Source organism: Perca flavescens, chromosome 22, assembly GCF_004354835.1.
Source record: "Perca flavescens isolate YP-PL-M2 chromosome 22, PFLA_1.0, whole genome shotgun sequence".
NCBI classification, from domain to species: domain Eukaryota; kingdom Metazoa; phylum Chordata; class Actinopteri; order Perciformes; family Percidae; genus Perca; species Perca flavescens.
The window spans coordinates 9,724,611-9,864,921 of record NC_041352.1 but is presented as its reverse complement, the minus strand read 5'-3'; the positions used below and the strand labels follow the sequence as shown (position 1 = coordinate 9,864,921).

At 40.2% G+C, this 140,311-nt stretch overlaps 15 protein-coding genes across 28 annotated transcripts in view; 10 read left to right on the top strand and 5 right to left on the bottom strand.

Annotated features, from left to right (window-relative positions):
- LOC114549158 (vascular cell adhesion protein 1-like) overlaps positions 1-8,358 on the top strand; it is a 12,151-nt gene extending 3,793 nt beyond the window's left edge. For all 3 annotated transcript variants that reach the window (XM_028569366.1, XM_028569367.1, XM_028569368.1), the window contains 6 exons: positions 4,187-4,492; positions 4,580-4,843; positions 5,443-5,715; positions 5,795-5,873; positions 6,624-6,660; positions 7,904-8,358. In XM_028569366.1, the coding sequence (XP_028425167.1) occupies positions 4,187-4,492; positions 4,580-4,843; positions 5,443-5,715; positions 5,795-5,873; positions 6,624-6,660; positions 7,904-7,957 (1,013 nt within the window). In that variant the 3' untranslated portion in view covers positions 7,958-8,358. The remainder of the gene's footprint in view (positions 1-4,186; positions 4,493-4,579; positions 4,844-5,442; positions 5,716-5,794; positions 5,874-6,623; positions 6,661-7,903) is intronic.
- The window catches only part of LOC114549590 (vascular cell adhesion protein 1-like), a 34,499-nt gene extending 13,781 nt beyond the window's left edge, over positions 1-20,718 (top strand). The window contains exons 2-7 of the mRNA XM_028569968.1: positions 18,303-18,369; positions 18,559-18,933; positions 19,024-19,329; positions 19,417-19,680; positions 19,794-19,873; positions 20,458-20,718. Coding sequence (XP_028425769.1) covers positions 18,306-18,369; positions 18,559-18,933; positions 19,024-19,329; positions 19,417-19,680; positions 19,794-19,873; positions 20,458-20,718 — 1,350 coding nt within the window. The 5' untranslated portion in view covers positions 18,303-18,305. The remainder of the gene's footprint in view (positions 1-18,302; positions 18,370-18,558; positions 18,934-19,023; positions 19,330-19,416; positions 19,681-19,793; positions 19,874-20,457) is intronic.
- On the top strand, positions 8,697-17,403 carry LOC114549156 (vascular cell adhesion protein 1-like). 2 transcript variants are annotated; one of them, XM_028569364.1, is made up of 8 exons: positions 8,698-8,888; positions 9,123-9,187; positions 12,138-12,521; positions 14,002-14,307; positions 14,395-14,658; positions 15,154-15,247; positions 15,581-15,620; positions 16,005-17,403. In XM_028569364.1, exons 2-8 carry the CDS (start codon positions 9,145-9,147, stop codon positions 16,242-16,244), a joined length of 1,371 nt encoding a protein of 456 aa, XP_028425165.1. In that variant the 5' UTR covers positions 8,698-8,888; positions 9,123-9,144; the 3' UTR covers positions 16,245-17,403. The 2 variants fall into 2 exon arrangements, with proteins under 2 accessions (XP_028425164.1, XP_028425165.1); XM_028569363.1 differs by having other exon boundaries at positions 8,697-9,187.
- Positions 20,719-23,055: 2,337 nt separating the features above from the next.
- Positions 23,056-29,506, top strand: LOC114549159 (vascular cell adhesion protein 1). Its single transcript, XM_028569369.1, has 8 exons — positions 23,056-23,108; positions 23,284-23,359; positions 23,503-23,880; positions 27,944-28,249; positions 28,335-28,589; positions 28,712-28,793; positions 28,909-28,948; positions 29,062-29,506. The coding sequence occupies exons 1-8, from the start codon at positions 23,094-23,096 to the stop codon at positions 29,305-29,307; spliced, it is 1,398 nt and encodes a 465-aa protein (XP_028425170.1). The 5' UTR covers positions 23,056-23,093; the 3' UTR covers positions 29,308-29,506.
- A 5,462-nt stretch (positions 29,507-34,968) lies between these two features.
- Positions 34,969-38,379, top strand: LOC114549164 (sialic acid-binding Ig-like lectin 7). Its single transcript, XM_028569375.1, has 7 exons — positions 34,969-35,064; positions 35,280-35,355; positions 35,963-36,343; positions 36,686-36,991; positions 37,600-37,687; positions 37,805-37,841; positions 37,905-38,379. Exons 2-7 carry the CDS (start codon positions 35,280-35,282, stop codon positions 37,956-37,958), a joined length of 942 nt encoding a protein of 313 aa, XP_028425176.1. The 5' UTR covers positions 34,969-35,064; the 3' UTR covers positions 37,959-38,379.
- A 7,836-nt stretch (positions 38,380-46,215) lies between these two features.
- Positions 46,216-49,668, top strand: LOC114549589 (sialic acid-binding Ig-like lectin 10). Its single transcript, XM_028569966.1, has 6 exons — positions 46,216-46,311; positions 46,527-46,602; positions 47,209-47,589; positions 47,932-48,237; positions 48,573-48,649; positions 49,441-49,668. Exons 2-6 carry the CDS (start codon positions 46,527-46,529, stop codon positions 49,666-49,668), a joined length of 1,068 nt encoding a protein of 355 aa, XP_028425767.1. The 5' UTR covers positions 46,216-46,311.
- A 360-nt stretch (positions 49,669-50,028) lies between these two features.
- On the bottom strand, positions 50,029-61,931 carry pck2 (phosphoenolpyruvate carboxykinase 2 (mitochondrial)). Its single transcript, XM_028568843.1, has 11 exons — positions 61,317-61,931; positions 55,525-55,737; positions 55,206-55,390; positions 54,709-54,779; positions 54,324-54,459; positions 54,019-54,206; positions 53,464-53,626; positions 53,136-53,351; positions 51,600-51,737; positions 51,404-51,499; positions 50,029-51,276 (listed from the first exon to the last, which is right to left on the bottom strand). Exons 1-11 carry the CDS (start codon positions 61,346-61,348, stop codon positions 50,807-50,809), a joined length of 1,908 nt encoding a protein of 635 aa, XP_028424644.1. The 5' UTR covers positions 61,349-61,931; the 3' UTR covers positions 50,029-50,806.
- A 4,209-nt stretch (positions 61,932-66,140) lies between these two features.
- On the top strand, positions 66,141-72,257 carry psme1 (proteasome activator subunit 1). The gene is made up of 12 exons (XM_028568845.1): positions 66,141-66,245; positions 66,372-66,417; positions 66,775-66,807; positions 66,907-66,969; positions 67,221-67,322; positions 68,707-68,773; positions 69,306-69,403; positions 69,737-69,805; positions 69,925-69,992; positions 70,786-70,840; positions 71,301-71,387; positions 72,023-72,257. The coding sequence occupies exons 2-12, from the start codon at positions 66,379-66,381 to the stop codon at positions 72,101-72,103; spliced, it is 762 nt and encodes a 253-aa protein (XP_028424646.1). The 5' UTR covers positions 66,141-66,245; positions 66,372-66,378; the 3' UTR covers positions 72,104-72,257.
- On the bottom strand, positions 71,048-75,362 carry fitm1 (fat storage inducing transmembrane protein 1). The gene is made up of 2 exons (XM_028568844.1): positions 74,899-75,362; positions 71,048-73,124 (listed from the first exon to the last, which is right to left on the bottom strand). Exons 1-2 carry the CDS (start codon positions 75,183-75,185, stop codon positions 72,452-72,454), a joined length of 960 nt encoding a protein of 319 aa, XP_028424645.1. The 5' UTR covers positions 75,186-75,362; the 3' UTR covers positions 71,048-72,451.
- A 1,284-nt stretch (positions 75,363-76,646) lies between these two features.
- On the bottom strand, positions 76,647-88,865 carry dcaf11 (ddb1 and cul4 associated factor 11). 2 transcript variants are annotated; one of them, XM_028569881.1, is made up of 15 exons: positions 88,673-88,865; positions 86,548-86,773; positions 85,284-85,411; positions 83,849-83,967; positions 83,529-83,593; positions 83,220-83,320; positions 82,653-82,799; positions 81,906-81,960; positions 81,429-81,497; positions 81,100-81,157; positions 80,277-80,462; positions 79,868-80,021; positions 79,254-79,406; positions 78,530-78,636; positions 76,647-77,839 (listed from the first exon to the last, which is right to left on the bottom strand). In XM_028569881.1, exons 2-15 carry the CDS (start codon positions 86,757-86,759, stop codon positions 77,705-77,707), a joined length of 1,689 nt encoding a protein of 562 aa, XP_028425682.1. In that variant the 5' UTR covers positions 86,760-86,773; positions 88,673-88,865; the 3' UTR covers positions 76,647-77,704. The 2 variants fall into 2 exon arrangements, with proteins under 2 accessions (XP_028425682.1, XP_028425681.1); XM_028569880.1 differs by lacking the exon at positions 88,673-88,865 and adding an exon at positions 87,114-87,351.
- Positions 87,381-108,049, top strand: zfhx2 (zinc finger homeobox 2). The gene is made up of 8 exons (XM_028569878.1): positions 87,381-87,417; positions 88,567-88,651; positions 89,795-89,954; positions 90,070-90,239; positions 96,844-97,002; positions 98,370-98,430; positions 99,115-103,286; positions 104,973-108,049. The coding sequence occupies exons 2-8, from the start codon at positions 88,571-88,573 to the stop codon at positions 105,393-105,395; spliced, it is 5,226 nt and encodes a 1,741-aa protein (XP_028425679.1). The 5' UTR covers positions 87,381-87,417; positions 88,567-88,570; the 3' UTR covers positions 105,396-108,049.
- thtpa (thiamine triphosphatase) lies at positions 91,275-95,673 on the bottom strand. Of its 8 annotated transcripts, none has more exons than XM_028569889.1 (4): positions 95,397-95,673; positions 92,647-92,716; positions 91,864-92,358; positions 91,275-91,739 (listed from the first exon to the last, which is right to left on the bottom strand). In XM_028569889.1, exons 2-4 carry the CDS (start codon positions 92,714-92,716, stop codon positions 91,639-91,641), a joined length of 666 nt encoding a protein of 221 aa, XP_028425690.1. In that variant the 5' UTR covers positions 95,397-95,673; the 3' UTR covers positions 91,275-91,638. The 8 variants fall into 8 exon arrangements, with proteins under 8 accessions (XP_028425690.1, XP_028425687.1, XP_028425688.1 ...); XM_028569886.1 differs by having other exon boundaries at positions 91,864-92,361; positions 95,397-95,525; XM_028569887.1 differs by having other exon boundaries at positions 91,864-92,361; positions 95,359-95,405.
- Positions 108,050-108,411: 362 nt separating the features above from the next.
- pabpn1 (poly(A) binding protein, nuclear 1) lies at positions 108,412-126,546 on the top strand. Of its 3 annotated transcripts, none has more exons than XM_028569482.1 (7): positions 108,412-108,915; positions 112,451-112,559; positions 114,689-114,756; positions 117,662-117,768; positions 119,844-119,931; positions 120,590-120,741; positions 126,287-126,546. In XM_028569482.1, the coding sequence occupies exons 1-7, from the start codon at positions 108,781-108,783 to the stop codon at positions 126,480-126,482; spliced, it is 855 nt and encodes a 284-aa protein (XP_028425283.1). In that variant the 5' UTR covers positions 108,412-108,780; the 3' UTR covers positions 126,483-126,546. The 3 variants fall into 3 exon arrangements, with proteins under 3 accessions (XP_028425283.1, XP_028425284.1, XP_028425285.1); XM_028569483.1 differs by lacking the exon at positions 126,287-126,546 and adding an exon at positions 125,140-125,239 and having other exon boundaries at positions 108,414-108,915; XM_028569484.1 differs by lacking the exon at positions 108,412-108,915 and adding an exon at positions 109,219-109,338.
- A 2,066-nt stretch (positions 126,547-128,612) lies between these two features.
- ngdn (neuroguidin, EIF4E binding protein) lies at positions 128,613-133,205 on the bottom strand. The gene is made up of 11 exons (XM_028569434.1): positions 133,100-133,205; positions 132,733-132,792; positions 132,351-132,422; positions 132,042-132,179; positions 131,856-131,940; positions 131,705-131,757; positions 130,352-130,463; positions 129,881-130,055; positions 129,635-129,788; positions 128,934-128,997; positions 128,613-128,806 (listed from the first exon to the last, which is right to left on the bottom strand). The coding sequence occupies exons 1-11, from the start codon at positions 133,118-133,120 to the stop codon at positions 128,787-128,789; spliced, it is 954 nt and encodes a 317-aa protein (XP_028425235.1). The 5' UTR covers positions 133,121-133,205; the 3' UTR covers positions 128,613-128,786.
- A 393-nt stretch (positions 133,206-133,598) lies between these two features.
- Positions 133,599-136,856, top strand: cebp1 (CCAAT/enhancer binding protein (C/EBP) 1). The gene is made up of 3 exons (XM_028569777.1): positions 133,599-133,707; positions 134,567-134,848; positions 134,995-136,856. The coding sequence occupies exons 1-3, from the start codon at positions 133,705-133,707 to the stop codon at positions 135,298-135,300; spliced, it is 591 nt and encodes a 196-aa protein (XP_028425578.1). The 5' UTR covers positions 133,599-133,704; the 3' UTR covers positions 135,301-136,856.
- Positions 136,857-140,311: the final 3,455 nt, after the last annotated feature.

The following is a 140,311-nucleotide window of genomic DNA, read 5'->3' as shown; positions in this document are numbered from 1 at the left end:
GATGTTCCAAATATTCTAATAACTGAAACCTGCTGCAAAGAAATGTTCCTTATCACATATTACAATCTACATATTGTACTACATATGTCATATGTTTAGCGTTGCTATTGAAAAGAATGCATCTTCATTTCAACAGACTTCAAAAAGGAAAGTTTCTTGGTATAGAATAGAATGCCTTTATTGTCATTGCAGCTTGTACAACAACATTTGCTATGCAGCTCCTGAAATGGTACATTAACATTTTCACACATGTATGCGCACATTTCCTCATTTGTATGGAAAATACTGCTCCAGTTGAGAAACCCTGTGGAGTGGAGTGTTGTGATGATGTTGGGGTAGTAAAATCTACATGAGCTTCCCATGATGAGGTTTTTCCATAAGGAAACATCCAACTTTACAACAGACACAGGTGGGAAAATATTTAAATGTACAGTACTTCAGAGAGTGTAATGAATATGTTTCTAACTAGTTATACTATCAGTATTCATAAGATCTATACTGGACTGAGCAGGTTCCTCATTAGTGAGTAAATGTGGAGACCCACAGGAAATGTGATACAAAAAAAAGATCCTGTTAAAAAACCCACAATGGTAATCCACAAACAACAAGATGTCCCCATTGCTGTGTCCAATAAGAGCTGATTGTTAGGATGATTATCACTTTGTTATAGCAGTGGGAGCTGAGTGAGAGAGAAACGGAGGTGAACTAAAGGAAGTAGATGAAGGTCCCTCACAACATTTCTCATTTGGTTCTTTTGTCACAGAGCCTAACAGCTGAGGGGCCGGCTGTTCAAGAGCCAGCCAGAGCAACAGAAACAGAAGACATCCATTATGGAGAGATCGACTTCTCCAAGCAGAGACCTGAAGCGTCCTCGTCCTCGGAGCAGGACAGAGGACAGCAGCAGGACACGCTGTATGCACAGGTCAAAGTTTCCAGGACAGCAAAGAACGTAAGACAGACTGCTGGCGGCCCAGAGGATCTCTACGCTCTAGTGAAGAAATAAATGAGTTTATGGACATACACGGACATGTTGGGTTTTTTAAAGATTTTTTTTGGGGGGCAATTTTATTTGACAGGACAGCTTAAGAAGAGAAAGGGGGAACAACATGCAGCACAGGTCCCAGGTTGGGATCGAACCCACGTTTGCTGCGGTAAGGAGTGAGCCTTTGTACATGGGCAAACACTCAACCAGGTGAGGTGCCCGCCACCATGTTGCTGCAGTAGCCCAAAAAAGACAAACCAAACACTGGCTATCACATTAGTTCTTAGATTTTTTTCACACCAACAACCCCAAAACTGACACAAATTAGACCATGGACTCTCATTTAATAAGATTTGTCCCATAATCCCCCACTTAATAGGATTCATGCTTTTAGATGTTTCATTACAGCATGTGTATGAAAACAATGAATAGTTATACATTCTGTTATTATGTTTCTTAATGATGGAATTATAGTGAAAACAACTGATTCCCCTTTTTGCTGGGGACCCACTGGAACCCCTTTTAGGGGCCTCTTGGGGTCCATGGACCTCACTTTGACAACCACTTCTCTAGAGAGAGCCTTTTGTGTTTTTATATTACCTGAAGGCCACCGTAGGTTCTCTACATACACGGGGTGAGGGAAGAGGAATTCAGTCGGTTGTGATCTGCAGCCTCACCACTAGATGCCCCTAAATCTGACACACTGCTCCTTTAAGTCCTGTGCTCATAATAAATGGCACAGAAGCCCATACAGGGCTCAGCTTCTTGCTGAAAGACTGTGACCGGACTCATTGGTGATGGTGGACATTCCATGGGTTGATGTTGCATGTTTTACAGCAGGGGTCTTCAATGTTTTTTAAGCCAAGGACCCCTTAACTATAAGAGAGATGGAGCAAGGACCCCCCTTATTGCGTATATTTTATAAAATGAAGTTTAAATTAGGCCTACATTAACATGTAGGGCAGCCTAAAGCAAACAACATAAATTATTTTGCATAAAATACTAAGCTATTCAAATAGCCTAATAATTGTTGCCACAGTTTTATAAATCATCTTTTAATGTTAAACATACGTACATGTGGCATGGCCTTAGTGACTACCTCGACTATACGCCAGTGAGCCTATCATCAGTGGGGATTTATATTTGCTAATAATATGTTGGATTCACATTAAGACTTTTAAAAACTTTCAAAAATGAACAATATTTGGAGGCCCCACTGCACTGACTCTAAGGACCCCATAGGGGTCCCCAGACCGGCCTGTTGAAGATCTCTGTTTTACAGTGAGACCAACCTGTTACCTATCTCGCCTGATATGGCAGGACGAGGTCACGGCACATTCAGAGCGATCCAATGGTGCTTTGATGGTGGATCAGATTAGTTGACCAGTTATTTATTTAACCTTATGTGTGCTGCCCCTCTGTCTGAGTCTTTATCTAGTTATTCTCGTTTAATATTTTAATCCCATCAGTATATTGTTTTTTTAGAGCAACTTCTTATTATATTCAGTAATGTTTGTATTTCTCTTAAATGCTGGACTTTTTGTTTGCTGTATTCCTTTTGAACCTGAGATTAAAGAATCAGCAAAGAAGAAGCAGAAGCCTGAAATTTAGGAAAAGCAAATCTAGTGAACCAGAGGCTCCAGGTGATGTGGGAGGAAGCTGCAGCAATGGGAGTTTGTGTGAAATAATTAATTGAGATGAACAATGAGGCAACAAATTAAGTTTGGTATTTTTTTCTGATGTAAAAAATAAATCTTAAAGTATATTATTGAGTGTTGAGGAGTAAGTTTACTGTTAATAAATAAAAGCAATGAAGTGTTTTTTGTAAAATGTTTCCTTTAGATTGACTCATTTGATGCATTCATTTGACAACTGTGAATTATATTTTAATTGAAATGTTTCTTAATAAAAATGCGTATTTCTGCATGGAGAGCAAATTAACTGATGTTTTATTCCACACACAGCAGACAGGCACACGCTGGATATGAGCAGTAAAGGTGAAAACTTCCTGAACGGCTCTTATATTTACTATAAGTCATTTAAATCAGATGATATTTAGCAGGTGTAACCAGTTACTCTGTAGTCATGAAACACAGGAAGTTAACCTGATGTTAAGTTACAACCACTAAACAGGGAAGTTTATTTGCACTAGAGCTCATTCACTTTGAAAACATCCACCAAAGAACCTCATTGCTGCTCTTTTTTTAAATTGGACTTGTTCGGTGAGACAATCTTGTCGTTTGACTAATTTTGCTTAGTTTTTTAGTCTAGACTAATATTATGTTGTCATTCTACTGAGCCATAAGAAGTGAAAGTTTGCATTTTGTGGTATTATTTAGATTTGACTTCTGAAGATGTTGATTGATCACTAATTAGAACACAGTGAGTTCTGGTTGTATGGTGTAAGTTTCTGGTGTCAATGTTCTCTGTAACAGCTCTAAAAGCATGTTTAACAAGTAACTACATTATTGTGTTTGCAAATGTAGGTGATGGCAGCCCTGTCTGTGAATATTGCAACAGACAATATGTTACTTCTTATCCTCTTTCTTTCAGGTGAGCTCTGTGTTCTGTGCAGATAGATAATCTAATAAGATAATTCTGCAACAGTTTACTTCCTAAAAATTTCTACTGATATTGCAAAGGCAAAACTACATGCAAGATCCTGCTGCTGATGTATATTTTGTCTTTCTGTTCCTAGAGATTTGTTCCACCTTATATTAATCATGAGTCTTGTCTTTATAGGTGCTTTGTCTACTTGTCCTCAAGAGTCAAACCTCTTCATTACTGTACCACAGATGGAAGCTCTGAGTGGGTCTTGTTTACGAATCCCATGTAACTTCAGAGCTGAACCAGAACTACCGGTTAACAGCAATTATGTCGGACTCTGGACTATAAAAGTTTCTAATCCTTTTCCAAACACTGTGGTTTTCAGCAGTAAAAACACAGTTAACATCTATCTAATGAATATTACTGGAAAACTGAGTGAGAAAGACTGCACCACTTTATTTTCCAGTTTAAACATAAATTACACAAACACATACTACTTCAGAATTGAGACCAACGGTACATTCAGGGCAACAGCTGTTTGTGATCCTCTTCAAATAACAGTTAAAGGTAAGAGAGGGTTTGTATGATTGTATAATGTTTTATTTTAGATATAACAAGAAAATGATGCACAGTTTCTGATTCTGTTTAAAACCCCAGATTCCCCCCCGAGCCCCAGAATTGAGATCCCATATGATCTGAAGGAGAAGAAGTCTGTCACTATAAGCTGCTCAGCTTCCACTCCCTGTCCACACTCCCCTCCTAAACTCACCTGGAATCTCCAACAAGACCCTCCCAACAACATAGAGGAGAACACAGATCGGACCTTCACAACTAAAATCCAGAAGACCATCACTCTGTCAGACACACATGATGGATTCACCATCAGCTGTTCTGCCACATATCCCGTGAATGAAGGAAGAGAAGTCAAGACAGCAGAGGAGAGAAAGACTCTCAATGTTTCATGTAAGACAACCAGTGTTTGTTATTGGATCCTTTCACCACATCATGTGCTGATTTTAACGAATAAAGTTAATCTCACATTTTCCTCAGATGCTCCCAAGAACACCTCAGTGTCCATCAGTCCATCAGGTTTGGTGTCAGCAGGTAGCTGGGTGAACCTGACCTGCTCCAGCAGAGCCAAGCCTCCCGCCAGCTTCAGCTGGTTCAAGAACAGCAAAGATGGAGCCATCAGAGTAGCTGAAGGAGACTTTTACAGCTTCAATGTCACTGATGTCACTGATGGAGATTATTACTGTGTGGCCACAAATGATCTCGGTAATCAGACATCATCAGAGATCCATGTGACCAATGAAGGTAAACACAGCGCTGCATCTGGTTTGGAAATAGCAGCAGTTCATGTTGGATAAAGTATTTTATACATCAATGTTAATATGCAGAATTTGGAATTATGTCCTTAAATTGAAAAAGGAGAGATAGATGGTAAGTTAAAAACTATATTTTGTAGAGAAAAGTGTTGTATATGTTGATTGATAAAATGTGAATAGGAAGAGAGAGGAAAGAATTTGACCAGCAGAATAAAGACGTGAGAATGATCTTCTATTGTAAATCTTGATCCCATTCTCTGCTGCCACTGAATTTTCACTTTTTCTTAAATTATTGCACAGTGTAGAATTCATTTCACTGCACATCTGCAAGCATAATTGACGCACAATATTTTTGCATCTGGAACAATACATTTGAAAATACTTCATGAAGTCAAGCTGAGCTTTCTATGAAAGCTGGATCCCAGCCATGATTCTTGTTTACCTGACTTCAGTCACTTCTAACGTTTCTGTTTCTGTAGGAGCAACAAAGCTCGATCCCTCTTCACCCTTTATTTTGTTTCATGAAGACAACAGCAGGTGGCGAGACAACTGATCTTTTCTTATCATTCCATGTGTCAAATCTTCCAGACCCTCCCAAAGATGTTATGGTGGTCATCAGTCCCACTGATCCAGTGTCAGTTGGCAGCGTGGTGAACCTGACTTGCTCCTGCAGAGGAAACCCTCCTGTCGTCAACTTTGTCTGGTTCATGATCAGTGACGGCAGACTGGAACTGATCAAAGCTGATACACAGGTTTATGGCTTTAAAGTGACCAACAGTGATCGAGGCAGAGTGTATTATTGTGGATGCAGAAATGATCTGGACATCCAACTATCAACAGGATGTCAGCTGATATTTGAAGGTAACTGCAGGAATTATGGTTTGAGACGTTTTATAAAATGTCCCATTAAGTAGAAGGTGACCAGGGTGCTGTGTTGCAGGAGAACAGGTTGGTGTTGAAGTTATATTGAAGATCCTGGCAGTCATAATGCTTGTCAGCACATTGGTCATCTTTGAGTGGTGAGACACACTTTTCTGTGATATGATCATTTGAATGTACACACTAATTGGTCTAATTTAAATGTGGTTTGGCTGTATGAGACAGAACTACTTGGAACTACTTTTGATCCCTTTTCCCGTAAAAGCATATCAGTTTTGGCCTGCTTTAAAATAAATATTTTTGAGGGCTCTGATTGACAGTGAGCTTCTCAGTATTTATGAATGTGGTGCCCTTTCTGAAATGAACGTAAACCTTACCGGTTCAAGACAACATATCACCCCTGTCCTTCAACAGCTTCACTGGCTCCCTGTGCAACAGCGCATCCATTACAAAGTTCTACTCATCACCTACAAAGCTCTCAATAATCTGGCCCCTCCATACCTCACAGACCTCTTACAGCACCATCGCCCCTCCAGATGCCTTCGCTCAGCTGACTTAAACCTCCTCAAACCCATCACCAAATCAACCCACTGAACTCTGGGGGACCGAGCCTTGCAATAGCTGCCCCCACCCTCTGGAACTCACTCCCCATCCACATCAGAAACTCGGACTCACTGAGCACCTATAAAAAACTGCTCAAAACTCATTTGTTTCAATTGGCCTATCCATAATTTACAATAATCACTCATCTTGTTTGTTTGTTTGTTTGTTTCTTTTGTTTGTAAAGCGTCTTTGAGTTCCATGTAAAGCGCTATATAAAACTTATGTATTATTATTATTATATTTATTATTACAGCATAAACAAAAACATTCTTCTTTTTTTCTCCCAGTTGGTTTAGATCAAGATGCTCCACAGAACCAGTGAAGGTAAGCCACCTGTCATATGAGGCAGTAGTTTGCAGGTTTGGACCCAAAATGCAGGAGGAAAATAGAAGATAACGGAGAGTTGAATAATTTAATAACCAAAAATAAATTTACAATCTAAGTAAGCAGGCGATTATCAAAAAATCTGAAAGCAGGAAAAAAAAAAAAACAGAAACAGGAGAATAAAGTACTCTAGGCACAGACTGAACATCCTTCTTGACATACAAGCTGACACCAGACAGAGTGAGCACACAGAACATATGCCCCAAATACATAAGGCAACACGAGAGACAGGTGATGAACAGGTGAAACACATTAGGGACACATGTAACAGAACAGAAAAATAACACAGGAAGTTAAGCGTGCAAACATGAACATGGATGCATCTAGGAGAACAAAACAGGGAACACAGACGAGGACAAAACATAACCATGAACAAAAAAAAACAGAACAATATAACAAAACAGGAAATGCTGAACAAATAACAGGGAAACATCAACAAAACAGAAACTGAATTAACATATGAATTAACAAAATAAAATAGGAAATATTACATCTGAAAACCACAAGGATGACACCACCAGATAAGGAGAGTTGCTTCATTATCGATCACCTTATCTGTCTGCAGGTCTCAGAAGTAGGAGAAACCTTTAAATAGTCTCCACCTACAGCAGTAACACCAGACCACAATGCAACGCAGCACATCTGACTTTTTCTTGATGAATCCTAAATGAATGCAGGGAATGTTCACTATTGATTTTGACCAAACCGAGCATTTAGCAGCTAAAAGAACAGCTAATATTGTCATGGCAAACCATCAGACCACATAGGTAGTTTGTTTCTACCAAAGAACCACTGCTCTAAAAGCTTTTAAAACCCTTGTTAAGTTTATAAAACAGTCACAGTTTAGTTAGGTTTAGGCACAAAAACAATGCAGTTAAGCTTAGATAAGATCGTGATTTGGGTTAAAATCACAAAACATTTGTGACATTACTTCACTATAATGTGTCGTACAGACATGACAGAATTACGGGAATGCATTATGTCAATGAGGGTCCTCACAAGTATAAAAGTACAGGGTTGTGTGTGTGTGTGTGTGAATTTAAAGATCTAATTTAAGTGACCAAGTCATATAAAAATGAAATTTTGCAAAAAAATGTTTTATCTTTACATTAACTGAAACTGAGCTGCAGTAAATCCACTGCAGAGCACTAACACCTCTCTCTCGTGTTGTTTCCTTCCACAGGACACAGGAGAAGCAGTTTATGTCAACAGTGCAGTTGAGTTACATCCATCATGAGCCAGAAGGAGATGAAGAAGATGTTATGTTCAACATGCTGTATTGTCGATGCTGCATTTATTAGTCTTAGTGTGCGACTTGCAATAAAGTGTAGATTTTCTCTAAATACTCAATGGTATTAATTCTTAAAGGCTTGAATTATATTTTTGTATTTTTTCTGCTCTCTCTTTGTTAAAATCAACATAAAAAGTAAAAGCATCTTCTTTAACGGAACACGCCGACTTATTGGGACTTTAGTTTATTCACTGTAGGGTTGAACTGAATCACAGCACCGACTTTTTTCTTTTGTTCTTAAGATACCAAAAAGATGCTTAGACCATGTGTCATTTTCATTGCTTAACTGGTGTTTCCACTGTATGCATTTAAAGTGTGTTAATGAAATAAAAATGGTTTGAAAAAGACAGAACAAGAAGGTTTATTATTTGAACTTTCAGATTGTCTGTGAAGAAGCTTTTCAAAGAGCAGAAAGTGTTCAAGAGGAAAGCATGTATGGATCTGTGTAGATGAGGGCTGATATAATGAGTCGTTTTACAGTGCAGAAGTCAGTGACAACATTGCAGTAAATTATACAAAGTTCATACTTTCAACTGTTCAAATAAGTCATTATTATTGTGAGTCATGTTAAGTATATATGAAGGCTAGCAACGAGTCGTGTCATTTGAAACCTAAAGTTTTTAAGATGTTGTAATATCTGATTTCCTTACTCACAGGATATGAGCAGTGGCAAAACTGTTTAAGTCATGGGGGTCATGTGATATCTAGCAGTTCTGCCACCAAATGAAGTGAACTGCAATTCTTTCAAGGAAAGTCTTCTTTCATACTACAGCGGCTAGGTGGTTAGTTGTAGCTCTGCTAAGAATAACTAATTTCCTCATTTCACTCTGGAATCACAACTTCACTTTTTCTTATTTTTTATCTGTGGGCTCATTTGGTAAGAAAACATTTTACTGAACTTTATATTTGACTGATAAAGCACAGCTCTGCAGTGTCTTTAGTTGTTACTTATAAGAAAAAAAACTGAACTGTGGTTGTATGGGGCACGTTTCCTGTATGAAGTTGAAGTAGGGAAGTTCCTTTTAAAGACATTGAATGCTTTGTAAAAACGTAATAAGTATATGATTAAGAAAACTGTAAATGAACAGTGTTATGTGTTTGCAAATCCAAGGAGCCAGTTTCTGTCTGTGAATATGCTGACTGACAACATGTTACTGACCCTCTTCTTTGTTTCAGGTGAGCTGTGTGTTACTTAAATCATTTACAATCTTCATTTTTTTTTTTTTTTTTTTTTTTTTAAAAGCAGAAAGACCAGAGCAGACCGTTTTTTCTTCATTTTGTTCACATTCTGACTGTAAAGTGAAATGTTTTATGAGGAAATTGGTCCAGGTACCGTTCGTTCATTTGTTTTTGCTGTCACATATGAAATCGAAAAAATGAGAAAACAACTCCTTTTTCTGTTTTTCCATTTTTTTTTTTTTAGAAATTATGACTTGATTTTGGGTTTTCCCGTTCTTGCACGGAAATCAGAAAAACCACTTGATATTCCGATTTTCTCCTGTGGGTGGTGCTAAATCTGATTGGCAGGATATGCATTCATTGTTTTTCAAATTAAGAGTTTACCCACACTGTATTTGTTAGCCTGTAAAATTAATAGTCTATATGTAAAATTAATAGTCTATATGCATGCTTTTTGTCACCCAATTATTTGGCTTAACTGACTGAAAAAATCTATTGAAATAGCCTAAATGTAAACATGTTCACGCATTGACAGACAAAAGGCACAATCTATTTTTGTAGGATAGAAGGATAGAAGGATATATATATATATATATATATATATATATATATATATATATATATATATATATATATACACACAGTACAGGCCAAAGGTTTGGACACACCTTCTCATTCAATGCGAAGGCATCAAAACTATGAATGAACACATATGGAATTATGTACTTAACAAAAAAGTGTGAAATAACTGAAAATATGTCTTATATTTTAGATTCCTCAAAGTAGCCACCCTTTGCTTTTTTTGATAACTCTGCAAACCCTTGGTGTTCTCTCAATGAGCTTCATGAGGTAGTCACCTGAAATGGTTTTCACTTCACAGGTGTGCTTTGTCAGGGTTAATTAGTGGAATTTTTTCCCTTATTAATAAAAAAAGCAAAGGGTGGCTACTTTAAAGAATCTAAAATATAAGACATGTTTTCAGTTATTTCACACTTTTTTGTTAAGTACATAATTCCATATGTGTTCATTCATAGTTTTGATGCCTTCAGTGAGAATCTACAATGTAAATAGTCATGAAAATAAAAAGGAAACACATTGAATGAGAAAGTGTGTCCAAACTTTTGGCCTGTACTGTAGATATATAGATACTTTATTGATCCCCAAGGGGAAATTCAAGGTTCCAGTAGCTTAAAGACATCACACACAACATACACATACATCACTAACAGGATCATAAAAAAGCAACTCCACATGAATAGCATGGACAATGAAATAAAAAATACTAAATAAATAAAAAAATTATAATACTAAATAAATAAAAAAAATCCACATGAATGTACTAAGGGATGTATAAGCATGAGACGCTTGCAGTGATAGGGCAGGGACTGACCCTGTGATTCAGTATGAGTTTGTGAAAGTGAGAGTGTCATGGTGGTAGTGCAAATAGGTCCAATAGTGTAAGGATAAAGTCTAGAGACCAGCATTAAATATGGACAATAAAAGAGATCAAAAGTCAATATTAGAGGTTTGAAGTATTAGGGTTACAGCCGTTGTTCATGTATTAAGTTATGTTAGACCTCAGTCCAGGCTGGTGGGAGGAGGGAGGGATTGTGCATATATGGGCCATACAACTCTACAATGCTTCCCTAAAGAGAAGAGGAGAGAGAGACTTCTCTGCATAGTCTGTCTGCCTCTCCTCCCTCTGCACCACTTCCACTACCTCCTACAATAACAGTTATGTACTGACTGTCCACTGGCCCACTGTTTATTGTTTACTGTTTACACTGTTTACTGGCTATATTAGCCCATATATGCACAATCCCTCCCTCCCTCCCTCCCTCCCTCCTCCCACCAGCCTGGACTGAGGTCTAACATAACTTAATACATGAACAACGGCTGTAACCCTAATACTTCAAACCTCTAATATTGACTTTTGATCTCTTTTATTGTCCATATTTAATGCTGGTCTCTAGACTTTATCCTTGCATTATTGGACCTATTTGCACTACCACCATGACACACACTCTCATACTGAATCACAGGGTCAGTCTCAGAGGCGTCTCATGCTTATACATCCCTTAGTACAGTCACGTGGATTTTTCATTGGATTTTTTTATTTATTTAGTATTATTATTTTTTCATTTATTTTTTATTTTTTATTTCATTGTCCATGCTATTCATGTGGAGTTGCTTTTTTTATGATCCTGTTTGTGATGTATGTGTATGTTGTGTGTGATGTCTTTAAGCTACTGGAACCTTGAATTTCCCCTTGGGGATCAATAATGTATCTATCGATCCATCTATCCATCTATCTATCTATCTATCTATCTATCTTTGACTGGGAACAAGAAATTGTCTAACATGACTTTGGACACAACAGGATTAAACAATGAAATGGGTCTTCCCCTCTCCTACAAAAATAGATTGTGCCTTTTGTCTGTCAATGCGTGAACATGTTTACATTTAGGCTATTTCAATAGATTTTTTCAGTCAGTTAAGCCAAATAATTGGGTGACAAAAAGCATTCATATAGACTATTCATTTTACATATAGACTATTCATTTTACAGGCTAACAAATACAGTGTGGGTAAACTCTTAATTTGAAAAACAATGAATGCATATACTGCCAATCAGATTTAGCACCACCCACAAGGGAAAATCGGAATATCAAGTGGTTTTTCTGATTTTCTGAACCAAAAATCAAGTCATAATTTTGTTTTTTCGTTTTTCTAAAAAAACAGAAAAACGGAAAAAGGTTGTTTTCTCATTTTTTCGATTTCATATGTGACAGCAAAAACAAATGAACCAACGGTACCCGGACCGAAATTGTTAACAAGACAGTGAAGAAAGACCAGCATGCAACTTACTGCTGCTTTGTTTATCATGAATGTTTTCTTCCTACAGATTTTCTTTCACATTTTGTTAATCGTGAAACTGATTTTACAGGTGCTCTGGCTGATTGTCTTTTCAATCCATTCCTATCCATTACTGCACCAAAGCAGATGGAAGCACTGAGTGGATCTTGTCTGATAATCCCATGTAACTTTAGAGCTAAACCAGATCATGAATTCAACAGCGTAAGAACAACCTTCGGAGTGTGGATTAAAAGTGACTCCAGATTTAAGAACAATAGAAATAATGTTATTTTCAACAGTAGTGGGACAGTTACCACCTATCCAATGAGTATTACTGGAGACCTGAGTCAGAAAAACTGCACCACCTTGTTTTCCAGTTTAATCACAAGTTACACTGACACATACTACTTCAGAATTGAGAACATTGCATTCAGGGCAACAGCTTCTTGTGATCCTCTTCAAATAACAGTTCAAGGTAAGGTTTGGTTGTATTAGTATGTTTATAATCAGTGTTGCCACAGTTACTTTGAAAAAGTAACTTAGTTACTTTACAGATTACTTGATTTTAAAAGTAACGAAGTTAGATTACAAGTTACTTTATTAGTTACATGCAGATGCTGCCGACAACACCCCCACAGCCTCAACATAAAAATAACAACCAGTTTACTGTGAGGCAGCTCGGCATTGCCAGTAGTAGGATCTGGTTTATTATGGCACGAAAGAGAGCGAGTCAACCGTGTTTAAGGGCAGCATTTCCGCTACAACATAGGCCTACTGCCCGACCAACTTCTTCAACTCTCTCACTTACTGGTTTTGCACCGAACTCCAGCTTTTGTTGTTTGGGTGGTGGGTGACCTCCTGCTCTCTGCTTCGCACCACCTGCTGGGACTTGCTCTGTAAGTTTGACTGCAGCGCTGCGACTCCAAATGTTTCTTCAAAGTTGACGTAGTGTTTTTGTAGCTAGATAGCACTTTGTCGCCACCAGCGCAGAGTGTACGGACCTTAAAATTGCCGTCTTTAGCTGACACAAACTCTAAATAGTGACTGTATTTCCAGCTAGAAAACGCGCATCTCTCTCCTCCCTCCATTGTTGTTTACGTTTGTGTCGCTGCGTGGTACACGTGAACTGTCCACATGCTGAAAACGTGACTTGTCGCATACGTGACTTCACTCCCCGAGACGAAGAAGAAAGCAAAAATATATATTTTTACTAAGGAAAATGACAAATAGTAATGCACAGTGACTTGGATAAGTAACTTTAATCTGATTACTGGTTTGGAAATAGTAACGCGTTAGATTACTTGTTACTGAAAAAAGTGCTCAGATTAGAGTAACGCGTTACGTGGCATCACTGTTTATAATGCTGTTGCAGCTGTTGCTTAGACAGCAAACACCATGACCCATATCTTTATTGTGAAATGTTACAGAAACCAGCCTGTGATACGTCAGGATGTTCCAAATATTCTAATAACTGAAACCTGCTGCAAAGAAATGTTCCTTATCACATATTACAATCTACATATTGTACTACATATGTCATATGTTTAGCGTTGCTATTGAAAAGAATGCATCTTCATTTCAACAGACTTCAAAAAGGAAAGTTTCTTGGTATAGAATAGAATGCCTTTATTGTCATTGCAGCTTGTACAACAACATTTGCTATGCAGCTCCTGAAATGGTACATTAACATTTTCACACATGTATGCGCACATTTCCTCATTTGTATGGAAAATACTGCTCCAGTTGAGAAACCCTGTGGAGTGGAGTGTTGTGATGATGTTGGGGTAGTAAAATCTACATGAGCTTCCCATGATGAGGTTTTTCCATAAGGGGGATCTCTGACTGAATTGTCATTACAGTTTTACAATAAAAGGGTCACATTTGCATATGTAAGTCACTGGTACAAACTAATATACTGTATTCTTTGGTGTAAAAAGTGTGATTTAAAACCCCAGATTCCCCCCCGAGCCCCAGAATTGAGATCTCAGGTGATCTGAAGGAGAAGAAGTCTGTCACTATAAGCTGCTCAGCTTCCACTCCCTGTCCACACTCCCCTCCTAAACTCACCTGGAATCTCCAACAAGACCCTCCCAACAACATAGAGGAGAACACAGATCGGACCTTCACAACTAAAATCCAGAAGACCATCACTCTGTCAGACACACATGATGGATTCACCATCAACTGTTCTGCCACATATCCCGTGAATGAAGGAAGAGAAGTCAAGACAGCAGAGGAGAGAAAGACTCTCAATGTTTCATGTAAGACAACCAGTGTTTGTTATTGGATCCTGTCAGCACATCATGTGCTGATTTTAATGAATAAAATTAATCTCACATTTTCCTCAGATGCTCCCAAGGACACCTCAGTGTCCATCAGTCCATCAGGTTTGGTGTCAGCAGGTAGCTGGGTGAACCTGACCTGCTCCAGCAGAGCCAAGCCTCCCGCCAGCTTCAGCTGGTTCAAGAACAGCAAAGATGGAGCCATCAGAGTAGCTGAAGGGAAGTTTTACAGCGTCAAAGTGACCAATGTCACTGATGGAGTTTATTACTGTGTGGCCACAAATGATCTCGGTAATCAGACATCATCAGAGATCCATGTGACTAATAAAGGTAAACACAGCGCTGCATCTGGTTTGGAAATAGAAGCAGTTCATGTTGGATAAAGTATTTTATACATCAATGTTAATATGCAGAATTTGGAATAAAGTCCTTAAATTGAAAAAGGAGAGATCGATGATGAGTTAAAAACAATATTTTTAGAGAAAATTGTTTCATGTTTTGATTCCTAAAATGTGAAAAGTGACAATAGGACGAAAGAGGAAATAATTTGACCAGCAGAATAAAGACGTGAGAATGATCTTCTATTGTAAATCTTGATCCCATTCTCTGCTGCCACTGAATTTTCACATTTTCTTAAATTATTGTACAGTGTAGAATTCATTTCACTGCACATCTGCAAGCACAATTGACGCACAGTATGTTCGCATCTGGAACAAGTTTGAAAATACTTCATGAAGTCAAGCTGAGCTTTCTATGAAAGCTGGATCCCAGCCATGATTCTTGTTTACCTGACTTCAGTCACTTCTAACGTTTCTGTTTCTGTAGGAGCAACAAAGCTCGATCCCTCTTCACCATGGGGGGCGGTTGTTGGAGTGATCATTGGGATCATCATACTCCTCTGTGTGATCGTTGCTGTTTGGTAAGTACCTCAGTATCATTTCCAGATGTATGCGTAAATCAAATAGGTGATATACAAGTACGGACATTGATACGGTCGGGTGAAGGTGATCGAGGCTTCACTTTCAAATCCTCTAAGCTGTGAAATAACTTGCTTTTGTGTATTTATTGGTATTGTAATATTAAATATCGTTGTCTGTATTTTCTTGATCATTTCTAAATTGCATTTAAAACACTGTAATTTATGTATTGAAACTTGTTACATACACAAAAGTTTGATGTATTATTATTATTATTATGATTATTATTATTATTAGAGAGAAAGAAAAGCTGACAGCCTTCTTATGTCTTCCAGGTGGTTAAAGACAAAACATCCAACTTTACAACAGACACAGGTGAGAAAATATTTAAATGTACAGTACTTCAGAGAGTGTAATGAATATATTTCTAACTAGTCATACTATCAGTATTCATAAGATCTATACTGGACTGAGCAGGTTCCTCATTAGTGAGTAAATGTGGAGACCCACAGGAAATGTGATACAAAAAAAAACTGTTAAAAAACCCACAATGATAATCCACTGTTGTTTCTTAAAATACATAGAAGAACAACAAGAACAACAAGATGTCCCCATTGCTGTGTCCAATAAGAGCTGATTGTTAGGATGATTATCACTTTGTTATAGCAGTGGAAGCTGAGTGAGAGAGAAACGGAGGTGAACTAAAGGAAGTAGATGAAGGTCCCTCACAACATTTCTCATTTGTTTCTTTTGTCACAGAGCCTAACAGCTGAGGGGCCGGCTGTTCAAGAGCCATCCAGAGCAACAGAAACAGAAGACATCCATTATGGAGAGATCGACTTCTCCAAGCAGAGACCTGAAGCGTCCTCGTCCTCGGAGCAGGACAGAGGACAGCAGCTGGACACGCTGTATGCACAGGTCAAAGTTTCCAGGACAGCAAAGAACGTAAGACAGACTGCTGGCGGCCCAGAGGATCTCTACGCTCTAGTGAAGAAATAAATGAGTTTATGGACATACACGGACATGTTGGGTTTTATGAAGATTTTTTGGGGGGCAATTTTATTTGACAGGACAGCTTAAGACAAGAAAGGGGAGAGAAAGGGGGAACAACATGCAGCACACAAGTCCCAGGTTGGGATCGAACCAACGGTTGCTGCGGTAAGGACCTAAGGAGTCTTTGTACATGGGCACACACTCAACCAGGTGAGGTGCCCGCCACCATGTTGCTGCAGTAGCCCAAAAAAGACAAACCAAACACTGGCTATCACATTAGTTCTTAGATTTATTTCACACCAACAACCCCAAAACTGTCACAAATTAGACCATGCACTCTCATTTAATAAGATTTGTCCCATGGTCCCCCACTTGATAGGATTCATGCTTTTAGATGTCATACATTCTGTTATTATGTTGCTTAATGATGGAAATATAGTGAAAACAACTGATTCCCCTTTTTGCTGGGGACCCACTGGAACCCCTTTTAGGGGCCTCTTGGGGTCCATGGACCTCACTTTGACAACCACTTCTCTTGAGAGAGCCTTTTGTGTTTTTATATAACCTGAAGGCCACCGTAGGTTCTCTACACACACGGGGTGAGGGAAGAGGAATTCAGTCGGTTGTGATCTGCAGCCTCACCACTAGATGCCCCTAAATCTGACACACTGCTCCTTTAAGTCCTGTGCTCATAATAAATGGCACAGAAGCCCATACAGGGCTCAGCTTCTCGCTGAAAGACTGTGACCGGACTCATTGGTGATGGTGGACATTCCATGGGTTGATGTTGCATGTTTTACAGCAGGGGTCTTCAATGTTTTTTAAGCCAAGGCCCCACTGCACTGACTCTAAGGACCCCATAGGGGTCCCCAGACCGGCCTGTTGAAGATCTCTGTTTTACAGTGAGACCAACCTGTTACCTATCTCGCCTGATATGGCAGGACGAGGTCACGGCACATTCAGAGCGATCCAATGGTGCTTTGATGGTTGATCAGATTAGTTGACCAGTTATTTATTTAACCTTATGTGTGCTGCCCCTCTGTCTGAGTCTTTATCTAGTTATTCTCGTTTAATGTTTTAATCCAGTCAGTATTCTGTCTTTTTCCAGTCACTGTTATTAATTTGATTCTTTTTTTAAGAGCAACTAGAATCAGCAAAGAAGAAGCAGAAGCCTGAAATTTAGGAAGAGCAAATCTAGTGAACCAGAGGCTCCAGGTGATGTGGGAGGAAGCTGCAGCAATGGGAGTTTGTGGGAAATAATTAGTAAAGATGAACAATGAGGCAACAAATTAAGTTTGGTATTTTTTTCTATGTAAACATAAATCTTAAAGTATATTATTGAGTGTTGAGGAGTGTGTTTACTGTTAATAAATAAAAACAATGGAGTTTCTTTTGTAAAATGTTTCCTTTAGATTGACTCATTTGATGCATTCAGTTGACAACTGTCAATTATATTTTAATTGAAATGTTTCTTAATAAAAATGCATATTTCTGCATGGAGAGCAAATTAACTGGAGTTTTATTCCACACACAGCAGACAGCAGACAGGCACACACTGGATATGAGCAGTAAAGGTGAAAACTTCCTGAATGGCTCTTATATTTACTATAAGTCATTTAAATCAGATGATATTTAGCAGGTGTAACCAGTTACTCTGTAGTCATGAAACACAGGAAGTTAACCTGATATTAAAGTACAACAACTAAAGAGGGAAGTTTATTTGCATTAGAGCTCATTCACTCTGAAAACATCCACCAAAGAACCTCATTGCTGCTCTCTTTTTTAAATTGGGCTTGTTTGGTCCTACAATTTTTTTGTTTGACTGATTTTGCTTAGTTTTTTAGCCAAGACTAATATTATGTTGTTATTCTATTGAGCCATAAGAAGTGAGAGTTTGCATTTTGTGGTATTATTTAGATTTGACTTCTGAAGATGTTGATTGATCACTAATTAGAACACAGTGAGTTCTGGTTGTATGGTGTAAGTTTCTGGTGTAAATGTTCTCTGTAACAGCTCTAAAAGCATGTTTAACAAGTAACTACATTATTGTGTTTGCAAATGTAGGTGATGGCAGCCCTGTCTGTGAATATTGCCACAGACAACATGTTACTCCATATCCTCTTTCTTTCAGGTGAGCTCTGTGTTCTGTGCAGATAGATAATCTAATAAAATAATTCTGCAACAGTTTACGTCCTAAAGATTTCTACTGATATTGCAAAGGCAAAACTACATGCAAGATCCTGCTGCTGATGTATATTTTGTCTTTCTGTTCCTAGATATTTGTTCCACCTTATATTAATCATGAGTCTTGTCTTTATAGGTGCTTTGGCTACTTGTCCTCAAGAGTCAAACCTCTTCATTACTGTACCACAGATGGAAGCTCTGAGTGGGTCTTGTTTACAAATCCCATGTAACTTTAGCGCTGAACCCGAAATACCGCTTAATAACAGCAATTATGTCGGACTCTGGACTATAGATGATTCTAATCATAAACCAAACATTGTGGTTTTCAGCAGTAAAAACACAGTTAACATCTATCCAATGAATATTACTGGAAACCTGAGTGAGAAAGACTGCACCACTTTATTTTCCAGTTTAAACATAAATTACACAAACACATACTACTTCAGAATTGAGACCAACGGTACATTCAGGGCAACAGCTATTTGTGATCCTCTTCAAATAACAGTTACAGGTAAGAGAGGGTTTGTATGATTCTATAATGTTTTATTTTAGATATAACAAGAAAATGATGCAAAGTTTCTGATTCTGTTTTAAACTCCAGATTCCCCCCCGATCCCCAGAATTGAGATCTCAGGTGATCTGAAGGAGAAGGAGTCTGTCACTATAAGCTGCTCAGCTTCCACTCCCTGTCCACACTCCCCTCCTAAACTCACCTGGAATCTCCAACAAGACCCTCCCAACAACATAGAGGAGAACACAGATCGGACCTTCACAACTAAAATCCAGGAGACCATCACTCTGTCAGACACACATGATGGATTCACCATCAACTGTTCTGCCACATATCCTGTGAATGAAGGAAGAGAAGTCAAGACAGCAGAGGAGAGAAAGACTCTCAATGTTTCATGTAAGACAACCAGTGTTTGTTATTGGATCCTGTCAGCACATCATGTGCTGATTTTAATGAATAAAGATAATCTCACATTTTCCTCAGATGCTCCCAAGGACACCTCAGTGTCCATCAGTCCATCAGGTTTGGTGTCAGCAGGTAGCTGGGTGAACCTGACCTGCTACAGCAGAGCCAAGCCTCCCGCCAGTTTCAGCTGGTTCAAGAACAGCAAAGATGGAGCCATCAGAGTAGCTGAAGGAGACTTTTACAGCTTCAATGTCACTGATGTCACTGATGGAGATTATTACTGTGTGGCCACAAACAATCTTGGTAATGAAACATCATCAACAATCCATCTGAATGTTAAAGGTAAAAACGGAACTTGATTGATCCGCTTTCTTTAAAAATGGGAACTTCTGCTACATGAGTGTGGTTGCATGCCTTCTTTTAGTGGTCACTTATATTTGGTTTGTTTCTATAAGCTGAATCTCCTGATCCATCTCTACCATTGGAGCCAGTTATTGGAGGAATCATTGGGATCATCGTTCTCATCTCCCTGGTGGTCTGTGTTTGGTAAGTATCTCAAATGAAAGCAGCTAATGGGATTCTTAGTTGGTTGAAGGCACAGATGATGTAGTGATCTGTTGCCGTTTACACCTCGGCGCCAGCATGTCAACAGCATGTTTCTACATTCAATTTACGCACTAATCCAAATTCCTCATTGATGATTTATTTTCCAGCACTCTGTGTAGGAGGCCGATAAAGTTGACACATTCAACTCAACGACAGAATCAGGTGGGAAAATGCTCAACTTTTCTGTTCAGCATTGCGCTCTAAATGTTTTGCATCTGTCCACAGTGACCGTGTACTATATCATATATGAAAGCATTTGTACTAACCACTAAATACACAATGTACTGTGTGAGATTCTTCATGAGAAAAATAGGGCAGGAAATGTGGCCAATTATCCTGTTAACAACCCACTGTGGTTAAAGATTGTGAAACTGGGCAAACTACACAAAAGGAGAAAATTCTTTCTTCTTTTTTTTTAACTCTTTTGTGACACAATATAAGATGTTTTTGCAACAGTTTCACAACTGGATCTAGGCTCCAAATCTAGCTACTTAACATTTCAAATTTTTGCAGAGTCAAACAGGTGAAGAGCTGACTGTTAAAGAGCCAGCAAGAAAAACACAAGAAGAAGAAGAAGAAAAAGAAGAAGACATCCATTATGGAGAGATCGACTTCTCCAAGCAGAGACCTGAAGCGTCCTCGTCCTCGGAGCAGGACAGTGGACAGCAGCAGGACACGCTGTATGCACAGGTCAAAGTGTCCCAGACAGCAAACAGCCGAACACAGACTGCTGACAGTCCAGAGGACCTCTATGCTCAAGTGAAGAAAAAATAGAGTTGTTTTGTTTGTGTACAGCAAGATTGCATTTGATTCATCTGAAATGTACTTTTATTTTTATTCATCAGATCTTGTTTATGTTCAACCGTAGAAAAACAACACTGGATCATGGACAGGAAAATGTAATTTTCATTGCCTACTGTTGCCTACAAACTCAAAACCTCCACATCCTGCAGCTTTTATTGTGTCAGTTATCGATATGTTAATATTTGCGTGCTGAAATCACACGGCCATTGTTATGTAATTTGTTATTTAAATGTCAGATACCTGCTAGCAAAAGTCCCTAAGCTCTACAAAAGGAACAAGTCTAAATGACATCAAGAGTATCTCTGCACACACTTGTAGAACAGTGCAGGGGATTATTGGTATAGTATACTAGTAGTACAAATGTTAATACAAGTGTGTGAATTACAACTTTATTTGCTATTTGCAGAAACACCATGAGTGATATTTTGACTTTCCTTCTATTAACTCCTCCCTCCTCTCACAGTCTTTCCTACTTCACAGACCTGTGACTTCTGCATCGACCTGTCAGACAGCAGAAAAAACACTGACTCCAAAGTTAGTAGATTTCTGCTACAATCACTACATTTCTGTTTCTTTTAGTTATGATTCACGCAGAAGCACCCCGAGGACTGGCTTGTTTTTGTGTTTCACTTTTTGAATTTCTATGTTCATAATAAATGCCACAGAGATACAGAAAAACAGTGTGTCAGGACTCATGGGTGATGATGGATATAGTCTTGCATTGCCAGACCTTCCTCCACAGTGCTGCGGAGGAGGGTCTGGCTACTCCAAACACCATTCCGGGATGGGAGGAAAACGTGCTCTGGTTTATTGGCATTTCTTTAAAACAATCACAATCATCTTGGGCGGTGCTAAGCGCCGTACAGAGCAATGACACCTCTGCAAAATACCCTCGGGAAGGAATTTGTTTTGGTGGAACGTGTGTACGTTCAAAAGTTGTTTTAGTCGTGCAACAGAAAACTCAGATTGGACAGATAGTCTAGCTAGCTGTCTGGATTTACCCTGCAGGGATCTGAGGAGCAGTTAACCATAGTCCTCAGAAATCCACCGGAGTTTGAAATGTCAACACAAAGAAAGCATAAGGCAACGAATATGTGGCCTGAATGAGTGAAAACCAATTTTCGCAAGACTGCCTATATTCGAAATCTAAACAGTTCATTTCTCTCCTAAAACGTTGTTGGAAGTAAATTTAGTGATGAATAAGATGTTGAAAATTGTTAAAATTGTCCCATTGTTGGTCTGTCTGTACCGGAAACCCAGACCCTCGTTGACCTAGGTTCCTATGCTGAAAGGGAACAGCGAAAAGACCCTGCCCTTAACTAAGAGCTGAAAGAGTTACAGGAACTGCGGCCAGAGGAACTTAAAAATCCCCAAATTGGTCCAGTCGGAACACAAGAAAAAAAGGGTTCTAGGCATTTTATGTTCTAGGAACTGCAAAAATCCCTCTGGTCGGAAAGCGGCTATTGTGTTTCAAGCTCGGCATTTTTTATCTGCCAGCTTAAAACGTGTTGTCAAGCATAGCTGCCCATCATAGGCGTAATTTAAAGCGAGAATTGGGGGGTTACAACCCCCCCAATAATCAAAATTGGCCCCCCGCCCCAAAAAAAACGATTATAATTTAATTTAAATAAAGACATTTGCCCCATAAATTGATGCAGAAAAGGCACAAAATGTTGCCAAAAACTTTACCAGAATGCAGAAAATGAAGTGAAAATTTGAATTTAGCTTTAAAATGGAGATCTCAAACCGAGATGATGAGAAAACAGAAATGACAAAAAACATTCTTATCTTTTGTGTAAGTATAGCCTACATGTACAGTATACTGTGGGTGACTGTTACATGAATGTGTACATCCAGCACAATGTTGACTTTGTACAAAATATATTTTCCAAAAACACATGATGTCATTTATTTAATGATAATGTTGTAATAACACAAAGAAAAGCATCTGAGGTTCTCTCATCAGTCCAGTCCTCCAGAGCAACAGGGATGAAGACCAATGTGATCAGTCAAGTCACAGTCACTGTACACAAGTCAGCAACAACACTGTGGTAGTTCATTTATGGTTACATCCGTTGAAATATCATGATTTACTATTATCATCATTATTATTGGGATTTGTGTAACGTATATGTAGAGCATATAGACTCACTGAGAACTTCTTCAGTTTCTCTGATATAAAAGCCAACTGCACTTGCACTGTGTTCTTAAATCATAGGAAGTCAACTTGGTTTTGAATTACGACAGCTAAAAAGGGAAGTTGGTTGAACTGTTAACATTCGTGCACTTAACCATTTTCACGTAGGAACTGCCAAGCAAAGGATCTGATTGCCGTTCTCTTTTTGATGTGGGCTTCTTTGGTAAGAAGACAACATTATTTGGTGGTTTTACTTCTCATCTAACCCAGAGAGTTTTACTCATTTGCAGTTTACAGACTTGTGACGCTCAGTTACTTAACACACAGTAAATTGTGGTTGTACAGATCGTGTTGAATGCTTCATAAAAGATACTGCATTATTGTGTTTGTAAATCCAGGCGAGGAGTGTCATGGCAGTCCAGTCTGTGAAAACGGTGACCGCCAACGCGTTGCTGAGTGTCTTCTTTCTTTCAAGTGAGTTTGTTCAGTCACTTTTATTTGCAGATGTTTCTTTTTCCAACTGTTCATGTCCTGACTGCAAAGTGAAATGTTTTATACTGACATTGTTTGTTTTTCATAGCAGATTTTGCTCCACAATTTGTTCATCTGTTTCACAGGTGCTCTGGCTGCTTGTTCTAAAGATACATCCCTATTCATTACTGCACCAAAGCAGATGGAAGCACTGAGTGGATCTTGTCTGCTAATCCCATGTAACTTTAGTGCTAAATCAGATACGGAATTCATCAGGACAACCTTTGGAGTGTGGATTAAAACTGATATACATTTTAGCGACAAAACAAATAATGTGATTTTCAACAGTAGCAGGGTGAATAATATCTATCCAATGAGTATTACCGGAGACCTGAGACAGAAAAACTGCACCACCTTGTTTTCCAGTTTAATCACAAGTTACACTGACAAATACTTCTTCAGAATTGAGAACGGGCCATTTCTGGCAACAGCTGTTTGTGATCCTCTTGAAATAACAGTTCAAGGTAAGAGAGTTTTGTTTTTTATCCGTCAGTATATATTATGATTGTTATAGAAGAAAAAGTGAAATCAGTTGCAGTTTTGGTGTAAACAGCAAACACAGTGAACCTGACCTTCAATGTGAATATAAATATCTTGTGGTGGAATGTACCTAAGTACATTTATTCAAGTACTGTACTTCAGTCCAAATGTTGAGGTACTTGTACTCTACTTGAGTCTTTTCTTTTCATGACACTTTCTATTTCTACTCCGCTACATTTCAGAGAGAAATATTGTACTTTTTACTCCACTACATTCATCTGACAGCTTTAGTTACTTTACAAATTAAGATTTCTGCAAACAAAAATTATTTAGTTTATTAAATATGATGTTTTATTATAACTTAAACTACCCAACAAGATACAGGCATACCAGTCCATCTGAAATGATTAGCCGATTAAACACTTGGTTGAGAGAACTGAGTACTTTGACTTCTAATACTTTAAGGACATTTTTCTGTTGATACTTACATACTTTTACTTAGTAACATTTTCAATGTAGGGCTTTTACTTCTAACAGAGTATTTTTACAGTGTGGTATTAGTACTTTTATTATTATATTAGTAAAGGATCTGACTACTTCTTCCACCAGTGATATCTGCAGTAGGATGATCAACAGTATCAGAAACCAGTCTGTGATCAGTCATTGGTTTGCATGTGACTGAAATATACATACATATGAATGCACTATTAGTAATAGTCCCATGAGAAAGTTGCCTGTAAATACCCAACTTTGCATTTAACACTAAAGGGGAAGTTTCATGTGTTTGACGTGCTATTTGGACTATTTACCATCAGTGATGGGCAACATTACATTCAAGTTGACTTTTTATGTTACCCCTTACAAAGGGTCAAAAGATAAAGCTAAGGGGTTGTGATGATTAATGGGAGAGCAAATTAGGCAAAAAAAAAAATTAATGCGACACTAATCTGTGTTCATATTTTTGACTTTTCTTTCATATTTATTTTATTATGAAATATTGGAGAGTTTTGCTTCAAACAATTATTGAAATGAAACCATGTGAGAAGTTGAGAGGGGAAATGACCTTTTGGTGGAACAACTCAAACATCAGAAACATGACAAGACACCCCAAACAAACACTGCTTTTAATAAGAGATCCCAAGCCAAAAAATATACTAGATATTAGGGGTGGGAATCACCAGAGGTACCACGATACGATATTATCACGATACTTAGGTCACGATACGATATTATTGCGATTTTAAACATATTGCGATATTCTGCAATATATTGCAATTTATTACCTTTTTTCCAACTTCATTATTATGTCCCCAAAGGAAAACTTTGTCAACATCTGTTTGTTCATCTCACATGAATTTTATTGCTGTAAAATGTGACTGTCAAGCTGACTAACTAACCAGCACTTTAATGAATATGTTATAAATGTTGTATACACCTGGCAAACTGAACTGTTTGCATTTTTAATTAAGGTGGACTAGACTGTAATACCAACAGGTATGCACTGCTGTGCTACTACAGGTATTTTTTACAATTAAAATGAGTACAAAAAACGGTAGCGACGGAGTCACGTACCTTGGTTCCGTGTTTTTAGCAAGTGACAAAATCCTTCATTTTCCACAACGTTGTATGGACGCAGGTCTTTGCACATGAAGTAGGCGATGGCTTGAGTTATTTTCTTAGCTCGCTCTGAATTGGGAGGTAGCTTTGTCAAGCTAAGTGTGTCCAGTGTTGGTTGGTTTTTCGGGCGGAGCTGGTTTAGCATTAGCTTTACCGCCCTCGGCTAACGCTAACTCTGGATGGTGGCGTGTGAGATGAGCCCTCATGTTTGTGGTATTCCCTGAGTATTTTATTTGCATACGACACTCCTTGCAAATCCCATGTCTCATGTCCATCTCAGTTGTCCCCTCCTTGTTAAAAAAAAAATCCGAAAAAGTCCAAACACTTGATTTAAACGCAGATGGTGCATTTCTGATTTCTTTCTCTGACGCTGCCATGTTTATTTTATCTACATCCGCCTGCACGCTGACAGTCACCCCGCTGACCTCACCAGAAAACAAACAGCGCCATCTGGTGGACTGAATAAGCAATTGATTTTATTATTATACTACCAAAAAGTTAAATTCTGATGTGCAATTTAAATAATAAAAGATCGATACTTGGCGCCTGTGTATCGATACAGTATTGCCACGAGAAATATCGTGATACTATGCTGTATCGATTTTTTCCCCCACCCCTACTAGATATATACTCTTATCATATGTGTGTATGCAAAATCTCAATCTGTAGAGTAACTACACTGTTATCCCAAATTAGTTGCCTTTACTAAAAAAATTGTGTGGAAACCCATTGCCTTAAACCAGGGGTGTCAAACTCAATTTCACTAAGGGCCACACTGGAAATAACAATCACAATAAGGGCCAGACATGTTGAGTTTATTGACATAAGCAAAAAGAAAAGTCAATTAACTTTGTATTATTGCATGTCCCATATAGCTTTCTCAAGTTTACATTAGTAGTCATTACTAAAAAAAAATTATATTAATGAACGTCCGTTACATTCAAGCCATTGCCAAATGAGTTGATACAAAGCTAATTAAGACAATCAGCTCCACACAACTCTCTCTGTATTTCTCAGTATGGCTATGTTCAGAAACTGGTGTCGTCCGGCAACTTTCGTGCGTAGAATAAAAAAAATATATATAAAGCGAAGATGATTACCTCTTCTGAAGAGACCATCATGTTATTTTTTAATCCTCCGTGTCCTCCTTGGCTACAAGCAACAAGTACCAGCATTCCCATCTAAAGGGTTAAAATGCTAAACTCTGCTCCGATCTGCTCACGGTGGCACCCCATATTTCGTTATATAAATCAAAATAGAGTGATTACTCGCCCATGGCCACTCCGCCGTTGGGTATCCACAGCCTGCCTATACTTGGTCCGGATGGCTTTCAGCTTTATTGATATCTGACTTTTACAGATAGCATCTTTCTCGTGTGGATATGACGTCCCTCCAGGTACAGGATACTGCTGAAGAAATTTGTTCCATATGTCTATATATTTTGACTGGCAGGACTCCCAGTCCACCCCTGTCTTTGTAATCTAAGGTTGTTTGGAGCAGTAACTCCACCTCCTCGTCTGTCCAGACAAAATTATCAGCTTTTGTTGTTTGCTTCACCATGTTTTGGTTTCGCGATACTAGGGAGAGGAGAGGGAGAGAGGAGGAGGAGAGGGAGAGAAGTAGAAGGAAGGTTCTACGCAGGCGCGCAGACTTGGTGGTGTTGTGTGGCAGCGCTTCACACTACCACCGAGCCGTCTGGTGTGCATACTACATTGAATTTCACACACTTTTGCGTCACCATATACACGCATATTCCCCCCCAAAAACACTTGTCTAAATGCGGAATAAAAAGTGAGAATGCAATGCCACTTTTGCGTTTTCTCTTCAGATCGTTTCCCTCTAAACAAGCCTAAATATTGATAAACACGAACACTAAATCAACCACACAAAACTAAAACCCAGATAACAAAAATGCACACCAAAAACAATAACAGAACATTATTAAAACACACTTTCTCTGGGACAGAAACCGTTCAGAATATATCTTTTTTCCCATGAGCCTTTGCATCGCTTCAGTGCCGAACAGTTCTAATGACACCGCCCCTCCCATACAGAAACGTAAGATCGTTAGTTATCTCTGTACACTGCATACTTAAGCTGATTATTTCAAACAACTAATGGAATTTAGTAATGAATATGGTTTTTAACAAAACATGAAAGAATAAGTAGTGACCACTAAAATGTTTAATTACAACGAAATCTGGGTTTACAGTGATATCTGTCAAATAAATAGTGGAGTAAAAAATACAATATTTTGCATTAAAGTATGAAGTAAATTAAGTTTGTGAACATGTTAAACATAAACATGTTATCAGTGTCATTGCATTTTGCTTATTGCAGCCCCACTGAGCTCCTGGCATGGTTGAAGAATCTTAGTCTTGTTGCTGTATTTTTTTTTTGTGTAACATCGGTATTGATTTTAAATCCCAGATTCCCCCCCGAGGCCCAGAATTGAGATCCCACATGATCTGAAGGAGAAGGAGTCTGTCACTATAAGCTGCTCAGCTTCCACTCCCTGTCCACACTCCCCTCCTAAACTCACCTGGAATCTCCAACAAGACCCTCCCAACAACATAGAGGAGAACAGAGATCGGACCTTCACAACTAAAATCCAGAAGAACATCACTCTGTCAGACACACATGATGGATTCACCATCAACTGTTCTGCCACATATCCTGTGAATGAAGGAAGAGAAGTCAAGACAGCAGAGGAGAGAAAGACTCTCAATGTTTCATGTAAGACAACCAGTGTTTATTGGATCCTGTCAGCACATCATGTGCTGATTTTTAATGAATAAAATGAATCTCACATTTTTCTCAGATGCTCCCAAGAACACCTCAGTGTCCATCAGTCTATCAGGTTTGGTGTCAGCAGTTAGCTGGGTGAACCTGACCTGCTCCAGCAGAGCCAAGCCTCCCGCCAGCTTCAGCTGGTTCAAGAACAGCAAAGATGGAGCCATCAGAGTAGCTGAAGGAGACTTTTACAGCTTCAATGTCACCGATGGAAGAGTGTATTACTGTGTTGCCACCAATGATCTTGGTAATGAAACATCAATAATCCATCTTGGTATTAAAGGTAAATACAAAAAGTGGAACCTCCAGAATGGTGCATTAATATTGTTACATGTTTTACATCTTGTGTTGTTGATGTTGTACATCTTTTAGTCACTGACGTTGGTTTTGTTGTCCTGTCTTGAGGCGAAGTTAGCTCTCAATTGGGGCCAATTCTTGGAGGAATCGTTGGGATCGTCATACTCCTCTGCCTGGCTGTCTGTGTTTGGTAAGTATCACAAATTTAAAGACAAATGTCTTGACTCAGTTAATGGCAATCACATTTTACTGGCACACTGTATATTGAACCTAAAACACAGTATGATTAATGAAATGTCCTTCAGGCGTTTAAAGTCGACACATCCAACTGCACAACAGACTCAGGTGAGAAGACACTTAACCTCCCTGTACAATACTGCACTGTGTGTTGTGCATTATTAATTATTGAGGTTCACCTCACAACACTTTCTGTTTTTTTTGTTGTTTTTTTATTACAGAGTCAAACAGCTGAAGAGCTGACTGTTGAAGAGCCAGCAAGAAAAACACAAGAAGAAGAAGACATCCATTATGGAGAGATCGACTTCTCCAGGCAGAGACCTGAACCATCCTCGTCCTCGGAGCAGGACAGAGGACAGCAGCAGGACACGCTGTATGCACAGGTCAAAGTGTCTAAGAAAGCAAACAGCCGAACACAGACTGCTGAGGGCCCAGAGGATCTCTACGCTCAAGTGAAGAAAAAATGAGTGCTGTTGTTAAAAGACAGAAAATACATTCCTGTACAATTCCATGTGCCTTAATGTTCTATTCACTGCTTACAGTTCAATGGAGAGACACTTTAAACCTTCCCATCCTGCAGTTATTAACATGTTCATATATGTGTGTGCTGAACTCACACAGCTGTTTGTGTGTGATTTGGTATTTATGTCAGCTGTGTGCAAATAAAAGTCCCAATGCTTTAAATAATTAACTATGACCTGACATGTCTTCGAGTATGAATTTTGTTTATTCAATTCCAGTAAGGGAATCATTTTGGATTAAAAAAGTTTTTTTTTTTACCGACCCTGGTGTTAGGCTGTTAGTGATGCAGGTCAATCCTCCCTTAAGAAAATATTACATATCTTCACTACTCTACACTTCAGCCAGTTTCTTCAATACCAATTGTGGTGGATCACAACTTCCGTCCAGGCCTGTACATATTAAATAATATTGTTTTGTAAAAGATTGACGAGATGACCACAAGATGGACATTTCAATATAAATTTTTCTTAACATGAAATACTTCTTTCAGCCCGCAGTGCAACAAGGACAGATGTTTTCTTTATGGACGATAACACAAACAGATACGCTTTATTGCCACCTTTCTATTTTGTCCTTATTTTTCTTCCCCTTAAAGCTATAGTGCGTCGTTTCTGCCTCACCCATGAGAAATTCTTAGTAATGACAAAAACACTGTCGTTGCATCCACATGATACAAGCCTTCCGTGATCACGCACCACCTCCACCCCTCCTCCACGCAGTTACTTGTAGCCAAGGAGGACACGGAGGATTAAAAAAACATGATGGACTCTTCAGAAGAGGTCATTAGTTTCACTCAAGCTTCTGTGCGCAAAAGTCACCAGACAACACAATCTCCTGAACATACTGAGAAATACAGAGAGAGAGTTTTGTGGAGCTGATAATAATGTAACCTGAGGGTTTGATATATGGTGGTCATATCACTCTAAATATGTTATGGTTTGCTCTCTCTCCGCCCTGAGTTGGGTGGTTTTTTCCCTGTTTGTCTGTGTGTTCTGTGTTTTGCCACCTGGAGTGCTGGAGGCGTGTCTGGAAGAAAGTGGGTCAAGGGGCATGGCCGATTCAACACTGCACAGCCGGTCATCACAGCTGCAGCCCATCTACATGATTCACTCCAGCAATACTTAAAGGAACACGCCGACTTATTGGGACTTTAGCTTATTCACCGTAACCCCCAGAGTAAGACAAGTCGATACAAACCCTTCTCATCTCCGTGCGTGCTGTAATGCTGTCTGACAACTCCAGCATTAGCTTAGCCTAGCACAGATCCTGCAGGTAACTGGTTCCAACTAGCCTACTGCTCCAAATTGCGACAACAGTGACAAAATAACGCCAACACGTTCCTATTTACATGTTGTGATTTGTATAGTCATAGCGTGTACAGAAAACAACGTAACATGAGACACAGCCATCTTCTAACAGTAAACAAACCGGGAACTATATTCTCAGACAGGCTTGCTGCGAGCATATCACTTCGCCAAAGTAGTATATTCTTCCGCCTAAGAATATAGTTCCTGGTTTGTTTAGGGATAGAAGGTGGCTGTGTCTCATGTTACGTTGTTTTTTGTACACGCTGTGACTCTACAAATCACAACATGTAAATAGGAACATGTTGGAGTTATTTTGTCACTTATTCGGAGCAGTAGGATTACTGGAACCATTCACCTGCATGTTCTGTGCTGGCCTGATGCCGCTGGAGCCGTCAGACAGCGTTACAGCATGCACGGAGATGAGAAGGGTATGTATCGACTTATCTAACTCTGAGGGTTACGGTGAATAAGCTAAATTCGCAATGTCTGCGTGTTCCTTTAAACCCGGGCTGATCACCTCTTCGGCGCCAGTTCGTTATCTATAACCCATGTGGTAACTTGGCTCCCAGTTCTAGTTAATCTCCAGTATTGTCCATGTGTTCTTGTGCACTCTAGTTTTGCCTTTGTTCCCTGAGCTCATACTTACCCTGTGTCTCTCTCCAGTTCCCGCTCTGACCTGCTGCTTCCTCCGCTGTGCCTGCATGCTTCCGGCCTCACCGTCCAGCATGGGATATCATCTATGTACTCATCTCTGCCTGTTCACCTTGTGTCCTATAACAACCTGGACTCTTCCCCATCGGGCTCGCCTCAAGCCTCAGACCAGCCAGGAGTTTCCCCACCCTGACACTACCGGCAGTGTCTCTCTGAGTACACTCTGCTCCATTAAACTTTTTGAAACTGCTAACGTTGTCTGTGTGATATCTCTGCGTTCTGGGTCAGACAAGCCCCTTAACAAAATAAGAAGGAATGGCTGGATAACTTTGTTATGCAGCACTTTACTGTTCTTCACACTTCATCAGCTCCACAACGACAACACTTCCTTGTTTTACTTAATCACATGTAGCTGAACTAACCAATCAGACGCAATCAGAACTTAGACTCAGGTAAATCCACAGAGGTAGATTCTTAACTGCTGATGTAAATAATTAAACATGTAAACATGCTAAGTACTGAATTTTTAAACACAAATACGTAAATAGTTAAGTGTATAAATATTGTAAAAACATTTTAATAAGTTAACTCAAATATATAAATCAACTTGTAAATCTGACAATAATAATTATAATAATTCATTACATTTATATAGCGCTTTATCACAGACACTCAAAGGGCTTCGGGTGGGGGGGGACTACTCTCTACCACCACCAATGCACGGAGCCTTACGACGCCAGACACTCACCACACATCAGCTTGGTAGAGAGGGAGGGGAACATGATTTTAGTGCTGGGGGAACTACAGCACCCAGCTACAGTGCTAACCATTTGGCCACCGTGCTGCTAGGCTTAGTTAGCTTTGTATCAGCTTATTCAGCAATGGCTTGAATGTAACAGACGTTCATTAATATAACAAAGTTACACACTAAGGGCCCTATCTTGCACTACACCGATGCATGTATCCATATGTATTCCTATTTTGCACCCGACACACAGCGGACTTTTCCCTCCACGTCTGTAAATTAGGGAATGTATTTGTATTTGGTTCAGCGAAAAGTGGAGGCATGTTCCGGCGCAAACGTTCCCTGGTGCTATTTTGCAGTTTCAGAAAACAATTCCGCCACTGACCAGGAAAAACCTGGTCTAAAGTCAGTAGCGCGTTATTCAGATGCTATTTTAGGGGCGCATGCTTGACCATAATGTAAGGTGTGCACAACGCGCATACACTTTGCTTCCCTCATCTACAAGGGCGCAGCAGTTAAGTATTTATACATCAATGTTAATATGCAGAATTTGGTATAATGTCCTTAAATTCAAAAAGGAGAGATCAATGGTAAGTTAAAAACAATATTTTTAGAGAAATGGTTGTACATGTTCATTCATAAAATGTGAAAAATGACAATGAGAAAGAGAGGAAAAACGTTTACCAGCAGAATAAAGGAGAAGTGAGACAAATGATCAGCTTTATTTTGACCAGTGTGACAGATGTAGAAAATTAACACACATATTCTCGGTAATCAGATGTCATCACATAAACTGTACTGAATTAGCTTATTTCAAAATAGTCTGCTCTCTCTGTTCTGTTTCTTCTTTTCTGCTGCTTTATAGCTTTGTTTGGGTACCCTGGTAAACACGTTTGAATGCACCTTTATGAAAGGAAGCTGTACAAATAAACTTTATAAAACTGTTTGCATTTGAGGTTCACAGAAGGAATTCAAGTTCATAATATTTTAGAACAGAACCATTTTCCATTAAGGAGAAGGTGACCATGCTGTCTTGTTCCAGATAATCCAGAGTTTGGGGTTGATGTCTACGTTACAGTGAAGATCCTGGGAATCATAACGCTCTACAGTACACTCATCATCTTTGAGTGGTGAGACAAACTTTTCTGTGATATGATCATTTGCAGCTAAAGACGTATTGGTGTGTCTGACATGTTTAAAGTTGAACTTTTCTGAATGTTTATTCATTCCATCTCATTTTCTTTCAGCTGGTTGAGATCACAATGCTGCAACAAACCAGTGAAGGTAAGCTACAGCTCCATTATTCTTTCAACAACACAATGTCTTGCTGGCATTTCTCTTTGAGCTGCAGTAAATGGACTGCAGAGCACTAACACCACTCTCTCTGTGTTGTTATATTCCCACAGGACGCAGGAGAAGAAGACTACGTCAACAGAGTGATTGAGATTCAAGCATCATGAAGGAGAAGAGGAAGACATCATGATCACCATGAATGGAACATTTCTCTATTTCTTGTCCCTCCCATTCTTAAATATTAAATGCCTTTACTTTTCTGAATTTTGGGTAAGATGAACAAAGGACGGAGTTTAAAGAGGACAGAAGATGACATAAATATAATATACTGTAGCTTCATCATTAGTTTGTGTAAGATTGTGCTGATTTATTGCATTATTATAGTTATTTCTCTTTGCTTCAGTTTTCTTTGCCTGTACAAATATATCATTAAGACAACAGAACAGTTAAAAGTAGATATTTCAGGTGATGTGGAAGTAGAAAGTGTGGATTTTGATCACTTATTGTTTCATTTGTGCTTGTATGTAAATGTGTAGATGACTGCTGGATTAAAAACACCAAAAGTACTTAAAGTGAACAAAGCATTTTAATCAAGTAGTCTCATCAGCGCTGTGATGCAGAGCAGCAGTGATACAGATCAGCATGAACACTGTGGCACCTCCATGTGGGAAATAGGCTGTGGTTGATAACACTTTAGAAAACATCATGGCATAACATCAGGCGTTGTATTATTAGATGTTCTTTCAGTTCTACAAGGAGACTTAGACACCTCACAGTTCTATCTTTAATTTCCACTAAAACAGTATATTTACAGTATTTGATGTTTTGATACTGTAAATGAAAATACAACTATATCTGTGTGTGTCTGATGGACCAGAGCGTTGAGAAAAAGCTGAGAACTAGAAGTAAAAAAAGGGGAACTTTGTCGGCTGGGTTTTGTTAACAAGTTCTTCTGCAGCATTGTCATAGCGACTGTAGCAACACACAGCTTTCTGCAACAAAATGTCTTCAGTCTAGAATTGTGTTTATTGACAATGTATTGAATATGTATTCAATGCCATGGAACACTTAATACAATATACTTATAAAATTATAAAATTATGAAATTCAAAAGCTTCACCAGCTGTGTCTGTTACCACTAAAGACAATGTTTCCTGATCTGAATGAACTATTCTTGCATATGTGTCTAATAAAACACTGGCTATCTGAACTGATGGTCTCAAATCATACTCCTTTGTTACAACAGAAGTAACTGGTAATGAAACACCATCTTTTTACTGTCTGAATTTTATAACTATTGTTCATCTTAACTTAATGTGTCAATACGTGAAGCTCATATTTCTATTTTTTATGTCATTATTATGATTAACGTAGCATGTACTACAAAAGAAAACAAAGGAAAAAGGCTTTCAGTGAGTCATGTGAAAAATTATATTTGAGAATAAATACGTTTTTTTGCACCATGATGATGTCAAGATGTCACAAAAGCTGACTTCCTCACTCCCAGGGTGTGAAGAGGAAGGATGAAGACTTGTTGTATTTCTGCAGTGTTTCAGTCCCTTCATATCTAGCTTCAAACAGCAAGTCTGTTTGCTTTTCTATCACAACAGCTTAGCAGGGAAGTCTGGTACTGGCTCTGTTACAGTTCTGCTGAAACTCACACATTGGGACTGATTGTTTCTCTGTTTCAGCTGCGGGCTCGTTTGGTAAGGTCAAATGTTACTGCTTTTTATGTTTGAACTTTTTAACCCACAGAGATTCTTATTTTGCTGATTTTCATGAACTCCACTTTTATTTTTTGGTGTTGGTTGAGTTCCTGGTTTGAATGTCTGAATCTGAGAGGGCTTTAACAGAACATGAATTCTTTATTTAAAAGATGCTTTGATTATAATATTGAAAAGTAACTTTTTGTCAAATCCAGATGATGAGTGTCATTGCAGTCCAGTCTGTGAAAATGGTGACAGCCAACATGTTGCTGAGGGTCTTCTTTGTTTCAGGTGAGCTGTTTGTTCAGTCACTTTTATTTGGAGACGTTCCTTTTTCCAACTGTTCATGTCCTGACTGCAAACATTTTACTGAACTTTATATTTGACTGATAAAGCACAGCTCTGTGGATGTCTTTAATTGTTACTTATAATAAAAAAAACTGAATTGTGGTTGTATGGGGCACGTTTCCGTTATGAAGTTGAAGTAGGGAAGTTGCTTTTAAAGACATTGAATGCTTTGTAAAAACTTAATAAGTATATGATTAAGACAACTGAAAATTAACAGTGTTATGTGTTTGCCAATCCAAGGAGCCAGTTTCTGTCTGTGAATATGCTGACCGACGACATGTTACTGACCCTCTTCTTTGTTTCAGCTGAGCTGTGTGTTACTTGAATCATTTACAATCTTCATTTAGAAACAAAAAGCAGAAAGATCAGAGCAGATCGTTAGTTATTTTGTTCACATTCTGACTGTAAAGTGAAATGTTTTATGAGGAAATTGTTAACAAGACAGTGAAGAAAGACCAGCATGCAACGTACTGCTGCTTTGTTTATCATGAATGTTTTCTCCCTACAGATTTTCTTTCATATTTTGTTAATCGTGAAACTGATTTTACAGGTGCTCTGGCTGATTGTCCTCACGGTCCATCCCTATTCATTACTGCACCAAAGAACATGGAAGCACTGAGTGGATCTTGTCTGATAATCCCATGTAACTTTAGTGCTAAACCAGATCAGGAACTCAACAGCGTAAGAACCTTTGGAGTGTGGATTAAAAATGACTCCAGATTTGGCATCAATAGAAATAATGTTATTTTCAACAGTAGTGGGACAGTTACCACCTATACAATGAGTATTACTGGAGACCTGAGTCAGAAAAACTGCACCACCTTGTTTTCCGGTTTAATCACAAGTTACACTGACACATACTTCTTCAGAATTGAGAACGGGCCATTTCTGGGAACAGCTTCTTGTGATCGTCTTCAAATAACAGTTCAAGGTAAATTACTTTTGTTTTATAAATCAGTCTATTATGTTATTGTTTAGGCCAAAACTGCAACTGATTTCAATTTCTTTTTTCTCTCCAAAAGACTTTTCATTTTTCACTTGGCCACGAATTTGAATTCCAATTAAACACTGAGTCTATTTTTACAGTATGACATGAAAATGGTCACATTTTAGAATGTTAAAAAAGCATCTATTTACATTTACATTTATATACTTTATGCAGTTTCAAAACAAAATGTCAGCTATGGCATTTAAACACTGTTTAAAGGTAAGTAGGTTAGTCATTTCTGATCTATTTCTTAATGTACTATTTATGTCTGTTTTCAAACCCCAGATTACCCCCCGAGCCCCAGAATTGAGATCTCAGGTGATCTGAAGGAGAAGGAGTCTGTCACTATAAGCTGCTCAGCTTCCACTCCCTGTCCACACTCCCCTCCTAAACTCACCTGGAATCTCCAACAAGACCCTCCCAACACCATAGAGGAGAACACAGATCGGACCTTCACAACTAAAATCCAGGAGACCATCACTCTGTCAGACACACATGATGGATTCACCATCAGCTGTTCTGCCACATATCCTGTGAATGAAGGAAGAGAAGTCAAGACAGCAGAGGAGAGAAAGACTCTCAATGTTTCATGTAAGACAACCAGTGTTTGTTATTGGATCCTGTCAGCACATCATGTGCTGATTTTAATGAATAAAGTTAATCTCACATTTTCCTCAGATGTTCCCAAGGACACCTCAGTGTCCATCAGTCCATCAGGTTTGGTGTCAGCAGGTAGCTGGGTGAACCTGACCTGCTCCAGCAGAGCCAAGCCTCCCGCCAGCTTCAGCTGGTTCAAGAACAGCAAAGATGGAGCCATCAGAGTAGCTGAAGGGAAGTTTTACAGCGTCAAAGTGACCAGTGTGACAGATATAGAAGATTATTACTGTGTGGCCACAAATTATCTCGGTAATCAAACAACATTACGGATGAATAGTGCAGGTAAATGTAGAACTGAACTGAATCTGATTATTTTTATATAATCTGCTCTCCTCTCTTTGTACTTTTTCTTCTTTTCTGCTCCAGTGTAACTATGTTTTTCTATTTTTAAGTGCCCTGTAAATCCCCTTTCATTGAATTTGTATTCAATGAAACTTTATCAAACTGTTTACATTTGAGGTTCACAGAAGGAATTCAAGTTCATATTTTAGAACAGAACCATTTTCCATTAAGGAGAAGGTGACCATGCTGTCTTGTTCCAGATAATCCAGAGTTTGGGGTTGATGTCTACGTTACAGTGAAGATCCTGGGAATCATAACGCTCTACAGTACACTCATCATCTTTGAGTGGTGAGACAAACTTTTCTGTGATATGATCATTTGCAGCTAAAGACTTATTGGTCTGTCTGACATGTTTAAAGTTGAACTTTTCTGAATGTTTATTCATTCCATCTCCTTTTCTTTCAGCTGGTTGAGATCACAATGCTGCAACAAACCAGTGAAGGTAAGCTACAGCTCCATTATTCTTTCAACAACACTGCGTCCTTGTGTTGTTATATTCCCACAGGACGCAGGAGAAGAAGACTACGTCAACAGAGTGATTGAGATTCAAGCATCATGAAGGTGAAGAGGAAAACATCATGATCACCATGAATGGAATATTTCTCCATTTCTTATTCCTCCGATTTATTTTAGAATTTATTTGTATTAATTTCTGTGGGTCACCATAATCCGGTTCCAGGAAATACATCAAACAAGGCGAAACAACAAATAAAAAAGAAACAAAAAAGAAAATGAAGTAAAAAAGTATTTGCCAACTAGTTGGATATCTTATTCCCTCTATATCTTGAAAAATACACATTTTTGGAGAGAATATCATTTTTCTGTTAGTATACTTAGATAACCAAATCTCTATACCCTCCCAAGTCTTCTTTATTCCTTTGCAGTACCTAAAGGCATGCATAAGGGAGTCACCATATAGATTACATTTTAGGCATATATCTGATGATGTGTTATCAAACTTGTTTATTTTATCTCATAGTGTAATATATTCTTGTCATTATCTTAAACTGTATTAGACACAGATTTCCGTTAGTAGTTAATTTGTATGTTAGTGACAAGCTTTCTTTCCATTTTCCTTTAAACCCCTAGGTCTTCTGTCCATTTATTGTAAATACTTTGTAATAATGTATCACTGTTTTCCATACTTATCAGTAAATTGTACATAGAGCCGATCAGCCTCTTTTTTGTTAATTTGGCTGAAAATGTTAGACATTTCAGGGTTGATATTATTTTCCAAGTCCAAATTGCAGATAATCCAGTTTTTCAGTTGCATATACCTAAATAATTCTGTATCTTTTAGATTATATTTGCTTTTCAATTCACATTCCCATTCTTAAATATTAAATGCCTTTACTTTTCTGAATATTGGTAAGATGAACAAAGGACAGAGTTTAAAGAGGACAGAAGATGACATAAATATAATATACTGTAGCTTCATCATTAGTTTGTGTAAGATTGTGCTGATGTATTGCACTAATGTAGTTATTTTTCTTTGCTTAAGTTTTCTTTGCCTGTATACAAATATATCATTAAGACAACAGAACAGTTAAAAGTAGATATTAAAGGTGATGTGGAAGCAAAAAGTGTGGATTTTAATCACTTATTTTCTCAATTTTGTTTGTATGTAAATGTATAGATGACTGCTGGATTAAAAACACCAAAAGTATTTAAAGTGAACAAAGCATTTTAATCAAGTAGTCTCATCAGCGCTGTGATGCAGAGCAGCAGTGATACAGATCAGCATGAACACTGTGGCACCTCCATGTGGGAAATAGGCTGTGGTTGATAACACTTTAGAAAACATGGAGGCATCAAGCGTTGTATTATTAGATGTTCTTTCAGTTCTACAAGGAGACTTAGACACCTCACAGTTCTATCTTTAATTTCCACTAAAACAGTATATTTACAGTATTTGATGTTTTGATACTGTAAATGAAAATAGAACTATATCTGTGTGTGTCTGATGGACCAGAGTGTTGCCAACTTTGTTGGCTGGGTTTTGTTAACAAGTTCTTCTGCAGCATCGTCATAGTGACTGTAGCAACACACAGCTTTCTGCAACAAAATGTCTTCAGTCTAGAATTGTGTTTAGTGTTTATTTATTGACTATTTATTCTTCGACATGGAACACTCTCTGTCTGTTTAGTTTCTCATGTTAAAGCAACACCAAAGATTATTTTGTACCTTAAAATAATGTTTCCAAAATCGTTTCAGTGGTTTATCATTTTGTAACAGGGTGAACGGCACTTCTGCATTCGCTTTGCAGCCCTCTGTCGGCTATAACCGCACTATGCAAGTTTGCCAGATGTAAAGACAAAAAAGGAACTTTATTACATTGTATGTGGGAGTGTCCACAGATAATCTCATTCTGGAGGAAGGTGTTGGACCTGGCAAGCCAGATCAGTGGCGAGGAGGGGCCCCTTAGCCCTAAATGATGCTTATTAAATCTCTACCCAGACGGCTTTATAACCTCTAACAAAGTTAGATCTCTAGTGAATATCTGTTTTTTAGAAGCCAAACGATGCATTGCTTGCTCACGGAAATCAGACACACCTTGTGGCACATCGCAATGGTTGAGGGGAATTACTTTTAACTTAGCTTTAGAAAAGATAAGTTGTGTTTCAGGATTTCAATTCTGCTTACAGCTTCAAGGAGTTCTGCTGTGGCATGAGGGTCCACAAGTGAGAGAACACCATCAGAATCTGTTGGGACAAATGACAAACCCATGAAAGGGAAATAATATATTTCTAAAATATATAGGAATAAAAGAAGATAAATATAAGCCTATTACATCTTATGAAGGCACTTGTGTCCTGGGATGTGGCTGGCTCAGAGGAAGAGCTCCCTCCAGGGATTCCTTCAGCCACTGGCCTTCCTTCATTCTGGCTCAGGGCCAGCTCCTCTGCCTCTGTCAGAGGTGGTGATGCTGGTCTCCCACCAGTTTTCTGGGCCTCTGCCTTCTTTCTGTTGGTGGAGTAGAAGTCAAATGTTAATTTAAAGTGCCCATATTATGAAAAAAAGAATTCTGGGATTTGGGGTGTTATTTTGAGTCTCTGGTGCTTCCACACACATACAAACTTGGAAAAAAACATCCATGCTGTTTTGAGTGAGATACGGATTTCTGAATGTGTCCTGCCTTCAGTCTCTGGGTGAGCTGTTCAAAATCTGGAGGGTTTTCTACATCACTAGCCGAAACGAGGGGCTAAGCCATGCTAGGTTAGCCCCCTCGTTCTCAATGGCAAAACACTGTCAGAACACACACAAGTTCACCGTAATCTACAAAAGAACTAGTTACATGTCCCTCTTCTGCAGGTAGTCCACGGAAAGATGGAAATGCGCCCTCATTTAGAAGAAGTCTCCCGGCTAACTCTGCCTTGTACTGATTGCAGTTAGAGAAACAGCTAGCTAGCAATTGTGAGCCTTACCTAGCTACTGCGAATGTGCAAATCTCATCAAAAATGGTCCAGAAGTAGGATGTCTCACTCTTTAGCTAAAATAGAGACCTGAACACAGGGTGAAAAGAGGAGCTGCAGCAATGTGCAGTACAACAAAAATATTCTGGTACAACCTCAAAATACAATTATGAACCTGAAAATGAGCATTATATGGCCATATATAAATTGGCCCTTTTAATTAACAAAACAGGATAGGTGAGACAGAACATTTCTGTATGTGAAAATTTGTTGGGGATAAAGCTACAGCACATTCAAATTGCCAATGAATATTTACTCTCATATTTAAAATGTGATTAAAATGAGGTACAGCCATGAGCCTATTACACCTAAGTCTTACCTGTTTGAACTATGTTCTTATATTACATTTTCAACTGCTTCCACAAGCGTTTTTCACCCGCAGGATTGCACCTAAATGAAATAGATTATAGGTTCAATACCATTCCACCAGTTTTTACCAGTAATATTATACTTGTGATTAAACATGAGCATGGGTGTGTATTTCAGGCCTGTGTGTAGTGTGTTATAAAAAACAGAGTGTAAAAAATGTAATTTCCCTACAGGGAATTAATCAAAAGTATTAATTAAAATGATTGTGTAAATTAAATATGAAATGAAAACACTATATTGGAACTTACCCCACACCGTTTCCCTCTCTTTTGCTGCAGCAGCTGTGTTGCTCTTTTTGTGAATGACGGGTTCATAATCGCTGTAGGCTTGCGTGAGTATTTCCAGTTCCAGAGGGGTAAAGTATGCCGACCGATTTGTTTGTGGTTGTGGCCATGGTGAATTGTAGTATCATGGCTCCATTCATGCTGCCTTTTTATTGTGGTGGTGCACGCGCTTAACCCTGAGTCAACCTACTATTGAAAATTCTGAGTTTTCGGGTTCCAGACAGCTGATTTGAGTTGGTTCAATCAACTCAAATCAGCTGTCTGGAACCGAAAACTCAGAATTTTCAATCTCAGGATAAATCAACTCGGAGATCAGGGTTAGACTCAGAGTTTGTTAAACCTACTTCCTGAAACGGACCCCTGGAGTGTGGTTGTGAAGTTTAACGTTGGTGGTCCCCAGAGAAGAAATTGGTAATTTTATGGCACAGATTAGAACCCAAATTGAAACGTAAGCTGATTAAGTATGATTATTACAAACAACTAATGTGAACTCCTGTTTTCAGTTTCTCTGTCTGATTAGAGCTCTGCTAAGGTTGAAGGTGGGCCGGAGCTTTGATGGGAACTCATAAGGTGACAAATTCTTTCTACCAATAAGGATGACAAAGCTGTCATTTGTCCTGCCCTAACAGGTGCAACAACACTAACAGGAGACTCAGGAAGATGTTAAACAAGAAACAGCCCCACCGAACAAGAGAAAAACAAAGCCATTGGAAGCCATCATTGGAAAAGAAATTATTGAAAAAATTGAAATATTTTTTTATTTATGTTGATTGCCCACATTACCAAGAGTTGGGAGGACAATTTTCTAAAGCCAAAAGTCTTACAAGTTATTGTTCTCTGTGTGATTCAATTTCCATTTAGTTATTTCTTTTGTCTTTCCAGTCACATAATAATTTGAACATTCATGTGACATCCCTGCAGCATACATTTCCTGATAGCCCAAGGTGGTCCTGAAACAAATGATGTATATTAATTGATTGTGCATTACAGGAGTGAGTCAAATCTTTGAGAATAACCAGACCTATTCATTACTGCACCAAAGCAGATGGAAGCACTGAATGGATCTTGTCTGCGAATACCATGTCATTTTAGAGCTAAACCAGATGAGGAATTCAAAAACCCAAGAAAAACCTTTGGAGTGTGGATTAAAAATTCAAAATATTTTGCCCAAAATCACAAAAGTTTTATTTTTAACAGTAGCTGGGAGCACATTTTTTATCCAATGAAGATTACTGGGGACCTGAGTCAGAAAAACTGCACCACTTTATTTTCCAGTTTAATCACTAATCACACAGACACATACTACTTCAGAATTGAGAACTGGCCATTTCTGTCATCATCTTCTTGTGATCCTCTTCAAATAACAGTTAGAGGTAAGAGAGTTGTGTATTTTATCAGTCAGTCTATATTGTTGTTCACCTTTTTCATTTTGCCATGAATTTAAATTCTGATTTGACACAGTCTGTCACAGTTTGACATTAAAATGGTTACATTTTGGGATACTGAAATGCTGCAAAAACTGTTACTTTATACGCTGTGCAGTTTCAATACAAATTTCACTTTTGGCCTTTTAAACACCTGACGTGAGTAATTTCTTTCGTATTTCTTAGTGAACAATTGTGTCTGTTTTTAAAACTCCAGATTCATTTCTATCTAATCTGCTCTCCTCTTTCTTTACTTTGTCCTGCAAAGCACTTTTTACTGCATTCTTATGAAATGACTATACAAATAATCATTAAAACTGTATTGTTACATGTCCACATTCAACCTTTTGTTTTCTTTGAGTCCCTTGGTTTTGTTTTTCTATGACCAGAGAGCTCTGATAGCTCTCTAATATGGGCTTCAGCTCTTGGAGGGGTTATCATCATCATCATCCTCATCATCATCTGCCTTGCTTACTGCGTTTGGTAAGTATCACAACTGAAAACATCTGACACAGTGGTTGGCTCTAAAACTCCAAAAAGGCAACATAAGTATGATCCATGTTGTTGCTGCTCTAACTTTGATAAAACTTCAGCATGCTGTCTGTAATTATTCTGACAGCTCTCTAATGTCTTCCAGGCGGTGTAAGACGAAACATCCAAATCCACAACAGCCTCAGGTGGGAAAATACTACGTCTGCTCACAGTGACGGTCTTCTAAAATATGTAAAAGCATTGATTTTGTAAATGGAGATTAGTTATACTTATATTTTTATTAGTTACTATATATTTAGACCAAGCAACTGCCAGGTGTAAGTGTTAAGTAACCAGGGAACCAAGCGAACGTTGACTTCCTAACAACCAAATGTTGGAAGAGTAGCAGCTAAGAGTGAGAGCTAGTCCACACATCAGACCTCACACTTGATACGTTGTATTTAATAACTACATAAACTGGGAATTATGAACATTAAATTTCACAAACATAGCACAATTTAAATCAAATTACCAAAGGTTTTAAATTAGTCTAAACTGCCATTTAGTCTGTAATTATTAAATGTGGATCCGGCAGTTCACAACATTTCTCGTTTAATATATTATTTGCAGAGTCAAGGAGCTGAAGTTCTGGAAGTGCCAGGCAGCTGGGATGTGGTGAGAAACCAGTTTTAAATTGGTCCAAACTGCCATTTAGTCTGCCATTATTTAATGTGGAAGGATCCAGCAGCTCACAACATGTCTTCTCACAATTGATACATTATTCACCGAGTCAAAGGGGTGAAGAGATGAGTCTTCATGCCAGCCAGCAAAACAGAAGAAGACATCCATTATGGAGAGATGGACTCCTCCAAGCAGAGACCTGAACCGTCCTTGTCCTCAGAGCAGGACAGAAGACAGCAGCAGGACACGCTGTATGCACAGGTCAAAGTGTCCCAGACTGCAAACAGCCGAACACAGACTGCTGACAGTCCAGAGGACCTCTACGCTCAAGGGAAGAAAAAATGAGTGCTGTTTTGTGATCCATTTGGGTTGGATTCATAATACACCTTATTTTTTCACTTGTACGAGATTTATTTTTGTTTACATCAGATAATGTAGAAAAAGATACTCGCGCTTGGACGAGAAAATGAGATCGGTCCCAGAGCTCGAAATGAGGAACTTTCTAAATGACGACATAAGAATGAACTTGACACAAGAAGCAGTTTTGTGAACATATTAAAAGTAAAGATTCTATTTAAATGTGATATTTTTTTTAAAAGGAGTGTTTAATATGTTATCTATTTTGTTTATCTATTGTTTCTTAAATATTTTGTATCCCATATTTCTATTTGTATTAAATGAACATGAGACAGTTTCTGCATTTGTGGTTATTCATTGCACTGTAATAAGAACGTTGACATACAACTTCTAAAAATACCTAATTAATATCAGTTGGTCCAACATTTTACATATTCACCTGAAATTATACATTAATTAACCTGACCCAGGGTGAGTCTGATGAAAACTGATGTATCTGCCCAGTTCATCTCTGACATTTTCTTGCATTGCACAGTGCTCTGAAGGAATAACCTCCGAGATTAGGCTATGTTATGTTCTGCCAGCTCACAGCAATTTAATACAATAGCAGGAAAAGAGTCCCCCCCCCCCTTGCTGTTATAAAGTGCTCTGCATGTGGCGTCTGCTGATGTGCAGGTTACCTAACCCCCCCCCAAACAAGGACACACATATATACAAATACGTCTCACTTTGTAAGATAGATATCCTGCCTATAAGTGGCATCACGCTCTGTCTGCACTTGTCTGGTTGTGGTTTGCATAGGATTCTGAAATGTCCTTAAATTCGGCAATTGTTTGTTTATTAAAAGTCGCAGTCCAAAGTAGTGCTACTTTGCACATTTTTGTGGGTCTGAGGTGTATGTCACATTTTAGCTGCCAAAGCTCTGCTGCTCTCTGTCTCTGGTCCCCAGTGTGAGAGGGGGAGTGGCCAGCAGCTAGAGCGGCAAAAGCCAATGTGTGCTTCTTTTACCAATATATTTAACAATATCTTTTGCATTTCTAATCCAAAACAACGTCAGACTTGGCACTGCACTTACTTGTGCCCATAGCAAGACACCTGTCAAGAAATCCATCAGACTAACGGTTCAAGAGATATGTGCATAACGCCCACGCACACACACACACATACACACTGACAGACAGACGTTCCTGAAATTTATAGATAGGTTTATTCTTTGACATGGAACACCTCAAATAATATAAATAATAAGTTATAAAATGATAATCCTCTATATAAAAGCTTCACCAGCTGTGTCTGTTACCACTAAAGACAATGTTTCCTGATCTGAATGAACTATTCTTGCATATGTGTCTAATAAAACACTGGCTATCTGAACGGATGCTCTCAAATCATACTCCTTTGTAACAACAGAAGTAACTGGTAATGAAACACCATCTTTTTATGTCTGAATTTTATAACTATTGTTCGTCTTAACTTCATGTGTCAATACGTGAAGCTCATATTTCTATTTTTTAATGTCATTATTATGATTAATGTAGCATGTACTACAAAAGAAAACAGTCATGTGAAAAATAATCTTTTAGAAAAAATAACTTATTTATTGAGCAACCTGATGAGCTCAATTTGCCACAAAAGCTGACTTCCTCACTCCCAGGGTGTGAAGAGGAAGGATGAAGACTTGTTGTATTTCTGCAGTGTTTCAGTCCCTTCATATCTAGCTTCAAACAGCAAGTCTGTTTGCTTTTCTATCACAACAGCTTAGCAGGGAAGTCTGGTACTGGCTCTGTTACAGTTCTGCTGAAACTCACACATTGGGACTGATTGTTTCTCTGTTTCAGCTGCGGGCTCGTTTGGTAAGGTCAAATGTTACTGCTTTTTATGTTTGAACTTTTTAACCCACAGAGATTCTTATTTTGCTGATTTTCATGAACTCCACTTTTATTTGTTGGTTTTGGTTGAGTTCCTGGTTTGAATGTGTGAATCTGAGATGGCTTTAACAGAACATGAATTCTTTGTTTAAAAGATGTTTTGATCAAAATATAAAAAAATAACTTTCTGTCAAATCCAGATGATGAGTGTCATTGCAGTCCAGTCTGTGAAAATGGTGACAGCCAACATGTTGCTGAGGGTCTTCTTTGTTTCAGGTGAGCTGTTTGTTCAGTCACTTTTATTTGGAGAAGTTCCTTTTTCCAACTGTTCATGTCCTGACTGCAAACATTTTACTGAACTTTATATTTGACTGATCAAGCACAGCTCTGTGGATGTCTTTAATTGTTACTTATAATAAAAAAACTGAACTGTGGTTGTATGGGGCACGTTTCCGTTATGAAGTTGAAGTAGGGAAGTTCCTTTTAAAGACACTGAATGCTTTGTAAAAACTTAATAAGTATATGATTAAGACAACTGAAAATGAACAGTGTTATGTGTTTGCCAATCCAAGGAGCCAGTTTCTGTCTGTGAATATGCTGACCGACAACATGTTACTGACCCTCTTCTTTGTTTCAGCTGAGCTGTGTGTTACTTGAACCATTTACAATCTTCATTTAGAAACAAAAAGCAGAAAGATCAGAGCAGATCGTTAGTTATTTTGTTCACATTCTGACTGTAAAGTGAAATGTTTTATGAGGAAATTGTTAACAAGACAGTGAAGAAAGACCAGCATGCAACGTACTGCTGCTTTGTTTATCATGAATGTTTTCTTCCTACAGATTTTCTTTCATATTTTGTTAATCGTGAAACTGATTTTACAGGTGCTCTGGCTGATTGTCCTCACAATCCATCCCTATTCATTACTGCACCAAAGAACATGGAAGCACTGAGTGGATCTTGTCTGATAATCCCATGTAACTTTAGTACTAAACCAGATCAGGAATTCAACAGCGTAAGAACCTTTGGAGTGTGGATTAAAAATGACTCCAGATTTAAGAACAATAGAAATAATGTTATTTTCAACAGTAGTGGGACAGTTACCACCTATCCAATGAGTATTACTGGAGACCTGAGTCAGAAAAACTGCACCACCTTGTTTTCCGGTTTAATCACAAGTTACACTGACACATACTTCTTCAGAATTGAGAACGGGCCATTTCTGGGAACAGCTTCTTGTGATCCTCTTCAAATAACAGTTCAAGGTAAATTACTTTTGTTTTATAAATCAGTCTATTATGTTATTGTTTAGGCCAAAACTGCAACTGATTTCACTTTCTTTTTTCTCTCTAAAAGACTTTTCATTTTTCACTTGGCCACGAATTTGAATTCTAATTAAACACTGAGTCTATTTTTACAGTATGACATTAAAATAGTCACATTTTAGAATGTTAAAAAAGCATCTATTTACATTTACATTTATATACTTTATGCAGTTTCAAAACAAAATGTCAGCTATGGCATTTAAACACTGTTTAAAGGTAAGTAGGTTAGTCATTTCTGATCTATTTCTTAATGTACTATTTATGTCTGTTTTCAAACCCCAGATTCCCCCCCGAGCCCCAGAATTGAGATCTCAGGTGATCTGAAGGAGAAGGAGTCTGTCACTATAAGCTGCTCAGCTTCCACTCCCTGTCCACACTCCCCTCCTAAACTCACCTGGAATCTCCAACAAGACCCTCCCAACAACATAGAGGAGAACACAGATCGGACCTTCACAACTAAAATCCAGAAGACCATCACTCTGTCAGACACACATGATGGATTCACCATCAGCTGTTCTGCCACATATCCTGTGAATGAAGGAAGAGAAGTCAAGACAGCAGAGGAGAGAAAGACTCTCAGTGTTTCATGTAAGTGAATATCATTCAAAGTGACCAGTGTGACAGATATAGAAGATTATTACTGTGTGGCCACAAATTATCTCGGTAATCAAACAACATTACGGATGAATAGTGCAGGTAAATGTAGAACTGAACTGAATCTGCTTATTTTTTATTTATTTATATATTTATTCTTTCTTCTCTTTTCTGCTTTATCTTACTTTGTTTTGGATTTTTGTTAGTTCCAGGTATAGCACTTTTTTATTGCATTTAAATGACAATTAATGGTTGCATCTGTATTGTTACATGTCCGCATTCAACCTTTGTTTTCTTTGAGCCACTTCGTTTTGTTTTTTTATGACCAGATAACTCCGATAGCTCTCTACTGTGGGCTTCAACTGTTGGAGGGATCATCATCATCATCATCATCATCTGCCTTGCTGTCTGTGTTTGGTATCACAAATGAAAAAAGCTGATACAGTGCAGTTTCTGGCCCTGACATTTTTCCTGATCCAGTTTGTTGTTTAGACAACCTGATTTGTGACTTTAGTTTAATCACCAATCTATCAAATATCTGTGTCCCATCAGTCCTTCTACTGTCTGTTGGCAGCACACTGTCTGTTTATCACAGTATAATTATTCTGACAGCTCTCTAATGTCTTCCAGGTGGTTTAAGACAAAACATCAAACTCCACAGCAGCCTCAGGTGGGAAAATACTAAACTTCAGTGTACAGTACTGAACTGTGTGTTGTGGATATTTTACTTCCTTTACAGTCACTGTGTCCTCTAAGATATGTGAAAGCATCAATCCTTACACTAAGTGGACAATCTTTAAGAGGTTAAATATTAAACACAAAAACCTGTTACACTGTGGTTGGAAACTGTAAGCAACCATCCTCCAAAACTGTACAACCCACACACAGCAGAAGTGAAGAAGTGGTTTGCAGTTAAGATCTGAAAATGGCTAATGTTAGAGCACATTTGATCATTACCAGGATGTTGGTTTAATCGGTTTACAGCTTCACAGTTTGGTTCTGACTCCATGCACTAACTGTTTCCTAAAAGTCAAAGGGCCCTTTGTATTCTTCACACATATGATTTACTTTCTCTAAGCAGTGACACAGTGGGTCATTTAACACCTTCATCAGTGCTGGGATGTCATTTAGTCTGTCATTATTTAATGTGGAAGGATCCAGCAGCTCACAACATTTCTTGTTTGATACATTATTCAGAGTCAAAGAGGTGAAGAGATGGAAATGCCAGCCAGCAAAACAGAAGAAGACATCCATTATGGAGAGATCAACTTCTCCAAGCAGAGACCTGAACCGTCCTCGGAGCAGGACAGAGGACAGCAGCAGGACACGCTGTATGCACAGGTCAAAGTGTCCCAGACAGCAAACAGCCGAACACAGACTGCTGACGGCCCAGAGGATCTCTACGCTCAAGTGAAGAAAAAATGAGTGCTGTTTCATGAAAACATTTGGGTTGGATTCATTATATACCTTTATGTTTTACTCATACAATAAGTTGTATAATGTTAGTTATTATAGAAAGACATTGAAACCTGGACAAGAAAAAGATGTTTACTGCCCAGTCACAAGCTGTGAGACTTGACTCAAAGCCAAGTCTCACAACTTTCTAAATGACATGAGAATGAACTTGACACAAGAAGCAGTTCTGTGCACATATTAATAGATTCTATTTAAATGGGACATTTTGCAAATTTAACAGTGTTTAATATCACGTACTTATCTATTGCATTTCTTAAATATTTTGTATCCCACATTTCTATTTGTATTAAATCAACATGAGACAGTTTCTGAATTTGAAGATATTTATTCATTGCACTGTAATAAAAACCATTGCATACAACTTTCTAAAAATACCTAATTAATCTTAGTCGCATTTATTGGTCCAACATTTCACATATTGTGTGTAAACATCACTTGAAATCATACAATTTAATCACAAACAATATAAAAGCAGCTTATGCATAGTAATTCTCACAGGAAATCTGCTACAATGTTTTGAGTAGTTAACGGACTTCTGATATTTATTTAATGGAATATGAAGCTCAATAAAAAATAAAAAGGGCATTTCATTAAACTTTCATGACTCAATAGTGTATTAAAAGACCTGGTGTTAAATGTTAAAACTCAATATTTGTTTTGTCAGAATTTTGCTAGAAAAGATCTTTGGCCTTTAGCTTGTAAACGTTAGCAGCCTAGACACCAGACCAGACATATGTCTCCAAGGCACCACTAGGCCATGTTGATCGTGCCATGCCAGGTCTTGTCAGTGAATGGAGGTAGTAACATTAGCTTCTCTACATGACAAGTTTGACAACGTCACAGAAATCTAACCTTCATATTGAGTCAAACCTCTCTCCTACCACCAGCCCAGCACCCCTCCCTCACCCTCACAGCTGCAGCATTAATGTGAAGTTGTGTCCAAAGTTATTGCATTGTAGATTATTAGCTTCTTTTTTTTTTTTTTTTTTTTTTTTTCTCTTCTCTTGCACCCTAATGACCTGAAGCCAGCGTCATCAGTTATTACCTCTCTGTTTCCTGATAAACTTCCTGTACAACAGTAGGGTTTTTATTTGTGCACCCTGTCCTCCAGTGCCTTCAGCTCAGCCTCCACCTGAGCTGGCAGATCAGCTCCGACCTGCTGAGTGAAGTAGGCTCTCAGCTCCTTCGTCTCCTTCTGCCAGAAAGGCTTGGGCACGTCGAACAGGGCCCCCATATCCACCTTTCCGCTCAGACCTTTAGTGTCGATGGCGCCATCTACTGGCACCCAGCCGATAATGCTCTTCTTGGCTGCCTCGTCCTCCCTCTCCCGGCCGCAGCGCTTGAAGATCCACTCCAGTGCGCGGGCGTTTTCGCCAAAGCCGGGCCAGAGGAAGGCGCCGCTCGCGGGGTCCTTTCTGAACCAGTTGACATGGAAGATCTTGGGCAGATGAGTGGGGGCCTTTCGGCTCTCCATGCTCAGCCAGTGAGCGAGGTAGTCGCCAAAGTTGTAACCGAAGAACGGCCGCATGGCAAAAGGGTCGTGCATAATCATCTTGCCTGCAGGAAAATATGCAACACTTTGGCATTCTGATAAAGAATTGGATTTGGTAGGAGTAACTTCTTATTGTCTTAACACCTTATCAACCAAATAACTAAATGTATTTACATGAATGCGAGTGTGTACCTTTATGCTCAGCAGCTGCTGTGGCCTCAGACCTCATGGAGGCCCCAACAAAGACTCCGTGTTGCCAGTTGAAAGACTCGTAGACCAGTGGGACTCCTGACAAATTCAACATTTGACATTTAATGCACAGCTACTTCTTATGTAGGTAGTACAACCCCACCTCCCAAAAAAACAATAATTAAAAAACAGCACCAACCCTCTGGCCTCCTGCCACCGAAGATAATGGCGTCAATGGGAACTCCCTCCTCACTCTCCCACTGGGGGTCGATGATGGGACACTGAGCCGCCGGGGCACAGAAGCGGGAATTGGGGTGGGCACACTGAGTCGAGCTTCCTTTTTTTTTTTTTTTTTTTTTTACAAAGAGGAAACAACAGTTTGTTATTTAATGTCAGTCATTTAAAAAAGAAAATAAAAGAATTATGTAAAACGCCTACATTTGAATATGATTCACACTGTGTCTAGTGTCGCTTTGTCAGACCTTCCTCCACCGAGGCGCTGCGGAGGAAGGTCAGGTGAGTCCACACAGCATTCCGGGATGGATGAAAAAAGTGCTCTGGTTTATTGGCATTTCTTTAAACCAATCACAATCGTCTTGGGCGGCGCTAAGCGTCGTACAGAGCCACGGTGCCACTGCAAAATAGCCTCGGGAAGGAACTTGTTTTGGTGGAACGTGTGTACGTTCAAAAGTTGTTTTAGTCGTGTAACAGAAAACTCAGATTGGACAGATAGTCTAGCTAGCTGTCTGGAATTACCCTGCAGAGATCTGACAAAAAGGTTAACCATAGTCCTTATAAATCCACCGGAGTTTAAAATGCCAACAAAGAAATCACAAGGCAACGGATATCCGGCCTAAATGAGTGAAATCCGGAGGGATTTCCGTTGGCAACGGAGCAATCCCAGAAGTGGAACGTCGAGGATATATGCTACACTGTGTCTGATCTTTAGGTCTCTCTCTCTCTCTCTCTCTCATTGCTTTGGCATACCACTAGATGGTATTGTATACACGGTTGCTTTTCAGTTCACTCAAATATTTAGTTTGATTTATCCTGAAAGCCTGTGATAAAAGACATAGCAAAACACACTATGGTGTGTCACTGACTAATTGTTAAAGTTGTATACGAGCCAGGCCTGCTCCGTGTGAAGCCTATCAATAATAAGAACTTCTGATGTCTTTGTTGGCAAAGAAAAACCATTGATTGAAGCTAAAACTATGTCAGTAAGGCCGGTTACACACTGGACGCGTCGCGCGAGCGTGTCACCTGCGTGGCTTCTAGAAATACGCGTGCCTGCTAGAAATAGAACCGACGCCTATTTTTCACGCGACACGCAAGCGTGTTGGAAGCGTTTCCAGGCAAAACAGAATAGGAAAAGATGTTTATATGTCATTTAGACACAAATACATATTAATAAATGACATGTTGATGTTTGAAAGCCTCTAAGTTTTGATATAAATGTAATAAAAAAGACAAGGCTAGCAGAAGCAGCACAACGTCAGACACGTTTCTGGTGTGTAAAGACATAGAAAAAGCCACACAGCCGCCACGCAACTGACATGCGACAGAGACGCCACGCTCACACCACGCAGGCAGTGTGTAACCGGCCTAAAACTGCTGAAGATTTATGGTTGTCCATTAGGAACAAAATTGTAAAACCAATCGATCTTCTGTAGAACTACAGGATACTTTGGAGTGATGTCTTTATAAAAGCCTGGGCAGTCCGGGCTCATGTTACCTATCTGCCAGGATTTGCCGTGCCAGTCTGTGAGTGTGACCCCGTCTGCGGGGGGGCTGAGGCCTTCCCACCACACTCCTCCATCGCTGGTCTCGCCTACGTTGGTGAACACCGTGTTTTTGGCGATGGTGGCCATGGCGTAGGGGTTGGTCTTGTCTGAAGTGCCGGGAGCAACACCGAAGAAACCGTTCTCCGGGTTGATGGCTCGCAGTTTCCCTGCAGAAATGTAAAAATGAAAAAAGTCACACTAACAACATGAGGAGTTACTACACCACCTATGGAGTCACAGGGTGATTCTGTGTGCGTGAGACATCCTCCTCCCTTTCACCTTGGCTGTCGAACTTCATCCACGCGATGTCGTCACCCACACACTCAACCTTCCAGCCGGGCAGAGACGGTTTCATCATGGCCAAGTTGGTTTTACCACAGGCACTGGGGAAGGCCGCCGCTACGTAACGCTTCACCCCCTGAGGGTTAGTAATACCCAGGATCTGAGGGGAGGGAGGGGGAGGGAGAGAGAGAGAGAGAGAGAATCATTTTTACTCAACCTTTCATGGATAGTCATCACTCAAAATGACAGAGCATCATTGCCAAGCACTTTTGAAAAAAACTGTTCTACGGAAATGTTATTTTCTATGTAATGTATTGTTTCAGGGACAAAGCACACAAAAACTATTAATCTCAAGTCTTAAAAGTCATAATTTGATTGAATTTCACTGAATTCGCATTTTTAAAAATGATCCTAATTGAAAGATCCAAGCCAATTGTACTGTTTTACAAAGATGACTGATAAGCAAATGAGCATCTTCCTAAGTTCTCTGCTATTGAGAATTATGTGTGAAGCACGGGGCGCAGGCTTTAGGCAGCAATGTTACACACTCACCAGCATGTGTTCGGCCAGCCAGCCTTCATCCTTGGCGATGCGAGAGGCAATGCGGAGGGCGAAGCACTTCTTCCCCAGGAGAGAGTTTCCCCCATAGCCACTGCCGAAGGACATGATCTGCCTGGAGTCCGGCAGGTGAGATATCAGCACCTTCTCGGGGTTACAGGGCCACGAGTTGACCAGAGGGGCTGGAGCAGAGACACAGAGGGAAATACCAGATGGGGGGAGGGGATGGGGGGGGTGTAAGACCTTTGAAGCTTGAAGCAATACAAAAACAACTTGTTTCAGGATCATAGAATTTGTACCCTTGAGTGGTAAAGGCCGTCCCAAAGAGTGCTGACAGCGGACAAACTCCGCTCCTTCAGCCAGCTTCTTCAGGACAGGAGTGCCCATGCGTGTCATGATCCCCATACTGGCCACAACATAGGGCGAGTCCGTCACCTACAAGCACAATAAAATTGTTTGTCACACTGATCTACAACCTGAAACATCCAGTGTGTAATAACCATAAATGCAGCAGCAATTGATTAGAATATATTGTGTGATAAACTACTGTAATAAATCACAGCAATTTACAGAAACCGAGCAAAACATTAATAGGTACCACACAGCAGGTGTACCGCTTTATGGCATGCTTTTTATAGTATCAAGTTGATATTAGAGTATCAAGCGTTGGAGCACAGTCAGTACCTGGACACCATATTTAGACAGAGTCGAGCCCACAGGACCCATACTGAAGGGAATCACATACATGGTCCGACCTACAGAGAGGACACAGAAGAATGAACAACACTTTTTCTACTACGGGCAACATACAAATGTTGAGAAGGTGGTTACATTCGGTCCATTAAAAAAAAAAAAAAAAAAAAAAGTACCATGTGAAGTTTGTATCCACTAGTTGACTAGTAGCATTACGGAACAATGTTTTTCAGTACAGGTCCCTGATTCGTTTGTAACTCGCACAAAAACACGGGTGATATGGCTGCTGTTCAGCTGACTGAAAGTTGCCGGGAGCAACGTGCAAAAAAGTGCAGCAATATACCAACATGACAGTGAAGACTGCTGGAAGGTAAACATGGATGTAAACAATGCAGTATTTGTTAGACCAAGGATTCACACATGTTCATATTAAGAGTCTCAAAAGGGAAATTGTAAACACAACAACATGTTTCCATCCACTGATGTACCTGCCATGCAGCCCGGGAAACGCTCCTGTCTGGCTTTCTGCCAGTCAGACTCGCTCATCCAGCTGCCCAGCTGGCTCTTCACCCCTCCAGCAGGGATGGGGATGGTGTCCCTTTGACTCTTGGTAACAATCACAGTCTTGCTTTCCACCCGAGCCACATCCTTTGGGTCTGTACGGGCCAACCAACTGAAAAACAGAGCAGGAATCAGAGCATGATGCGGAAGATGTTTAATATGAGCACTTCGTTGCATTAAAGCAACACACCATCAAATGCATACATTTGTGTATGTATGCAAGTATACAGAATTTAAAGTCCTTACCAGTTCTCATATTTGGGAAGTCTCTTGACCATCCCGTCGTTCTCCAGACCTGCCAGGATGTTGGCTGCTTCCTCCTGCGTGCCCGTCACCACATGCACACTGGTGGGCTTACACTCATCCACAGCTCCCTTCACAAACTCAGCCACCGCCGGGGGCAGCGAGGGGATGGAGGCCAGGGAGCGAACCCCGACACTTGCCCCAACACCACCATGCCTGAAAGAGAACGGGCATTTAAGTAATTCCTTACGTTTATGACCATTTACGTGCAACCCAAAGAACATTCAAACTACACTGATTAACCGTACAGTTTCTCATATAGATAACAAATTATGCCATTTTTTTTTATATGTCAAGAATATCAACAACAGCGTTTCTTGGGCTTGTCATGTGTAGGATATTGGCCATCCCTGTGATCTAGCTTCTACGTAATGCTACGTAAGGCCTCAGACCTCAACAGACCCCGCTGTTCACTTCTCTACATTGCATTGTGGAGTTTACAGACAGACTTCCAACAATCTACCATGAGTCAGAAAACAGAAACATCCAAACTGGAGAACACATAGCCTTCTGTCAGATCTTATTCAATAATTTATGGCAGGCTAACATTACTAAAGTAGGGAGATACACAGTATGTGTGCAGATTCACTGGATGACCCCACTCTGACCAGGATATAGTGCTAAGAGAGTGTTCTTATTGGCTCAAGTGAAGACACTTGGTTCAGTGGGTTTAGACAAGTTCAGTCTCTTACTTTGTTAATTTCACTTCAGATTTGGCATTTTTTGGTCTCCATTATCTTTGTGATTGTTCTGGTCTTTATACACTGCTGTTTAAAGTTTTTACTGCTGCGATTAATGATTATTTTCATTTAGCGATGCACCGATAGACCGGCCGGTGACCAGAATTGTCCGGTTTTCACATGCTCAGCCATGACCGGCGACCGGCAGGTCAGTCTAACATATGCTGATTTCATGCCGGTCAACGCTACAATTAACGGACAACATAAGTTATACGAGTTACAGTTCAAGGGTGCACGCGCACACACAAAACGCGACAGCACAGTCTCTTTTTCCTTTCTCTCAACTTTTCCACTGTGTGTTGCGCGTACCCGCTTGCGGTGTGAAGCGCGCGTCCGTGCTATTCTCGCACATGTTGTTGGAGGGGTGGAGCGACGAGACCAAAATCTACTTTTTTTGTTGGATATTGGATGTGAAAAGAAGGAAATGGTTCCAACATTGCACTTTAGATGTGTGAGATAGATAGATAGATGGATAGATGGATAGATGGATAGATCTATTTTCTAGTAATCCATTATCTGTTCAAATTGTCTATGTTCTGTGCAAAATGTTCTAAAGAAAAGATAGAAAATAAATATTTGTGTGTGCTGTAAAGTGGTTAGAAAATATGAAATCTGAATTGGCTAAAATCGGTATCGGCTGGCCTAACTCAAAGAAAATTAACCTAGAAAGTTGCTGTAATCTCTATTTTCATTGTTGATTAATCTGTCGAATATTTTCTTGATTAATCAGTTAGTTGTTTGGTAGATGTAAGATGACATCTTCAAGTTTTGTCCACAACTCAAAATATATTCAGTTTACTGTCACAGAGGAGTAAAGAAATTAGAAAATATTCATTTAAAAAGCTAATTTCAAAATAGTTGCCGATTAATGTAATAGTTGACAACTGACCAATTAATCTTCGCAGGTCTAAATTTTCTACTTTTAATATGTAATCCAAAGGATACTGATGGAGTTGGAAGAGCATAATGGAGCACAAACACTTTTAACACAAGTTTAAATAAGGCCCCAAATTGGAGTTGTGTGCTTTTCATGTGACAGCAGTAATAGCAAGATGCCATTGCTGCAGATATTAGTGAGAGCCTCAAATAGACTTCTCCACATAAAGAGAGGCATGCAGGGGGCCGGCCTATTGTTTGTTAGTAGCATGATATTCACAAACACAAGCCACTGAGAGGGCAGCAGTGTTGCAAGCTGTTAAAACACAAGCCTGTGTGTGTGTGTGTGTGTGTGTGTGTGTGTGTGTGTGTGTGTGTGTGTGTGTGTGTGTGTGTGTCAGACAATATGCGTATGTGCTTTGTTCTGTTTGTGGACAATGTGGATGACCCCAGATGACCGCTTTACAATGGTCAAAAATATGAAACCCTGTAGCCTCAAATGAGAAGCCCAGAGGAACTGTAAATAAACATTGTTGCCCAAGTGCTCTAAAACTAGTTTCAACCATAAATTGACCCACCTCAATGGTTATGTGACCCTGAATACAAGTCACATTCTTTGTTGTTTCAAGTACAATGGGGTCATCCTGTCAAGTGCAGGCACGCGGCTCCAAATTGGCTGCACTGAGTGCGGCGTTATACGTGCATCACACGGGCACGCACAAACACTTATCTACTTGCGCATGCAGACCCCACAAGTAAATCTGGTTGGAACGTACAAAGGGCACGGGCAGCAGGAACGCGGAGAAGCTCACAGTGAGAAAGACGATAACATGCAGCTTGACCGTGAGAGGGCAAAGAGCTGAGAGAAGTCTAATGCAAGCCTCAGGGTTCAAATTCCCTCTGCACAGGTGACATGTATCCGTAACAGTTGCTTAACCATTGCTGTGGTGGTAATTAATCATGAACAGACTACAGTTTGTGCTGAAAATGCAGACTCAGCATACAGCGAGAGATAGATTGGCAGCTACATTCAGTTTTTAATATCTATCTTGAATTGGGGATGGCTGTAGCTTTCGTAGTCACCAACGACATCATTACCACTAGGGATAGGGGAGACATGTCACTTTTAGCCTGCAGTTTCAGGTCAGCTTTCTTATCTTATGGCGCTTTTCCATTACATGGTACCTACTCGCCTCTACTCGCCTTTTTTTGGTTTTCCATTACGAAAAAAAAAGTACTTTTAGTACCTGCTCAGTTGAGGTTCCAAGCGAGCTGAGGCGAGCCGAGAAGGTGACGTGAAACCCTGCAGGCTACAGATTGGTCGGAAAGAATAGTCACTGATCACCGCAGTTTTTTGCTGCCGGAGGCTCCACGCAGAGCTTTCTCCGTAGCATACGGTGGCCTGATGTTTATACTTGTGCGCTGGTGTGTGTGTCGAGTCGCCGTGTGTGTGTGTAGCTGGTGAGCGAGGGAGAAGTGAGAGAGTGACAGCGATTAGCTCCGCAGCTAGTAGTGACTCTAGAGTCATATAGTGAGAGAAACTAAGTGTCTCCCCTGTTCTGTCTGACCACGGTGGGAAATCTGGAGCAGGAAAAGTTAACTATCTTGTTGATTTCATGTTGTTTACGGAGAAGGACAACCAGGAAATGAGTCGGGGGAAATGCAACGCTACCAAGCCACGGCCACGGCAGTCGCTATGACGACCAGCCACGCTGAGGCGATACTAAAATCTGCAATGGAAAAGGGACGCACAGTGCGCCGAGTCGAGGAGAGTAGGTACCATGTAATGGAAAAACGCCATGTGTCTCTGGTCTGCATCCTCTTCCTGTTTACCCACCATAGTCAGGATGAGATAAGAGATCTGAATGGGGTGGGGGACTTCATCTGAGCCACCCTTAGTTATTACCATGCACTCAAAGCAATAAGCTACCCCAGGTTTAGCCAATCGGGCTACTCTAGCTGAATGATGGAGGTTGTTGTGTATGCTGCCTGAAGGGAATAATTGTCACTAAACACTACTTAAAAAGGCAAACAAAACAAAAAGTCCCAACCGCATTTTTCGAAGTTTAAAAAAAAAAAAAAAAAATCCATTTTTATTTACAGTTAATATTCTTCTAAAAATTTTATAATTGAACACCACTCAAAGATAAGAACGTAAAGCACAGTTTGTTGTAAAGATGGAAGTACAAAATGACCAGAAAGTAGAAATGAATGTCTGTACATTTCAAATGGCAATCCACCAAATAGCTAAAGACATTTTACTTGAAACCACAAAATGTCAACGTTATGGTGGTGCTAGATCAAAACCTGCATCAAATGCACTTTTAACACTTTAATTTCTCTTCTCCGTAAAAGAAACATGGCTGGCATGTGGCATAAACTGTCTGTTCTAAGAGGATCTTTAGAGTTTTTGACAGAACAGATGAATGCATGATCAGCTGAAAGGGAAGAACAATAGTGCTACTGTATCACAACACCCTAGATTTGGCCTTTGGTCACAGAAGACCAAAAGAAAAGTCACTTTGTCAGTCCTAGCTGTGATATTAGATTAACCAATCTCTTAAATCAGCTCTACAGAACTTCAGTCTCTGCTCCCCACGCAGTAAATCAGTTACCTGTGCTTCCAATAATCCACCCAGTTATGCCACTAATTACTGTAACCATTTAGGTGGAGCTGAATATTATCGCCAACGTGATTAAGAACGTGAGTTGGACTGAATTTTAAATGAAAAGAAGGTATATGTGATTATTAATTTGCTTGCTGAAGCATGGGCGGTGGCAGCTTTGGTTCTCCTCCACTGCATTAAAAAAAATAAAAAGGATGCATCTTCATACTGACAGCCTTTGCTCCCAATTCCCCTCACATGCTTTTGTCTCGTCCTTCACATTCCTCACCCCATCCCCCATACCTGATTAAAGAGAAGCATGCCTCCCTTTAATAAATTTAGCACAGATTTATCCAGAAATCAGTGTTTAAGAAATCGTTTTAAATGCAACTACTCTGCAGCATTGAAACAGGGAACATCATTCTCTATATTTCTTCTTTATAAAAAAAAAAAAAAAAAAATCCATTCCCCTGGCTGCCTCTAGCTTCCAGCTGGGCAACATATCCTCCCGACACACCTCCAAGTCAGCAAGCCAATCCTCACACACCACAGCCAGACATGCCTGCACTCCCCATTCACACACTGATCCTGGTCAATAGGGCAAAGTCTACACATGAAGCAGAGACAAGCTAGAGAATCACTTAGAACATGCACACATGTTGCATACATTTTCCTCACACACGGTACAGTGAGTACCCAGGGAAAAATACACGGGAACATGCTCCAGGACATTCAGGCAAATAGAGGAGTGGTAACTCCATGTATTACCTATCTCTCAAGCAGAAATACAAACAAAATGCACAGCAACATGGGCCTCACTGTCACTAGCTCACATGTCCAACCATGATGTGAGTCACTCGCATGCATCCTTAATGACAAAAAAGCCAACACACAATGCCATGGAGTGCTCACATTGACTCCAGAGTCCCTGTGTGATGGGGTGTCATCACAAAGCCTGGGGAGGAAAAGTGGTGAAGAGAAGGAATGCAGAAAGACAGATACTGCTGTGGAGTGTTGTTTAATCTATAAAGAACTATACAGAAGTCTTTGCTCAATGTCATGTGAATTAAGGCGGTAGGTCTGTAGGTGTAGGAAATAAAAACTGCTACATTAATTGACATTCACTAATTAAACTTAAAATACATTTGCATATTTTAAATGAATTGCAAAACAATATAGCCATTTTTGTTTAGCATATAGCCAACTCTAAATATTAGCTAGCCTAGCTATAGGTTAGGTACAATGAAATGTATTGTTCACGAAGCTAAAACACGATTTTAAAATGGGGAGGGGGGACACACATTGAGAATGAAAGTCACATACTTTCTGTATGTGTATGAAAAAAAAACTACAGCAACATTAATTGACATTCACTAATTAAACTTAACACATTTGCATTTTAAATGAATGGCAAAACAATTTAGCCATTTTGTGTAGCACGAAGCTAAAACACGATATTAAAAAAGGGGTGGGGGCGAAACACACATTGAGAAAGAAAGTCACAATTACTCACCTTCGTATGACTCCAAGCAACAGGCAGGACATTTTCGGTGCAAAAATAAAACTAGCTTATAAAAAATAAAAGTGTAAAAAGGCACATTTAAGTTAGCTGCGGAGGTAAAGTGAGGAGCAGTCAGTAGTGGTTAGAGGTGGTCGGAGCTCATATCGGAGCACTGAGGAGACTTTGCACTTTGCTCAACGTGGACATTCACACGGATACACCTTGAGGTTTACTGGATGCCGTCCTGTTGCTGCCGCTACTGCACGTGTACGACCACCGTGAACAGATAATATCTGTCCCCCAAACGCCTTGCACTTTTTTTTACTTCTTTAAAAAGTGACGTTATAACACTGGGCACCGGCTCACACTGCTTTTGATGAGGATGAGCTAAGCGCTTTGCTTTATAATTTAAATATAACGTAGTTTACTTCTTCGCAGGTTGTGTCCATACTGCTGTGTTCTTTCTCCTCCAAAACACGAACCGACCGGCTGGTGGATGCCCCCGGCTGACGCAAGTTTCCAGAGTTGCTGCACCACTGAGCAGGAGGCACAACCCGGATATAAGAGAAACGGTACGGAAATAGATGTATCTCACCGGGGACACAGAATGGGACTCTCAGATCAGATGGGTGTTCACATTTAAATCTCCCACCCCCCAAAAAGAGGTTTCAGGTTAATTTTCATTTTATACTTTTTATTGCTACCCATTGGGGAAATTGCAATTACACAACAACTAGGCCAATCTTTACACTTCAATGCAAAGCAATGTTATTCAGCTAAGGTTACCCAATGCAACAAGTGAGTATCAAAATTATCCAGATTTTGTTGCAAGTTTTTTTGTGGCAAAATTCTTTATTCACAAATCTTCCCTAAAGCTGTACTGTAGTTAGTTTTATATGCAGACCTCAAATCTTAAATCCAATCCATGCTTTGTAAAATGTGGTTTAAATTATGGTTTTGTATGTAAATCTTGCATTTGCACTATTACTGTTTAAATATTTATTATTGCTACTGATGTAATGTTTTGATTCTGTAGCCTACTGTTTGTTCTGTGCTAAGTAAAGAAGAAAAATGTGAGTTGGAAGTTGCAATCACTTTTAAGTATAATTTAAATGGGCACTTCAGTGATTTGCTTTCATTCATAAAGTTGGTGGATTTATAAGAGACAGATTAAAAAGGTCAAAATTAAAGCAGCAGACGCTGAGATATTTAGACATTTAGTTCCTGGTATGGATCAAGCTCCATGCATTTGTGATGTAGGCTTTTAAATATTGAGCTCTCTGAGCCCAAAATCCAAGATAAAAAGTGACACAAAACTGGCTATCTTTAAGCAAATAGCTGACAATCTTCCCTTCCTTCAAATGAAATGTGAATCTAGGACTTTGCGATTTTGGACATCATGTTCCATCATTTTTGAGTACTAGAGCTCAAATTTCAAGCAGTTCTCTCTTGCTGCCATTAGAGGCTGTAAAGTTGCCCACTGACGGTTTATAGTAAATCCTCTAGAATAATATTGCAATTATCACTTTTACAACATTGATAAGCCTGCTCTTTGCGTTAAACAGTCCAGACCTGAGTCAGTGGGAGGATTACACTTTAACAGTACAGGGTGTCTGGTTTTTAAATTGTGACTTTCCTGTTAATGTTTCTCCCTCTGGGAACTGGGGGAGGGGGTTACATACACACAAACAGATATTCTGTACGAGCTGTGAGAGAGAGAGGGGAAGTATAGGGGTGGGGTCTGGACATAGGAATATAGATACAAAATAAAGAGTGATAACACGTGATTAAACTTCAGCCCTCATGTCTCATGTTCTCTGATAGGGCCTGCAGGGTCAGCAGCCCACCAGAGACAGACTCCCAAAGCACATGGAGAACACATACATTCAGCTATACAGCCACAACTGCAGTCCATGGTTATGAAAGGGAACTTTCAGAAATCCAGCAACTGGCAAAAACTAAAACAAGCCATTCAAAGCTGCAACGTGCTTTAATCATTTTATTATGTGGCAGACATTTGAGTGCTGTTATTTTTTTTGTGTGTGCACAGGTGTGGCTTTTAAAAATCTTATTTGTCTGTTAAAGGTCACAATTGCTGCATCTATAGCTGTTTGACGTCACGTTTCATCCTATTAAGACATTTCATCCTGGTTTTAAAGGCCAACAGCCACAATTTAACAGCATAAAACAATCTAAATGACACACACAAAGAAAGGACTTAATGCAATGTGACAGTCAATCAATAAATAAATGTGATAATATGTCAATGATCATAAGTTGTATGTATCCTGTGGTATATTAATGATCTCAAAGTTCAAATCTGGCATTAAGCTTACATTATTTCAGAACAAAAGTGCACATTTTTGGAGAAAAGAAAGGTTGAAGACTGACCTCAGAATGATTATTTCCCTGTCAACGATCTGCTGAATAATCAAGCAGCTGGATAACAAATGTTCAAGCCTCAGTTAATAGGCAATACTTTAACACTGTATGGTTTCCATTTAAAAGATGATGGACATATAAAGTGCACCAAAAATACTGCGGTAAAAGTACCAGGCAATTAGAAACAGATTCTACCAAGGCCTACATAGTCTTAAGTCTTTTATATATGTTGAAACACTGTAGGTGTCCTTGAATTTGTGTTTCTCAACCCAGTGTGGACCATCATGTTTTTTTAAAGTCTTTTTTACATTTTCCCATCAGCTATTTTCAAAAGTCATATTAACTAGCGAGTAATGTGCAATGCAAGCTGTCTGTATTTCTAATAAGCTGAACTGTGGCTTGCCATAACCATGTAGGTCTTAATAAGGAATATTAATGAAATTTTCTTGCTGTGTTTCAGATGAAATAGTAGCCGCAATTTGTCGCAAGCAACTTCATATAGATCTTAACCCATTATAAATTAAAAATATATTCAAGAAATACACATACAGTAATATAAAAGAAGTTTACAGTGTGTGATCAATATTGTGTGAGATTTCAGTGCAAGGGAGCATTTTAGATATGAAACCATATATACTGTATCCTTCATACTGTCATAATGGATTGAGTTAACATGGTCAGAGTGTAACCGTGGAGGGATGTTGAAGTCCTGTAGTAACACTATACAAAGAGATCATTTACTGTTACTGTCATGGTCACAAATCCTAAAGTTCTCCCTCTTTACCTCCTCCCATCTCTCCCTGCCCCACTTTGGTTCAGAAAAACGACCTTTGTCCGCAGTATTTCTCAACAGCCTCCCTGAACTGAATAACATATTCTGCATTGAGTTGTAATCACTCACTCAATCAAATCAAAGAGTCAATAACTAATGGTCCACACACTGTAAACAAGTACACCCTTTGCCCTTTGGATCCAATTTCGAAAAATACCGCATGTCTGATGAGTGATGGCTTATCATGTCTCACTGATACACACTACAGATATTACAAAGATTTATGCAGCAGTCTGTAAAAGGAAACAACTATCATTCTACTCAAAAACTGTTGAGGGTCAGTAGAGTGATTCAATAGCAAGCTATCACCTATTTAACAGCCAAGTGATTTAATCTGTGTGCGGTCTATTCATCTACTGATGTGATTAGACATTCAGACTTCACCTGTTAAAGTCTGAATCTGGTAAAACACAGAGTATGTTGGCATAATGATGGCATGTAACAGTGCAAATGACCTGGATTGTGTTTACAATGGGAGGCTGTGGCATCCTTTCTGTCCACTCAGTAACCTGTATTTGTATTGGGCTTTAACCTGATTGGGTCAACCAACCCCGGCTCGGTCCACACAGCTCCTGATGAAAGAGCCCACGCAGCAGCAGATGTACAACAGCAGATCCGACCCAACATCACTGGAATGCATGCATGGTTGCAATAACAGACACACTTTGGCCTCAGGTTTATAGTGACCAATACTGAGATGAAGTGGTGGGATTGTTTGATTGCAAAGACCAGCAAAAATTTGTCTTTCTAGAACTTTCACTAGACCGTTTATGCGACTTTGAGTCCATGAAAAGCGCTATACAAATTTATTATTATTATTATTGTTTTGTATTAAACCCATATTGTGATTTAAATAATTTAACAGAGAAAAGCTCCATTCTATTTTACAGTTCAATCATTTTTTATATATTTTACAGAAGAATCAATGTATCTTTGAGGCTAACTGGTTCATACACCCTTTTATGTAAGCATATGATTTAGATGTTTAAAACACACACTCAACAAATGGCATAGAGCTTACCTTCACAGGTTTACACTGATACTGTTAATCTGTTCTCTGTAGTTTGCCACAGAGCACTTTGATTTACTCCATTTAGAACCGCAGCATCACCTAGTGGACACAGTCAGAACTTACAGAAGAAAAACATTTAATGAAAACCATTGCATTATAGGCTACTACAGTATAGGCCTATGTGTGAGAACTTGTGGAAAAGGGCTTCATATGATGATGGAAAACAGGTGTTTGTGCACACTACACTAAGCACAGACATGTCAACATTGATGCAGATTTTTTCTTTTCTTTTTCTTTCTTTGGATATACAAAAAATGTGTTTTTAAATTTGAGGTGGATGAGCTAATTTGTTTTTCTTCTTTTTTTTTAAATTTCACCTTTTCCATTTCCAAAGGACTACTTTGAGTCTTTTTCGGCCCTAGGGATACCTTACCCCTCTTTACCACTGTATACAACAAAAACAGATAACAATAACCGACAATTAAAGAAATAGCATGCCATTTCATACACAGAGTGTTTTCTGTTAGTAGGTTTGTGCTTTGAGGCTATCCAGAACATTTCTCATCAGTGGCTCTTGTTATGGGAAATTAAATTCCACAAGCTTCCTAAAAACTACAAGTCCCACAATGCAACGGAATCATTTGCCATGGAACTGGGGAAAGTACGGAACTGTCTCTAAATGTACTTTCATTTTCGCTTTTTATGCTGACTAACTGTGAGTATTGTTCCGTGTCGTGCACGGCATTGAATTACACAAATAAAAAAGCTTATTATTCGTTATCACAGCTTCGTTGACGTTTAAACGCTTTTATAATCTTTAAGTATCTTTCCTAACTTATAGTGACGACATGGCTTCTCTGGGTATTCATCTCGAGTCGAAGAAACAGGTGAGCACTAATGCTAGCATGATTTCAAAAGTGCTAACTTATGTAGCGACATTTTAAACCCACTTTCCCTTCAAACTGTCGGTTGGTGTGTCCGTGACGCTAGCAGGTGAGCAGGTGTTCAGAAAAGTGTTTGTCCTGATAACTAGACATATTGTATGTATATATACATACAATACACAGTATAAATACATAAATACAGCCGGGTCATATGAGGTGAGCATCAAGTAATAGCTGCAAAATGGCCTTTTAAGCTGTGTGAACAGGACCAGTTTTTACCAAATATCCTTCATGTGGCGAAATTGTCGAAATATAAATGAAAACGATGATAACTAAATCATATTAATCTCTTCATTGCAGGTGGATGACTTCTGCCAAAAACTCACCAAGGAGGTAATTTATCCAAGTAACTAAACTCCCAGCTGTGACATGAATTTGTTTTTCCCAGTGATATAAAGTCTTACATCATTATTATTTTTGTTTTAACAACAGGCCGAAGAACTGGTTTCCAAATATTTCCCTCAGAAGATTGAAGAGTTGCAGATGCTGTTGAAGGTATTAATCTGTAACTGTATCAGACAATCTGGGGTCCTGCAGGGTCTTGGGGTTTCTTCAACAACAGATTACTATATAATATGACTTCCTGTTCTTTCTCCTTCACAATAAAACTATTTTATAATGACGTTTTTTGTTTTAGACGAAATTATGTCAAATCATGGGCTGTTTGAGAGTCCATGACGTGCAAAAGGGTATGTTGATATATGAAAAGTTGTCAGAAGTAACAGGACGTTTATGTTTTCTGTCAGACATCTTTCAGCTGTGAAGACCTGGCATCCCTGAAGGCTCCGCTGGACATCCCAATACCAGACCCAGTTAAAGAGGAGGCCAAACGCAAGAAGAAGGAGGAGGTAGGCCCAACACTACGTAGGTTTGAGGCTGTATTGTCTGAAAAATGCATGTAACTCCAATGAAGGAGCCATGCTGGTTGGGTCCGTCACCCCTAGGGGTTCCGTGACCCCTAAGGGGTCCTCAGAGTTACTGCAGCGGGGCTGCCAAATTATTATTTTTTTTATAAAAAAAAAATTTAAAATATATCTTAACATTAATTCAACATATTAACAAAGATAAATCGGCTAATGTTAAGGTAGCCATCCATACAGTTAAGCTTAAGGATACACTGTGCCTTCCACATGTATGTTCTACATCAACTCTTTGAGGTCTAAGGGCATTTTCTCGATTTTTACATAGCTTCTTAAATTCACCTTTTTAGCGTATTTGCATATAACCTGATACCCATGTGTTTCCTACATACGTAAAACATATTGGTAAAAAATATGGTGATATTTGATTGATTATTATGAACATTGATCCTTCCATTTTCATCCATCCGGCCAAGTTTAATATGCAACATCATTTATACAATGTATGTGGTAGAGGGTCCTCTATTTTAGCAAAGGGGCCCTTGACCTAAAAACATTGAAGACCCCTGTATTAGAGGATTAAGACATGTCTTTGTTTGAGTACAGTAATTGCCACTAGGTTTAATTTTAGATTAATTACCTGCAATTTGTTAAGAGGCAATTGCTAAATACATTTCTGAGGGTGGAGTGCAGTGCAATATTTGATGCATGTAATAGGCTTTATGATAAGGAGTCTTAGTTAAGTATTTTATTTACCAACTAACCATTGAATTGAAAGCATTAAGCCTCTCGACTGAGATCCTCAGTCAGGGGTTTATACTTAGCATTTGAATATAATATGAAGGCGCAACACTGAAGCTGAGTTCTTTGTTACCATGGCAACCAATTGCTGTGCAATTTCCAAAGACTGCTTTACAAATTGGCAGTGAGGGGGCATTTTATTTTGGGTGATCTTTTAATAAAAAAAATCTTAAGTTGATGTGTTTTAATTGCCATTTGCCAATCCTATTTTTATTTGACTAGTACTCAGAAGAAGGGATAGAAGTATCCTGCAGGTGCTCTATGCAGCATACCATTCATTTGCACTAAAGCATAAGATTGTCAGTGTCGGTAGTTTTATGTGGGGGGAAATGGGTTGAAAGAATATTTACATACAGAACAAACCTGAGGCAGTTGGAGTGTATTCATTCAGAAGATGTGTGCAGGGAGCAGGGACTGCTTTAACTAGGTCACATTTCTAATACAAAGAAAAAAAATCCAATATTTGACATCTTCATTTAGCCAAGGAAAAAAAGCATGTGGGAGAGCTGTCTAAGAGATTAATAGGCAGTGAAAACTCTTTGACCTGCTGCCTTCTGTTCTTATGTTGCAGAAGGAGGCAAAGGAGGGGAAGGAGGGGAAGAAAGACAAGGACAGCGATAAAGAGGATGAAGATTCAGGTAGAGATGATGGTGACCAAGTAATAAATAATAAAACATACTGCAGTGGTTGTCAAACACTGTACAACCCAATCACTATTAAACAAGAATACCTCTGTTTGATATTTCATTCCTCATTGATTGCAGTTTTCTGCACATGAGCATTTTTCTTCAGGTGACTGAAGAAAATATGAATGGAGGCTGGTGTGTAAAAATGTTTCTATTCATTGCAAGAGGTGAACTATTATAATAGTGATTCTTAATACATGGAATAGTTGAACATTAACAAAAAAATAATATTGAGTCCAACTTTAAAGGTGCTGTAGGTAGGATTGGGAAGATCCCCCCCACGGAACAAATATGGAAGTCTTACCTACTGCACCTTTAACTAACACAAAGCCATGTATGCCGTGGTTTACCGATTGATTCACCAGTTAACCAGTTTTCATTGTTCATGGAATTTTTTCTATTCACGTTCAGAAAGCCCAACTGAACCAGAATGTTCTGATATTGTACTAAGTGAAGCACTGTTTGGGGATGTTTTGTCCACCAGGGCCTCCTTGTGGTCCCATCTGCAGCAACGAGCGAGTGGAGAGTCTCCTGCAGGAGGTCAAGCCTCAGATCCAGACACTGAAGGAGAAGCTCAACACAGTCAGTCTCTCAATTCATCTCTTCGCTTCCTTTTATACCAAGAAATGAGTCGGTCTAAATGTGGTTATTACCTTTTATGTATCCAGTGCACAACATATGTAAGGGATACGCCTTTGAGTGCTTATGATTGAATGTAACAAAGCTTGCTTTTTAAGTGACAAAGACAGGAGCTAACATGTTTCAACATAAGTAGTTGTGACAAATGATCTTCCCTCTTTTGAGTGTGTTTTTAAATGTGGCTGTCTCAGAATTTAAATAACAGGGATAACTGTGAACAATATGACAAACTCATATTTCACACTAGATATTAATACATTCAGATTTCCCTGGCAGGTGTCAATGTGGGTGCAACTCCAAATCCCTAGAATTGAAGATGGTAACAACTTTGGAGTGGCTGTCCAGGTTGGTAACCAGCGGTGACTTGGTGAAGAAATAGAATGATTCTTTATGTTGTGTCTTGAAAAGACGTTTGAACACTTGTGTGTCCAGTTAGGTTTAATATATCTGTGTTTGTCCAACAGGAGAAAGTGTTTGAGCTTCTGACCAACACACGCACCAAGATCGAGGGGTTCCAAACTCAGATTTCAAAGTAAGAGCCCAAACCGGCTAAATTGTGGTAGATTTTTTTATTAATATTTTTTAATGATGGTATTTGAACTGAAGATGCAATCACACTAACCAGATGCGTCATCTCTTTCATCTGTGTGGGTGTGAATGCTTTAGCTTAGCATTCTAACTAACTGCCAAACTACTGTTTTTAGTAGGCTGAATGTAACACGTTAGGCCATGTTGGTCGTATTACATGCGCCGGTCAGGTAACATGCAGGATTTATAGTCATGGGGGTGGAACATAAAAACTTGAAAAAACGTTTTCATTGGACATAAAATTAGTAAACGCCCCCGAGTGCAGGATGAGTCATCAAACCTTTGAAATCGTTTCACAGGAAGAGAACAGACTGGGATTATAACGTAAAAATAGTCAAAATTGAATTGTTTACACAAATATTTCACAAATACCACCTTGACAAATATTTTACAAATATTTATTTTTACAAATAACAATAGATACATGACCATTTATCATAGGGACACAGGGTTAACACTGGAAAAATGCATTTTTCTATTCATGAGGCCTTTTAACAGTAGTTTAGCACTCTCCCATAACTGTCACTTGTAGCCACAGTAGCTGCTGATCAGCTAAAGTTACACTCTTGTTTTGGTTAAAATTGGACCGGGGGTTTCGTATATCACAATTGTAACATATATATTTGGACATTTAGTGAGGCACTCAGGGTGATTTTTAAAGATAGTTAGGCAATAATATATCCAGTTTATGACTGTTGTAAATGAATGAAGTACCTTCTCTTTCTTCTGTTTGGTAGGTATTACAGTGAGAGAGGTGATGCTGTGGCCAAAGCTTCCAAACTATCCCACGTGGTCAGTATCTCATGTTTGTTGTCTGTTGTCACAGTGGTACACTGTAATACACGTATGTGTGTTTCTGTGTACTAATAGTGATAGAATAAATTAAGATGAAAGAAATGATTGTTTGGGCGCCTGGTTAGCTCACCCGGTAGAGTGGGCGCCCATACATTATATAGAGGTTTACTCCGGCCGCGGGTTCAACTCCGACCTGCGGCCCTTTGCTGCATTTAATGCCCCCCTTTCTCTCCCCTTTCAAATCTAAGCTGTCCTATACAATTAAAGGCCTAAAAGGCACAATTATTGTATAAAAATAATTGTGTGCCCACCTGCACAATGTATTCTTTATTTGTGTGTAAAATAATGACTTGTTGACATCGTTCTGCTCTGTGTAAATTGGGTACACACTGGATGTGCCATGTACTGGATGTTTTTTTGCATGTGAACTCTCTGTGCTGTGTGCTTTCTGCCGCAGGGAGACTACAGACAGCTGGTTCATGAGCTGGACCAGTATCAGTACTGTGAGCTCCGCCTCGTGGTCCTGGACATCTGCAACACATATGTAAGATACCTACGCCCCGTTGTTTACTGGTTAGGTTGGATTTCATATAGATGTGTAGAAAAATCTGAGAATGGATCAAAATCAAATTGTAAAAAAAGTTGTCAACACACAACTGATAATGCAATGTGACTGGATTATAGTCTGCGCACGTCTTCTAAAAATTGTAAATCACATGTATCAAACTGAATATACCATCTGCCGTAACCATGCACTGTACTTTGAATACAATTAGTCACACATATTTAAAATATTCCAGTCGTGTCCCAGCAGCAGGGACGATGGCTACATGGAATCCATTCCTTCCTAATAGGAGGGTAATTAAACTAATTGCTGTGCTTGTGTTAAATTGATTGGCGCTCCATCTCCTGTCCATTAATCACTGTTTGTCTCCTTCGTCTGGCTATTGTCCACCTGTGTTTGATGCTGTTAATGAACAAGGCGGTACAGGAGATGATGAAAGGAGTTGTTTGGCACGATCACGGCTCTGGATCTAGGCGTCTCTCTCTCTCTCTCTCTTTCTCTCTTTTATTACAGCCTCTGCCCTTTCTGTCTCTCTCACATGCCGTTGATCTTTCTTATATCTTTCTCGCACTTCATTTCCACTGATGTCTCTCTCTGTATCTCTCTCCCCACAGGCTGTGCTGTTTGACATCATTAACAAGAACTATGACAAGATTAAGAAGCCCAGAGGAGACGGCAAGGCTCTCATCTACTGAGACTCCAGCACACTCGCAAGCTTTCTAACAAGATACAACTAGTGTAGTATGACACTCATGTAACAATACACCCACTCTGACAAAAATGTCTTCTTTTTCCTATTGTGTGTTCATTTTGGTTCAGATTACAAAATAAAGCAACACGATTCCGATACTTCTGTCTACTCTTCTTTTGTCCAAATGAGAATTTAAAGTTGTAGTGGTGTTGTCAAAGGCTTTTTACAGATGATATACTGTACCTAGATTCTCTTCACAACCCTAATGAGAAGCTATTTTCACTTTCCAAAACTTGAGCCTAAAGCTTTCAAGATCACAACCACATCCCCAAAATCTGCTGAGGGTTTCACACTACTGAGGCTGTGTGTCCTTGTCCGTGGTGGTAATAAGTCCCTCTCCCGGCAAACCAGGACAGCCCCAACTCGGTGTGAGTCTGTACCATCCCTGATAGAGTCCTCTCCATCCCAGGTAGCCCAGAGCTCCTCCTAGATGCTGCGAGGGGAACTTGGGGAAGTGTGCAAGCAAACACAGCAGCAAGAACATCCACAAGGCAAGTAGAACCACACACAGGAGGAAGATGAACCTTAAAGGGGCATCATGGGACCGCGGCAGAGGCTTTGCTTGGGCCAGGTAAAGACCAAAGACAGACATTTCCTCCACAAGCAGCAGGCAACACAAGCAGATGATGAGGACGTCCTGGGATACTTCGTAACCTCTCCACACCATGTTGTCTCTGAGGCAGGAGGCCTTGGTCTGGTCTTCGTGCAGGAGCAGCAGGGGCTGTAGCGAGGAGGAGGTGCCTTGGATATCCTGAGCAGGGATCACAGGTTCGTAACAGTTTCCTGCAGCATCCTCCAGCAGGGTCAGGAGACCCCGACAGCCCCACCACAGCAACCCCACCACCCCTATCCGGGAGAGGTGGCGGAGGAGGAGAGAGGGGGGGTGACGGGCTGAGAGGGAGAGGAGAAGCGTGAAGGAAGCTGTGAAGATGCAGGTCCAACCCCAAGTGGACTTGAGGAACTTCCTGCAAGAGCAGACATCAGTGTTACATGAAAAGTCACTGTGTAAATCCTCAAAACACAATACAATAATGTAATAACAAGCACAGCTATTTTTTGCCTCATCCTAATCAGATCTACTGGAACTTCACAGAGTAGACAGAGTGCACGTAGGTCAACACTACATGGTTATAGTTGATGGTAAATACAAGTGCAGCAAGTATGTTGATCTATTCCAATCCACACAAACGTGTTCTGACAGAGGATGAATGCCGGCTCCCCTAATGCCTTCACACATGAGTAATAATGAGATCAAAGCGCACTAAAATAACCTCCCAAAAAGCCTTAATGGGCATTCACTTCATGTATAAACTTGTACTAACTTACTCAAATGTGCAGCTTGATGGGTAACATAAACATACTATTGATAGGTATAATAGAACCTAAACTGAACAATGGCGGCAAGTGACACTGTCAGGATCCAGGTAAATGCTAAATCATGGTAGCACAAGTAGAGAGGAGTCAGTCAAAGTTAGCTAGCATCCACTAGCATTAGCTAATAAGCTTGTCATACCAGACCAAGTAAGGCTGTAACAGCACAACCCCTGAGTGTGCTAAATGGAGCACGGGTGAATTTTATTGCTCATAAATTCAACTTTCCATTTGTAAGACAAAGATTGTGTAAATCTTATTTTGTTTACACTTTCTATGAATCCTGTCTCTATAATACATCATAAACACCTTTATATTGTGTTATAATCTGCTTATAGCGCTGTATCAGTATAGATATAAGCACTCATAAATGTTCATAATGCTTTATCACAATAATTGTGCACATTATAAAGCATTTTTATAATGACTTATAAGGTCAAGTATCATAATACTCTATAATTGCTGGTTGCTCACAAATTATACATGCATTTATAATGGCAGGCTTCATAGAAAGTGTTATAATCTCGCTTTATGAATGATAGGCTAAAGGTTGGCAGAGTGTGTAGCCTACATTAAAATGAACATTCACTTACATCTGATCTTACTATCTGTAAAGCATGCATTCATTATTTCTATTCATTATTTACATTTAATTTATATTTGTGTGTAAAAAAAGTCTTCTCTTCTAATAAAGTCATGATTGATAGTTTATAAACTCTTCACGAGTAAGCAATGACTTTAGTGTAGTATGATGTCATATCTGTTCAAGACCATGGTCAGCCATGAGACATATTAATGTCTATACCAAGGGCTAGGCCTACCTAACTATATATTTGGTGTAAAAGTGCAATTTAAAATTTAAATTCTAAAATGTAACTGTTCTTTTTTTCTGTCTTCTTACCTTTATTTATCCATGGAAGGCTCTCTGAGAGAAAGGCTCTCTTTTGCAGGAACACCCTGATCACATTCACACAGTTACACCTAAATTTATACCTGGAAGCTGCCCAGTACAACCACAGTCTGACCTGCTGGCCACTGGAGTGGTTGGGGTAAAGGGCCTTGCTCAAGAGCACCTAAGTGGTGGTAACGAGGGAGGGACAAGCACCGCTCTTTCACTTTCCCCCACCCAGATGTCGGTCTGGGTATTGAACCGACAACCTCCCGGTCGCAAGCTCGCTTCTCTAACCTTTAGGCTCCTAAACTGTTCTCTAATGTGCCAGCTGAGTTTAACAGGCTCGTGATGACACCAGTTTGAGTTTGAGCATGCAGGTCCATCTGAAAATCACACAGCCACTTTGTTTCATGTCCAGTAACAGCAACAGGTTATAAATATTAGATTTCCATTCAAAAGCAGAAATGCAACCATACCTGTACAGGTAGTGGTTGCTGTTAGCGAAGATGCTGTACTTTGAAACCCAGAAACTCAGCACGGGACCAAACAGAACCAAAGCAGACAGCATCAGGTGGAAATGCCGTCTGACCAGCTTGCTTCCGAAAAACCTGGCCAGTACGTTGGTTACAAACACCAGGGCAGCATCCAGGAGTCTGAGGATGAATTTCCCCATCAGTATCACCTCTGCAGCCATCTTGTGTAACTTCTCCAAGTTGATCTCTGGTGTGAAGCCATTTGACGAGTTCTCGGTCTTAACATCCATGTTGATATTCTCCGTTTGTCTTCCTGATTACACCTTTTGTAGTTTTAGTTTGAATTCTAACTATGTTGTCCTCTTCTTCTCTGTGGTAGAGTCTGCCTCGCTTTCTTTTGTCTTTAAAAAGGCACACCAGTTCTACTCTGGGAGCCTTTCTACTTTATCACTGTCAGGCGTGCAGTAGAGCACATGGTTTATAAAAATACAACCCCTCTGTCCCCTTCACCCTCAGAAGCCCTCCCCCTCCACAACACAGACTCAGAGTGTGGACATGGTAATGGCTGCTGCTCTTAACTGACCCCCCTTATTCTCAAAGCAGTGATCCAACGCCTCAAGAATTTAGTCCAATTGGATGGCAACTGATGATACAAAAACATCAACATAAAACCCCAAATTTTGCACGATGGTTTAAAACAACTACTTTGCAATCAGACTTACTGGTGTGCTGCAATTATATTTTAGCATAAAAAAAAAAAAAAAAAAAAAGTCTTGTCTACACACAGAAAGAATCATTCTGACATAAAATGGATTGCTTGGCTCCTTCTTTGGTTCTCCTTTAGTCTCTCCATTCTTAGAATCAGCTGTTGGAGCCAAAACTAATTGAAGTTATAAACTGTTGCCAGTCTGCATTTGGCGCCATGAACAGCTGCCTTTCTCACAGCACTTTGTCTTCTTTATTTCCAGGCCCAATCCTCAGGCCAGAGCCTCTTAAACCTCTTCAACTCCCAGAGCCAAATTGAGTAAATTTAGACTTTCCGTGGGATTTATGCTCAGTAAAACCTACTAGAACTGTTTTCCCAAGCCAGGACATCCAGCCCCACTACTTTTATAGACTCTGAATCCATACTAACTAAAGTAATAAGAAGCTGGAGTCCATATGTGAAAAATATGTTTTCTTTAAGTGTAAAAAAAAAACATAACAACATGTAAGAGGAGAAGCTTTGGCATCTTCTGTTACTTTCTTCTATTTGCCTTTTAAGTTATTTAAATGCTGGATTTAGCAAAGTTGTGGCCTCCTCTTCCTGATAAATGATCTTAAGATCTTTTAATTGAAACAGTTACTGTAGCAAATATATAATTAGCACCGCTGTGTTGTTGTTATTATTAGGTATTCTATTAAGTAGGAACACCAAGTGTAAATGAAACCAGGCATGCCAAAGAATCGCTCTAATTTTAGACCACTTAACTGCATTGCTGTCATTACAATGCCCTTCAAGCGCCTCTGCTATGGTTTCTGTAGCAGGTAATAGTCAGTTGTCTGTTATGTGCTACTGGAAAATGAAACTTTTCTTGTGATGTCTTTTCAGTGTGACGATATTTTAGATAAGTGCAAATGTACCCTTATGTCCATTTAGCTCCCAGTTAACACGATATGAAATTGCTGCATTTTCTCCGTGCCCTACTTTTGCATTTTTAACAGTCATTTCTTCTCAATACCAGCAGCAAATACTCAGTGAAAAGCTGAAGTTCGTTGCGATACATTGAAAGGTTTAATTGTTACTGTAAAACAACGGTCTGAGTGAAATATGGGCTTGGATACTGTATAAACACCTGAAAATTGCATATACAGATCAGTGTGCACGTTTTGATCCACGCACACATCCCCTGTCCCATCACCAAGTCTTGACCTCAACATATTATCACACACATTCAAATCTTATAAACAGATCACAGGTTTATATTGGCCAACACAATTACTCTTTTTTTTTTTTTTTTTTTTTTTTAAATTGACTCAGGGCTTGTGTTTACAGAGTTGTGTTGACCCAGGATCAATAAGAAGACCTCAGACTAATGCTGTGTCTGAATACAGGGGCCGTCGTGAGGCGATCTAAAGACGTTTTCACATAAAATCACTGTGAGTTTGACAGTAAAACTAACAGCGTGTTTGGGGGCGGGTTTTTTTGGCTGTTTTGGTATGCTTTTGGAATTTTTCCCGACATAGGAAGTTGACCGCCATAAAGTTGCCCTTGAACAGCTGACCAAGTGGTGGACACATGTTGCAGGTTTAGGAGTCATGATTTAGGGCAATTGGTAATTAATGTACAGGAATATTATAATATATTTATTCTTTAAATGTGGACTTTGAACGTGACGGCCCCTCAAATAGGACACAGCTCATGTTATTCATAACAGCAAGGGCGAAAGTCCAAATCGGAACACTGACAACTATCTAAATACACTCCCTGAATGCACAAACCATTCAAATACTATACATTTATACAGAACCATCATTGTCAGTTTCTCCCTGCAATATCCAATATTGATTTCTAAATAACTAACTTACCAATAAATTTCAATAGCTCATTAAGTAAGTGCCGTGCTTAGCGCTTCGAGCTACAGCACAAGTTGCGTGAAGTGTTTCAGGCCAAATTCAAAAGCTTTGGCCTGTCGACAGTGAGGCAAAAGAAAAAGTAGGCTGTCCCACTGCACCTGACAACGTAAGGCTATAATGCCTTCCAAATGAACCCTTCACAACCACGCTATAACTGTAATCATTAATATCCAGCATTGAATTTAAAAGATATTTAAGTCTCTTCCCAGTCCTTCTGAGCGTATTGCCTTCCTGTGTTGGGGCCGGCCCTGCTCTCTCTCCCGCTCTCTCTCTCCTCCTCTAGCGGATGGGTCTGTCTGTGCTCCCACATTCGCACCGCTCCGTCCCACTGTGGAGAAACAAAGCCAGATGAGGAGACGGATCAGAGCCAAAATGCCTTTCATGTTAGCACCTGCTAATGGCTCCCATTTAAAGTTCCCAATTATTCTTGTGACTTTTCTTAACCTTACTTAAAATAGTTATTTCTTCTGTATTTATTAAAGATGAAATCCGTGACATATTACTAAATTATTACTAAAACTTAAACTTCCTGTCTTTGCGGTACTCTTCAGACACTTACTTGGCTAAAAAGGCTTTCTCATGTGTTGCCATTTTTAGGCTTTGTTGCAGTTTCGACAACTTATTTCTTACCCCTGTAGACTGCGACAACATTGGGAAACTTCGGACATTAAGATTTCAGATTTAATGTTTTTCCAGCTATGAATAGTCTGGTTTTCTCTTCACGTGCGCGAGAAACTGCTAAAAAGTACAATTTAAAGCAATATACATTGGAAACAAGATATAAAAATACGCTCATATATTTCTGTAAACGATCCATTTGATTCTCCGTTATTACCAGAAGTCTCTGACTTCTCTTAATTCCATGGTACTCCATGACTGGAGGAAACACTTAGTGTCTGATTTAATTCCCCTCAATAAAAACGGTTACATTTTTCTGCAACATTTTGAATGTATTATTTATGATCACAAACGTATACAAATCGACTCCAGCTGAACAGTTTGCGTTAACAGCACTCACGGAGCTGCTGACGATGTTGTCCTCGTACGGGTGCCAGCTGACGTCCCTCACACACGCGTCATGGCCCGACAGTCTGGAGACCACGCTGCCCGTCAGGACGTCATAAACTGGACAGACACACAAAGAATTCTACATATTTAGCAACTTGTAGGCATGTACTGTATATCATTACATTACATGTCATTTAGCTGATGCTTTTATCCAAAGCGACTTACAATCAAACCTTGAAGGTCCAAACTCTGGACATCAGGAAGTAAGTTCAAGTACATTAGCTTCATATAAGCCAAACCACAAAGAGCCAAATTTTAAATCATACTGTATATCCTTTAATCACTGTCATAGACATCAGAACTGCATTGATTCTCCATAGAAATAAACTACACAAAGAGTTGAGTTAATTGGTGCAAACACATTACAAGGCAGTTACACAATATGAGGCAGACACAACACAAGCACAGTAACACACACACACACAATCACAGTAACACACACACACACAAGCACAGTAACACACACACAAGCACAGTAACACACACACACACACACAGTAACACACACACACACACACACACACACACACACACACACACACACACACACACACACACACACACACACACACACACACACACACACACACACACACACACACACACACACACACACACACACACACACACACACACACACACACACACACACACACACACACACACACACTCACTGATGATTTTGCCGGTGGAGCAGCCGGAGTAGATGAACCTCTGTCCAGTGCTGAACTCTGGAGAGAAACGGCAGCGGACGAGTGTGTGCAGAACGCCGTGGCCGCGGTAGGTCATCACCGAGGTGTCGCCCGTCAGCTTGTGTCTCTTCAGGGCTGAAAGGGACGCACAATTTCATAATTTACCTCACGTTAGATTGCTACAATTTACCAGGACATACGGAGTTCATTTACATCCTAAACATCTATAATCAGGTGAAAAAAAGTGCGTAATTTGGAAACATTTGTTTTTCTTCTTCAGGTTTTTCCCCCTCTGTTCTCCATATCTCATTATCCGAGTTCCCACACTTCACCTCTCCTCTGTGCCTTCCCTCCTCTTTGACTTGTAATGGTAATCGCTCATTTCTCAATGCGTGGTTTTAATAGTCATATCCCCTTACTCTCACCACACATACACGCTCACGTTTCACCCCACTGTCACTGGCCCTCTCTCCCTTTCTTTAGAACGACATTTCATCTTCATTTCCTCCTCTTTTCTTTTCCCCTCCTCTAGCTTCCCTTCTCCCCTCCTTCCTCCTGACTCATTCGTCGCCCAGTGTCGGCCCCTCCTCCCTCACCTCTCTGGGGAACCTGCTGCCAGCGGTAATCCCAGTTCTGTTGGGTGACAGCGAGGCGGGACGCTGCCAACCCCTCTTTGGGCGAGAACTTTCGGACGTCCCAGAGCTTGATGGACTGGTCCTTGGAGTTGCTGATCAGATAGCGTGCGTCACCCTGGCACAGTCACCACGCAAGGGGAGGAGGACCAAATTTTAGAAAGTAAAACAAAAAAAAAAAAAAAAAAAACATCAGGCTTAGAATGTACTGTACTGGAATAAAGACACATTACAATCGGCTAATGTTAGCATTTCATTAAATCAACTTCCAACCAGTCAGCAGTCAAATCCAACTACCCATGAGGCTTTGGGGAACTTGTCTTTGACAGATTGATAAAATACCAGCAGTACTCCTCTCTTCGCCCCCCCCCACCTTGCTGTGGATGAAGGTGATGCCGTCTCGGTGGCCGGCCAGCTGTCCGACAGGCTGCGGTCTGTCCTCCCGCAGCGTCCGTCTGTCCCACACCTTGCACAGCGCGTCGTCGCTGCCGGAGAAGAGCAGCTGGGACGAGCTGTCGGCGAACGCCACCGCGTTCACATCATCCTCGTGGGCATCGATCTGACGAGGGGAGACGCAGAAGAAAGAGAGTCAGTGTTTCTGGGAGGAGTGTGTGTCCAAGCCAGTGATTGTGTGTGGTAAGATTGGGTGATTTCTTCTCTTCTTTTCGCATGCTTGTGTGAAAGTGCCTTTTGTCTGTGTGCTTTGCATGTCTGTGTGTACCGCGAAGTCGTGATGTTGATTTTGGTCTATAAAAAAATCATAGACCACCACCAGATTTATTGCTGAAAAAAAGAAAAATAGCTAAAATGGGCTAAAAGAATAAGTTGGGAGACTAAGCACAGGCACACTGATGCAGAGGTAATAAGAGGGACAGAATGAGAAAAAGCATAAGACAGTGGTGAAGCAGATGGCAGAGGCCAGCTACTGACTTCTACTCAGAGGGGGGTTGTGGGAGAAGGAGGAGGAGGGTTTAACCCCCCCTGTCCCATTGATGAACTCTCTGCTGCTACATTACAGACGGCAGGGCGGTGGGAAACTTTATGTGTGCCGGCACACTTTCAGGTCGGCTAATGTCTGGTTCACCTTGATCGCAGGATGAGGCACAGACAGCGACCGAGGTGGATGTGACACAGAAACAGCTACAAGCTGGCCCACGAGCAAAACGCAAACAGCAAACGCACTCAGACACACTAACCTTCAGCGTTCGTTTATTCTGCTCGAGATCAAAAACGTAAAGGCAGCCATCGTTTGCTCTGAAAGCAGAAAGGAGAGAGACACATTCTAAATTAAGTGGTTAAATGTGACTGATCTCACTGGTCTGAGTGTGCTTTTATAGTGAATAAAGGTGTTTTATGCTCATAAATTAAGTATTCACAAAACCAGCTATAAGAAGAACATGTGTATTAACAATTCCACCCTAGGGAAAAAGAAGAGCTAACTGAATTAACATTTTTGAAAGAGGAGTCAGTCCCGTTTCCACTCTGTCAGTCACTGCCTTGAAACATAAAAGCAAACTGTACTCACCCTCCCAGGATCTCGTTGCCATCTGTGGACGCAGCCAATGAGAACACACAGAACCTCCTCTCATCTGGACTACAAAGCACAACAGCACACACACGCACAAGCAGGGTGACAACGCAGCAGTAGCACCATTATGGGATCACAACAACACTGCCTACTGTATGTCATCATCCCACACCAAAAAGCTTGATGAAGGCACGCATCGCCTCGTTAATAATGCCATTGTTAGGAGTGCTGTGAGTTTAATGATGGTGCATTGTTGAAATAATGATCTCTCCAGTTCTCTCTCTCTCTCACACACACACACACACACACACACATCACACACATCACACACAGAGGGAGAGGATGGATGTTGAAGTGACAAATTCTGACAGCTTCATTCATCCAGGTGGTAATGGAGGGATAGGAGGGCTGGCTGGTAGGGAATGATGGATTACCTGCTCCGTAATGTTATAAGTTACTATGAGGAACACTAACTTGAGGTCCAGGGCGGTGTGGTTTTCACTGTCTCCATCTATACTGCACATATGAACTGTGGGGAAGACACACAGAGACAGAGAAGATATGAATAAAACACCATATAGAAGCTATTTGTTTTTTAGTATTTAGGACAATCAATTATCCAATTTGCAGCCTGAAATAAAAAAAATTAAAAATGTAATTCTTGAGAATATTTGGTTCAGTCGCACCAACTACATGGTCAGATATATATTATTACTTTTATTTATTTAAAAAAAAAAAAAAAATCTGTTTAATAACATTTGAAGTTCAAGAAAATCATTTAAAAAGTTTAAGAAATGCTTGATGTTTCCAAAGTCAACGAGTAATCGTGATCAATTATGGTGATAATATTGACCAAAATAATCATGACTATGATTTTTGCCATAATCAAGCGGCAGCCCTACGATAGGAAATAAAGCCATAACACAATGATTTATGGGTAAAGGGCGATAGAGCAAGTTTTCTGAATTGGTACCAAAAAACAAAAACAAATTCATATTACGACATTTAGATCGAATTCCTGCAACATGCTATTGTTAAGTTACAGGGACTCGAGTCAGATTTCTTTTGATGCCACAGCAGCATCAGTAAAATTTGAATCAGGATAACGTGAATGGTTCTTGGGGGACCACTGGCTGTGCCTCTTGTAAACAAAAACCCTACACTAATTAGCATCACTGATTGATTGCATGATATTGTATCTTACAGGTCCATTAGCCTTACTGTAGTCAGACCAGCTGGAGTAGAGTACATTTTGTGCGTCAGGGGTGAAGCAGACGTCCAGAACACTCCAGCCCACATCCCGAGCCTTCACTGTTCGCCGTAGGTGAAAGCGCCCCCTGGTGGTGTCGTACAAGCGGACGTTCTGGTCTGCAGCGAGCAACAGAAAAAAAATTATTGTAATCAAATAATGAGTGGCTCTTATCACATGACGTGTCTGGGTGAGACCTGTTGTCCCTCGCTTGTATGAAAATAAATCAGTAAAAAAGAATGAATATGACATAGTGCTACTAGAATTGGTATATATTGGTATAATTCTTCTGTTTCAAACAGATGTTATGTTTGATTGTTGTTGTTTGCATCAATAGATGAAAGAAAAAAAAAAAAAGGTATTCAAACGTCAACGATACTCGTCTGTCAATGACCACATTCTGTATATGACATGACACAACACAACCCGAAGGGCCCTGACAATTTGGCGGTCTACGCAGTTTTAAACAAACACTAGGGATCATTATCAGATCTGATTCCGTTCTTCTGGGTTCTCATGTTGGATCTCGGGTTATTTACCTTGGCAGGCAGAGAGGAACATGTTGCCATTCTCGCTGTACACGCCACAGAAGGCTTTCTGCTGGTATGTATCCTTGTGGGATACATAGTTTGGCAGAAAACTGCGAAGGATCAAGGGTCAATATCATTCAACAGGCAACAGCATGAGGACTCACATCTAGTGTATTGTAGCTTTTCACAACAAATCAGCAATACAACAATCAGTCACATGGAATACAACAAGAGTCTATGCTTCATCATGCTTCATTCCTCACCTTCTGGTAATTTGTTGAGAAATATTGGAAATGTGTCAAATAGAACAGAACTTACTGTGTGCGGATACGACTGCACTCTCCATGTGAAAAACTAGAGCCTCTACATCTGCCTTGTTCCCTCTGAAAAAGCAAAGAAAACCCCAAACTGGTCAACATTAACTGTGAATTAAAGTAGCTGAAAGAAAAAAGTGACAAAATAATCTACGTTGAGTAGTAGCTGAAGTAGAGCTCTGAATTATTTCACAAATGTGTGGCTGAAACTGCTGACAAATAATCATTATCATCATCCTCATCTTGCTACATTCTTAGTGCTAGAAATGTGCCAATTGCAATTTAGTCTACTGCTGCTTTGAGTTTGTATTACTGCAGTCTGACCTCTGTTAGCATGTGGGTGAAACTGTGTCGGCCTTTCAGGGTAGAGGAGCCGGTGGCCAGCATGATCTGAGTTCGGATCTCACTTTGGTCCACTTCATGTGTGTCGGGTTGGGCGTCCACTAGGAAAATAACACACAAAATAAAAACAAGTTTTCATATTAATTACTATCTGACATCAAACTTTCAGAATGTGTTACATACAGCCATTCCGATTTAATAGTAGAGCTGTATGATATGAGGAAAATACGCGATAACGTTGTTGAATGTCGCGATAACGATATTAATTGCGATAAATAAACAGATATTTAAGTGTACTCAGTTCTGCATTTCTGCTGCGGTCAGGCTTCTGCTAAAATACAACAAATTGTTTGTTGAATTTAAAACAAATGAAAGGAAATCATTTCCAACATTCTTTTATTGACATTGAACTGAATATAAAAGGCACCACTAAAAAAGGAATGACAGTTACATTTTAAAGTGCATCTACTGAGTGTCTTTTGTGATATGTCACAGCCTTTCGCGATATGTTTATTGCGCCAGTTAATATTGCGATGACAATTAAAAAAAAAACGGTATATTGTGCAGCCCTATTTAAAAGCCTGGTATATTTATGAGAACAAACAGCTTTGCTTTTATACTGTCACATTGTAATATTTAAATGACCATTTACCAAATTATAAACAAACAAATGCTGCTGAGTAGGAGCAGCACAGCAGCAGCGACTTTTCACATGGTTTCTTATTATTCATATTCTTATTCTTAATAATAATAATAATAATAATAATAATAATAATAATAATAATAATAATAATAATAGATCGAAGCTATATCAAGTGCTGGATGCTCACATCATTATCCTTATAGTTATTGTTCTTGGTGTGGACGGCCCTGGACAGTTAACAGGGTCAGTAGGAGGTTACCTGTAGCTTGGAATCTAGACCCAAATCCGAAAGATTAAGGGTCTGGCAATGAGTAATGAAAATGGCCCAACTCGAGGGGCGGCACCATTACGACCAATCACAATACGTTTAACTACCAGCGGAGCTAACTGGTAGATTAAACTCTTGCCATATCCGGTCAGCAAAACAGCAAAAATGTCCTTCTTGCAAAGGAAAGATTTGAGCGCCGTCTTCTGTTCCTCTTTTAGATAAAAAGCCAAGTCCAACTCGTTCATTGTAGCGGCCAAAGCTGTTTCAAACAACGGATGTTCATCCGTAGCCATCTTGCAATGTTTACTAACGACTTGGACGTTGCAGCGCGGTCGTCATCTGTTTCGTTCGCCTCTGGCCCGCCTATATCAGATACACCGATGTGATTGGTGCAGCTCGGCTACAAGGGCATAGTTAATGAGCACCATTACTGAATGCCAGAGTGACTTGCTGAGCAAATTCAAATTTTGCTCTTGCGAGAACTCTGGATTTCCAGGGTAGGTTACCTGGTGGATTGTAGCGGTTCCCCAGCCGCCCCTCCCAGGCGCCGTCGCTGTCCTCATCAGAGTCAGAGTAGGACTGGACCAGCTGCAGCCCTGTGGCTCCACTGCCATGGACCAGTCGGACCTGGCCCCTGCACGCACAAACACCACATTAGCAGAACAATCAATCAATCCAAATGTTGATAAATGACTGATTGAATTTTAACCTCTACAGTGAAGAAAAGAGATCATATCTTACTTTACTAATACTTAAGATAGGAACGCAGAAAACCAAGTAGTCCAGCTGCAGCCCAATGGTGAGACACAAGCCTAAATCAGGGCTACTGTGCTATGGGTAAATCTATAGTCTTGGAATGTTTTTCCACTGAGCAGCTCCACTGTAACAGATGGGGGCTCAGAATGCTACTTTGTCATTCTTTTCAGGATCCCGGTACTTTCTAGTTCCAACTCTTCCTCTGTGTTATTACTAAATCAGTTACAAGTGCTGACATTTCTTTCTTTTTTTTTTATTAGAAGTGGTTGTTAACATGAGGAATATTCAAACATTTCCTAGAATTTAACAGCATTAAAGGTCCCATGACATGGTGCTCTTTGGGCAACGTGGAGAGTGCTCCTTTGAAAGCCATGATGTCTCTCTCTCATGGGTGGAACAAATTCTCTGGGCGGGCAAAGCAGATAAAGGGGAGGTAACCTTGCTCCTTATGACCTCAGAAGGAGCAAGAATCCAGATCAGCCCATCTGAGCTTTCATTTTCTCAAAGGCAGAGCAGGATACCCAGGGCTCGGTTTACACCTATCACCATTTCTAGCCACTGGGGGACCATAGGCAGGCTGGGGGAATGCATATTAATGTTAAAAAAAAAACTCATAAAGTGTAATATTCATGCCATGGGACCTTTAAAATTAAACAGGAGTAAGGATCGGAATTGCAAACCACCTCTTAGCTGTGTCAGGCAGCACTGGAAAGTAATGATATGAATGCTCTCTTGAAAGGTAGGTAAAACAGTTAGCTTTTCTTCCACTTCGTGCAATTTGAAGAATCAATGTCTATTAAACCCACCAGATTTGAGTGATTACCTATTTTCCCAAAATGACTTGTTAGTAACTAAGCTATCCCCACAGGGACTGGTGTTGGAGACATTGTTCACATGGATAAAACAATACACCACAAAACAACAAACTGGGCCCAGAAGTGCTAAGTTCACAAGGAATTTGTTGTTTTAATATCAATGCCAGTATTTTTAAATTACAAAATCCACCAAATGTACCTCCTTAGTAGGTAAGCCAGCACTTCAGCTAAGTCAACGTCCTCCTCTGATGCTGGCTGTCTGTCTCCGTGCTGCCTGTCAGCCGTCCTGCGGCCTCGGCTGCTGCTGCTGCTGCTGCTCTGGTTTGATTCTGCTCCTTCAGGTTGATCAGCTGGGTTGCCACTGGAAGAGCCCCTTCCACCAGACATCCCAGAACTGGACTGAGAGCCCATAGACTGAAAGGGGCCTGGCAGGGAGAATCATTTGGAAATTCAATAACAGTTTTAGGTTTACCTGGGGGAAGTAAATACAACAATGCAGTGTGTGTATAGACAGATGAAGAGAAAGCGAATGGTGAAACAGAAGTTAGGTGGCTGCATTAGCTAAACTGACATCAATTCAAGTCATTATAGCTCAAATCATTAAACTTCCACTTCTTCAAATCAACAAACTACATGCAAAGAAATCGACCACCATATTTGTTCTGCTCGTTAAGCTCATCATGATTAAGATGCAGAGGTTGATTTTGTTGAGCTAGCTAAGAATGCTAACGACTTAACGTTAACGTTAACAGTAACATTAGCTACCGTTTGACTGTCAAACGCTCTTCTTGACAGCTCGTCGGTGCAGCTCTTTGTCGTTTCGGTGCGAATTTAACAATGTGCCCGACGCGTAACTTCCGCAAGGTCTAACGTTTACATTTATAACGCAAAACAGCTGCAATTTGACAGCACAGTGTTTAATCAGTGGCTAGCGGGGCCAGTCACTGAATCGCCATGTTGTTTACAAAAGTGTGAAAAAACCCTGCGCGTGCCCCTGCCCTTTCGCCGTCACGTGATCAGTCGCGCTATCGCTCGACCTGCCAGCTCCGCGGACTGAAAATTATAAACAGTAAGTATTAACAATTTAACAATTAACTATGGCTATTATTAACTACACATATACGTATATTAAAAAAAAAACTAAAACCAATGTAGCCTAAAACATGCTTTAGGCCTACACAAAGTAATAAAAACAAATTCACACTCTCAGCAGCCACAGTTGTTGGATTATTTTTCTCCAAAATTTTGAATATAGGCTACTCCACTGCAGCACAACAACTGGAATGTGCCTCATGACACATCGATCCAATACCTCACCCTGCTGGCTCTGATTTAAAAAGGAGTCCTGAGTCAACTCTAGTTTTAAGCTATTTACTTTTTGTGTTGACGATCTACATGGTGCATATTCTTGTGTAAACCTGTAAATCATTACATGTATTACCACTCCAGTCATTAAATAATGCTGGACGATGGCTCACCACATCAAAGGCCCTGAACACCAACACAGGTAGTTAATCTGGTTGATTAGACCTCTTCCCATGGACTGTGTGGGTGGGTGTGATTGCCATCTCTCTGAGTCTCCTGTTCGCTTTGATGCACATATAAGGGAAGGACAAATGATAGCATCATTCTTATTGGTAGAAAATATGTGTGACCTAATAAATTCCCATCTAAGCTCCAGTCCACCTTCAACCTGAGCAGAATAACTGAAATCACCTGTGTCAGTGTTCAAAAGTTTTTTTTAAGGCCCGCTTTACTCAAATTATGTCATATCCTTACGTCCTCTTCGATGTTTTGAATAAGCAACTGATAGATAAGCCTACACTAATGTTGGTGTTTCTCTGCTTTAGAAATAGGTTAGGATCGATGTGCGCATGCAGATGTGTGACATCACAAAACGCCAATCATGGTTCAATATGTAAACACTGTAAATGCATAGGCTATTACACGCAAGTGCCCACAAGTGTTCCGCACAGAGTAAAGGTATTTTGGATGGGGTGGCCACTTTGGAAATTGCTTTAAATATGTCCGACTGTGCTGTTTTAGGGTGCAAACCAGAACCAGGAGCTTCCATTCACTATCTGCCAAGGGATCCTTTGCTGAAGCAGATATGGATGGACTTTATTTACAGACAACGCTTCAGACCTTCAAATACAGTGAGAATCCGTATATGCGGTGCACATTTTAGTAACGACTGTTTCGTGAATCTCTTTCAAAGGTCAATGGGTTTTGCCAAAAAGTTGGTTCTGAAGGCTGACGCAATGCCCTCCATTTATCCTGGCAGCCCAACAGGGCGTAAGCATGTGAGTATTCCTTTTACTGACCGAAGTTTCCAAAGATTTCTCCGTGCAGTTCACCGCCTGGTGTGGGTAGGTGGGTGGGATTTTCAAAGTGTTAGCTAACACTGCCTGGTGAAGTCAACTTAAAGGCTACTGTGTATTTACCTCCGGTGCATATAGCACAGCGATATAAAGCAACCGAACGTTCGTCTCCTGTGTTTAAATGAGGATACTTTGGTTGGGATTTTTTTTTGTCTGTTAAATTATTGTTTTTAAGTGACCTGTGCAGCTAGGGGCTGTGGCTGTATGCTTGGAACATGCTTTGAACTTTTTTTTTTTTTTTTTTTTTTGAAACATGCTTTGAACTGCAACCCTGCAAGAGGAGCGTAGGACGTAACTCTTACGCAAGGCCGGTTGTGACGTTTTACGTATTGATTAACAGCATAGAAATATTTTTGTTGTACAGGTAATTGTATAATTAGGAAAATTTCACATTCACAAAACAAATGGACGGACTCCAAGCTAAACGTTGGACTTTTTTTTTTAATCAAGAACCCCATTAATATGGCACACACCTAAAAACAAGAAGGCAAGAAGGCAATTATATATATATATATATATATATATATATATATATATATATATATATATATATATATATGTGTGTGTGTGTGTGTATATATGTGTGTGTGTGTATGTATATATGTGTGTGTGTGTGTGTGTGTGTGTGTGTGTGTATATATATATATATATATATATATATATATATATATATATATATATATAATGTGTGTGTGTGTGTGTATGTCTATTTTCCTTAACTTTTTTAGTCTTTTAATGTACATATTTGGTATGTATGCCTTGTTTCTTATTTGTCTTATTGTTTACTGTCTGTATGTTGACTTTGCCAAATAAAGTTGCTAAAAAACAACATGGCATATTAAACCCTGAACACATAGACAAAATTTGACTCACCTATTCTTATCGGTCTAATAATTCCTTAAGATCTGGCTGTTTACACACTAAGTAATCACTTTGTAAATGCCATGACACTTCTATGTTAATAATTTGTAAACAATTACCAGCAAAAGGTTTCTATGAAGGCTGCACGGTATTGCTTTCAAAATCATACATACTGTGTCATATGTGTCTTTGTCTTTTATAAAGGAGGCAGCTGCATTCTGTTTAAAAAGAGCAGATGTGGCCTGTCAGTGTAACTCAGTGGTCGTGCATGAAGTTGGCGTCCAGTGTAGTCTTCCTGCGATCAGGACGAGGACTTTGGGGACCCAGCTGTCACAGCGCACATTGACATACAGGAGAAGCCTGGGTGTGTGTCTCTCCAATGACTGATGATTGCTCTCTGTGTAAAAATGCTTACCCTTACCCATGTATCACATTACTCTATATTGTATGCAATCTGTTATTGTGTGTGTGCATCACAGGTGTCCAGACAAAGCTGCCCACAACAGGTGCTGCTGTTGGTACAGTAGAAACGAGACCAGCAGAGCAATCCGTCGGAGGGCTAATTTCAAGCTCTCAGAAACCCCCTCCGTCACCCCCGACTGATTGGTCACAGCCTGAAGTCAAAGATGATGATCAACGTGTGAAAGTGGTAACTCATCTTTTGTTACAAGTCTTTCTCTCTCATGGAGGAATCAAGTAATGTTGTGGTCATTTGAATGAACGACGGAGTCTTTTTTTTTTTTTTATAGATGAAAACCCAGCAGTAGATAAAATCCTGCAGTGTCTGCATACTTTATTCTATCTCGCTTAACAAGAGCATGCTGCAAAAATGAAAACAGTTCATTTAGTGCTTCCATCTATTTCTGCAGCATAACAGTGGCATCACCGCTTTTAACTTATCGCATAATGAGAAAACATCTGTTGCTATTGTAAAAAAAGAAAAGGTTTTGTCAATTTAACTAGATTATTCTCTCATTTTAACTAGATGCTTTGTCGTGATTACAGGATACCTCTCTTGTTGTACAAACAAAAAGGATAGGTATTACACTGGCACAATCATGCAGTATCAACTGAATGGTTTCATTATTACCCATCCTACATACAAGATATCCATAAGCAAACCTTTGCACAGTAGAGAGTGTGGCCAAAATTTGGAATTAAACTGTTTTCAAAATAAGGGGACCCCCCTGTTACTTACAATGCAGAAGTTACTTAATTTTCCTTTTGTGCTGCACAGGTTATTTTGATAATTCTTACATTTTTGCATTGAACACTTTGCTGATCTTTATTCGATTTCAAACCTAACATACGCTATAATTCAACGGAGAAGTCCTTCATGTTTTAATAATGTAAAGCTGATATATTAGTCCAATTTGGAATTAAACTGTTTTCAGAATAAGGGGACACCTTTGTTACTTGCAATGCAAAAGTTACTTAATTCCCATTTTATAGTTCAAATTATTGAAATGTGAATAGTGAGAGCTGCAGAAAGTTAGATTATGCGGGAGGCTTGATGATGTAAGACCTGGGGCCACCATATTTGCACGCCTAAATAATCTGTTTATAGACAACAAGAAAAATCCACTGCGCTGAAGGTTAAACACAGAGTCACCAGCTCCTTATCTGGAAGTTTCCAATATGTCTAATCATCTTTCTTTTTTAATAAAAACACAGTACAAAACGATCATCAGTAATGGTAAATCGACAGTATGGCACACCGTTTATTTCCAGTATTCACACCTCCTCTCACACGCTCCTTAATACAGCCAGATAAAAAACATAACTGTTGCATGGGGTGTATTAGGACACTAATCACACTGAAAATGTTAATTTCAAAGGCCTATTGCTGTTTTCTAAAGTTTCTAATTCAGGAAATATGAGATATTAAGGTCTCTACCGTGCTGATACAGTGAGTCTTTAAGTTAAAAAAAACAACATTTTAATCAAAATTAGGCTTTCTAATAAACAATGCCTTATTTTACAGATATGACTATGTACATCTTAAAATCTATTTGGGTGCAAGTGTTACAGACTGTGCATAATATGTCCTACAGAACATGTTCACTCAGTAATTTTGCATAGTGCTCTGGGTAATTTCTTTTAAGGTAAACATTCATTTTTCCTTCAACTCGCTGATCTCCAGTTAGACCTGTGAAGAAGTAGAACAAATATTTATAGAATGGCATATGATATCCTACTTGATGAATATAGTTAATGATACTAAACGTGTTATTTATATGAAGGGTCGGGCAGTTTGACAGGTTTGAGCTTACCCAGCATTCCAGCCGTTCTTTCGATCTTCTCTAAGGCAGACTGCACATCTCCTCCCTCTGGAACTAGGACCTCTATCTCTCCCACACTGTAGCCAAAGTCAGCTTGGTCAAGATCTATCTGCACCCCCTCCTCCTCTAAAGTGAATGACCTCCGCACTGTTGTAAACTCTGCAAAGCACACCAGATTCATTTTGCTCAGCCAGGACTCATCCTCCTGTGAGCGGCTTGTCTCTGTCTCTCTGTCATTACAAACATCTTTTAGAACCTCTTTCAATCTCAGTTGAATTTCAGGTAGATTGGTTATCTCCTTGTAGCGGGAACACAATGCTGCCGCTTTAGATTGTTCTCCAGACGTCTCTATTGTCCCGTTGACTGCGGTTGGGCACTTTAGCTCCCAGCATTCTTTACGTTTACGCAGCCACAAGTCTCTCAAAGTCAGCTCAAACTTGGGGGTGTCAAAGTACTGGTCACAAAACTGACGCTGGCCAAGACACACTGCTGGGTAAAAGAAGTGGGATGAAGAGAGATAGATGACTTTTAAAAATTGATAAATAAATATAAAAAAAATACTAACGAGACTGATACAGACAATTGAACTTCATCATTATCAAGAGACACATGGCCAGTGTTACTTCAGTTACAGAGCAAACCACAGCAATTAGTGTTGTTAAATGAAGTCCTTCAGTGACCCTTTAGAAGTTGATGTGGATCACAGCATTCAGTTAAATGCCTCAGTTCTAAATTTACCCATTCGTAAATGTGTTAGACAAATTAAAGACGTACCCCCGATCTTCTCCAGAGTTTTCAGAGTGTCGGCATTGCACACAAATTTTCTTTCCACTTCCACACTCATCTGAAATGACATAGTAAGAGCAACACCAACAATACTGTATGATTACAAATCCAGCTAAAAACGGTAAGCTTTAAGACTGATATTCATCTTTTTAGTAAGTAACCTAATAGGCAGGTGTTGGTTTTGATATAAGAATGTGTTTTTTCCTTGAGTAAGAAGGCATTGGCCATATATTACACTTTACAAAACACAGTAACAGGGATCCCTTATTGTAACGCCTAGTCAAGATTTCAACATCAAGTCAAATTTTAAAAGCTCTTTTATACTTTTTATGTATTTTGGAAAAGTACATTAATTAAGTTCTATGCAGTAAGTACAGTACAGTTTTGAGGTACTCTACTTGAGTTCATCCATTTATATACTTTTTTAGTTAACGACTACGGTTGAGAGGGGATATTGTACTTTCTACTCCAATTGAATTATTAAACAGTTTTAGTTACAAGTTGATCTGCAGATTACAATTGTACATACAAAATAAAAAAATATTATGCATTATTATGAATAAAACTACTATAAAGTACAAGTAGATGCAGTCCAACCTGCTACATTAAAATGCATCTTACACAGTAATGCACCAGTAATAATAATAATAATCTAATATAATAATTGCATACATAGTATTTATATAATAATAATAATAATAATAATATTATAAACTCCTTCTGTACCTCTGTACTTTTACTACTACTACTATAGTACTTTACGATGAATAGCTTTAAATTGTTTTATTATTACTAAAGTAAAAGATCTGCTTACTTCTCCCACAACTGCATTTAACCATTATTTACTCAGGGTTGTCACTTTTTTAGCTTGGTTTCTTTTGCAAATGTTATAGTTATTCTGTTTAGTAGACTATTATTTTATTTCCAAACCCCACTGTAAACTCTCCGTAAATGCTCAAAACTGTTAACTGTTATTGTTGACCCAACAACTATAGAGTAATAGCAGTACAGCAGTAGCTACTGTAGCCGCACCATGTGTCATTAATAATCAGTAACGAAAGATTCAGTCCAAGCAACTGCTGCTGACTCATAGCACGCGAACTACAAGTCAAAATCTCAACTGAACCACAGAGTTGTAAAAGTCACCACAAGTCAAGTCCTTCTATCCAAATAATTTAGCTTCAAAACGTGAGCGACACATCAATCCGAGCAGCCCTGGAGCAAAGCCCTACCATGGTCGTGGATGTCCGGCCCCTAACACGTCAGCGAATTTTATTTTTGCACAGGCGCAATTAAAGACACCTATCAGTGTATTCAGGGACATCACTTCCTGTCCCAGTAACGCAGGGGCATAATACATCCATGGCATACAGATGGTGCAGTTTTAATCCCCTCTGCTTCATAAATATTTATTCCACATACTCGACTATTGGTGTGCGCCACACCTATCATTTGATTGAAAGCGTGTCATACTTCGCGCGCACGGTGCTGAGTAGAGCCTCTGCGGTCATGTCTCAATTATTTAACCTTAATTAACTCGTCACACTCTTTGTGACAATCCAAGTTGGCAGAATGGGGACTCGTTTTTTATTCACCTTGTTAATGCAAAAACGCGGAAGGGAATCAAATAAAAGGGGTTTCCATGTAATCTAGGCATTGGCGTAGCCTACTTGTTTAGAACATAATTATATATCGTGCATTTTTCTTTTCTTATGTTCAATGTTCAATAAGGAATCTACGTTTCAACATGCATTAATAATCTCTAATATCTGCGGGGTTACATAAGGGATTTGATAGCCGTGTCTGCCCCTTCTGAATGTCAGCAATCAGCCTTGGGGGGAGCTGTGGTCTGTTTACTAGAGGGAAGAGGGAAGAGGGGAAGGAGAGAGGGATAGGGCGAATGAAGGGAGGGGGAGAACAGGAGAGAGAGAGAGAGAGAGAGAGAGAGAGAGAGAGAGAGAGAGAGAGAGAGAGAGAGAGAGAGAGGGGGCAGGCAAGAAAACTTTTCACTTCTGAGGAGCCACAGAGGAAGCGTGTGTGTGTGCGTGCGTGCTGGAGCGGCGACCATGCAGGTAAAAACGCATTAGCTAATTGCTCTGAACTTAATTAAACGTCATTCGCGATCGGTTAATTGTGCTGATTTGTGCGGGGATAGTGGCCTGCGACTGATAGAGGATCGAGCAAACGACGGATTGTGCCCTATACTAATCAGATCCCTTATAGAAATCCAACATTAAATCCCAAACTTTTTCTGCCTCTCGTCTCTCTTTCGCCTGCTCTCCCTACACCACCCCCATCGTCGAGGCGACAGCGGCGCACGTACTCCGCTTCAAGTAGCTTTTTAGCGTTTAATTTTTTCGCCAATTACGGCTTGAAGCTGTTAAAATGGTAGTTTAAATGGCCATGTGTTGGACCGTAAGTATTAAAGGTATGGATTTGAACGGTAGGACGCGTCAAAAGGGGGTCTGCTGGGCGGCGAGGGAGGAGGGGGTGCGAGTGTTTTCTAACACATCTGTAAACGGAGCCCACGTTCATTAATTAAATGGCTTTAGTCCGGCTAGGCCTCAATTTGCCCTGTTGAGCAGCAGGCGGCGGGCGGTGCAACACTACATGCCCGATTGGCAGCCCACAATCAGAGGGGTAAGGAAATAACTCGAGGCCGTGGTTTGTGATCTAATGCCCAGTGAGAGTATTTTCTACCCTTGGTGAACTCGGTCGGTGTAAGCTGCAGTTCCCACCTGGACCAGGCAGAGTTTGTAGGGAGTGGAGAGACTAGCCAGTTGGAGACAGTTTGAGGAGCGGTTAATTATCTCTGCCTGCTAACAGGCTAGCTAGCAAAGTGACACGACTGTTATTAGCTCAACCCCCTTTTGTTGATTAATTTAATGACCGTCCAGCCTTAACCGAGAGCCAGCAACGAGATTATGCATACGCATGCCCTGTCTTTTGCAGTTTCGGAGAAGTGTCTGGCTATCACTGCGGGGTTATTTTCAGTAAACTAAACAGCTAACGAGCATTTCCAGAAACACGACTGTAATGCGACGTTACAGGGGGGGCTTCTCAACCTAGCTTGCTAGCTAATTGATTCGTCTCTGGTCGGCATAGCTAATTAGACTGCTCATTAATTAGCCAACTATGAGCAAAGAGACGTCAATCTGCTTATAGCTTGGCTTTTAATTATGAAACGCGGGACGAGGAGCTTTTAAACATGATATACTCTGCAGATATAGACTTGTCGAAATATCTGGTCATATAAGCCTGCTAGCTTGCTAATTGGCTTGACGAGGAAGTCAGGATTGTAGCTGTGTTAGTATTTCCCCTCATGGGCATGGATTGCAGTCTTGGTTGCATCTTGGATCATGAATGCTTGCAGAAAAGTACATCAAAGCTGTGTGGTAAACATCCAGACTAGTAATCTGTTCTGAATTCCTTAAAACTGCGTGGGAGTAACAGTTATTTGATCATGCACGTCGAGTGTATATGCAGTATGATTTCAGATCATATTTAATGTATTGGCCACTTTACTTGTATTGGTCAAAATTGAAAGGGGGGTTTAAGTGGTTCCAGAGACTGTATAGTCATTGTAAATTGTCAAGAAGTGCATGTTATGATTTTGATTGATGAGCTTGAATATTATGCATTTATAATATTGCATGTGCACGTTATATCTGATCAGTTTGTTGAAAGTTTGATTGCAAAGAAGTATGAAACTATGGATTTTTTGCTTGAGTTTACAACAGAGCAATCTACAACTTACTGAAAAAAATGGATGGATGGATACTCCTTTAAATTGCAAGGGTGTAATGTAAACAATGGCATTATTGCAGACAAAATGTTGGGAAGGTCCCTACCAAACATGGTGAATTTTAAATGGAACTTCAGAGACCTGTGAATGATCTAGGATTAGTTTTACTACTAAAAAAGACACACGTACCTTTCGGAGGGTATGGTCACTGGCTTCTGATTGTGGGTTCAAGTAGTTAAACACGGAAATGCATGATAAGTGCTGGTCACCAAGCTAAGGTGTGCAACCAACAAGTAAAGGTGTACTTTCATCTTGGTGGGAGCAGCTCCTCTCTTGATCTGGTGAAATGACTTCCTTACATCACATTTTATAATGCATTTGTGTGAAATAACCGCTCCAGAATGAGTAGGATTATCTAAAATCTATTTTTTGTTTGTTAGGAGGAGTCTGGAGAGACAGTGAGCACTGAAAGCAATGGAGTGGCAGAGTGGCTGTGCCCCCTATGCCAAAAAGGGCAAACAGACAGATCTTCCCTGTCTCTACATCTCACTGAGCAACACAGCGTGCTTCCATCTTGTGTCGACAAACTGCTGGACATTGTAAGTATGGCTGCGCCGTATGGCCAGGCTACACTCCCTGAAGGGTAGAAGTTGATTCCTTTTGGGTAGTACATCAATTATCTGCGTAATGTTTAATGAGTCCACTGATATACAGTGGTTGGACAAAATATCAAACACCTTGCAATGCTGTAGCTCTGCAGTAAATGCAAAGTATGTGATGTGGCAAGTATAAGTGCATTAGCATAGACAAACAGTAATCATGACTTCCAACATTTAAAATGACTCATAAAAACACAAGAGCTTCAGTATTCATTGCTGAGTTACTGTATTATAATTTGTTTCTGTTCCTTAGTCCGCTCTATGTCTTTTATATGTTATATGAGAAAAGGTCCCTTATGGATAACTTTATAAATCCCCCGGATGTGTCATCTTGCACCATTACAAAAGAAAAGTAGACAGGTTACATGTATGCATTGGGAACTTTAATTAAACAAAAATGGTAATAGCATATGTTATTACTAGTTTAGAACATGTTATGTATGTTACATAGGTAAGCGCTTATCAGAATTTATATCTTAGTATTTAAAAATAAAATACACTGATTTCTATAAACAAATGGTCCGGTACATTATATGTCATATTCAATATCTCGAAATGAATACAGCGTGGAGACTTAATGGTTTTTGTTTAGAAGCAGAATGATGCGCCGTTTCAAGAAGGTCTTCCACGCGGTCGTAGGCCTTCCAGAAGCTTTTAATCCAGCCTGGAACTACAGTGTCTTGGTGCAAAAAATTCATAGTTATGAATCCATTAATAAAGTTATGTGCGGTTCAATGTCTCTGCATCACTTTAAGCTAGCGTTGTTGTCATTGTTTAGCATGAAAGCTAACATCTGGGCCTTACATTAGTAATTAGTGGCATGAATTTTGACTAAGGGTGTTTGTTTTTCGGTTCACGACTTGTTGGTGCAGATTGACATTTGGCAGTCAGCACTTTAGTGTAAGTGTTCATTATTTTGATAGTTTAAATATTTAATAGTTTGGACTAACCAGTCACCAAATATGTCAGTGTGAAGATATTTGCGGAGTAGAAATCAAATTAGAAAAAAAACAAGCACCTCAATGAACACATTTGTAATGGGTCTATGACAGTTTAGTGTGTTAAGAAATAGAAGGATTTTTATTGGTGGATGAATTGATCAGACTGCTGAATTTATGCCTTTAGGGTAATTTTGTAAATTAAAGGCTAGCAAAGCTTGCTATGTGTAATACAACTACACATCAATGAGTCGCGCCCAAATGCTGTGCAACTCAAAAGCTACATCGCATTCAGCTCATTTGAAAAGAGCTGTTGCAGAGTTTGCTATGGGAATTGGCTGACACTCTCCTTTCTTTTTCTTTTAACAGGCTGTTCTAAAACAGTGTGCCAGTGGAGGAGAAAAGGACATAAGTTCTCTAAAATCTTTAGGTGAGTGTGAAAAAAATACTCTAAAATATTATTTAAATCGTGAGAAGAAAATCACTAAATGTAACACTGTAATAACACACATGCATGCACTTTTTTTTTTTTTTTTCATGTTCCTATAATAACACTGGAGAAGTTGCACTGAAATTGAATTGTGCCTAATTAAAAGCTACTAGTACAGTGCCCGTTGAAAATGTGCCTGTTTGGAACGGGCCTGTGGTATTGCTGCTTGTAGAATTCTTCAAAACCATATTGTACCCCGAAATAACTTACAGAAGGAAGGTATTTTGGCGACTGTAATGTTATTAGTGTTGTAAATTAGCAGTAGACTTAATTAACCCGACCGCGGTCTGATGAACTGCTGTGTCTGCCCGGTTCAGCTCTGAGACTTTCTCGCATTTCACAGCGCTGTGACGTGCAGGTTACCTTCCCACCAACCACGCCCCCAAACACGGACATACATGCATACAGATACGTCTCGCTTTATTAGATAGATATAAGGGAAATACAAAGAAAGGCATTTACAGTGGAAAATTGCCCCTGATGTGGGGGTGTCTGCAGGTGGGTAAAAGGTTGATATGGGCTGATAAACACATTACATTCAGTATGCAAATCTGCACCTCTGTTATCAGTTAGACCTGCATTTACGAGAACATAAAAGTTCATCTGTGTTTTTTATTTTATCAGGTGCTGAATCTTCACAACTGAAGCACGCTGAAGACGTCCGTTCAGATCCCTGCCAATCTAGTGAGAGTTCAGACGCTACCCAGACGCTTGGAGACAAAGAGATGGAGAAAGCGAGAATAATGGAACAGGAGGGAGGTAAAGCTGAGCCAGAGCCAGAAGAGGAGGGAAATCAACTTACAGGAGCAACTGAAAACACAGAAATCCCAGACGCTAGTGAAAAGTCACTTGGTAAAAACGGTGTGCCAGCTGACAATAACACCCAGTCATTCAAATGCAATGCCTGCCTGGAAACCTTTCCTGGCAAAACTGCCTTGAAAGTTCATTACAACTCTGCATCCCACATTCAGAGGATGACATCAGGCTCTGCAAAACAAGGTGGGGACATTGATCCCCCCTCAGTTCCTGTCCTGTCTCGGCCATATATATCAAACAAGCCCTACCAGTGTGCTACATGTCGAGTCTCTTACAATCATGCCATCACCCTTGAGAGCCATATGAAATCTGTCTTGCACCAGACCCGCAGCAGAAATGCTGGAATTTTCGCACATGCTGCAAGCAGCGCAGTCGATGCTGCTATTTTGGGAGGTACCACCACCAGTGCTCTAAACACTGTTGTGACCACATCTGGAAGTGGAACCAGTCAGTTAGCTACCACCACCAACTGTGCTGCTCCTGGGACTGTGATGGGGACTACTTCAAAAGACGGAGAGCAGATTCAAACTTCACAAGTGGCTCCCTCCCTCCTCACTTCCCCCGTGGCCTCCGCTCAGGCGGTCTCAGCCTTTCTCACCCTCCTCACATCTAGTCCCAGCACCCTCTCGCACTCCCTCCTCCCCTCCCTGTTCACGGCTAGTGCTGCTCCTGGTGCCGCCGTGCCTCAGCTCGTGCCTCAGCCTCAAATGGTCATGCCCTTGATCTTGAATGGGCTCCAAGCCCAAACCCAGCAGCACCAAGAGAACCAGCAAGGCCAGCTCCTAACCCAGTGTGTGCCATTCGTAGGTCTCAGCACAGCCCAGCAAGCCCTCCTAACCCAAAGACTTAACAGCTTACAGAACCAGTGGCCCTCTGCAGGAGTTCCCACAAACATACAGCCTTGCCTGGAAGAGCAAAAACAGACTATAAAGTGTGAGAGAGAACAGGAAAGGCAGGGCAGTGATGAGACAGTTGAAGAGAGGTTCTCGGATCAGATCAAGGACCGGAATAACCGGACTACAGAGAACGTTAAAACGGATAAACTTGAGGGGGACAGTAAAGATTCTGCACAATGTCCTAACATAGAAGGCAAAGTGAAGGTTGAGAATAATGAAGACAATGGGAAGGCACTTGGATATAGCACAACAGATGGAGACAGCTTGACTAATCAGTTGGACCTGGAAGGTGATAAAGCAGCTCGCCTCTGTCTCTCCCCAGCGGGCACAGATAAGAGCCTCCGCAATAAGAATCTCTCGCCTTCTGCATCTGTGCCCAGCAACTCAAGCCTCAGTCCTTTAAATTTAAACCTAACACTTAGCCCCGATTCTACTCCTCAAAAATCACAATCAGGCACTAGCCCTTGTGGCTCTCTTGGCACTCCAAAATCCAGTCCGAGCACAAATGCCTTAACTAACAACCAAACTCGACCCCATTGTAATGCAATGGGATCCATTTATCCAGACTTTCCAGTGCTGTCCGAGTTCCAATCGGAGGTTCTCTGGGCGTTCTTTGAGTCACGTAGTGAGGCTGATGCTGCAAGTCCTCCCCATGAGGACTGTGAGGCGCTGGGCAGAGAGGTTGGACTTTCTGAGGAAGAGGTACGCAGGTGGTTGAGCCAAGCTCGACATGCAAAACAGAGGCAGAGGGCGTCGGAGTTGGAACACCTGCGACGCCTGGCAGGATTTACAAGGCATGCCCAAAGTTCGGACAATGACTATGATGACGAGGAAAGCTCACTGATTATAGCTGAAGGTGACGATGATGTTGAAGCGTCAGGTAGTCAGGCAATAGATTTGTCTTGTACAAGAGGGAAACGCAGACAGAAAGATTTGGGAAGGGAGGGTCAGGGAGATTCCTGTCTCACTTCTGACTCAGAAAATGAGGTATACACCTCTGTCATTGTGTCTGATGAGGAAAGTCAGAATGGGTCTTTGAGGGAGGGTCCCGAGAGCCCTGCTAAAGATGAAGCACAGTGGGAAATTCATGGTGATAAGGGGTCAGTTGGAGGAAAGGTCTTGCGCTCCACAACTGTGTTTCTATCTGATGCAGAGGATGAGTATGAAGACGAGGAGGGCGGAGGGGCTCAGAGGGCCAAGAGGAAAAAGCGAAAAGGGGAGTTTGAGCGTGATGAGGTGGAGGTGAAGAAGGAGAGGCAGGACCCAGATGTGGATCTTGAGTTGGACGCCCAAGGGGACCCTCCGAGTGCACAGTCCCACGCTGAGATTCCAACCAGTGCTCTGCACTCACTTCCCCTGTCCCTTGCTCCTTTTTCTACTCAGTTCCTTAGCCCCTATGTCCTCTCTCTTACTCCTTCAGTGGTTGATGGGAGCAAAGTACCCATCTTTCCTAACCCGCCAACCATCACGCGCTTCTCCAGCTCTCTTCTCTCGCAGTCTCTCTCCTCCCACAGCCAAACTTCCCACTACCTGTCCAATGGTGGTGACTGTGAGTCCGCTCTGGATCTCAGCATGGGGAAAAACAACTCCAAATCTGCTTCTTCCTCATCATCTCTGGCTGATAAAATTGCAGCACAGAAGGGACAGTTGCTGGATGGGCTTGGCTTGAGGCCCACATCCAAAGGTCTGGTAGTAGTCCAGGTGAAGCCTGAACCCGTTACTTCCATGTCTTCTTCCAACAGCAGTATGAGTCTGGTGAACTGCAACAACATGACAAAGTCTAGTATTTACATGAGGGCAGCAGAGAAAATGAATGCCACACTGTTGGAAAGGGAGAGAGCGAAGGAAAGGGAGCAGGAGCAGCAGCAGAGGAAGTCCAAAGGAAAAAGGTACCGGGATATGAGGCGTTCAAGGACCATCATTCAAGCTGAACAACTTGACATTCTGTATGGCTGCTATTTCAAAGACCCAAATCCTGGGAAACATGAGTTTGAACAGATTTCAGAGTGGGTGCACCTTCCAAAGAAGGTTGTTCAGATTTGGTTCCAGAACATGAGGGCGAGGGAACGAAAGGGCGAGGTCCGATTCATCAGCGATGGGACCCTGGCAGCAGTTGGAAAACCTCTCATCAAATTTACCTGGCCTCTTTCCAAACCCATTTTCTCCAACAAGCCTGCTCCAAATAACACTGGGTGCATCACAACTGCTCCAATTGTGCGCACCCTCATTAAGACAGAGCGAGAGCCTGTAAAGGAGCTGGGCAAACCGGCCGTGGTGAAAAAAATAGCCCCAGTTCCTATCAAACCCAAGGAGCTTGTTTCCTCTACCACTGTCTCTCCTGTGAGCAGCAGTGCTACTGCAGTGCCAAAGACCAAGCTTGAAACCACCAGCAACGTCACTATGGTCAAAGTTGCACCCAAAGTCAACACGCCTGTTCTTTTAGCACCACCCAAGGATCCAATCCCTATCGCCCCACGACCGGCCCAGAAACGAAAGCTGGAAGAGGAAAGCGAGGAAGAAAAGACTGACGAGGAGAAGGACAGTGAAAATGAGATGGGTCCTGGACCAGGGGTCACTAACCGCATGGTGCCCAAGCTGCCCACCACTCCCATCCACAACAGGCCTCCTGCCACAACAGTGGTGCCACAAAAACAGAATGGGCTCAACTACTGGACCCCCAAGGTCCCCATTAAGATCAACACTCTATCAAGAGAACAATTGGCTCTTCCAACACACACGTCTCCCCGTACCATCCCCCCTCCTCCCACCCCCAGCATTGCACCAGTTAGCCCGAATACCCCCAGCTCTGCCAAAGTGGCCAGCCCCTCCACCCCGGTTGTAGCTAAATCAAGCCCGACAGAAAGCAGCTTTCTGCCCCACTCGTCCAGCCGTAGGCCACGCACACACCTGTCCTGCCTACAGCTGTCCATTCTGCAGTCCTGTTACGAGACCTGTGCCCACCCCAACGCCATGGAGTGTGAGGCAATCGGCACCGAGCTCAACCTGCCACTCAAGGTGGTGCAGATTTGGTTCCAAAACACCAGAGCCAAGGAGAAGCGCTGGAGGCTGCAACAAGAGAAAATGGTAAGAAATCTTTGGTATAAAAATCATATTATTGTTCATACAGTAAGAGACTAATGCAATTCACAGCAAGGCAGGTCACCGAGAAGAGAAAACCTTTCTTTTCTTTTTTGGAATCCCATTGCTTCTTTGCACATTTTATTCTAGGGCTGGGCAATAATTCAATATTGTATATTGACTTTGAGTGGAATCATATTGTGGTTAGGGTTTGATACCGAACTCTTTACTTTTTAGAGTACCGACCACATTACTTTGGTACTACTGAGTAACTGTCCGCGTTAAGTCATTTGGTGACAAATTTCTGAGCATGTAATTGCTAGCTTCTCTGTCCTCTCCTCTGCATGTTTGACAGAGAGCTCATGCTCAGAGCTGCAGTGTAGATGGATCGAAACTACGTCTAAGTCCACACTTGAAAAACAGCACAATTCTGCATGTTTTTCAGTCTTTAAATTAAAATTACAGAACTATACAGCAACAATGAAACCTTATCACAAAAAACATTTATTTATAAAAGGCAAAGCAACCTGTGTATGTAAAACCTGTATACATTTTATGCTCATACTTTTTTAAATGCCTAAACTTTTACTTTGCATACGAACTTTGACATTAGTGCTTAAACTTTTAAAGAATGACAAACTTGTTTTTGTGTCTATCCGTTTTATATAAACCTGGAACATTTCAGAATTTCTTTTACATTTAAATCTGGAAACATCTCGGTGTTTATCAGCTTCCTTAAAATAAGCCTGGGGGCATTTTAGTGCTATGCAGCAACTTGCATAATAAGCCTAAGCACAATTAGTTAACTTTATTAGGTTTCCTTTATTCATGTGTTGAGCGCCACCTCGAGGAGCCATGAAGTAGCGACGCTGGGAACAGGGAAATCTATTTAGAGCCTTATTTTATTTATTAAAATATATTTGGTGCCAGTGTGTCAATTCTTGTATTGTACAAAGGACCACGATATAGAGCCTGATTTAATAGGTTGTAGGGGCAGGTTTGGGATGGGAGAAGGAGGTAAGTAAGGGATTTATTTTGTCTAGTGTGTACAATTTCTAAATAACAAAATGGTGAAATTGAGAAGTTTGGACATGTTTTTTTTTTTTTTTTTTTTTTCACTGAAATAAATGTTTTCATAGTAAAATTCCAAAAAAAGGTACCCAACCCTAATTATGGTGCACTTATTGTTTAAAGTTTTACCAAATGTAATGAAATGAAATGATTTCAAGCAAACTGTAATTAAAATAACTTGAGGTTTTGTTCTACACATGCATAGCAGTGGAGCACAGTTCATTATTTAATGCAATTTGCCATATTGTAAAACAAAATCTCTGTCCAAAAAAAAATCTTAATATTGTGACAGAATCTGCACTATTAAGTCATTCTTTTTCCTCTGGAAGCTAAATGTGTCTGAGCCTGGAACACACTGCAGCGGACATTCAGCATTTTTACATTTGCTTAGTTTTGAGTATTGAAACAATTGATCACGAACACAGGTTTTATAAAAACAAATAGAATCAAAACAAAATATTGCTGTCCAAAATAAATGTGCATATAGCAGTTGTATAGAGGGCTTGGATATTAGTCAGATGGTTCAGTCAAACCTGTAACAAAATTTGAACTTTAAATGATATGACATTAAACTTATTCCCTCTCTGGTCCTGTCTATCACCCCCAACTTCCCATTCCCAGTCTCCACTGTCAGGTGGAAAGGTGGACATGAGTTCAGGAAGCTACCTGCAGTACAACGCTCTCAAAGCAAATCGTCCCATCCTGCCCAAACCTGTTCAGCTGACCGTTACTGAGCCTCCAGCTTCCCCAATGGCCGGCCAGCCAGTGCCAAAGGAGACCCTGACGGGACGCTGTGATGCCTGCAACATCTCCTTTGAATCCCGAGCTGCAGCGAGGGCCCACGTCTTCTCCCCGCGTCACCTGGCAACCCTGAGAACCACTAACTTTGGCCAGCCGACGACGCTCGTCAACAAGAACGGAACGGGTAACGGTGGACCTGGCAGCGTTGTGCCGGGCTCACAGGTCCCTCACTCCACTCTGGTAACCAGTTCTGGGGAGATGGTTATCGAGTCGCCTCCACCGACGGCCACCAGCAACAGTTAAAGACTCGGATCAGGATTGGTCTGCACACTGACTATTCTTGGATCCATTTGGGCTCCTCAGATTTTAATATACAAATTTGAGCACTAATCCTCAAAAGCTAATATTCTGAAGTTTTTGAAGTTGGCTCCCCCCGCACCCGCTATTCCTCGCTCACCTTTCACTGACTGGAAATCCGTTAATCTATAGAGTTCACCTGGATTCCAATACAACAGCAGACTATTTCCATGCTGCTTGGCACTCACTCAGTTGCTGTCTGATAAGTGGTGAACACATCTCAAGTCTCCCTCAATCCTCACACACTTTATCCAAACATTTTTGGTCCTAAGCCTGTGGTTATATATTACCTTCCTATAATTTGTTAAGGCACTCAACGTGCCTCGCTTGAACTGTGCTACCCTAAAGACTGATGCAAAAGTGTTTCCTCTTTGGAAGTGGCCATTTGTCGGTAGGCCCGGAAACATTTGGGGATTATAACATGAAATAATCACACAAATAACTCTGTTTTCTCCTGTGGAATTGTTTTTATCATGCCTACTTTCACTTCTAGGGCAAAAATTGCTTGGATATAATATGACTGGACTTAACCATTGGGAGAGAAAGAACTGGTATTGACGGTCACCTTTTTTATTTGCTACAGGAGTGTAATCTGAAGAGTGTTGTGTCCACTCATTTGGAATAACAAAGAGGTACTTTTAGAGAGAATAGGGCTGTTGAATTGTCCCCATTTACATGTTCATAGTTTTCACGACAATCCAAATAGACAGGGCAAAAAGAGGCTGAGGAAAGTAGAATCTTGGCATACCGCACTTTGACACATTTTACATGTTCGATATGTTTTTAAGCATTCTAATGCAAGTGTCTTTTTACGGAAAGATACATTAATGCATGTCGGATGCCTTAATATAAATCACAAATTGATTTTTGCTAGTCTAATGAAACATGCTTTAAGTGTGAGCATAATGTTGTGCAAGAAGCAGACCTGGGTATGTAAATGAAGGAGAGCTCTGTTCCAAAATGCTTTTATATCCATCATTAGGGGAAACGTCTGAATGTCATATTCTGTACCTAGAACATAACAAATCCTGCCTGTAAAGTTGTCAGCATTCTCTTGGCCAAGGACTATAATTACATAATTACCAACTATCTTGTTTTTACAACAAATTCCTTTTGATCCTGTGGATTTCACTTTCCCTCCAAATGGTGTATATCTCATTTTGAAATGCAGCTCTTCAAACCTGTTGGGGGGGGGGAATACATGTTTTAACCTACTGTGGGTGTGTTTAGAAGTATGACAGACTTAAGATGAAACCCCACCAGGTATATCAATTCAAGCCCTTGTATAATGTTAGTGAATTAATTCCATCATCACCTGGCACGGAGGGTCAGACCCGATTTCGTAAATTTACGGTTTTCTTTGCCATGAATACTGTGCAGGAAAAAAACAGGACAGGCATTTTATTTACTTTTAATATTTATACAAATGCCAATAGAAGCAATTAAAAAAAACTGATGTAACAGATTTTTATTTAGGTCAAAAGCCAAGCCTCTAGAAATTTTTAAGAGAACAGGGCTTGAAATGGGCTGTTTCCCATACTTTTTCCTCCTTGTTTTGTTCAGTTTTGATACAAAGTTACTAATTCTGGTAATGTACGTGCTGTGAAATGAGCTCTCATATCTGGAAACATTGACAAGGGAGAAAGTTGGGTATTATTTATCCTTAAGGGACTAATGGATACTCAAATCTTGAAAGCAAATTGGGAAACATTAAATATGTTGACTGAGAGCTAATAAGATGGTGCTGTGTTGAAGGACACATAACATACTAAAGATGTTTTCCTTCAATTTAAGTTGTATATTAATGTTACTATTGATAGTTTTAACAAAATGCAAAACTAAAACATCTTTTGTAAAGAAATATATTAAAAAAAGAACTGATATTCCAAAGTAATCCTCCCTTTGCTTTCTGTCATTCAAAAACCAAAAAGCAATCTTGAGGTCGACAGAGAGCAGGAGAGGTGTTCGTAAATGCAAACTGTAAAGGACATCCCACGGCACTTGCACTAGTCCACAATTTTTGCACAAGCTACAGACATTTCAAATGAACACAGCCATTAACACGACATTAAGAAGTCCCTTGGTGTGGTTTTTGAAACGAGGAGGGTAAAATGTCCTTTCATGAGTAATAATTTGTACTCCTGTTTGAAACTGTATCTTGTGTGTAAAGCAAGGACTGGAGTGCTTTAACTTCAAGACTGGGATTACACACCCACGCGCACACACACACACACACGGTGTTGCACTGTCCAAACTAGATAGGTTTTTATGGAGATCTGCTTTTTATTCTTTTATGTTTCATTGTCACTTTGATTATCACTATTGTTATAACTGTACTACTACTTATACGATTTATCATTACTACCCATCACTGTTTTTGATTATTAATGATCCATAATGATTTTAAATGCCACCTCTGCTCAAAAACAGTATGGTATTCCTATGAATATTGAACAATAATAGTGGCAGTGTTATGAATTGTTAGATTTTTGATTAAGCTTATTTTCCTCCTCACTTGTACCTGCCTTTTTGTGTTTGGTCTCCATTATGCTTTCTTTGATATACAGAAAAAGAAATAAAATCAGTTGAACAACAAAGCATATATGTCTGATTGCAGGGCATTTGTACTTTTTTTTTGTGCGTGACAAGGATTTAAATTCTTGATGTAAGCATATAAATCTGCGGTTTTATTTGAGTGTCATATTTTAAATAAAAGTCACTCAGGTCACACTGGAGGAGGCAATGTATGTGACACTCGTGCACAGTGCCTGGCTCAATGGCCTGGCTTTGCCAGTTTACTTACCTCTGACAGGATATGATTGACAGAATCGTAATCCAATTAAAAGCACACATGCGATTGGCGAACCGGAAAGTCCTGCGCGATTATCCAATAGGAGCGCGCTAAATACTAAAGAGGTTTGTCTAGAATCATCCTCTGACGAATAGGATTGAGAGTTTTACGCCCGCAGTGATCCATGACTCCGCCCCCGGCTTCCATTTCTGAACTGAGGGGAAGCTGCCGCTCTCGCGTAGAGTCCTCGCCTTTTTTATATACTCATTTAAGTAAATAAACTAGGTTATCTGGCGTAAAATAGGACCATTGCTTAAAGGTAGTGAGTAAAACAGCAGTTATTGTTCATCGCGGTGTGCTGTTTGAGTAGTGGCTTGAAGTGTAGCTAGCATTTTATTCCCCATTTTAACTTTACTAAGCGGCGTTTTCCGCCGTTTTTTTTCTTTTCACCGCCCCGCTCACTCTACCCCCTTGTGCGTGAGTAGGGGCCTGCAACGTTGGTTTGGCCACGAGGCGCGTCGGTACAGTTGGAACAGGGCGATGGCGGAGTTCGGTAACGGACTAGCGGAGGAATCCCTACTAGATTCAGACCCCGGACATCCCGAGCTGGAAGACCCGGGTGTCGGAGACGAAGAACCGGGGTTAGAAGAGGGAGAGGCCGCAATTGAAGACCCGGTAAGTGAAGGGCATTGTTTCAGCTGTGAGAGCCCACATGCATACCAGGACACGTTATGGCCGAAGCGGAGTAACGTTATGGATAGCAGGCAAGAAATGTGTTGATAGTTTTTCACAAATCTCGGGCACACATGCTGTGTGCGTTACTGCTATTGCCAGGTCGATATTAACCGCCATTGTGGTTCACGCAGTGCAGCATAAATGGGTGGTGACATGCGTGGTGTCGGCAGCCATCTTGGCGCAACAGCGGCGCAAGTTTCTCTGCGCCAGGGAGCAGCTCGAGCTGTTGGGGGGGGGGGAAATCCTCGTCTCAAAAATGCGAGACAGAGATGCAGGAGACAGTCAGGGGCGAGGGTAGGACAGGCCGCCGCCATTAGCCGCAGTTCTGCGAGTCTACCTGTTTGAGAAGGCGACCTACTTACGGTAATTACATCTTTTATTCCATTTACCTTCACCATTATGCTGGCTGCTGCTGCATTTCAGGCACCGGTGTGAGCCTAAAAAATGACCGAGCATCAGCAGGCTAACATTAGCTTATCGCACGCACCAGCATCAAGGACTGCAGCTAAAATGACCAGTAGACAACCATAATCCCTAGTCACGAGATAAAACATTAAAATACAATTTGCCTGCTAGCTAGACTAATAGCTTGCCACTGCAGGACACTGACGTTCTAGCAAGCTAGCTGGTTTAACAAAGCTAGGGTGGAGATGGCAGACATGCACCTGATCATCTTTGTCTTATTTTGGACGACGGTTGATATCGCTCATCAGTGGAACATAGGATTTGCTTTAACGTTATGATGGTTCAAGATGCACAATCAGCAGTAGTGTGCCCAATTTTCATTTTCATTTTCCAGCACCTGCACACTCACGCATATTCCCTGATAATGTCTATGCATCATGTCCAGGTGGGTTTTTAGGTTGTAGTGCTGTCAGTCGGGCAGTGAGAGCGCGGCATACAACGCAGGAGGAGGGGGTTGCGGTATTTGAGGGGCTGGGTTTGCATCCTTTATATTTTGCTGGAGCAAGGAGAATCGGAGAAGGGAGGGGAGTGAAAAAGCTTGCACTGAATATGCGACAAAAAAAATAAGGAGCTACAGCATGTCAGTGTCGGATGGCATATTTTTAACAAGCTTGCTGTAAACGTGGATTGCTTTCACCACTTCCACGATCTCCACATGCACTATAATGCATGCAGATAAAGGTTGGAGGGCTGAGAAATGATGGGGCCATTATCATCACATGCAGTATGTCACCGTGCATTCCCCACCCCCTCTGGTGAGAGGACCTGAATTTAATATGGTCTGTCTGTGTCACTGCACCCAGTTGTACAAAGAGCCTTTACATTTCAAATCCTGTCAGCACAGGCACCAGCCCTGGGTGAAGCTGGAATGACTCCCACTGTGCTGCAGTGCACCACTGTCAGACAGGAGGGTCCGCTCCCACGTGGGGACATAGCCATCTCTCTATTCACTATAGGAATATTAAATTTTTTGGCTGTGATAGTGGGCTTCACTATGTCTTCTGTCCTCAGACCTGATCATCGGCACCGCCCCAAATGCATTTCCAGTTATTTCCCAAAAGGTCTAAATTGAGTTTCAGTTGTAGTAGAGCTGCAGCAAATCAATTCCCTTATTGATTAATATACAAATTAGGCCTATTTATTTACATGTTCAGTGTCAAAATAAATTAATAGCAAATGCTTATCTGGGTGCATGAGCCCATGGTGATGTCAGTTAGAATTATTGTATTTATAAAATAGAAGTAACCACATTCACATTTGTGTTAGTGTATGTACATGGTAAACAACAAAACAAAAATGTCTTGAAATTAATTATGGCTACTTGTGTTTACAAATGGTTTTACTCGTCATTTGGATTGTGTGTTGTATCCATTTAATGCTGTATTTGAACATGGGCTTTATAGTAATTGAGAAGTGACAGGAAACATGAACGGAGCGTGCCATACTGATTCATCACTTTGGTTTTAAGCTGTAGGAGGCAGCTACTGTACTGCCCAATTTTAAGGCTGTATGGTAAAAAAAATTATGTGGAGGATTAGAGGCATTGCAACTAGAGTGAAGGGTCAGGGGCAGTCGGACAGTACATTTTTAGATGGAAGTAGTGTCAATGTGTGTTTTTTTTTTTTTTTTTTTTTTTTTTTTTATTTGGGCAGAAACAACTAGGGCTGCAGCTATCGATTATTTTAATAATCGAGTATTCTACCGATTATTCCATCGGATAAGAAATACTTTTGTTTTATTCAAGAGCACTAATATACAATAGTTTGGTTTAATTTTCGGAAAAAAGCAACATTATTACCTACATTGCTTACAATATCCTCTCTCAAAAAACTAAACATTAAGTGCATTTAAGTGCCATATTACATTGTTTTTAAAGAAAACATTTTCACACAACCTCACACTAAGGTGTACATTAAACCTACATTAACATGACCTTAAGTTGTGCAACGTAACTTTCAGAACTACAAGTTTCAACCTGAGACTGATCTGTATATAGGCCTATATGTAAATATTAGTTATACTCAACCTATTTTCATTTATATATTTGATTACAATGTCACACAGCTCTGTTACACTTATGCTAGTAGATCATTGATCAGCTGTCTCTCCATGAAGAGAGAGTGAGAGAAAATGGTGCGCAACAATCAGCTGGTTTTCCAAAGGGATAGTCAACAAGTCGCGCTCTTTAGATCAAACTGTGGTCACCACTACGTATTTTCTTGTCTTTGTTTTTGGTAGTTGTTGTGTTTGGTGTAGTTTCATCGTCCATACGACTCTGTGATGTACTTTTGTTGGGTCCGCTTCGTGGAATGGAGTATTAAGTTAGACTCAATGTTTTCTGTTGAGATGCTGAAGCACTGACGGCGTGCTATTATCGTGGTAAGCTAGTTTGATTTTTCAGTATGTGATTTGTACAGAGTTTTCGTTTTAATTACGTTTGAACGGATTGCAAACTTTGGACACTCGGGCGTTTTCTCCAGCCTGTCTCTTCTTAGCCCCTCGCTATTTACGCTGCCGTCAGTCTTCATGGCATGTGTCGCCAGCAGCGTCAGCCCGGTGTGCGACAGTAATAATCCTCCGTGCGGAAACACCGTGAGCGATACAACGTTGGTAACATTGATTTAAATGAAGCTTCGAAGCAAATCATTTTGCATGGATGATTTTTAGTAATCAAATTATTCAAGTTACTCAAGTAATCGTTTCAGCCCTAGAAACAACACACACACTTGCTGCTTTATAGATTGAGGTCATGTTATGACAGCACCATCACTTAACCCATTTTGTCATCTCCTTGCTACTCTGCCATTTTCCCTAGTGTTGTCAAAGGGGAGTTATGGTCACATTTGTTTACATTTTCATGGCTAGATTTGGTAGTTTGTAAGCACTTGTTAGCATAGCATAACTGTCATCCACATTGTGTGATTATAACACTTGTGATTAATGTTTCGGTGAGTTGTATTGTGCTCATGATGGATTGACGGCTCTAATGAGATTTGTGTCTGTGTTTCAGGAGCTGGAGGCAATCAAAGCCAGAGTGAGAGAGATGGAGGAAGAGGCAGAGAAGCTGAAGGAGCTCCAGAACGAGGTGGAGAAACAGATGAATCTCAGCCCCCCACCAGGTGTGTTTTTCTTCTTTGTTGTATGTTCACGTCACTGTGTTTGTGTACAAGCTGCTTGTAACTAATGGCCCCTAGTATTTTTTCATGCTCTGGTTTTAGAGATGTTCCGATACCAGTATTGCTTTCGCCTCCGTTACCACCTAAAATGCTGGTATCGGGAAGTACTGGAGTTTATGCACCAATTTGATAGCACGTAATAAAGCCCTAAAGAAAATCTAATTTATTTATGTTCTTCTTCCGTTATAACGGACTGTCAAACTGGATAATAAAAGAAAGTTCTGTGGCCTTCACTGTTTGTTTGTTCATGTTATTCAAAGAGTTTAACCTGAGCCAGACCGACAGCAAAGATAGAAATCTTATCACATCAAAACAGGGATAGTAGTATACAGTTGTTAAAACATAATAAAATATATGACCCACTTGTATCAGATCAGTACTCGGAATCGGCCGATACGCAAGTTCAGGTATCGGGAAGCAAAAAATTGTATCGGACCATCTCTATCTGGTTTATTGGCATTTCTTTAAACCAATCACAATCCCCTTGGGCGGGGCTAAGCTCCAGACGCAGGGGCTGGTACTCTGCAAAAACGCCATATAAAGTTAAGTGTAAGTTTACAATACAGTAAAGTGAGCTATTTAAATTAGCTGGATACATGGTTAAACAACATTTGCTTTTACCGGTGTATCGCCGTGTGTATTTTGTCTGTAGCAAATCCCTGCCAATAGGTCCCAAACCGTACCAGTTACAGAGTAAATGCCGTAAACCTATTCTTTTGTAAATCTTTACAATCATTCACCAAATGAACCAAACAGGCCTGCCTTGTTGCACGATCCAAATTTTTCTTAAAACTGACCATTTTCTGCCTTTTAACTTTGCTCAGATGTTCCAGTTAATGCTGCTCTATGCGACCTCGGAGTTTAAAGCTAACTCAAAGAAAGCATAAGGTGAGGGACATCTGCTGGAACTACAGGCAGCAGCGGAACTATCCAATAAATGGACGTCGATATAGACTAGTGAGATTATAACAGACGGTTTAGAATCTTTGGTTATAATAACCTCTTTGGTTAAGTGTTTACACTTTGCTTCGTCGTCTTCAGCTCTTCTCTTGGGCTTGAAGTCCAGTAGTTGCACAATTTTAGTTTTCTTTGAGACGTATATCATGTCATCCCAAAAATGACATGAACTTAATAGTAAACAAACGGTGTTCACCGTTTGGTCCCCCCTTCATTAGCTTTTGTGGATGCGACCGCGCTACTTGATCAATAAAATAGCTAGCTTAAGCTACTGAATAGCAATTTGATTGAAGTGACTTTTTTTTTTTTTGTGGTACTGACATGCTCAGATTGTCACTAAACGTGTCTGATAACATTATCGGGTTTCTGTTATCTAAAAGATTTTCAACGTAATGGCTCAATATTTAAATGATTTCAACAATGTGGATGAGGTCGTTGGCTGCAGTCTAACGACGTCACAGTTGGCAACAATTAGCTCCGGTTAGCTCCATTATATAAAGATATGGAGTGGAGGAGACTGCCGCCAACCAAATGACGTTCAGGGAGCTTTCACAGCGGTGTTGCCGCGGCATTTCTACGGTTTGTTAATAAAGTTAATCCCACGGCAAGACCACCACCAGCAAGTTACTATTAATGATAGCCTCTGAGTCTGAAGTAAAGCGTTGATGCTGTCATGCACGCAGAGTGTGCAGTGTGAAAAATACATGCACATGATTGGGGAAAAAAAGTGTAATTTGAATATTATCTACCTGGGTGGGTCTCAATCTACCTTGGTGCGCCCAAGTAAAACCTGTGATGGGAAACGCTGGCGTCCTACGACCACCCTATGGACCTGAAGTGAATCATTTTGACGCGGTGTCATGCATGCGCAACTTCACGAAGGGGAGTGGCTAGAGGCTGCTGGTCTGTGTGCACTACATCGTTGATTGGGCAATTTAATTTTGGATTTTATCTACCTGGGTGGAGTGCCCGAGTAGAACCTATGTATGGGAAACGCTGGTAGATAAACTTTATTTTACAATATGCTGTTTAAACAACACCTGTTTCAATATTTTGGTTTCAGTTAAAATATTTTGTTGCTCATATAAATCCGTTTTTCCCCCTCCCCTGTGCAGTCGGCCCTGTCATCATGTCCATCGAGGAAAAGATGGAAGCAGATGGCAGATCTATTTATGTTGGAAACGTGAGTAATTGTCTCTTATAGATGCCATTTTGGCCACTGTCTTGTTTCTTGTTGCAACTTTGTAGATGACGTCAAAGAAAAATAATAGGAATGCACGTTATTGGATTTTGGCCGACATTCAATATGCCGATATTTTCAAACAAACTTTTGCCGATACTAAAATATACACACCTAACTTAATGAAAGTTGCTGTGAAAAGTTTGGATCATAAATCGGTACCTAAGGAACATAAAACAAACGTGCCGGCCTGGCTAATCATTTACTTAAACCTGAAGCCAGCATGCAAGACGCTGGAACTTGGCTTGGGTTTTGAAGAGCAGTAGCATTTATTCAGACAGAAACTGTACACAGAGTGCACCGCTACGTTCACAGCTATATACTATAAAGTGAATCCAGTGCTGCGTCAAAAACTTTGCGTGGCAAAAAATAAACTTCACACCAGCGCCGCCCTGACACACACAATGGCAGATAGGTTGACATAATCATCTGCTGTTGACATCTGGCCAGTTTTGCTCATCGGGCCGATTGTTTTTATTTTTTATAAATGACTAACATCGGCTGATATCGATGTGATTGGTGATACGTTGTACGTCCCTAAGATTTGGCAAAGATTTGTGAAGTGCCTGTATAAACTCACCCCCTTGTACTTTCGCAAGGTTTTATTGGTTTCAAAGTCTATATTAGTCTGGATTTGTATTAGGGCTGGATGATTAATCGAAACCGAAATTCAGAGCCTATAACCGACGTAATTTTACCAAGTCGGTTATTTTGGTCTTTAAATCCTATTAATATTTCCGCAGCCGCCCACTGTGTGTTAATGTACTTTCCCCTTAAAACATATTACGGCCGCTGCGTGTGTAGTCACGTGACTCCGCCCCGTCCAGTCTGCGACATTGAAGCAACATGGAGGACAACTCAAACACTGAGTCAACTCAGCAACAGGAGCCGGAGCCGCTTGTACCAAAAAACACGCCACCGAACAAACTCAAATCAAATGCAAACACTGCAGAAAAACTGTTAGAGCGACCAAAGGGAATACCAGCAATCTATTTCAACACCTGGAGCGCAATCACATTACCGAATATGAACAGTGCATGGCTCAAAAAAAAGAGGCTGACAATCGCCCAGCAACAAGTGCCTCCACAAAGCAGGTGTCGATAACACACGCATTTACAAATGCTACACAATATGAAAAGGATTCAAGAAAATGGAGAGAAGTATCTGACGCCATTAGTTACTACATCGCGAAGGACATGGCTCCCATAGCTACGGTGGAGCGCAGTGTGTTTAAACAACTCGTTAAAACACTTGACAGAAGATACACTGTGCCATCGCGACACTATTTTTCTCAAACTACTTGGTGTCCCCCTTGCTGGATAGTGAGAAAAATCCACTGGAATGGTGGGGAAAGCATCATGTACACTTCCCCAATCTAAGTGAGGTGGCAAAAAAGTATCTCTGCATACCAGCCACTAGCTCCCCATCAGAACAAGTTTTCAGTTCTGTAGGAAACATTGTTACATGCCTCAGATCCTGTCTGAAACATGAAAAGTTAAACATGCTAGTGTTTCTTAGTATAGAGAGTGACAGGACAAGATCCCTGAGAGGAAGATCAAAAGGTTTACAAAGGATACAAGTTATATTTACAATTTATTTTGTTTATAAGAGAAATGATATTTTACTTTTAAGATGACATGGCAATATTTACCATAATTGTTTACAAAAAGAACTATTTTAAAAGTTATTTTCTACATTTTGAGGAAAGGTTTTTACATTAAAATTTAAATTACTTTTTTATAAGACGTTTTTATTTCATTGTAAAATCTACTGTTGTAGATTTCAGTTCAGTTTAAAATATTTAATAAATAAGCATTAATTGCTATCTGTGTTAGCTTATTTTAGAATCACAAAGATAGGATTATATGCACTCTTTCATTAGAAAAAATAACCGTGAACATATTTACAGTATAAGATTTTTTTTTCTCCAATAATTGTAATCGAGGTAACTTGTTCGATTAATCGTGATTATGATTTTAGCCAAAATCGTCCAGCCCTAATTTGTATCCGCTTTGTGCATCTGGACACTTTAACCCTCGTTCTTTTTTGCAAAACCACCCAAGCTTGGTGAACCAACACGGTGACCGTGAGTGAAAAGCAATTTTCAAGTCCTGCCACAAATTATTGATTGGAATTAGGTTGGGGTCACTCCAGGACTGTGATAGATGAGGTTTATAGGGCCCCTTTTAAAGATGCTTTACATAACTCATTTCTTTACTTGCGTATCTTTGCCATTATGTTTGGGTTGTGGTCAAGTACAAAGCTGTGACTGGTGAAGCACCTGGGCAACCATAGTTTTATCCAGAGTATGTTAAACCTCAGCCATTGAGCCTAGTAACTTCTCAGAGTTGTCTTTTGGTAGCCTCCCACACATGGATGATTGTATTTTTATATATGGGCTTGATTTAAATTAATTTGTCTTTTAGGTCTGTCTATAGTTATGTTTTTCCTAATATTTTGTGATCACAAAAAATACACAACTTGCAACATAAACAACCGCCCCCCCCCCAATTATCACCACCCACCCAGATAAAAATCAAGAAAAGATGACAGTAACTACAATATTCCAGACCATTCAACAAAATAGACTATCATAAACCAAATTAACATATGTATAAATGACAACACCATAAGCCTATCACACATGTCTCTCCCTAGCACAAAGCTTCTTTTCCTTATATTTTTTAATGCCTCAGTCTCTTCATTTAAAAGTTATGCTGTGTTTGTCGTTTTCATTTTAGTCTGCCTAATTTAGTACATTAAAAGTGACGTAAAAATCTGCAAAAGTGCACATGCTCACATATCCCAGCTCTCTTGGTGTGTAACATTTTATCCTGTCTTTTTTCAGGTGGACTATGGTGCCACGGCAGAAGAGCTGGAGGCTCACTTTCATGGCTGCGGTTCAGTAAACAGAGTCACCATCCTATGTGACAAATACACAGGGCATCCCAAAGGGTAATGCACTATCATTATACTGTATTTTTTTCATTAAGCAATGGGGGGGTGGATGACAAATTACTATCTTGTGTGGCAAATATTCCACAGTGTTACACTATTGGCATAGAAATGAGACAAAATCAAACTGGATGGACAAATTAATAAAATGAGTTTCACTAAAGCTGAAAGCTTGACTGTGATCGTTTTTGTTTAAAAAAAAAAAAAAAAAAAAAAAAAAGCCAGGGCTCAACAGTAATGGTTGCTTGGGACCAGATTTGAACAACTGTCAAACATTTTGTAAGTTTGGATTTCACTTTTCCTGTGTTAAAAAAATACAAATGCCATCAGCCTAGAATATTCTGTATAGGTAAAAGAAAGTTACATTAAATCCCACCACAACTGGCTTTTAACTTCATACAAACGTAAGTTATTCACCTTCAGGGAAATGGATTTCCTTTACCATTTAGATGTTTGTAATCCTCTAAAATTACATTAGTGGTATGTCTATAAAGAATCAAAATACTGTTGCTGTCATGCTTTGCATGTTGCTGCCTTACGGGTGTCAATGAAACGGCCCATTTGTGTGACGTCTTGTTGCGTTCTTAAATTCCCCCCCCAACAGAGGTGTGTGTGTGTGTGTGTGTGTGTGTGTGTGTGTGTGTGTGTGTGTGTGTGTGTGTGTGTGTGTGTGTGTGTGTGTGTGTGTGTGTGTGTGTGTGTGTGTGTGTGTGTGTGTGTGTGTGTGTGTGTTTCAGCTGTTACACAAACTCCCGGGCAGTTCAGTGCTTGAGTTTTGTTTGATATTTGACTTGACAAACTTGCATTGTCAAGTGCAATGCCCAAGCTACAATACGTTAACTTCAAACTGGAATGATGAAGCGTTTGGGTTCATTTCTTTAAAGTAGCTACCACGAAGGTTTACCTATTTTGGATTAGTCATATACCACCCTACTTTTAACCAGCTAATCTATTGTGCTCTATTGGAATAACTGACCCCAGACAACTCTTTAACAAAAGAGGTACTGTTTACTGAACAATAACTTAAATGTATAAATAACATTTAGCCATTGGATTGAACAAAAAAAATAACACAAATCAACTATAAAAAATCAATAATACTGCAATATTTCTTCAAATATTATACACAACTACCCCTTTACCAGTTTCTCTATCAGTTTCCACTTATAACACTCCAGCTACACAAAATGATTCCTCCTTACAGCAGTTTCAATGTAAACTTACTCAAACCCTTTTAAACCACTGTTACCACACACCCAACCACCCACACATGCCGAGAGAGAAAAAAGAAAAAGAAAAAAGTTGCTCATGTGTGCTCATCCGTTAGCTCCAACTTTAGCCAGGCACACTAGCACAACGTTTGTTCTAAACCACTGCTGTTAGTGAGTAGTGTAGCTACACCTCTACAGCTTCGTTATTCCACTTAGATCGTTTCCAAGCTAGCTAACTATTCTAGCGTCTCTCGATGTTTCTCAGTGTTTTCTTTCCTCTTCTCAATTTGCGATCCTCTCTACTCTTGTGTGTGTGTGTGTGTGTGTGTGTGTGTGTGTGTGTGTGTGTGTGTGTGTGTGTGTGTGTGTGTGTGTGTGTGTGTGTGTGTGTGAGTGAGAGAGAGAAACTGGTTAGCTAGGCTACTGAGAATGTTATTTTTTTCATTTGAATGTTTCTGCCGCGGCCGGAAAATTAACAAGCGATGTCATTGCGTTATAATCTATTATGGTGGGCCACTGCATCGATGCAGCATCGTCCATGTCCGCGATGCAATGCATTGATTATTTGATTAATTTCAACACCTCTACTGATTCCTTTTTTTCAAAAGTTGAGTCAGACTCACCTTTTTGCCGTTTATTTATTCTTTTTAATGGAAAGACCTGCGTTTTTGTCAGGTGGCCGACACAGGCAGTCTTAATGTGGCCTTATGGTGTTATGCAAGAATCTAGGTACCATATAAAGCTCAGTGACATGTCAGATTGGTGTTGAGAATCAGGTTTATTCAACTATTAATCAAAGTGAAGATTGAGCAGTAGTACAAGTATTCCACATCAAGTTGATTGCTTCTTTTTTTTCTACTTCAGGTTTGCCTATATTGAGTTTGCAGACAAAGAGTCTGTAAGGACAGCCATGGCTTTGGACGAGTCCCTTTTCAGAGGAAGGCAGATAAAGGTAAGACATTTTGAAATTTTAGCTATTACTTTTTCAACTGGGAGCGTCTAACATTGAGATTTCAGCAGTCGTCAGTCAGAATGACAAAAGTGACCCTATTGTGAGCGTAAATAAGAATCGGGGCAAAGTGACAGTTTCATTTCCTCCTGAAATGTAAACAAGATCAGTGTTTTTCCTGCATAGAGGAATTTTTGGTGCCTCTCAACAGAGAGTAGAAGTGGAAGTTAACTTGTGTGGACAATAAGCAACTACTATACTGTAGGGTAACTACATAAAAATAACGGTTCGGTTCATTTTTGGTACAGTACGGGAAAAAATTCCAAGTAAAGAAGCAAAAAAAGTGCTTGTTTATCATGAACTTTTATAAATAACAATCGGTTTATTTTTTTTAACAAACTTTTAAATGAATTGTAATAAATACAATAGAAGAACTAAAATACTGCTGCAAACCACTACCAATAAGTTCTCTAATGAATAAAGATTTTCAAAACAATATAACATAATAAAATATACAGCGGTGGAAGAAGTATTCAGATCCTTTACTTAAATAAAAGTACTAATACCACACTGTAAAAATACTCTGAAAGTAGAAGTTTGGAAGGTTTGTCCTGTTGGAATTTGGTTAATTGAACTCCCTTGCTTGATTCTCGCTCCTCAGGTTGGCGCTAAGAGAACAAACAGACCAGGCATCAGCACCACAGACCGCGGCTTTCCACGGGCTCGGTTCCGGTCACGGGGTGGAAGCTTCTCATCACGTGCACGCTACTACAGCGGCTACACGCCACCCAGAGGCAGAGGACGGGCCTTCAGGTGAGCTGACGCCGATGCCTCACTTCTGACACTGGGAGAACACTGCACCTGCATGCACTGCACCTCACTCGGTGTTTGCCGAAAGGAAAGGGCAGGATAGACTAGGCGGACCATCATGACCAGCCAGAATTAGCAGTTGTTCTTAAATATTTACATAGATCTTTATTTGGTATTTGTTGGACAGGTGAGAGATTTAGCTAAGGATTAGACTGTTTATAAACTGTGTTGCCAGTTTTCATTGCATGCCACATCACATAAAACCATTTCAGTTTAGGCAAACGGACTCGGTGCACATCAGTTTGTTCTTCCCCGGCTGTACATACACACTGCATTAGTTGTTTTGAGCTGCGTGAAGATCAGTACAGTGACTTGTAGCATTGCTTTACTCTGTTGCAGCTTTGTGGCAGCTGCTTAATGCTCCATCCCATCAGTACTATGTTCGAAACCTGTCATTACTGGCATTTTTGTGATCCGTATTGAACAACCGAATAAGCCTGGTGTTGATCAGAGTGTTGTGCACTGGGATTCTGCTGGCTTTCTACATAGTGTTTTGATAGGCTTCAATTCAGAGCTCTGCAGTGGGGCCCTGTGAGTCTTTTGTAGTCTTGTTTCTACCGCAAGGCCACTGCAAACAAATTTTACAGCATGTGATTAAAACACTTTTTCTATAAATGATATGATACAAAAAACAACCAAGAGGTTAAATTAAACAGTCATCTACTGTACCGTCCCTCTTTTATGTAAGCTGTGGCTAGCCCTTGTAGGCAGTAAGAAATCAAGGCTACAAAGAATTTCACTGGTAACTCCATATAAGCCCTGTGGAGCCATCTTGTTTTTTTCTGTTGAGACGACAAAGGAGGTGTCGTGCCAAACACGTTGATCAGCATGCCAACTTCCCCACACATGCACTGAGCTTTGAGACTGAGAGATTCTGATTTGATTATCCCTGAAAAGCAGCTGGATCATTCAGGCCGTTGCTTACTACTTAATGTTTAACTAAGAACATTTTCCAGATGAGAGCGCAGCAGTTACATGCACATTTTTTCTCTCTCTCTCTCTCTCGTTTGATTTTTCCCCTTGCTTTTGACTCGAGTATTTGGGCAATGAATTCCCATTTCAGCAAGGCTGCCTTTTTTAAAATAACCACAAGAAAGGGTTACATCCCTATTGATTCCTTTGTGTGAGAAAGTGTCTGAACCTCAAGGTCAGAATCTCTCTAATCACTCGGTGTACTCCCACACATACCAAGAAACCCGAACCCTGCCAGTTTACTCACTGGGATTTGGCCCGAGCTGCAGGACAAGGCACACAAAGACTTGGGGAGAAGCTGAGGGGTTGTTGATATTAAAGTCTCCAGAAGCTGAAAGTGCTGATATTAATTGGTAGTTGACTAGCTGGAAGACTCCAGGCATTATTTGCATTTTATTTTGAGGGCTTTAAGTTGTTGGGTTGTATGCGTAAGTAAGACTTACTGTGATCGTTGGACTTTAAAGTTCTGTCGTCTGACTGATTTTACAGTTATGTGAACTTAATGGAAGTAAGATTTGACATCTATCGAAAGGCTGTGAAAAAAAATCATAAGTCGGTCAGATGGAACCTGGCAGTTCCTAGGTCATTAAATCATTTTTGTTGCCACTAGTGATTTGACTGTGACTGTACTCATAATCATAGAAAACACCCTGTATAGAGTATAACTGATCTTTCCATTATGTAACAGCATGGGTTAATATGTTCTAATCACCCACAGAGAATAGCATGCAGTGAGCGGAGTTGTTCCACTTGAAATGGCCTTGATCGCTTCTTGCGGAGGAGAGCAGAAGGGCTGTCTGGTTGCTACATTAGAAATTCATACTTAAAGCTACATTGTGTAAGAATTTCTCCCATCTAGCGGTGAAATTGTGTATGACAACCAACTGAATATTACCCCCATTCTGAGCGCATTTAAACTCCTGCGGTGGCCGAACCCAAAATTAGCAACAACTTCGTCCGTGAGTGTTCCTTCCAGTGTAACAATAGTTGTACGTTATTTTGGTACCATTGCTAACATCAGCTATCGGGTTCCCAAACATATGCGAGCTAATGTTAGTAAAGTATTAGTGCTATCATTATTCTGTATATTGTACAAATAGTGTAAGGCAGTGTTTACAGCGTAGGAGAGAAGCAACGGAGGTTTGTTTTTTTAATATTTCTCTGAGCAGTATGAACGATGTCAATGAAACCGAAATTAGCTCTTAGTATCTCCATCGTTTACATGCCGCTGTTCTAGCTGTAGCTAGTCTGTGTTACAACTGCACATGACGTGAGTTGTCTGCCAGGGAAATCACGACACATATGATTACGTTTATGTTTAAGGTAGACAATCTTTTTTTTCACCATTGACGCAAGGAACAGTATCCTAGATGTCCTTCTAGTGTTATGCACAACCACGCTATAGTTGGCCAAGCAAGTAACAACTATAAAACGTATACAAATAAGGCAGAATTACTTTTCGAGAAGAAAGCAGGCAACTTTGGCGTCCCTTTTTTAAAATCCTTGCTCCTTATGAGCTCTTTCCATCTTGGAAAAGCCACTCCAATATTAAATTGGTCTTGTTGCTTTGCCTGTCACGTTGTCGTTTTAATTCTCTTTTTAGCTTCCTTGGTGTCTCCGTTACATGTCGTTGAGAATAGGCGTAATCCTCCATTTTCAACAGGCTTTCAAATCTGCAGCAGTCCCTGGCATCAGTCACAGTCATTAGTGCCACTAAGTGGAAAAGCGTGAAAGTATGTCCCTCTTTGGCCAATGTATTTTAAAGATGGAGGCGCAACATTAGTTGGTAGAAGTAATTGAGCAACGAATGAGCACATATTTGTGACAGAACAAAGGGGTTTTTGCTTAAGAATAAACTAAAAAAAAAAATGACACAATGGAGCTTTAAGTCTGTGCTGCAATTTAACTGAATCGGGCTATGATCGGAACCAAATAACACTTTTTATTAGTTTTATTTTTTTCCACTGGTGCCTTGTCTTGTCGTTGGAACACATCCATGGTGAAGAAAAACGCAAAATCTTTGCATGACCCATTATGTGCTTGGGAAGATTTCACAGTGTTTGGCTGTGGCCATGCAATCACAGTCCAAGAGATGTTTCATTAACGTGTAAGTGTTACAGCGCCTATCATTGTTTATAAGAATTAAGACTCGAGGCCACAGCAAGTATTTTTCTGTGCAGGCTAAAGTACAGCCTTGTCTGCCAGGATTTAATAGCATTAAAGGACAACACAGCCAAATAGTGGCCTCTGTCTACCACCTCAAATCCTTGCACCCTGACTAAAAGCCTCTGAGTAAAGAGTCATTCATGTTTACATGCACTTAAGAAATTGGCCTCTGGCTGCAAAAAGTATTTTCTCCGGTATTGCATCCATTAATGTTGTTATTGTCATCTTCCCAAGTTAGCATGGTGAAAAGCCAAGATTTTGATGTGAGCCAGAAGATGATACTGTACTCATGATGTGGAAGAACCTTTTTTTGCTTTTCTGTGCTTATGTAGAGCGTATGTCCCTGCATGTACATGAACCCCCCCACTCCCCCCCCACCACACACACACACACACACACACACACACACACACACACACACACACACACACACACACACACATACTCCAACCCAGATTCACCTTTACAGCATTCACTTCCAGAAACGAGGGTTCATTACTGCAGCCTGACCTCAGCATCTAGCCTGACAACCACTGGCTTCAGTCCCAGTGTGACATTTTTTTGTTTGTTGCCACTGAATGATGTGTGTATGTGAGAAAGAGAACCTGATGTGTGGAAGGTTTGCTGCTGCCTGGCTTCTGTATACGTGTTGGGCAGTGTTTTTAGTATATAAGAATGGTGCAGTTGTAAGTCCTGTCCCCGCGCGCTGTGTCTTGCTGGGGGTATGTGTGTGGTGCTGTTTGTCCTCAAGGTCTTTCCCCACAGTGACCCCAGAGGCGGCTCTCGCAGAGAGAGAGAGAGAGAAAGAGGGAGAGAGAGTGCCTTCGCTGTCCCCTCACACCCACACACTAATCACTATTCCAATATCTGGAAGTCAAACCATTTTTTCCTCTCTTGACAAAGCTGCTTTCAGCTTCTTTCATCACTGTAGGCTATTCTTCCAGACTGAATTGTTTTTACCACAACACAGGGTGAGATCAAAGGCCCAATACCGTTAAGATGGTATGTCGATATAGTAATTTGTGTCATTCATTTTGATATAAATATATTCTTTCCCCCTTTCAGTTTGCAGACCCTTTCTCTGGCCACAATCGCACACACACATATATATATATACTATATAATATCACACCAGGAAATTGGTGTCAGTCTTTTTAAGCCAGACAGAAAAAAACTCACCCTCTTTTTCTCTCTCTTTTCCAGGGGCCGAGGGCGAACAACATCGTGGTATTCCCCTTACTAAACACCCCCCTCCCTCCCCGACACTCCCTTACTATCAACCCTCTCCCCTCTTCCATTTAAAAAAAAAAAAAAAAAAAAAGAATGAAAAAAAGCCCCCTCCCCCCCTTCCCCAACAATAAAAGAAGAGAACCCCAGAAGAGAGAAAAAAAAAAGAAAAAAAAAAAAAAAAAAACTTCTCCTGGACAGAGAGCCTGACTGGCCGCAGTGTGCGATTGTGTGTGAGTGCGTGTGCGGAGGTTGATGCAGTCACACCTGGTAAGGTATAAGTTGGCCATTGGGGAAAGAATACAGTGGCAGATTTCTTTGTTTTTTGTTGGTTTTGAGGGGAGGGAAGGGGGATGGGGAAGATGGTGGTATCTCAGGCTGCAGATGTGTCTCCTTTGGTCTGGCTGTGACCTCCTGCTTTCACACCATCACCAACACAGCCCACCCACTCACCCTCCACCACCACCAAAACAAGAAAAAAAAAAAAAAAAAAGAAAAAAGAAAACAAACATGGGAGGAAACAGCATCAAGAAAATATACTGTTTATTTTTTTTTTGTTGTTTAATGTACCGTACAGATGTAAACTTCCACTAGCCAGAGTATTTGTTGTTGTGTTTTAGGTTTGTGGTTTGGAGTATATCATTACCTCCCCACCTCTCCCTCAACCCTTTTTGTATCTGCCGTTTTCTACCTCTCACCCCTACCCTCCGCTGCATTTTATAACTCATGCTTTTCTTCCCCCTGCCTCCCCTCTTCTTTGGCTCTTCACACCATGGATTGTGATTTATTTTTTTCTTCCTCTGGACAGTCATGGTCCTTCAGTGTTCAATGGGATTGTACATGCATAGATTATTTTTTTTTTTTTTTTTTCCTTCTCGTGGGCGGGGTTCCTCCTGCTGCCACCTCCCCGTCTCTCCTCCATACCTGTCCCCTCCAACTCAGGCATGGCCATGTCTCGTTTTATTCTTTTGACAGGCATCAATGTATTTATTTCGTGCAACCCCTCCATCTCCCCCACCACCCCTTTTCCCCCTCTCTCCCTCTGTGCTCCTTGTCTCCCGTCTCTCCTCCTTCCCCTCCCCGGTCCTCTCTCTGTATATTAGACCACTTCTTGTCGTTTCAGGTTTCAGGACCAGTGGAGGCTGACGACCCCTCCCCAGGTGGCGCAGGCCCCCCCCACTGTCTCCGCAGCGTCTCTCTCTCTCTCTGCTCCCGCTATGCACACTCACCCCATCCTGTCCGTGTGGGGGGGCGGGGGAGGGGGGCAGGGTGACCACAGGCCCGCCGCGGGGGGCATTTACTACAACAGCAAACGCTGACGATGCTTTTAGTCCCTTTTCACACACTTACACTCTCTCTCACACGAACACACCACAGCACACTGCAATACACACAGCATCTATCAGGCAGCCAATCCAACACATGATTTATATACAGATATACTGAGTGGCAGGCAAATTTGCGTGCGAGTGAGGAAGGCAGGACCAGAGGCAAGGGTATTTTTTTGGGGTGTACAGTGCGGACCTTAAGGCACTCCCTTTCTCTGACGCGCAGTGCAGTCACGGCTTGTCTGAGGAAAGCTGACGAACTAACGGCTTTGATTATTAATTTAATAAATGGAGTGGGCGGAACTGTTATTTTAGGGTGGGGAAAGTCGGGTGGGGTTTGTGTGGAGACTATTTTTTTTGTTTTGAAAGGGGGGAGTGGGTTTGAACAAATGTTTTGCTTTTATTTTTATTTTTAACCCATGAGTCTGTAATTAGGAAAATAAAAAATAAAAAAAAAATAAAGACATTGTGTAAAAATGAGACTGTCTTGTGTGAGTTTTTATAATTAATATATTTATACTGTTTGATCTCTGTTTGTTAGAAATCACTACACACAGGCCTGAAATACACAGACTCAGGACCTATTCATGCACAAATGGAGAGATGTCAGAGTGAGTGGGCTGCCAGTGCCCTGAGCGGTTGAGGGGGGTACGGTACCTTGCTCAAGAGGAGGTGAAACTGGCATCTCTCTAGCTACCAATCCACACTCTGTACTTTAGTCCGTAATGGGACTTGAACCAGCGACCCTCAGGTTCCCAAGCCAAATTCCTACAGACTTAGCTACTGCCACCCCCAAATGGCAAGTTTGTTCCCACTTGTTCTGCCCTGTCCCCTGTGGTCAGATTAAGTCAAGCTTTAATAGTATCCTGCCATTCACTTTATTTACTTGTGGTTTTTAGTACTGTGATGTGAAAAATGTCTACAGTAATGCATAACTTGCACTAACCGACAGGGTTAACATTTGCATCATACTGTATCTAGCCCAGTGACACGTGAGCTAAACCTATATTTGCATTATCAGCTGTGCTCGTGTGCTGGCTGCACCAGGTTGCGATTACATCTTAAATGAGCATCAGGCTGCTTCTCAAGCAATTGCGTAGATTGAACTGAATGGCTGCATATGCTGTCTTAACAAGGGGTTAATTAGATTGCACGAGGACTCTTGAAAATTACTAAAATTACACCGTTTTTGTCCCAATTGATGGTCTGTTTAATAAGGAGGCGATTTGACTGCCCTCTAAAGGAGATAAATAAAAGGGTGAGGCTATTTGCACCCCTGGTACACTTAGCAGTGTATGCTATTTGTACCCTGGTGCAATTAGAAATTAATGCTATTAGTACCCCGCCGGTGCACACAGCAATGTGTTGTATTAATACCCCGTCTGGTACAAATATCAATGTATGTTATTTGCACCCCTGTGCATTTACAGTACCTTGGCATATATTTACACACATTTATCCGTACTAATGTATTACACCTTTTTGGAATATTATCGCCCTGACATTCTTACCATAACCAATCCCATTCCTCTTGACTAAACCTAACCAACCCAACCAGAGCAGGCATATTCATGAGTCTTCCCCTACCAACCTGCAAAAAAAAGAAAAATTCTCGTTCGCGGGTCCTGACTTGCGCAATTGCATGCAAATTATCCAATCCAAATTTTAAAAAATAAGGTCACAACACAGGGGAATCGACCTCCAAACTCCCATACCTAAGGTAAGCGTTCTAACCACTCACCTAACAGTTCTTTCAGGAAGTTATACAACTGTTTACCACTTGGTTTCTTCAAGCCTCGGTTGCTAGGTAACCATACTGTATGCAAAAAAAATAGGTACTAACGAACCAACGGTTGTATGCTTTCACTGAAGACAGAAAGCGCAACTGTAGTATCCATTTTCCGCTAGAAATTCATTTGTTATAAACTTTAGAGACAAAACTTCCCTAATATGCCAGTTTCTGCGGTCATGGAAGATGAACGTCCGCCATGATTTCGCTGCACGCGAGCAACTTTTTTTTTTTGTTACGTCAGAGGGTGTAAATAGCTCAGCTGTGTGGCCGAGGCTATTCGTACAGGGGGGTGCAAATAGACGCTCCGTAAATAAAATGTGACATACGGATACAGCGGTGAACAGTAAATGTTTATTCCACAAACTGATACACTATGCAGAGGTGGTGGGGAATTTTGTACTGCAGCACAACTGACTTATTGGTAACAAAATCAGCTAAACTCTGAAGTATCCTCTTCATGTCATTTGGTCTTCTATCGTCATTGGACACTGTTTCGGGTCTTCTTATCTGTGCTTCTTAAAGGCTGCAGAGAAGGATTTGAGTGATTATTCACATGAAATAGGGTTACAAATGTAAATAACTGCTCACATCCTTAATTGAGGTTTCAATTTATCAGTATTGTATTGTCTGATATATTTAAATGTCCTCACCTCTTCTTTTCGTTTTCTTCTTCATGAGTTTCTTCTTTTTCTTGGGGCGAGAATTATCCCCATCCTGAAACAATAAAAACAAAGCGTTAGAACCAGCAGTCACATTAACAATGTGGTCGAAATAGAAACGAGCCATAATGCTCCCATTCATGCTGGACGGAGATGAGCCTGTTAGCAACAGCGTTTTGTGGCTTCACGTGCTGTCTAGTACAAAATCTAAACATAGCACATGGATTTTCCTAATACATTTAGCTGAATGAATTTTCCACATTTGCAAGCAGCACAAGGCTGGCGAGCCATTGCTTTAACTCGGTGCTTTTTATGCCAGCAGTAAGTTCATTGACACGGGAAACGGTACAGAGTAGGATGCCTGCCAAGCCTGAGTAGGCATAAAGTGTAACTTGCCAGTACAGCACCAGACAACTGAGTCACTGAGATACACAAAAGTATGAGCACTTCAGGTCCAACGTGCCAGACTTGTCAAACATTAATTATGTGCTGGTGGCAGCCCTAATTAAATAATATTCAATATAAATAATTCAACTCAATAAATTCCTCTGCAAAGACATTCTGAAGAGGGATTTAAATAGATGTTCATGTCTGGACCAGAAATTCTGATTTTTAACACAGGCCTCTCCTGTAGCTCAGTGAGTGAGATATGACCCCCCCTTCCTGGTGTAAAGATGTCACTGCAAGCTCACCTGGCCCCCCTCGCCGCCTGTCAGTGCTGTGATGTCACTGAAGTGTGTGATGCCGCTCAGCTGGCCGGTCATGGACATCGCGCCTCTCTTTCTGGCATTCTTCTGCCGTTGCGGCATGTTGAGACGCACCATCATGGACTCTTCGTAATTTTTCCTTAGAAGAAGAAAAAATAAATAAAACGTTATTGTTGATCGGAAACTCGTATCTGCCCTTCATATGTCTACCTGTTCAAACTAAGTAAACACCTGTGTAGCTCCTCGCGGCTCTCCCGATCGCTCTGGAAGTCCCGTCTGTCCCGGATCTCCTCCGGAGCGTCGCTGTACTGCTGTCTCAGCTCCTGGATCACAGAGCTTCTGAGGGCAGCTCGCCGCTGGCGCTCCGACTGAGCCTTCTTCTTGTCCGCTTCTGTCATGTCACCGTCTGGAGGACACGGGTTGAGATGAGAATTTGTGGTCTTTATTTTGATGCACATGACCCACAGAGGGGTGGGGGGGGGGGGGATAGCATGGCTAACGGGCTTAAAAGCTGCTGCTGGGTGGTGTGCTGCAAGCTTCATTCCAAACAATGTAATTAACTTCCACAAAAAATACTTAACCACAGAAAAGTTAACCTTTCTTAATCAAATGATTAAAGGCGTATTATAACTAATATTGATTAGTATGTTCATGACAAGCAGTGAAACAAAATTCTGTTTAAAAAAAGACAAATGACATTACCATAATGAACTGGGGCAATCTTTGGCGGTACATATTTCCTGCCACTAGAGTGGGCTGCTTTCTTCTCCGTCTTATTCTCAGCTTCACCCTCAGACTCCTCAGATTCACTCAACTGGTTGATGAAGCAAAGAAAGAAAGTCAGTCAGATAGGTACAATACTGCATGGTCAGTATTTACAATTAGACATGGCCAGATACCATTTTTTGCTTCCCGATACCGATTCTGATACCTGAACTTGCGTATCGACCGATCCGATACCAGTGTGTCATATACTGTAGGTTATTATGTTTTAACAGCTGTATACTACTACCCCTGTATGGATATGATATTATTTCTATCTTTGTTGTCTGTCTGGCTCAGGTTAAACTCTTTGTGAAACATGAACAAACACAAACAGTGAAGGCCACAGATCTTTCTTTTATTGTCCAGTTTGACAGTCAGTTATAACAGGGAAAAAGAACATAAACTACTTTAACGTAGATTTTCTTTAGGGCTTTATTACGTGGTATCGGATCGGTGCATAAACTCCAGTACTTCCCGATACCAGCATTTTAGGCAGAACATCTCTATTTACAATGTATTTATTATGTATTTTCTTAATTATTAAAACCAGTGGTAGCCTGACCATTTAAATATCCTGAAGCGATAAATCATTTATACAATGGTGTAAAGCTGGGAAATATATCGATATTGTGATATTAGACTAGATATCGACTTAGATTTTGGATATTGTAATATAGCATAAGTGTTGTCTTTTCCTGGTTTTAAAGGCTGCGTTACAGTACAGTGATGTCATTTTCTGAACTTACCAGACTGTTGTAACTGTTCTATTATTTGCCTTTACCCACTTAGTCATTATATCCACATTACTGATAATTATTTATCAAAAATCTCATTGTGTAAATATTTTGTGAAAGCACCATTAGTCAACACTATAATATCGTTGCGGTATCTATATCAAGGTATTTGGTCAAAAATATTGTGATATTTGACTTTCTCCATATCGCCCAGCCCTACAATGGTGCTAGGTTTACAGTTTTCATTGAGCAAGGCACCGAACCCTCAACTCCATGGACAGCCGTAGCCCCGTCACTCTGACATCTCCCAATTTGTGCATGTATAGGTCCTGAGCGTGTGTGTGTGTGTGTGTGTGTATTTCAGGCCTGTGTGTAATGTGTGTTCTAACAACAGAGTGAGAAAAAAAAGTGTAATTTCCCTTGTGGTATTAATGATACCGCAAGGTTGTTAAATAACAACAACAAATAAACATTTGTGATAAACTGTACCACCCAAATAAAAAGAGTTCAAATGACCACGACGGCATTCAGCCGTCGTGGTCAGCCTGACACATACTTTGCTGATGAGATTTTCAGGATTAGGACGCAGCTGCAGCGGGTCGTTCTCAGCTGAAATCAAATAAAAGACGTTGTTATACACCACGGCCTGTGAAACATCGAGGGAAGGAAATCCATTCATCGCAAAACAACCCGAAAATCAGTTTTACCTAAACTGCCGGTGACAGCTGTGCGCACCAGTTTATCAATCTGGTACTTCAGTTTGTGGTCTATCGGTCGCATCTTCTCCAGGACCTTAAAAACAGGAGGACAATCAATCAGCAAAGCAATATGATGCTTTGTCAGCTGGATCGATAGGACTACAAATGAGCGGCCTGTTTCTCCAATCATCTCACCGTTCTGACTGTGACCAGTCTATTCAAGGCTTCGCTGTCTTTGATTTTGCCTCCTCCTGTTTTGATGCTGATCAGGTGAGTGAGATCTTGAAGGTAAAAGAGCAGCAGGTGATACCGAAGGTCCAAGAATGACAAACCCTGAAGGGAGAAGAGGAGTCAGACCAGACAGTTCCTTAGTTTGTTTCAACTTGGGAGGAGAAGTTTCTTTTACACTGTATTCCTTTTCAGTTGTCAGTTACACACGCCTGAAAATGTGGTGTGAACATTTTCTAACAACCAACTGAGATACAGTGAACAGTCCCCACTCACCTTTGATGTCTTAAATGCCCCATCTTTGACTTTTGTTATCAGGTCACGGACATGACTTGTAACTGAGGCCACCTAAAAGAGAAAAGCGACACACTGTTTTTCAGCTGGGGAAACTCAGATCCACATAAGCTGTCTGTGATCAAAGTGACCATGATCAAAACACCATGGTGAAATGAACACACCACCACTTTAACAATCAATCAACATGAATACATAAAACAACAGGATTATAAGAATATCATTCTGTAATATGTCCCCATTAGATCTAAGTGTGCGTGTAAATGTGTTCGTATAGTTTCAATACTTTCCAAAGGACTCAGCGTATCTCTACTTGCAAACATTGATTGATAATGCAATAATATTACAGACACATCGTTCATACCTGTTCTGTGAGATTCCTCAGCAGCTGTACAGCTGCAGGCAAATCACTTTCAATTAAAGCCTGTCAGAAAGTAAACATGTCAGAAACACGATGCAAAACTGCTAACACCGTGGATCTACACCGCAAAATGTGGGTAACGTAGTAGAAATGCTACCAAAAAGGTAAGTTAGCTAGTGGCTAGCAGGATAAACTTAAGTCATTAAAAACAAAACCTGCATTATCACTTGCTTTTATCAATCTCACGTATAAAAGATAGTTTCCGAGTACACGTTTTAAATCGTCAGAATTTGTCTATAATATTAGCATACATTGTAGAAAGATAAAATAAAAGTTGTATTAATTCGCAGCTAGCTAAGCTTTCACTCACGTTGTCAACAGGGTCAGCCATTTTGTTTTCAATGAAATCTACGGAAGCCGCAGAGGAACAGTGGTCATGCAGAGCTTGGTGGTGTTGCACTGTAGCCTACTAAAAAACAACTGTTATACCGTACTGTAATGTTATAAATTAAGCGAGTGGCACTGTCAACAAAGAGCTGAAAGCTATTAAATAATTATTTATGTATTTATTGTGACCCGCTACTAAAAGCTGCCGAAGTTCCTTGTGTCACAATTTGTTTTAAATTAGGCCACTAAAAAACCCTGAAACCACAGGCTACATAATCTGTAGATATGATGGGAGATACGTGATCACAGTACCCTGCTTTCTGTCATTTTCCTTTTCTTTGTCTCTTTTCTGTCATTTCTGTGTGTGTGTGTGTGTGTGTGTGTGTGTGTGTGTGTGTGTGTGTGTGTGTGTGTGTGTGTGTGTGTGTGTGTGTGAGAGAGAGAGAGAGAGAGGAGAAGGAGGAGTAGGAAGAAGTGATGGTGAGATCAGACAGAGGTACCTGTCTGTCTCCTGTCTTTCAGACCAGTTTCAGTCAAACTGTCAGAGGAACCTGCAGAATATTCAGATAGTTTGTGAAGAGCTAAGTCATGGTAAGTAGATCATAGCTTTATTAGACTTTCTAAAAAATATAGTCTGCAGTTTATTTTTTACTTTGCTCTAGGCTACATATATAGGTAGCCTATGGTTTGCGTTAATGTTGGGCTCCATCTAACAATTACTTTCATAGTCAATTAACCTGCAGATCATTTTCTCAATTAATTGATTAATCGTTTGGTCTGTAAATATCTGAAAAGAATAACAAACTTATACATCACAACCCAAGTAGTATATTTTATGCTTGTTTTGTGAGAGGCAGTAAACAGCAATTTTTTTTGTTGCTTTTTCACCTTGGGAAATTGCTTAAATGATGAATTGATCATCAAAAATGTTGTTGATTAAATTTCTGTCAATCTCAATTAATTGACGAATTGTTTCAGCTGTCTAGCGCTACATCTGTCATTTGTAACGTTTCATTTTGTATTGTTCTAATTAATTACTGTTACCCCATTAGGAATAAAAGTCCTGCATTCTTACTTTAGTAAAAGTACAGAGGTATTGTTGGCTAAATGATCTTAAAGTATCAAAAGTAAAAGTAATATACAGCAGAATGAGGGCTTTCAGGGAGTTGAATTAGGGTATATTGTTTTGATTATCATTACCAGGAAGATAACGTGTAAGCAGCCTTTTACTGAATTGGAGCTAATTAAACCATTTTATATGTTGTTGGATAGTTTAATAGCTCTGCCTTTTATGTCTTGTGTCCTTGTTTAACGTCTTTCCCCTGTATAGTTACTTTTGTACATGTGTTTTTTTTTTATGTGTTTCTATTTTAATTATAAAAACAAACTAATTTAAGCTTGAAAAAAAAGAGAAACCTAATTTTTTTTCCTGCTTCTGACCACCTTTCAGATGTCAGATACCAGGGTGTCCTCTGTCATACAGGAGTGGGCAAACTCATACCCGGGTCAGGCTCACCCCCACACCCTGAACCCGAACACGCCAACCAATCAGCTGGCTCAGATGGACATGGCATACAGCCAGTCTCAGGGACTGGTGAGAGGGGGCAGTGATGACAGAATGTCTGAGCAGATGATGGGACTGTCTTACATGCCGTACATGTCTTCCTGCCTCAGCAACACCTTGAGCACGGGGAACACAAACCACCACCAAAGCAACGCCAACACTCAGCAGGTGTGTCTTCATGTGTGTGAGATAGCTTTTTCTTTTGCGGATAATAGATAAAGAAGTCATTCCTACACATTTTCTGAAAAAAAAATCATTAAAAACCACTCTCGTCCTGCTTCCCCACAACTTAAACTTGTGTTTCTGACCTCCAGGATTTCTCCTCCTTCCTCCTGCCAACTTTGCGGGCCCCAGTAAACAAGAGGAGCATCAGCAAGGACAGTGCAGAGTACCGGCTGCGACGCGAGAGGAACAACGTCGCTGTGAGAAAGAGCCGGGACAAGGCTCGCAGGAGGATCCTTCTGACCCAGCAGAGGGCCATGCAGCTGCAGGAGGAAAACCAGAAGCTGCAGATGAGGATAGGGCAGCTGACACAGGAGCTGGACACTCTCAAACACATCATGTCACAGCGGCATCTGCAGGGGGCTCCTGACGGAGCAGCAGGGGAGTCCAGTATCTAGAACCACATTTGTTCCTTGTGTTAATTGTAGGCATCAGATTCATTATTAGTGTCTTTAGGCAGGCCTTCAAGTCTCCTTGTTGATTTTTCAGATCAGGCAACTATTTGTAAAAAAAAAAAAAAAAAAAAGTCTCAGTGATGTAGAAGAAGCAGATTCAAAAAATGAAGCATTTTGTGGGGTTGTAAGGCTCAGTGTTAAAGGGGTTAGTTATAGTTTCATATTGTAAAATTGTGAAGAGGCAAAGCATAACACACTGGCAGGGCTGAACCTACCTTTGAGGACACTGATGTCATGTCTTTTTTCTAGGGTTTTAGATTTAAGACACAAAATTTGCAGTCATTTTTGAAACAATGGGTCTTCAATTTCACACAGAAGTTATCAAAAGCAGCTTCTCACGTCTTTGGTGGGGCTGAAATGATAACTGTCGCTGGCAGCTAGCTAGTGTAAGCTAAAGCTACCGCTAAAACCCTGTAAATCGGTTGAAAATGCCATCTGCAGCTGACTTTTTAATGTTTCCAGTTGACTCTTTCTAAACAAAGTGGGTGTTTTAAGCCTTAACAGATATTTTTCTTGTATACGGGTAACCTGCAACCCCACTTAATAATGCAGTTCACCCCATGCCTTTGAAAAAAATGTACAGGTTATGCTCTTGTGATTTTGGTTTTGTAAAGGCTAAAAAAAGACACACCACCCTTTTAAGATACAGTGTTTCACTACAGCCCCATATGCATACCTTCTGCGTGTGGAGCCATCCACAACTTGACAGGTTGCTATAGTTGGTTGTTAAGTCGGACGGAGGTTTAGCAAATGGTCGATTAAATTCCTGGCAGTGTGGAGTAGGCTTTAAAACAGCATTTCATGGTGGGAAATAACAGACAAACTGCAGTAACATTTTACTGAATACATTTTTTAAAATCCAAATAATTCTAAATGATAGACTTAATTTTTGGTATCTGGTCAGACTCTTTTGGGTGAGAAGGGAACATCCTCATGACCTCAGTATTTTTGAAATTGTGGCTACGGCCCTGCACACTTGACCTTTGAATAAACGAATGAAGCACCTGAACAGGAGATCTTGGAGTCTCAATATAAAGTAGGAAGATATGTGGTGTTTATGAATGTAGATGTCATTGCATATTTTAAAATGTGAGTGAAGAGACTGCAGAGCAGAAACTTTATGCGAGTGGCAGAGTCTGTGCATATCAAGATTTGTGAAAGCTGCATTTACTTAAATTGGGCAAATTCCAAAAAAACTTTTCTGAAAGTTCCTGAAGACATCTGCACATACATGCATAATCCTACAAAAAGAAGACCACTCTGCGCATTAGACAGATTTGTTACATGTTTTGATTCAACAAACATTGCCTAATCATACCTGACACTTCTTGTCATTGTCAGAGATGATTCTAAGTGTTGTTGCCCAACAAGGTTACACAACCACCTGTGGTTTGTAGGGGATTCAATGAAATCTAAGCGTCTCTCTTTTTGTATATTACTCTTATCTTTTGTCACTAAATGAGTATGGGATTACTTGAAATATTGTTGACGCAGTTTTAAATCACCTGTAATGTTGTTTGAATGTGTTTTGTGATTTTACATTAATGCATTGTTAAAGCAATACTTTTAAAAAACATTTCTTTAAATAAACAAATAATTCCTTGAGTTTGGATGAAACATCTTTTATATCTGCCAATCCCTGATGTACAAAAAATAAGACAAATTATCCTAATTTAACATAAAAAAATATCAACATATATTTAAATATGTCTTTGGATATTAAAGCTGCTTCCTGAAATAGCCTTTACAAGCTTTGATTACAGTGCACTGCACCTAAACAACACATCTTTCTCATAGAAAATGGTGTGATATAATCTCAGTATTAGTCTCCTTAATTCTCCACTGCATCCTTCATCAGGGAACATGGCGTGCACCTGCCATATTATTTACCATAAGTGTCTACCCACAGAAACGGACGTCATGCCATGGACCGTTGTGCACCAGCGGTTTCCCTTTGTGGGATGGGCAAGATTTCGACACAGCGGAGGACGGAGATGAGGAGCGCAGAGATAGTATCAGTATTTCGGGCTGCCAGGGCCTTCCTGTGGCTGTGATGGTAGTGAAGGGATATAGAGATAGGAGAAAGAGAGGAGGGGGTGGGGGCAACAAGCCAGACATTCAGTCTTTTTTCTTGAAATATTTGCCCAAAATAATAGTTTGTAACATTTAGTAACATAGTAACATTTGGTACACATATTTTCAACACTATATAACCAAAAACAGCATTGGGACTCCTTTGCATCTGGCTCCCAATATCAAGGATCAGAACACTTCACTGTGATATTCAAAATAAAGAAAGCACACATTCAGTTATCTTTCCATAACTAGTTTCTTTGTTGACGATAATAATAAAATATTACAAATAAGTATTTTCGGAACCTAATTCTAGCTTTTTTTTTTATTGCTGGTGTGGCAACAAAGACCAACTGAGGCAACATGGATACAGTTGGTCACCTGTCTTTTATACAAATGTTTTGTTACCTATTTACACAATGAAAGCTTGCCATTCATCATCAATATAGTGTCTGACTAAAACTCAACACTCACAACATGATTTTAGAGCTATCTGTGTTGTAAAATAATGTTCATATTCAATTTTCCAACTCACTAAACAGAACTGATAATAGTTACAACACTACTTTGTTTAGCACACACTGTTAACTGTGCTGTTTGATTCAACAGGTACTAAAACTAATGCCATCCGTGTTTTTATTGTGTTACACGGTGCAGCTCTGCACAGATAATCAGAATATGTAAACTTACAAGCTAGAAACACACCACACTACTGGCATAGTGACATGTTGGACATGGGGGTCCATCTTTAGAGATTGGTAGGGTGGCTGCATATATGTGAATTAAGTCAATAATAATCAATGGAATTGAACATATGAGCTATAGAAATGCACTTTTCTCTTTTTTTTCCTTCCCTAATGGTCATTGAAATATGGATATGTATATATGTATGCATGTATGTTTTTTGAATTTCTCTTTCTCTCTTGTTTTGCTTGTAATAAAAGGCAAAATCAAAATAAAATAGTAGTCAAACTGAGGTAAAAAAGCTAAATGCTAACACTTCAAACAACTGTTTATGATCATTAGTTATACATACTGACTTTATCCTCCAAATGTACATAAGAGTCGTGTCATTTTGCTAATGAACTCCTCATTTACAAAGGAGAGTGAAAGTGTGACACAGGCTTCTTACAGCCTGTCATGTGTTGAGCGGCACACAATGACTTCTTGTTTGACCGTGTCTGTTGAAATGTCCCACAGCATCGTGTGGGGCAATCTGTGGTCCCAGGACTGCAACATCTCCACAGAGTGAAGAAAGACTGTATTTCACCTAATCCCTACCAAGTTACCCAACAGCAGCACACAATGAACCCCACCACAGCCCCAGTTAAGCAGCTCCAATCATATAGCTCCTGTTCATTAAAGGTATTTTATGGCAGTAGTTGAGAAGCTATTTGGACTGCAGTTTCCAGAGCAAAGAATGATTGAATATATCAACAACCGCACAAGATTAAGTCCAAATATGGGAAACATAAACTTTTTACCTCTATTTCAGCACTTCCGCACTTCACACTCACACATAGTTCACAAGTAAGAGGCAGCCCAGTAGCCTACAACTCTGCGGTCAGAGGATTAGCATTATCATTTTCAGGTTCCCACCACACCTTCAAAAAAACCTTCCAGTGATGGTACCAACATAATCAATAAGAAAGAGCCCTGCAGTGATAGAGATTCTGCAGTGGTGTAAATTGCTTTTCATAGCATGAATGACTAGCTGAGGGTGATTCATCTGCTTAAAAAAGCATGGCACTTTTCACTGCTCTTTTTTTGCAGATAGCTATTTTAAGGATCCAACTTTCTGACACAGTAGATAATGTACCACAAATGTTCACAAGCTGTAATATATATGCTATCTTTGTATTTAGGGGAAGTGGCAGCCATTATGGTCATGCTGTATGGGTAACACAAACACACTGTCATGACAACAGACACTAACATTACATACAATATGTAATGGTGATTTTCTGTTTACCGCTCGATGACTAACAACAATAAATGTACAGCAATGTTTGTGTTGACTGATAGAGCCAAAGCCATAGGCGGAGTTTGACATTCGAGCCAGGGGGCAAAAAAAAAAAAAAAAAAAACCTCATTGTAGCAACTGAGACCTGGGGAACACAGCACGATCACATATGGACAAAACAAACATGCTAAATAAACATATGTTTATTTTTTTAAGCAGATTTGAATTTACATTGTAACAATTTAAAACCTTGAGCTCAATTTAGTTAAAAAAAGAAGTCCATAACGCATATAATTCTTGAGCGAGGGATGCAAAAAATCCACAACAATCTCAGTCCCCACAGGGCAGGCACAGACACAGCCGCTCTGCTGCTGCGCGGGCTGCACGCTTCTCTGTTCACAACGCTGCCGGTTTAATGTACCTCAACAACGATCACCAAATTTATCATGGCCATATCTTGAAATGAACACTTATGCCTGTCAAAAGAACTTGACAGGTTATGGCGAGGAAAAAGTGAGGAAAAAGCTTGTATCTAAACAATGATTACCAAATTAATCTCATATTGCTCCTCATAACCACTGAAAACTGTCAAAAAAAATCTAACCAGAAATGTGGTGATGATTGATCGTTGTTTAGGTATATTAAACCACGTTAAGGTTTTTCATGTTAGGACTTATAAAGCCCATGACAACCGTTGGGAGTCAACCAACAGCTGCTCCGCTGCCCTGCTGAAAATGTGAAGCAGAAACGCTAAATGTCAGATAACGTCCATAATATGGGTTCTATTTTTTGACAGTTTTCCGTGGTTATGAGGAGCAATATTAGAGAGAAATTTGGTAATCATTGGTCATTGTTTACGTACATTAAACCTGACCTGCGCGAAAGAGAAAAAAACGTATGCGTCATTGTACCCAGCAC

Bases quoted from the DNA above. Each gene is read 5' to 3' on its own strand.
- LOC114549156 (XM_028569363.1), top strand. From the start codon at position 9,073: ATGATTAAGAAAACTGTAAATGAACAGTGTTATGTGTTTGCAAATCCA. The intron at 9,188-12,137 runs GTGAGCTGTGTG...CTGATTTTACAG, and splicing joins GACCCTCTTCTTTGTTTCAG to GTGCTCTGGCTGATTGTCTT. The intron at 15,621-16,004 runs GTGAGAAAATAT...CTTTTGTCACAG, and splicing joins CAACTTTACAACAGACACAG to AGCCTAACAGCTGAGGGGCC.
- LOC114549159 (XM_028569369.1), top strand. The intron at 28,250-28,334 runs GTAAGACAACCA...CATTTTTCTCAG, and splicing joins AAAGACTCTCAATGTTTCAT to ATGCTCCCAAGAACACCTCA. The intron at 28,590-28,711 runs GTAAATACAAAA...TCCTGTCTTGAG, and splicing joins AATCCATCTTGGTATTAAAG to GCGAAGTTAGCTCTCAATTG.
- LOC114549164 (XM_028569375.1), top strand. From the start codon at position 35,280: ATGATGAGTGTCATTGCAGTCCAGTCTGTGAAAATGGTGACAGCCAAC. The intron at 36,344-36,685 runs GTAAATTACTTT...TTCAAACCCCAG, and splicing joins TCTTCAAATAACAGTTCAAG to ATTACCCCCCGAGCCCCAGA. The intron at 37,688-37,804 runs GTGAGACAAACT...CTTTTCTTTCAG, and splicing joins ACACTCATCATCTTTGAGTG to CTGGTTGAGATCACAATGCT.
- LOC114549589 (XM_028569966.1), top strand. From the start codon at position 46,527: ATGATGAGTGTCATTGCAGTCCAGTCTGTGAAAATGGTGACAGCCAAC. The intron at 46,603-47,208 runs GTGAGCTGTTTG...CTGATTTTACAG, and splicing joins GAGGGTCTTCTTTGTTTCAG to GTGCTCTGGCTGATTGTCCT. The intron at 48,650-49,440 runs GTCTGTGTTTGG...TACATTATTCAG, and splicing joins TCATCATCATCTGCCTTGCT to AGTCAAAGAGGTGAAGAGAT.
- pck2 (XM_028568843.1), bottom strand. From the start codon at position 61,348: ATGTCCTGCCTGTTGCTTGGAGTCATACGAAG. The intron at 54,207-54,323 runs GTACAAATTCTA...TCTCTGCTCCAG, and splicing joins ACGGCCTTTACCACTCAAGG to CCCCTCTGGTCAACTCGTGG. The intron at 51,738-53,135 runs GTAACATGAGCC...AAAAAAAAAAAG, and splicing joins CGGCAAATCCTGGCAGATAG to GAAGCTCGACTCAGTGTGCC.
- psme1 (XM_028568845.1), top strand. From the start codon at position 66,379: ATGGCTTCTCTGGGTATTCATCTCGAGTCGAAGAAACAG. The intron at 66,808-66,906 runs GTAATTTATCCA...TTTTAACAACAG, and splicing joins GCCAAAAACTCACCAAGGAG to GCCGAAGAACTGGTTTCCAA. The intron at 69,806-69,924 runs GTTGGTAACCAG...TTTGTCCAACAG, and splicing joins ACTTTGGAGTGGCTGTCCAG to GAGAAAGTGTTTGAGCTTCT.
- fitm1 (XM_028568844.1), bottom strand. From the start codon at position 75,185: ATGGATGTTAAGACCGAGAACTCGTCAAATGGCTTCACACCAGAGATC. The intron at 73,125-74,898 runs GTATGGTTGCAT...CTGCTCTTGCAG, and splicing joins AGCAACCACTACCTGTACAG to GAAGTTCCTCAAGTCCACTT.
- dcaf11 (XM_028569881.1), bottom strand. From the start codon at position 86,759: ATGGGCTCTCAGTCCAGTTCTGGGATGTCTGGTGGAAGGGGCTCTTCC. The intron at 81,961-82,652 runs GTAAGGCTAATG...TCTTCCCCACAG, and splicing joins CTCCAGCTGGTCTGACTACA to TTCATATGTGCAGTATAGAT. The intron at 78,637-79,253 runs GTGAGTGTGTGT...GTGTCTGTCCAG, and splicing joins CTCCACCGGCAAAATCATCA to TTTATGACGTCCTGACGGGC.
- zfhx2 (XM_028569878.1), top strand. From the start codon at position 88,571: ATGGGTTTTGCCAAAAAGTTGGTTCTGAAGGCTGACGCAATGCCCTCC. The intron at 88,652-89,794 runs GTGAGTATTCCT...TCTTTTATAAAG, and splicing joins GCCCAACAGGGCGTAAGCAT to GAGGCAGCTGCATTCTGTTT. The intron at 98,431-99,114 runs GTGAGTGTGAAA...TTATTTTATCAG, and splicing joins AAGTTCTCTAAAATCTTTAG to GTGCTGAATCTTCACAACTG.
- thtpa (XM_028569882.1), bottom strand. From the start codon at position 92,728: ATGTCATTTCAGATGAGTGTGGAAGTGGAAAGAAAATTTGTGTGCAAT. The intron at 92,362-92,646 runs GTACGTCTTTAA...TCTTTTACCCAG, and splicing joins AACTCTGGAGAAGATCGGGG to CAGTGTGTCTTGGCCAGCGT. The intron at 91,740-91,863 runs GTAAGCTCAAAC...ACTTCTTCACAG, and splicing joins AAGAACGGCTGGAATGCTGG to GTCTAACTGGAGATCAGCGA.
- pabpn1 (XM_028569482.1), top strand. From the start codon at position 108,781: ATGGCGGAGTTCGGTAACGGACTAGCGGAGGAATCCCTACTAGATTCA. The intron at 112,560-114,688 runs GTGTGTTTTTCT...TCCCCTGTGCAG, and splicing joins GAATCTCAGCCCCCCACCAG to TCGGCCCTGTCATCATGTCC. The intron at 120,742-126,286 runs GTGAGCTGACGC...TTGTCGTTTCAG, and splicing joins GGCAGAGGACGGGCCTTCAG to GTTTCAGGACCAGTGGAGGC.
- ngdn (XM_028569434.1), bottom strand. From the start codon at position 133,120: ATGGCTGACCCTGTTGACAAC. The intron at 132,793-133,099 runs GTGAGTGAAAGC...ACTTTCTGACAG, and splicing joins TGGCTGACCCTGTTGACAAC to GCTTTAATTGAAAGTGATTT. The intron at 131,758-131,855 runs GTAAAACTGATT...ATTTGATTTCAG, and splicing joins AGCTGTCACCGGCAGTTTAG to CTGAGAACGACCCGCTGCAG.
- cebp1 (XM_028569777.1), top strand. The intron at 134,849-134,994 runs GTGTGTCTTCAT...TCTGACCTCCAG, and splicing joins GCAACGCCAACACTCAGCAG to GATTTCTCCTCCTTCCTCCT.